Source organism: Symphalangus syndactylus, chromosome 12, assembly GCF_028878055.3.
Source record: "Symphalangus syndactylus isolate Jambi chromosome 12, NHGRI_mSymSyn1-v2.1_pri, whole genome shotgun sequence".
NCBI classification, from domain to species: domain Eukaryota; kingdom Metazoa; phylum Chordata; class Mammalia; order Primates; family Hylobatidae; genus Symphalangus; species Symphalangus syndactylus.
Window position 1 is genome coordinate 139,988,837 of NC_072441.2, and position 139,907 is coordinate 140,128,743.

At 46.8% G+C, this 139,907-nt stretch overlaps 7 protein-coding genes and 1 pseudogene across 17 annotated transcripts in view; 4 read left to right on the forward strand and 4 right to left on the reverse strand.

Annotated features, from left to right (window-relative positions):
* RSPO1 (R-spondin 1) overlaps window positions 1–1,237 on the forward strand; it is a 17,560-nt gene extending 16,323 nt beyond the window's left edge. For both annotated transcript variants that reach the window (XM_055255392.2, XM_055255393.2), the window contains one exon: window positions 315–1,237. In XM_055255392.2, coding sequence (XP_055111367.1) covers window positions 315–481 — 167 coding nt within the window. In that variant the 3' untranslated portion in view covers window positions 482–1,237. The remainder of the gene's footprint in view (window positions 1–314) is intronic.
* Window positions 1,238–17,213: 15,976 nt separating this feature from the next.
* Window positions 17,214–46,887, forward strand: GNL2 (G protein nucleolar 2). The gene is given in 18 exon segments (XM_055254655.2): window positions 17,214–17,411; window positions 19,322–19,406; window positions 20,360–20,454; window positions 22,320–22,459; window positions 25,696–25,880; window positions 29,825–29,891; window positions 30,822–30,980; window positions 31,422–31,535; window positions 32,201–32,383; window positions 32,386–32,406; window positions 37,198–37,326; window positions 38,054–38,158; window positions 38,930–39,088; window positions 39,288–39,401; window positions 44,407–44,858; window positions 45,353–45,435; window positions 45,941–46,032; window positions 46,700–46,887. Coding segments are annotated over 18 exon segments (2,400 nt in total). The 5' UTR covers window positions 17,214–17,347; the 3' UTR covers window positions 46,853–46,887.
* Window positions 46,850–59,833, reverse strand: DNALI1 (dynein axonemal light intermediate chain 1). Its single transcript, XM_055254660.2, has 6 exons — window positions 59,675–59,833; window positions 58,993–59,138; window positions 57,247–57,416; window positions 55,004–55,182; window positions 54,492–54,656; window positions 46,850–48,648 (listed from the first exon to the last, which is right to left on the reverse strand). Exons 1-6 carry the CDS (start codon window positions 59,819–59,821, stop codon window positions 48,613–48,615), a joined length of 843 nt encoding a protein of 280 aa, XP_055110635.1. The 5' UTR covers window positions 59,822–59,833; the 3' UTR covers window positions 46,850–48,612.
* On the forward strand, window positions 57,821–79,568 carry SNIP1 (Smad nuclear interacting protein 1). 3 transcript variants are annotated; one of them, XM_055254659.2, is made up of 5 exons: window positions 57,821–57,838; window positions 62,517–62,741; window positions 64,315–64,417; window positions 76,559–77,157; window positions 78,102–79,568. In XM_055254659.2, exons 2-5 carry the CDS (start codon window positions 62,518–62,520, stop codon window positions 78,364–78,366), a joined length of 1,191 nt encoding a protein of 396 aa, XP_055110634.1. In that variant the 5' UTR covers window positions 57,821–57,838; window position 62,517; the 3' UTR covers window positions 78,367–79,568. The 3 variants fall into 3 exon arrangements, with proteins under 3 accessions (XP_055110634.1, XP_055110633.1, XP_055110632.1); XM_055254658.2 differs by lacking the exon at window positions 57,821–57,838 and adding an exon at window positions 59,901–60,004; XM_055254657.2 differs by lacking the exon at window positions 57,821–57,838 and adding an exon at window positions 59,937–60,175.
* On the reverse strand, window positions 60,240–60,551 carry LOC129468843 (small ribosomal subunit protein eS27-like). The gene has a single exon (XM_055254661.2). It carries the CDS (start codon window positions 60,510–60,512, stop codon window positions 60,258–60,260), a length of 255 nt encoding a protein of 84 aa, XP_055110636.1. The 5' UTR covers window positions 60,513–60,551; the 3' UTR covers window positions 60,240–60,257.
* LOC134734591 (ferritin heavy chain-like) lies at window positions 68,276–72,481 on the reverse strand (annotated as a pseudogene).
* A 14,611-nt stretch (window positions 79,569–94,179) lies between the features above and the next one.
* MEAF6 (MYST/Esa1 associated factor 6) lies at window positions 94,180–120,289 on the forward strand. 4 transcript variants are annotated; one of them, XM_063627935.1, is made up of 8 exons: window positions 94,180–94,244; window positions 95,826–97,331; window positions 98,452–98,567; window positions 102,435–102,522; window positions 102,654–102,699; window positions 110,292–110,484; window positions 116,327–116,360; window positions 118,107–120,289. In XM_063627935.1, exons 2-8 carry the CDS (start codon window positions 97,242–97,244, stop codon window positions 118,113–118,115), a joined length of 576 nt encoding a protein of 191 aa, XP_063484005.1. In that variant the 5' UTR covers window positions 94,180–94,244; window positions 95,826–97,241; the 3' UTR covers window positions 118,116–120,289. The 4 variants fall into 4 exon arrangements, 3 of the variants coding, with proteins under 3 accessions (XP_063484005.1, XP_055110902.1, XP_055110903.1); XR_008652870.2 differs by lacking the exon at window positions 94,180–94,244 and adding an exon at window positions 115,642–115,699 and having other exon boundaries at window positions 97,165–97,331; window positions 118,107–118,903; XM_055254927.2 differs by lacking the exon at window positions 94,180–94,244 and adding an exon at window positions 115,507–115,536 and having other exon boundaries at window positions 97,165–97,331.
* A 7,502-nt stretch (window positions 120,290–127,791) lies between these two features.
* On the reverse strand, window positions 127,792–137,610 carry ZC3H12A (zinc finger CCCH-type containing 12A). 5 transcript variants are annotated; one of them, XM_055255087.2, is made up of 6 exons: window positions 137,491–137,610; window positions 136,216–136,693; window positions 131,731–131,870; window positions 130,328–130,562; window positions 129,629–129,735; window positions 127,792–129,433 (listed from the first exon to the last, which is right to left on the reverse strand). In XM_055255087.2, exons 2-6 carry the CDS (start codon window positions 136,656–136,658, stop codon window positions 128,559–128,561), a joined length of 1,800 nt encoding a protein of 599 aa, XP_055111062.1. In that variant the 5' UTR covers window positions 136,659–136,693; window positions 137,491–137,610; the 3' UTR covers window positions 127,792–128,558. The 5 variants fall into 5 exon arrangements, with proteins under 5 accessions (XP_055111062.1, XP_055111063.1, XP_063481256.1 ...); XM_055255088.2 differs by having other exon boundaries at window positions 136,216–136,696; XM_063625186.1 differs by having other exon boundaries at window positions 127,792–129,735; window positions 136,216–136,696; window positions 137,491–137,576.
* Between the last annotated feature and the right edge of the window lie 2,297 nt (window positions 137,611–139,907).

Here is a 139,907-nt window from a genome sequence, read left to right on the forward strand (position 1 = left end):
GGGAAGTGCTCTTGGTCCATTGGGATCCCCAAGGTCTGAGGAGCCTATTAGGAAAAGGATGATGTCTTTGTTCCTTGAGGGTTGGGGAGTGAAAGGGCTCTTGGGCTGCCTTCCAGTACTCATGCCTCAGGGTCCTCTGAAGTGGCTGCTGTCAGAGCAGGTCACGATGACCCAACTACCTAGAGGCAGCATCTCCAGCCTCCTCCCTGCCTCCCCTTCCGGCTTCCTCACACTCCCCTCCTAGGGCCTGTGGCCATGCCCAGGGCCTCCCTGCACATCCTTTGTTGATTCTTCCTGCTGTTTGGTTGTTTCAGGGCAGAAGAGGAGGAAGGGAGGCCAGGGCTGGCGGGAGAATGCCAACAGGAACCTGGCCAGGAAGGACAGCAAGGAGGCAGGTGCTGGCTCTCGAAGACGCAAGGGGCAGCAACAGCAGCAGCAGCAAGGGACGGTGGGGCCGCTCACATCTGCAGGGCCCGCCTAGGGACACTGTCCAGCCTCCAGGCCCATGCAGAAAGAGTTCAGTGCTGCTCTGTGTGATTGAAGCTTTCTTGAACTGGAACGTCGGGGGCAAAGCATACACACACACTCCAATCCATCCATGCATACATAGACACAAGACACACACACTCAAACCCCTGTCCACATATACAACCATGCATAACTTGCACACGTGGGTGTGCCTGTACGCACACAGACACAGACACCACACACACACACACACACACACACCTGAGGCCGCCAGAAGACACTTCCCTTCCTCGGGCCCAGCAGTACACACTTGGTTTCCGGAGCTCCCAGTGGACATGTCAGAGACAACACTTGCCAGCATCTGAGACCGAACTGCAGAGGGGAGCCTTCTGGAGAAGCTGCTGGGATTGGACCAGCCACTGTGGCAGATGGGAGCCAAGCTTGAGGACTGCTGGTGACTCCCAGCTGTGTGACTTTATCGTTGGAGAGTATTGTTACCCTTCCATGATACATATCAGGGCCAACCTGACTTTGAAAACTGCTTAAATGTTTATTTCAAATTAAAACAAAAAAATCAACGACAGCAGTAGACACAGGCACCACATTCGTTTGCAGGGTGTGAGGGTTTGGCGAGGTATGCGTGGGAGCAAGAAGGGACAGGGAATTTCAAGAGACCCCAGATAGCCTGCTCAGTAGAGCGTCATGCAGAGAAGGAAGAAAACTTGGGGGCTGCTCTGAGGGTGGTAAACAGGCTGTCTATATCCTTGTTACTCACAGCATGGCCCGGCAGCAGTGTTGTCACAGGGCAGCTTGTTAGGAATGAGAATCTCAGGTCTCATTCCAGACCTGGTGAGCCAGAGTCTGAATTTTAAGATTCCTGATGATTGGCATGTTATCCAAATGTGAGAAGTGCTGCTGTAATTCCCCTTAAAGGATGGGAGGAAGGGCCCCGGCCATCTTGCAGCAGGAGGGATTCTGGTCAGCTATAAAGGAGGACATTCCATCTGGGAGAGGCAGAATCTATATACTGAAGGGCTGGTGGCACTGCCGGGGAAAAGGAGTGCATAGGCTTCCAGTGATGGTTGGGGACAATCCCGCCCAAAGGCAGGGCAGTGGATGGAATAACTCCTTGTGGCATTCTGAAGTGTGTGCCAGGCTCTGGACTAGGTGCTAGGTTTCCAGGGAGGAGCCAAACATGGGCCTTGCTCTTGTGGAGCTTAGAGGTTGGTGGGGAAGAAGATAGGCATGCACCGGGGAATCGTACAAACATATATAACTACAAAAGGATGGTGCCAAGGGCAGGCGACCACTGGCATCTATGCATAGCTATGAAAGTGAATAAAACAGAATAAAAATAAAATACTTTCTCTCAGGGAGGTGTCTCAGAGGATGTGATATTTGAGCCTAACTCTGAAGGATGGGTAGAAGAATTTAAGACAGACTGCTGCTGTCCAGTAGAAATACGTGAGCCACATATTTAATTTAACGTTTTTGGGCTGGGCGCGATGGCTCATGCCTGTAACCCTAGCACTTTGGGAGGCTGAGGTGGGCAGATCACGTGGTCAGGAGTTCAAGACCAGCCTGACCAACATGGTGAAACCCTGTCTCTACTAAAAATTCAAAAATTAGCCAGATGTGGTGGTGTGCACCTGTAATCTCAGCTACTCAGAGGCTGAGGCAGGAGAGTCACTTGAACCCGGGAGGTGGAGGTTGCAATGAGCCGAGATCATGCCACTGCACTCCAACCTGGGCAAAAGAGCGAGACTGTCTCAAAAAAAAAAAAAAAAAAAAAAAAGCCAGGCAGGGTGGCTCACGCCTGTAATCCCAACACTTTGGGAGGCAAAGACAGGAGGATCACTTGAGCCCAGGAGTTTGAGACCAGCCTGGTGTGCAAAAAAAAAAATTAAGTAATAAAAAAAGGAAATGTTTTTCCAGTAGCCATAGTATAAAAAGGAAAAAGAGGTTAAATTAATTTTAATTACAACTGTTATTTAACTATATATATGCAAAGTATTATCTTTTTTTTTCCTCATAGAGACGAGGTCTCACTATGTTGCCCAGTCTGGTCTTGAACTCCTGGGCTGAAGCAATCCTCTTGCCTCGGCTTCCCAAAGTGCTGGGATTATAGGCATGAGCCACTGCACCTGGCCCCAAAGTATTATCTTTTTAACATGCGATCAAGGTAAAAAAAATATTAGTAAGATCTTTTACATTTTTAAAACTAAGTGTTCAATGTTCCATGTATATTTTTACACTCACAGCATATCTTAATTTGGATGCTAAATTTTCACCAGAAATACCTGATCTGTAATTACATTGCATAAAAACTAAAGTTGAAAAAGAAGATACACATACCCAAGTTGTTTTAAGAATACTTAACAGTTTTTCTGTAACTGAATGATGTATGTTTTTAAATTTTAAATTTAGCCAATTAAAATTAAATAACATTAGCAATTCAGTTCTTCAGTTGCACTAGCCATATTTCAAGCGCCCAATAACCACATGTGGCCAGTGGCTACCATGGTGGACAGCACAGTTCTACAGACACACATAAGCAATTGTCCTGTGACAGAAAATACTTTGGCCAAGGAACTGAAAGAAAGCCAGTATAGCTGGAAGGTCTCGAGGGCAAATGAGTTCAGATGATTCTAGAAAGATTGCCTGGAGTCGGCCCTTTATTCTCAGAGCCAAAGGAGGCTGCTGAAGGGTTTTAAGCAGCAGGCCAAAACAAGCAGATTTACATTTTGCAAAGACCACTTCGTCTGTAGCTTGAAAGACAGATTAATGAGAGGCTGCTTAGGAGGCTGTTGCTGTCACCTAGGTGAGAGATGTTAGAGATTTGAACTAGGGTGGTGGCAGTGGAAGTGGAGAGAAGTGAGCAAAATCAAAAGGTATTTGGGGCGTAAAGTTGACAGAGTTTGGTGATGCATTGGATGTGGAAGAGGGGAGAGACGGGGAGGAGTTATCAAGGACGAAATCTCTGTTTCTGACTCAAACACCCAGACAGATGACAGTGCTGTGTTCTGAGATGGGAAACCTGCGAGGAAGACCAGTTTGGGAGAAGAAGGAAGAACATAAATCTGATTTCGACCATGTTGAGTTTGTAGTACCTCTGAGACATCCTGGTAAAGATGGTGAGCAGACATTGCTTAGACATAAACACAAGTTTAGTTGTACAGGCGGAGTTCGGGATGGAATGTAAACTGGTGTACAGAAGGCAATCGAGGCTGTGGGTTTGGAAGAGCTCAACAGAAAAGACAGCACTGGTTGAAGAGAGGAGTCTGGGCCCAGGTCTAATATAAAGGCCCCCTAAGTATAAAGATCAGATCACAAAGGGTGAATTAAAGAAGGAGCAGGCAAGAGGAAACCCAGGGGAATATCAGGTCCCAGAAGCTAGCAAGAAGGAGGGAGAGATCAAGCAAAAGAGGCCTGGAAAGTGACCACTGGACTCAGCAACGTGTGCCAACAGAAGCTTAGCAGCAGTGTTTGGGGAGGGTGATGGAAGCAGACAATTCCTTAGCTGTGAAAACGGGGAAGAGAAATAGGACAGGAGCTAGAAAGAAATATGAGTCAAGAGAGACCTTTTTTCTTTAGATGGGAAAGACTTGATGGTGTTTAAAACCTTCCGGGAGGGGTGCACTTAAGAGAAAGCAGTTGAGTACACAGGCAAGAGAAGGGGAAATCAGTAGTAGAAGATTCCATGGGGAGGGATGGCTCTGCAGGAGCAAGGACAGAGAGATGCAGGTATGGGAAGGCTGGGAGGTGAGGAAGGTAGGGGATTTCATGTCTGTGCACCTGCAGGTCTTGTCCCGTCTACACCTGTGATCTTCACTGCCAGTCACAGACTGCCCACAGCCAGCCCCAGCCCCTCTTCCCTCACTCTTTGCCTTGTCTCCTCTCCTTGACCCTGGCTGTGTCTTTGCAAGTCTCTCTGTGCCATCCATCTTCCATCTCTGTGTTCCCTCTGCCTTTGCCCCTCTCTGCGTCTCTAACTCTGTCTTCTCAGTCCCTTTTTGTCACCCTGACCTTCTCTGTTCCCACTTCAGCCTCTGACTCTATCTTTGTGCACCATTGATTCTCTTTGTCCTTCTGTTTCTCACTTCAGGGCATCAATCCTCAGTCCCAGTATGTCTTGGCTGTCTTTGGCTCTGATTTGTCCCTGACCCTTATGCTCTTGCTCCTCAAAGTGTGGCCATGGACCAGCGACCTTGGCCTCATCTGGAAGCTGCTAAAAATACAGAATCTCAGGCCTTACCCAGACCTAAAGAATCTGAATCTGCCTTGTAAGACGATCCCTTAGGAAATTTGTGCAGATATTTAACAATTTGAGAAGCACTGTCATAAGCTTTCCTCTACACCAGAATCGAAGCAGAAATCCAGAATCTAAGCAACATCAAAGAATGAGCTGGATCCTCCTGTATCTCCTGCCATCAACTCTGTGATGCTCTGAGCCATCCCGCTTCTCTACATCACATCTTTGAGCCACCTAAAGCTGCTCTTGAGGCCCTAGGCAGCTAAGATAAGGAACATAGCATGGGTTTCAGGAAGTCCTGAATCCACTGATGTACACCCCACACTTGAGCTTCTACATCTGCAGAATTACTGGCAAGATCATCTGATACTGATACACTGGGTGCTTTCAGATGCGATCCCAGTACATTCTTAAAAAACTATTAGCCCCACCTGGACCTACTCCTATCTGTCTCACTCTGTCCTGTCTTTAGCTGGAGAGGGGTGTGTGTTTCAAAACCTGCTCGCAACCCTAGAAGCAGCCCACCTGAGGCAGAGACGGTAAGGGCTGAGAGCAGCCCAGAGTTGGTCCAGACATCACACCTTGTGGTTTTTAGGACAAGTGAGTACTGGAGAGAGGGAATCTATGTCAAGATGTGGAGCTGCCTAACCCTATTCCCAGGTTTAGGCAACAACAGCACATGATTGTATGTGGTTGTTACGTGCCCACATTGTTATTTGGAAGATGTTAGCTTTTTCCTCTACAGGCCCACAGATTCGCCCAGACTAACACATTTCTGGCCACCGTACGCAGTTCCAGCTCTGGTATGTTTCAAATCAAATCTCCAGAGTGTAGATTTGTTTTCCATTTCAATATTTTGGGTGATGGGGTTGTGTTTTCTGGATTTGTTTACTTAAGTGGGGATTTTTTTCTTTCTGGTTTGTTTGGTTTGGTGTAGGAGGACTGAGAGGGAATTTAGGAAAAGGGTCAGCTTCTTGGGCTCTATTACAAGTCCCTGATGCAGGGCCAGCAACCCAGGTGCTGGCTTTTTGCGTCTCACTTCTCCAGCTGTGGTCCAGACCAGATTTAAATAGGCAACAGGTGGAAACCCAAGTGAACAGTGATAAGGTAGGAGGAAAACAATCAGAGAGAACAGGTTTCATTTTTAAGGACTAAATGGATTCATTGCAAAAGGGCTGGAATACTGTCTAGTACTGCCAGTAAAAGTGAGCCAGAACAAAAGCCTAGTTATAGGGGAGTAGAGAAGATCTGAAGATTAGGTGCCTCAGGGGTTGCTGAGATGTGAGCATACCAGGGTTGGGTGCACCTGCTTTGGTGTGGCGCGCCTTCTGGCTCTCCCAAGAGAAAGCCAACACACGGGGAACAATAAACAGGTTTTGGCTGGAGGCTTGGTTGAAGCTCCTTTAGCATCAAGAATGTGAGGCTGGGCATGGTGGCTCATGCCTCTAATCCCAGCACTTTGGGAGGCTGAGGCAGGAGAACAGCTTGAGGCTAGGAGTTCAAGACCAGTCTGGGCAACATACTGAGACCTTGTCTCTACAAAAAGAGAGAGAGAGAGTGACCTGCACTAAATAGACCCTTGGGTGAGCTGGCATGGATGGGGACAGTGGGAGAGTTAGTAAATTTGGGCCCCTTCCTTTCTCTGTCACCGCTAGCCTACCAGGTTCTTGGTGACGAGAGACCCAGGCCAGTGGCTAGAGAAGGTGGCTTGGGTTCTGCCCTAGAGCCTTCCAGAACTTAAGTAGGAAATTGCGAAACAGGGCTACATTTTGAAAGAGAAAGTATGTGAAAAATGGTTCCTCCCTCGCTCGTTCGCTCTCCCGGAGCTTGGTGCAGGGAGGTGGGTGAGATGGATTCCTGGCTGGACTCAGTCTGGTGTGGGAAAGAGGCAGAACCGAGTCCTCAGGGGGGCCCCTCAGGCCAGGTCTCTGCAGCTGTCAGTCTTCGGTTATTGATCCTTGTTATTGGGTTGCACTTTTTCCATCTGTTGAGCATCAGCCTGGTCCATGGAGAAGGCCAGCTCCTTCCTCTGGCTGAGTTTTGTCTCCTAAAAGGCCAGCTTCTGAGGGCTCCCTCTGCAACCCAATATGTACCATGGACTGTTGATTAAATACTTGGAATGTCTTCAGGGTGAGCCAGGCCTGTCCATAAAATGGGAGGCATTTTGGCAGTTCCAAGGCCCCTGGCACCCAGTCTTGGCCCTGGCCTGGCTGTCTTCTTCAAGGAGCTGCGGTGGGCCTCCCGCCAGATTGCTTCCCTGGGAAACATCGAAGTGAGTTAAAGTCAACAATGAGTTCATCTCCAAAAGGAATAAACTGGCAGCCTTCAGGGCAGGGGAACAGAAGCGAGGGGTGGGGAAGGGACAGGGACTGGGGGGCAGAGGAGGGGGATAGGTGATGCTGCAACAGCCAGGTCAGATCCAAGCCTGTCAAACGAGCTGGCAGCGCAAGGAACAAAGAGAGGTGCTTTCCTGGGCCAGTCCTGGAAGGCTCGCTTGGCAAAGGTGTGATGATGAGGGTGTCACAATCCCAGGGACCATGGAAAGTATTCTCCTAAGGATTTGGAGCTGGAGCAGGACACTGAGATGGAAAGAGGCTGTTGCGGTTGGGTGGGTGGGGCAGTGAGCTGTGGCCCTGCTGACCCAAGCCTGCCCCATGGGGATGTGAGGATGGCCATTCAGGCAGTTGAACTCCACTGTCTCATCTTGGAGGACTTGAAGAGGGAGGACTCGGTGCTGAGGCCAAGTGACTAGCAGGCTCACGATGACAGAACTCAACGTTTTAATCTGGTCATCATTCCCATCAGGTTTGTCTCTGAGGGGTTTACATGTGGATAATGGTTCCCAAGTTGAGCCAGTGTCTCGTTGCTACACTCTTCGCTGCCTGGGGCATGAGGAAACCACACCCTAAAGGGTATTGGACTGCCCTTGGCGCACCTTGGGCCTCAGGAGCCAACGGCGTGGCAAGCCCAAAGTGAGCACTGCCCTGGGATGGGCCTGAAGCTGGAGCCACCTCTTTGTGGGCCCCAGAGTAGAATCCCAGCCTGCCCAGCTACCTCCAGGGCTGGGCTCAGCGTGGAGGAGGGCAGCAGCACCTCCCTACTTTGGACAGAAAAGTCTGATAAAAAGCTGCCTGTTCCAGGTTGAGATACACATAACCCATCTGGCTCAGACTTCGGATATGCCCCAGGGGCTTGCAGACTCTGGCAACAATTGCCTCGAATATATACTTGGCCTTTCTCCCAAGGGCAGGACCATTGCTGATAGACTGCTTGATTTCTCTCATGCCCGCACATTCATTCGCACAAGGTATTTTATTGTACGAGGTATTTGCCTACCACGCATAGTTACAATTCTTTTCCCACCACCAAACCAACAAAACGTCCACAGACATTGCATCTCAATTTTTCACAAACACATTTTCATCGCATTCCCATGGTTTACCCTTCTGTTTCCCTCTTTTTTTTCCTCCCACTTTTTTCAAACCTGTTTCACCCTTCTGATCCTCCTGATCCCTCTCCATGCTGGCTGACTGGCTTCTCTGCTCTCCCAGACGGCCTGTGGCACCCCATCCATCGCTCTCCTTTGTCTTCCTTTTTTTGCTTTCCTTTGGCTGTATAGCCACAGGTTCTTCACAGCCATGGCTTGCCCAGTCCATATTTCTCTTGTATATTTGACCAATTGCATTTGTCTTTTGGTATCACAAGCTAGATGTTTGTTGAGTGAATGAATGAACTGGTCCCTCTTGGATGGGTATGTTCTTATATTATCCCTGGAGATGATAATTATTGATGGTGCTTACTCGTTTTTCCTTCTAGGAAGCAAAATGAAGCCAGCATCAAAGTTCAGTGGGGCACCAGGCCAAAAGCAATGCAATCTCGATCTTTCTGTCATTTGGCCACAACTGTTGATGACAACCCAGATTTCCAGGCCCATCTCCTGCCACTCCCATCCCCTGCCCCATCTACTCTTCTACTCAGAATTACTCACTGTGCCCGATACAAATACACTTTCAAGTTCCCATGCCTTCGTCTATGCTGTTCCCTCCCCCTAAAATGTGTTTCTCCCTGCTTTCATCTGTAGACCTTCTACTCATATTTCATACCTAGATGGAATTACCCTTCCTCTGTGAAGGAGGCCCCTCCCCAGTAGCTGCTCCTCCTATATGTTTCTATGGACTATTTCACCTTTATGACATCCACGTCTGTGTCCCATAGCCTAAGGTCAGCTCCTGAGAGCAGAGACTGTGGGATGTATTATTGCATTCCTGTTCTTTCCCAAGTCCCTTGAGGCTGTGGGTATAGCTGGAAATACTCTCACAGCGCTTACGCTATGCGCATACACATAACGCTTACTACACATCGACACAGTGCTTACACTATTCTAAGCCTTTTACTTGCATTGCTTCATTTAACCCTCAACACAGCCCTGTGAGGTGGATACCATTATTAGGCCCATTTTACAGATGAGGAAACTGAGACACAAAGAGGTAAAAGGATGTGACCAAGGACACACAGCTAATAAATAGTGAGGTCAGAATTGGACCCCAGGTAGTCTGGCTCAGCTACCACTTAGCTATTTGAAAACTTGCATTTTCCATGTGCTTTTCCATACCTTAGTACCATGATATGCAGCCTGGTGAGTGTCTCATTTATTGGCAGGAGGGGATTCTGAGGGTTGGATCATATGTGCTCACAAATAATGCTATAGGGCCTGCAAGGATATCCATCCATCCCTGCCTTGCCTCTCGAGCCCCTCATCAGCATGCATTGCTCACAAAGCTACTCAAGACCACCTGCCGGTGTGTGCCCCCATGCCCCGCTGCAGGGGCTGCCTCCAATGCACCTGAAGCTGCCCACCCTGGGCAGCTAAAGACCACGGTGCATCAGAACCATGCCGGGCAAGTGGACCGTCTCCTCTACTTTCTGTTGTGCTTTGCTTCAAGGTCACCAAAGTTGCTTTCACAAAGACTGTGGACAAAAGAGCCCTTTGGATTTCTGCCTGAAGCTCCCTTCTCCTTTGGCCTCAGGAAAAAAAAAAATAGTCCTGGGGGCTCAGCTAGGGGACTGACAGGTCAGTGCTGCTACCGTGAGATGTGCTTTTGTCCTCTAGCACCGGCTGTCTCCGTGAATTTTAAACCGCTGCAGAGAGCCCCCTGCTGGTCTATGAAAGCATCAGCTACATCAGGTGAGGAGTGGACCCTTCATTTGAATCCCCAGGGCAGAAAAAATGAAATATACCTCTATAGTGGGATGGACAATGTTCACTCTCAGAGAGCAATGGCAAATAGTCACTGAATGGCCAATTCCCTGTCTCTTCAATGATCAGAACACACACCAGTGCCCTAGCACAGGGGGTTGTAGGCAAGTGTTTTCTGTAAAGGGACAGGTAGTAAATATTTTAGGCTTCACAGGCCATATGTGGTCTGTCGTGGCTACTCATCTCTGCCTTTGTAGTGCAACGGCAGCCATAGACCATATGTAAACAAATGGTGTGGCTGTGAACCAATAAAACTTTATTTATGAACCCAGAAGTTTGAATTTCATCCAATTTTCACATGTTACAAAATATTATTCTTATTTTGAATTTGGTCAGTCATTTAAAAACATAAAGACCATTCTTAGCTTGTGGGCCACATAAAAACAGCAACTGGTGGGATTTGGCCTGTGGGCTGTACTTTGCCTACCCCTGCACTCAGAGATAAGCTACTTGGTTTGGTTCATGCCTTTCCTTGATACAGCAGAGTGGGGAGGACACAGCAAAACCTGAGTCCCCAGGTTCTGGGCACGGTGACTGGGCATCTTGGGGATTTCCCTAGCTCTAGCTAGAAGCAAAACTGCCAACTCTAAAGTCTCTCAGATAGACTTTTAAAGCATCTAGAAGGGGCTGGGCGCAGTGGCTCACGCCTGTAATCCCAGCACTTTGGGAAGCCGAGGTAGGTGGATCATTTGAGGTCAGGAGTTTGAGACCAGCCTGGCCAACATGGCGAAATCCTGTCACTACTGCAAATACAAAAATCAGCTGGGCATGGTGACAGGCACCTGTAATCCCAGCTACTCAGGAGGCTGAGGCAGGAGAATCGCTTGAACCTGGGAGGCAGAGGTTGCAGTGAGCCGAGATCGCACTACTGTGCTCCAGCCTGGATGACAGAGTGAGATTCCATCTCAAAACAAACAAACAAACAAACAACAACAATAAAAAAACCATCTGGCAGGGCGCGGTGGCTCACGCCTGTAATCCCAGCACTTTGGGAGGCCGAGGTGGGCAGATCACGAGATCAGGAGATCGAGACCATCCTGGCTAACACGGTGAAACCCCGTCTCTACTAAAAATACAAAAAATTAGCCGGGCGTGGTGGCGGGTGCCTGTAGTCCCAGCTACTCGGAGAGGCTGAGGCAGGAGAATGGCGTGAACTCGGGAGGCAGAGGTTGCAGTGAGCCCAGATTGTGCCACTGCACTCCAGCCTGGGCGACAGAGCCGGACTCCGTCTCAAAACAAAACAAAACAAAACATCTAGAAGATTCCTCCAACCTGGGTTGCACAGTGAGTAGGAAGGATTGCTTTTCCCAAAGGTGACGGAGTGATAGACTTATCTTTTTCTAACTGGGGCTCTAAAAAAGGAAACATAGCTAAAGGTTTTGACTAGTTCTTCCTCTGCTGCTTGAGAAGATATTCAACCTGACTTTCTTCCATATCTTTGCCTGAATCTCTATTTTAGAAATAAGATTTTGTTCCTAGTCTAGACAAAAGAGCAAGAGGGATGCAGGAGGTCAAGGAAAATCTCAGTGTCTTGCTGGGCAGAGGATGCCCTTAAGGCAGGACTGACCATCTGACAGACAGAGCTCCACTGATCTGTTGGTTTTAGATGGGAAGTTAACTTTTCAGATTCTTTAACGTGACATTATTCTACTGGAAACAAACCAAGGGACCTGGATAAAATTTTTTAAAAGTGTTTTCTTAAAGAAAAAGGAGGGAGGTAGGCAGGAGACAAGGGAGTAAAGAATTACGCAAAGATTTGGTCTAACGGCTTCAAAATCAAAAGGATCCCTGGACAGATAGATATCGAGTGTAATAGGAAACACACTGATCCTGGGGAGATGACTTAATATAGGCCCTCCAGCCTCCTCAGAGCTTAAACAATTACCTCCAATTTGGAATTACACTTTAAATTCCCACATCATTGTGTGTTCTGGATCCACTTCTCAGGACACGGCCCGCAGTCTTGAGTTATCTAAACCAAGCTGAAAATTAGAGGCCATTAATAGTATTTCATAAAAGTGCTTCTCAGATTTTCTTGAGCAGAATATGCCGAAGACCACAAGGGATTTGGTGATAGGAAAGAGCGAAATGCTTCTAGTTATTTTTCCAAAGCTTAATCTGGGGATCTTTTTGAAGAGCTCCTACCCAGCAGTGAGAGGCATGCCAAGACTAATACAGACTGTTTTTCCCACTTAGAAGTGGTGACCATAACGAAAAGTTTCTTGGGGTTCCCAGAGGTGAGTCTCCTAGCCATTTTTACAGCTAGCAAGCCCAACAGTTTGCTATATCCTTGTCCAAGAATTTCCCAGACATCCTAGACTGAAAACTGAGGGTAACTTGGCCTATGAAGCTCTAAGTTAATACACTTTTCTTTTCTTTTCCTTTTTTTTTTTTTTTTTTTTTTTTTGTGGCAGGGTCTCACTGTGTTGCCCAGGCTGGAGTGCACTGGTGTAAACCTTGGCTCACTGCAACCTCTGCCTCTCCGGCTCAAGCAATTCTTGTGCCTCACCCTCCCTAGTAGCTGGGTTTACAGGCGTGTGCCACCACGCCCGGTTAATTTTTGTATTTTTAGTAGAGATGGGGTTTCACCATGCTGGCCAGGCCAATCTCGAACTCCTGACCTCAGATGATCTGCCTGCCTTGGCCTCCCAAAGTGCTGAGATTACAGGCATGAGCCACCATGCCCAGCCGAACTTTACTTTTCTTATACTTGAATTTGCTCGTAAAACTGTTGAGTTGTATAACCAAGGACTCACTTTTTTTGTTTTCTGTCAATGAAACAAAACAACAAAACCCTGAAGATGTATATTCTGAGCCTTTCTCTGTTCTTCCAGAGTCCCAGAACCTAGCATTTGGGGACTAGGACTGTTTCATACTGGGCAGTGGCCATTTCAGGGGCCCAACTCTTGGCCTCAGCAGGCAGAGGTCAATGCATCATGGGCTTGCCAGAGGAGAGACACAAGAGGCCTAAAAAGAGCAGCTTCTGCTAGCAGTTCAACTGGGAAGTACAACTCAACAAGCTGGCACTAATTAAGAGCTAATGGCCTTACAAAGGAGCGTTGCCAAAGGATAACGACCCTCCAGCTGCAGCATAAATATCAAGGCATTTGGGGCAGAGCCAAGATATATATTTTCAGAGTGTATTAGACACTGCAGCAGCCTTCCTCACCCTGGCTCTGCTAAGAAGAACAAGATGATTTAAGATAGGTAGGAAAGAAGCTGGATCTTCCAGGGCTGCCTTCTGGTCAGCAGGTCAGAAAGCCTCTGAGTGACTCTTGGAAAAGACTTCACTTTTGTACATACAAGAATCACCTGAGGAGCTTGCTAAACTGTAGATTCTCTTGGCCCCACCCCCAAGATGGTCTGATTTTGGAAACTCTGGGATACAACCCAGGAATCTGCATTTTTATTTTATCTTATTTTATTTTATTTTATTTTATTATTTTTGAGACAGGATCTCACTCTGTCGCCCAGGCTGGAGTGCAGTGGCGCGATCTCACTGCAGCCTCCACTTCCCAGGCTCAAGCGATTCTCCAGCTTCAGCCTCCCAAGTACCTGGGACTACAGGTTTGAGCCACCACACCTGGCTAATTTTTGTATGTTTTGTAAAAACAAGGTTTTGCCATGTCACCCAGGCTGATCTCGAACTCCTGAGCTCAAGCGATCCACCTGCCTCTGCTTCCCAAAGTGCTGGGATTCCAGGCATGAGCCACCACGCCCAGCATTTTTAAACAGATCCCCCAAGTGATTCTGATGCTTGTGGTTCTCAGACCACACTTTGAAAAATGCTGCTTTAGAAGCTGCTGCTATTTGCCCATTAGACCCCAGTGACAAACTTTTTACAGAATGAAGATAAAAGTGAGGTCAGGGCTGGGCGCATTATAGCCATCATGCCTATAATCCCAGCACTTTGGGAGACTGAGGCAAGTGGATCACTTGAGGTCATGAGTTCAAGACCAGCCTGGCCAACATGGTGAAACCCCGTCTCTACTAAAAATACAACAATTAGCCGGGTGTCCTGGCGGGCGCCTGCAATCCCAGCTACTCGGGAGGCTGAGGCAGGAGAATTGCTTGAACCGACGAGGCATAAGTTGCAGTGAGCTGAGATCGCGCCATTGCACTCCAGCCTGGGTGACAGAGCAAGACTCTGTCTGAAAAAAATAAAAAAATAAGGTCAGGATTGTCTGCTTCCTGTGAAGACACCAGTCCAGAACATGGCATTTCCAGCCAGTCTCCATTAAGGTCTTCTCATTCACACAAACCTGAGGTTACCAGGAGTAACATTTGAGGGGATGAGTAGCTAACCTTGGATTTTGAGAAAAACAGAAAGCATCCCTGGCCGGTGCAGTGGCTCACGCCTGTAATCCCAGCACTTTGGGAGACCGAGGAGGGAAGACCTCGAGGTCAGGAAATCGAGACCAGCCTGGCCAACATGGTGAAACCCCGTCTCTACTAAAAATACAAAAATTAGCTGGGCATGGTGGCATGTGCCTGTAATCCCAGCTACTCGGGAGGCTGAGGCATGAGAATACCTTGAACCTGGGAGGCTGAGTTTGCAGTGAGCTGAGATCATGCCACTGCACTCCAGTCTGGTGACAGAGCAAGACTCCATCACAAAAAAAAAAAAGAAGAAGAAAAATAGAAAGCATCCCATCTGCATGATGTCTACCATGTCTGCGATGCTTTCATATACTGTAACTCATATGATGTTATTGCAGTCTTTCAGGGTCGTTAAGTTATTGCATCTGTTTTAAAGCTGAGGAACTGTAGACCTAGAGGTGTATCTTGCCTCTGCTAGTCGGCATGACATCAGAAAAGAGAGTGAAAAATAGTCACTGCATTACAATGCAGCAAGCAGGGCAGGCAAATCAAACCAGTAACTTAAGCTTGACCTACCTTGATCAGGCTTTTTATCTGCTGGTAGAATTGAAGTTGGTTGTCGAGATCGGCAAATGTTGTTGTAAAAGGATTGATGGGTCAGATTATAAAAATAGATGGAAAGTTTGTAAGATAAATGCAAGCAGAGTATGAGAACAGGAGAGAAACAACCCACCATATCATCTGGGAAAATGAAACTTCTTGGCAAGACTTCACAACAGCCTGATTCAAAATTTCATAATGAAATTATGTCTCTGATCAAAGCCTGAATGAGCTCATAGGCTGATTTTTGCCATCCGTGTTTATTCTGGTTTGCACCAACTTGAGGCATCAGAAACACATTAACTGAATCTTCTCTCTGGAAGGAGGCTATGGTATCCTTGTTTTGGGGATCAGAGGGACAGTGTGGGGTGGAAGGGGGCATCTTCACTGATCATGAAGTTTTTTCCAAATAGCTCTCAAAGCTTCCCTAACACAGGTCACAGTCAGGGCCTTCCCAGCAGAGTTGCATTTAATCTCATGATACTTGCCCTTGGGGCAATAAAAGCGAAGCTGGAGGGAGAGAAGGTATTTCCAGCTCCAGCCTATGACATGGCCTGCTTTTGCTCTAAAGAGAATGTTTTGGGGTTTGTTTCAAACTCAGAGAAATAAAGACTCAATCATCCCCTGCTCAATTAGAATACCTCACTTTATAACAAACTGTTTGTTTTTATGAAATGAGCTACACTGCATGAATCCACCCTTCCTCTTGCCTAACCATCTCTTCTTTGGCCTATCCAGAGGGTACAAAGATGGCCATTTCCTGACAATTTGAGGTACCAAAAAAGAGAGAGGGACCAGGCGAGGTGGCTCACACTTGTAATACCAGCACTTTGGGAGGCTGAGGCGGGTGGATCACCTGAGGTCAGGAGTTTGAGACCAGCCTGGCCAATGTGGTGAAACCCCGTCTCTACTAAAAATACAAAAATTAGCTGGGCATGCTACCGTGCACCTGTAATCCCAGCTACTTGGGAGGCTGAGGCAGGAGAATTGCTTGAACCTGGGAGGCGGAGGTTGCAGTGAGCCGAGACCGTGCCACTGCACTCCAGCCTGGGCAACAAGAGCGAGACTCCGTCTCAAAAAACAAAAACAAAAACAATAAACAAATTGTAAAAAGAGAGAGGGCTTCTTGGTTCAAACACTGGCATCTAGAGACTTTATTTTGGCTAGTAGAAACAGAAATCACTGGGTCTTAATGCCTTCCTTCACCCTCAAGGCAAGAGACATTCCCATCTACTCATTCTTTCGTTTAATGAATATTTTTTGAGTCCTTTGTTTCTGGTGCTGTTCAAGTCTTAAAGACACAGCAGTGAACAAATTTACAAGGTCCCTGCTTTTAAGAATCTTACATTCTAGTTTGGGGGAAGCAGCCAATAAACTTGTAAAAAAAAAAATTCAACTAGTGATAAATGCCCTGAAATAAATAAAACAGAATACTGTAACAGAATAACTGTGAAAGGGTGAAAGGTGGCTGATTTAGACAAATTAGACAGGAATGAGTTCTCACAGTAGGAAGCGTCACCTGATAAAATACAGAACGTACAGTTACATTTGAATTTCAGGCAAACGATGAATACTTTTTTAGTCTAAGTATTTTCCAGGCACTATTGGAGGCGTACTAAAGAAAGTATTCATTTTTTTCTCTGAAATTCTAATTTAATTTGGTGTCCTGTATTTCTATTTGCTAATTCTTGCAGGCCTACCAATAGGTGATATTTGAGCTGAGGATTGAATGACCAGCTATGCAAAGATTCTGGGAAAGAGTGATTCAGGCACAGAGAATATCCAGTGTAAATGTCAGAATAACCAGAGGGAGGGAGGTACACATGAGATTAGATAAATAGGCAGGGGCCAGATCACAGAATCCTGTAGGGATGGCAAAAAGTTTGAATCAATCTCTGTCTCTCTCTGTTTCTCCCTTCTCCCTTCCCCTACCTCTCATTCTAAGAGTGATGATAAGCCACTGGAGTTGTAAGGAAGAGGATGACACCTTCTAATGGATATTTGGCTGCTGTGTGGTCGGCAATTTTTGGAAGGACTTAAAAGACAAATTCAGAAGACAAACTTAAGCTTGTGCCACTGGCCTGGGAAGAAGCTTCTTTATTTGGAGGTGGACCCAACTGGGAGCTTTGGGCCGTGCGTTCAGGGTAACTAGGCGGTTGCTATGGAGGGGCAGCTTGGCGGTTGCTAGGGCTGGAGGGGGCTGGGGCTCCACGCAGGGCAACGCCTAGGCGGCTGGGGCGGGGGCGGAGCCAGGAGCGTGGTGGCGCGCGCCGCGCGTTCACAGGAAGTCGCTCTGGGACAGGGAGGGTCGCGAGCGGAAGTGACGTACGTCGTGCACACGTGGTGCGGCGTGGTTCACGCAGGTCACTTCGGCTGGGCTTGGGAACTTAATAAGTTTGTTTCCCCACGTAAGCCGGGCGTCGCACTCCGGTCCCGGTCTCGTCGCCAAGATGGTGAAGCCCAAGTACAAAGGACGGAGCACCATCAACCCGTCCAAGGCCAGCACAAACCCGGGTACAGGCGGCAGGGCTGATCGAGGGTGGAGCTTGGAGGAAGTATAGGGAAGGGCTCCGAGGAGCACTGGAGGGGAAGGAGGGTTACTCGGTTGGCATTGCTTAGAATGACTACGAGCGGGGTGGCTGTTGGGGATGAAAAGGGAAAAAGGAAAGCAATATTTGTGGTGGTTTCTTCTCAGGGGGGAACTGAGGAGGGCTCAGTGCACGCCTGGCAGGCCAAAGTGTAGTCAACTGGTCTGAATTCAAGGAAAGTGAACGAACACTCAGACCGACAGCCTTGGGTCCTCTCCAGTTGAGAGATGCAGAGAAAGTCAGATTAAAAATGGTGTAGTTTGACCCATCGGGCACTTTACACGTGATCATAATTGCCTGCCACCTTAGCTTTGACCTTTAAAATGAGAAAGGGATTGTAGTTTTGGCCCTTGGAATTATTCTGTCCGGTAAAGTGCTTAGAGAACCCTACAAAGAAGTCAGTATGATCATTGCAGTAAGGCTGTTTAGGAGATGGGTGTAAGTTTTGGCGAGGTTCCACCTGTAGGATTAACAAGACATCCTATGGGAGAGTTCCTTCCATTCAGATTTAATTAATAAAACTTTGTTTTAAAATATGGTTTAGAATTTTTGACAATTTTAATGCATGTTGAATGTTTATTCCGGATTGATAATAAATTATTCGCTTTGCACAGACTGGAGTCTCAGAATGTTAGATCCCAAAAGGCCCTTAGAGATTATGATTTTACAGGTGAAGAGACTGAATCAAAATACAGGAAGTGGCTTGTCATAATTGCAACAGTTAATGAGTAGTAGTAGAGCTGCCAGTTTATACTGTTAGAGACTGTTAGGAGAGCCAGTGGGCTGTGATTTCAGTCTGTCTTCTACTGCATCACTTCAGGACCAGACAGGTGATTTAAAGGGCTCCTGGCCAGGCGTGGTGGCTCACGCCTGTAATCCCAGCACTTTGGGAGGCCGAGGCAGGCTGGCCACCTGAGGTCAGGAGTTCAAGACCAGCCTGACCAACATGGTGAAACCCCCTCTCTACAAAAATACAAAAATTAGCCGGGCATGATGGCGGATGCCCGTAACCCCAGCTACTCCGGAGGCTGAGGCGGAAGAATTGCATGAACCGGGGAGGTGGAGGTTGTAGTGGGCTGAGATCGCGACACTGCACTCCAGCCTGGGTGACAGAGCAAGACTCCGTCTCAAAAAAAGTATAATAATAATAATAAATAAATAAATAAATAAATGGCTCCCAAAATGAGAAGCTAGGCTAGTATTACCCTGTTCATTTGTCCTTTTCTTTCTCTTTGAGATGTAAGGCAAGAATGGCTGTGTTGATTAAACAAAAATCAAACATTAAGAAAGTAAGAACACATATATCAAAATTATAGTCTCCATGGTGCCTTGCATGGAGCAGGCACTCAATATTTGTTAAACTGAGACACAGAGGTAGGTGTCTTCGTGGTTAAGACCATAGATGGTGATCAGATGCTCGTGTTCAAATTCTGGCTCTGCCATTTAGTAACAGTTTGACCTTGGGCAAGGTGTGTGACCACTGTGCCCCAGTTTCTCACTCTGCAGCATGGGGATAATATATCTATAGGATTATTGTATGGATTAAATGAGATGATGCCTATAATTTGGATAACATGGTGCCATCATAAGTGCTCAAAAATATTAGCTATTCTTCTCAAATACAATCCTATCGAAGATCAAAGATTGGGTCAGCTTTGTCATACCGTGTAGCTTCAAGTAATAATTATTGGAGCAACATATGGAGAAAGTAGAGATTTTTGTGGTTGGTGGCTTCTTACCTAATTTGGGTGAACTACTTGTTGCATTTTAAGCAATGACTTGTTGGTTATACTGGTTGGTTATCAAATAGTGCACTGTGTACTCTGCCTTTTGTAGATCGAGTGCAGGGAGCAGGAGGCCAAAACATGAGGGACCGGGCCACCATCCGGCGCCTGAATATGTATAGGCAAAAGGAGCGCAGGTGAGCACTGGGTGCTGTCATCCTTTCTCTTTTCCTTCATGCCCTTGACCGCTAGCTGAGACTGATGAAGCCTTTGCTGTTCTCACCCCCACTTCCTCCAAATAGGAGTTATATATTCTCAAATATAATTGTATATGAGTGTCTTTAGGAGAAAGTGTTAATTTTTGGGTAAGGGCATGGGTAGCTGGTGGTGAAATAGTGATGGTTTCACAATACTCAAAAGTAGAGGTCTTGTTTCTCACAGCCCTGACCTCCACAAATGGTGCATTAAATCTCAGAGTTAAATATGGCCAGATATAACAAAACCTACAGGACTGTAGTTAGGAAAGCCACCAGAAAATGTGTTTTTTAATGCCAAAATGTGGATCACGACATTGTGGCACTTGGACACTCATCAAAACTCCGAGTTCTGCTGAGGTAGCCTCTACCACAGGGATTTGCTGAGTGTGGCATTCCGCTAGCTGGTCTTAATTTGTTTGGTAATTAGATTCTCCATCTCCGTCTGTCCTAAAAGATGTGACTAAAATACAAATATCAAAGAACTTAATATGCATTAGTCATCTACTTTGCAGTTTGTTTTAGAATTTGGAATTCCAGTGTAAATCACCCTCTACTAGAAAAATTCATTTAAACCAGCCTTTGAATAATTACACAAAAAATTCAAGTATGTGGTTTTTTTTTTTAAGTAAACAGTAAACAGATTTTTTAAAACGTCACCATTAGTTGTTATTCATCTAGCAGAAATCATTACGTGCTCTGTTGCAAGAGGTTAAATGGCTTTTGGGCAATCTGTTTCAAATGTAGAAGTACTTTGTATTTACTGGATTTGGTATTTCATGATCATTTAAAACCAAAGTAAGAAGTCCTTTTGATGGAAAATATATTCTGTAAATCAAACTTTGCTGTTGCCATTCTTCTGTTGTCAACCAATATCTGTTCTTTCCTCAATTTAGGAACAGTCGTGGTAAAATAATTAAACCCCTGCAATATCAATCAACGGTGGCTTCTGGCACAGTGGCAAGAGTAGAGCCAAATATTAAATGGTTTGGTGAGTATTATCCCCTGTTACTTTGCTGTACAAAATGTATGCTGAGTGGAAACGGCTAGGATATTTAAATGTCTAAACAGCAGGAGTTTTTGGTGAGTGAAACTGTCAAGGATTATCTGAGAAAGGGATAAGAAAAATTACTGGGAAAAGTAGTGGTGGTCGATGTAATAAATAACTTCTTTTTGAAGAGCGCTCACCATTAGTAATTGTAATTGAACCCTCTTAAGCAGATAAGACCATCCTTAATGACTAGCATTCACACACCTTAGAATGCTCATCTTGATCTTTTCTGCTTTCCTGGAGAGACAGTGTTTGAGAGGTGGCCTCATAGGTGTTTGTGCATATATCCTGCAGGGTAAGTGCATTAGCCCGAAGTTCCTCTGAAACACTTGTTAATGGGGTTTTTATCTGAACTTGGGTGACAATGAAAGGGTCTCACTGTTGAACCTTCCAACAGTGAATAGAGTATCTTCAGTCTCAGGGTGATCACAGCTTCTTCCTTGGGAAACTCCCTGTCCCATTTCAGTCTGGGCTTTTAACTTTGCCGTTAGCCACTGGTAAATGTATGGGCACTTTAGATGATCAGACCCCAGTGTTTGCTTGGTGTTTGACCTCTGTCCTTGGGGGCAGATGGCAGCTACCTTTGAGTCTCTTATACTTTCGGTGGGATACTTCCTAAGAACTGCAACACAGAAAGGTGTCAAAGAAAACTGCAGAGAAGCATTTAGCATGGCTGCTGGGTACTGTGACTCCAGATTAGACTGCCTGGGTTTGAATTCTAGTTCTGTCATTTATGTGCCAGTGGGCAAGTTATTAAGTCTGTCTGTTCATCAGTTTTCTCATCCCTAACATGAGAATAAGATGAAACCTATCTCATAAGACTGTCATGGTAATCAAATGAGTAAATATAGGCAGGGCACAGTGGCTCACACCTGTAATCCCAACACTTTGGGAGGCCAAGGCTGGTGGATCACTTGAGGGTCAGGCATTCGGGACCAGCCTGGCCAACACAGTGAAACCCCCATCTCTACTAAATATACAAAAATTAGCCAGGCATCGTGGTGGGCACCTGTAATCCCAGCTACTTGCGAGGCTGGGGCAGGAGAATCCCTTGAGCCCGGGAGGCAGAGGTTGCAGTGAGCTGAGATTGTGCCACTGCACTCCAGCCTGGGTGACAGAATGAGACTCCGTCTCAAAAAAAAAAAAAAAAGGTAAATACATAAAGTGCTTAGAATAGTGCCTAGCAAATAGTAAATATAATATAAGCATTACTTGCTGCCATCATTACCACCTTGCAGTTTTGCATTTATGCTGCAGCATGCTGTTTAATTGAATGCTTTTCAGGGTCTCCCTCACAAGATGTTTTCCAGGTGGTGGTGCAGGGCTCTATCTTGTTCCCTTGCATGGACTCATTGGTTAATAGTCCCTCTGAATCCTCATAACCCTAAAAGTGGTAACTATGACTCAAGTTTCAGTGTTTCAAGATTCTCTGTCTATACTGTCTGATCAGCTGTGATTGGCTCCAAGTTTCTCTGCCAGATCTAGCAGGTAGTAGGACATTTGACAGATCTCAGTTCCATTCCACGCTATTTATTTCTCAGTTTCATTTAGTCAGGAAACTGGGCTTGGAAGACTATTGAAATCCTTTGTGGGTCTGGGTTTGTGGAATAGTTCATAGTGCGCAAGTGCAGGAGAGGCAGTTTTTTGGTTTTTTCCTCTTTTAAGTTTGAAAACAGCTCCAAGGGATGGATGGATCAGGTGCTTGGGTAAGTGAGGGTAATTTAAAATCTTGCCTTTCACCGTGTCAGTGGAAGGTGGATGCACAAATATTTATTAAGTGTCAACACTCTTTATTTGTAAAACAGGAAACACACGTGTGATTAAGCAGTCATCATTACAAAAATTTCAAGAGGAAATGGATACAGTTATGAAGGATCCATACAAAGTTGTCATGAAGCAAAGCAAGTTACCAATGTCTCTTCTCCATGATCGAGTCCGGCCTCATGTAAGATGTAGGATATCCCTGGTGATGGAATTTCTTGGGCAAACTCCATGCAGATCCCTCTCTAACATATTTGTCTTTTGTTTTTCCTTGGAAAATAGTGACTTTAATGTAGCAATGATGAACTTTCTAAGACCTCTCTTTTCACCTTTTCATGTTTAGTATGAGGTGCAGTAGTGTAGTGGATCAAAGCACAGGTTTTGGAGTTGAGACCTGAATTTTAATCCTTGCTCTATCCCTTCCTGTGCCTTTAGTTGGGTTTCTCCATGAACTTTAACTTCTTTGCCTTGAATGAATAGATAGGCCGGACACAGTGGCTCACGCCTGTAATCCCAGCACTTGGGAGGCCCAGGTGGGTGGATCACCTGAGGTCAGGAGTTTGAGACCAGCCTGACCAACAAGAAGAAACCCTGTCTCTACTAAAAATACAAAATTAGCCAGGTGTGGTGGTGCATACCTGTAATCTCAGCTACTCAGGAGAGGCTGAGGCAGGAGAATCGCTTGAACCCAGGAGGCAGAGATTGCGGTGAGCCAAGATCGTGCCATTGCACTCCATCCTGGGCAACAGGAGCGAAACTCCGTCTAAAAAAAAAGAAAGTATAGATAACCCACCTCCTTGGGTTATTGGCTATAGATGAAGCATCTGTAAAGCACTTGACCCATAGTGAGCACATAGCACACCTCCTAATAAGAGCTAAATTGATAACAGCTATTAGTAATATTTATTATTATTTATTTTGGTAGGCAAACTTGTTTTAAGTGGTAATTCCATCAAACTTTGGGACAGTGTAGAATTACGATTGAGTTGGTAGAACTTTGGTGTTGCGTACGTTCAGCTTTTGTGAGATCCTTGAGATTTTTTCTCAGCTGAAGGAAGGGGTGCTGGTCACATTGGTTGTCAATTGCTAAAATTTGAAGTACAGTAAGGATTCAATCTGGATTGAGTGGAATGAGTTTCACACAGAACAAAGAAAGAATGTGGTGTTTGTCTGCTCATTTTTACTTGCATTGAATAATAATTCCCAGAAATGTAGCCAGTACGTAAGCTTCAGTTCCAATATGAGGAGGGGAGAAAAACATTGACGTGCATATGTGGGTTAAGTAGTTCAGGCCGGGCGCCGTGGCTCACGCCTGTAATCCCAGCACTTTGGGAAGCCAAGACGGGCAGATCACGAGGTCAGGAGATTGAGACCATCCTGGCTAACACGTGAAACCCCGTCTCTACTAAAAATACAAAAAAACTTAGCTGGGCGTGGTGGCGGGCGCCTGTAGTCCCACCTACTCGGGAGGCTGAGGCAGGAGAATGGCGTGAACCCGGGAGGTGGAGCTTGCAGTGAGCCGAGATTGCGCCACTGCACTCCAGCCCGGGCGACAGAGCAAGTCTCCGTCTCAAAAAAATAAATAAATAAATAAATAATAAAAATAAAATAGTTCAAAGAAAAGTGTTTATTTGCAGAACAAAATAAAAACCAAGGCCTGGTTATTGCCTCAGGTTTTGTCAGTTATGTTTTGTTTTATGATGCACTAGAAGAATGGCACCTATTAGTGGAATGACTGTTTTCTTTCAGGGGAACACATGAGTGTAATTCGTGAACCACAGACAAGTTGCTCATTTCCCTTGTTCTCTTTGTCTGTTCTCCCTAAAGCTATCTTTTAAGCAACTGTTGAATCCTGTTTATGAGAAGAACAGAGAGGTTCTATGATGGATTTATTGCTTTGTTGCCTGTTCTTGCTGTCAGTGCTTCTAAAATTCAGTGTTTAAATATCTGGTATGTAGAATGAAGGGTCTGCAGTTGCACCAGTCAGCTTCTTTGTTGATGCAGAAAGCTGCTCAGAGTAATTGATGAGTTTGCTGCTTTGGCCTTGAAAAACCTTACCTATTTTATTTTAGTGTGATATCTATTACTTATAAAATCTAATTCTGAGATTATTTTGCACAGTGGAGTTAGATCAGATACGCATATTCATCTATATGTGTTTTAGAACTGTTATTTCTGTAGCAATACAGTAAGAGTACTGTAACTTTGCATATGTGCTTTATTATATACTGTATATTACTGTGTTATACTTACTAATGTGTAGGTTTATAGACATAAAGCCTTGTGTACTGTAACTTATAGGTTAAGAGATTTTGAAGGATAATTTTGGTCACAGTTGATTTTACCCAGTGACATTAGAACCTATTTCCCATGTAAAATGAGCTGCTTCTGTTTGGGGATGCTCCTGAGTGGAACGTAGTGACTAAAACTAAACTGAGTTGTGGGTTAGGGCATCTGAGAAAATGATAGTAGTTTAAGGATCTTTAGAAGTTGGAAGAGGGGATCTGTTAAAGTTCAGAAACCATGGGGGCTGCTGCATCATCCTCACAGCTTTTGGTAGTGGTGCTTACGGAGGAGCTTGTACTAGGGGGAAAAGGGTGATTTTTTTTTTTTTTTTTTTTGATATTGTCTGCCGGCTGTTAACTAACATTCTGTTATGTGACAGATCCTAACTCAAACTTTGACATTTATCTTGCTTCAGAAATTCCTATGCCTGTAACTCCTTTACAGGCACATCAAGTTCTAGTTAGTATCAGGTTCCTTTTATCACATCTAAACTATTATTTTGGACTTTTGCTAGATGTTTTTCATCTGAAGACTTGCCATGTGCATTTAATAAAAACGTTACCTAAATTAGGGAAAATGTTATCTGAAACTAAAATGCGTCTTACAAAACAAGCAATTCCTTTGAGCCGTGAAAGAAATTAACTTCCAAGAAAAAGTTGGCATTTACAGTTGGTTTAAAAAAAACCCACAAATTTGAGTATGATTGTCCTTGACAGAATCTATGAATTTGGCAAATTTTATGCACTTGTTTGAAAGCTATAAAAAATGGTGGAAAAGATTAATTTTCACCACTGTAGCCTTAATTACATTTGACTGAAGTTTATGATAAATGAAATAAAGCAGAGTTTTTGGCAAGTTTTTGTACAACTATTCATATTTACTTTGATTATTTGTATTACTTTTGTATTTCTCCAAGGAAGCTTATAGAACTTTAGAATAAGGGAACCAGTGTTTGTGCCATTTCAACAAGTATTTCTGATTTGAAACCAGACTGAAACCATGTTCTTATAGATTTGGGTATGGGTCGAACCTTGGAAAAATAAAATCAGAAAGTCTTTCCTAGGTGGGTGTTTAGCTTTTTGCTCTTCCTCAGTGCTTTTCTTAGTTTTATCTGTTCTTCTCCTTTCTCTTCAGAACTTGAAGGTGCACATTCTTGATACTGAAAGTTTTGAAACTACATTTGGCCCTAAGTCACAGAGGAAGCGACCAAACTTATTTGCAAGTGATATGCAGTCTCTTATCGAAAATGCTGAAATGTCCACTGAGAGCTATGACCAGGGCAAGGATCGTGATTTGGTAACTGAAGACACTGGTGTGAGGTACAGTTTTTTTTTGTTTGTTTGTTTGTTTGTTTGTTTGTTTGTTTTGAGATGGAGTCTCGCTTTGTCACCCAGGCTGGAATGCAGTAGTGTGATCTCGGCCCACTGCAACCTCCGCTTCCGAGGTTCAAGCAATTCTCCTGCCTCAGCCTTTCGAGTAGCTGGGACTATGGGTGGGTGCCTCCATGCCTGGCTAATTTTTTGTATTTTAGTAGAGACAAGGTTTCACCATCTTGCCCAGCCTAGTCTTGAACTCGTGAGCTCAGGCAATCCACACTCCTTGGCCTCCCAAAGTGCTAGAATTACAGGTGTGAGCCACTGCGCGTGGCCGAGGTACAGTTTTGAAGTTCGTGCAAGTCTCGTCATTTGCTCTTCTGCAACAAAACATTTTCTTTCAACTTATTTTGCCTGTGTGAAGCTCAGTGCTTTAACTCATATATGGAGTTATCTTCTTCCCTCAGACTGGAGACATTGGTGAAATTGGGGCTAGACTGAAGATGTCTAAGGTGGCTTGATTGACAAAGGTCTCTCCTCATCCCCAAAATAAATAACATTTTTTCATTTATAATAGTAATTCACCAGTCATAGACAAATTAGGAAATATAGTTACATTGGAAAATGCAACAAAAAGAACATAACTCATTGTCCCATTGCAGATATTAAGCATTGTTAATGCCTCTGTGAATATCAGGGCTTCCTTAACTGGAGGTCTCTGAGTTCATGGATGGCCTGTAAGGTTTCTTTGACTCTTTGAAGAAAATGTGGAAAATTTGTGAGCATAGATAAAGGCAGTAGGGTTTTGTGTTTTTTGTTTTTGTTTTGGGGAGGAGGAGGAGGAGAGGAAGTATCTATAATCATATTCTCGTAGGGCTCCATACTCAAAAGGAGAATCAGTCACTGGCTGGCTGCAGTGGCTCACCTGTAATACTAGTTTTTTGGGAGGCTGAGGCAGGAAGATCGCTTGAGCACAGGAGTTTGAGACCAGCCTGGGCAACACAGCGAGACCTTGTCTCTACAAGAAATAAAAAATTGGCTGGGCATAGTGATGTGCACCTGTAGTCCCAGCTACTCAGAATGCTGAGGTGGGAGAATCACTGGAGTTTGAGGCTGCAGTAAGCTGTGATTATCAGGAATATATTTCTATGTCAGTACATAATCAACAATAATACTTATTGTCAGAGTAGTATTTTGTTTGTTATGGCCAGTCTCATTGTTGGACATTTATACTGTGTATAGTGTTTCCTTATGGTGAACAACGCAAGGATGAAGCATCAATGTGACCGCATCTTTTTCATCCTTAATTATTCCCCAAAGATAAATTCTTACGGAGCAAAGCATGATATCAAAAGGTATGCATGCTTTTTGATAGGCAGCTGCCACATTGCTCTTGAGAAAGGGTTTAATTTCATTTCCCTTGGGCAGTGCTAGAAGGCTGTCATTCTCCGTCCATCTCATGTCTCTTAAATGAAGTGGAGGTTTTGCTGTCTTAGTGAAGAGGCATTGTCCTTTGACTGCATCAGTGTTATTACCTCATTGCTGTTGTCAGCCCATCTTCAAAAACTGGGCCACCTAGAGATAAAATGTCAAGCCATTTGAGGCCAAGCAAAAAGAGGCAGTGAGTTCATTTATTTATTCTTAGAATTATTTGAACTTTCGTTGGCTTTGTATTCTGCCGATTTGAATTTTTCCTCCCGCAACGGGCATAGTAGGTAATGCAGTAAAGACAAAACTAGTTTTGTTTACCTTGGGTAAATGTCCTTGAGACTAGTAAATAAACAGATTCTAAACCTTATCAGAAAAATACTGCTTTATGTGGGAGCTATGGAGTATATGTTGTGATTCAGGTCCTGCCAATTCCATTTTATAATTCTCTGTGACATATTGCCTAATTCAGTCATGCTTTTTTTTAGTTTAATGTTTTATTGTGGTAAAATATATGTAACAAAAAATGTGGCCAGACGCAGTGACTCACGCATGTAATGCTAGCACTTCGGGAGGCTGAGGCGGGCGGATCACCTGAGGTCAGTAGTTCGAGACCAGCCTGACCAACATGGTGAAACCCAGTCCCTACTAAAAATACAAAAATTAGCTGGACATGGAGGCGCACACCTGTAGTACCAGCTACTCGGGAGGCTGAGGCTGGGGAATCGCTTGAACCTGGGAGGCGGAGGTTGCAGTGAGCCGAGATTGCACCACCGCATTCCAGCCTGGGCGACAGAGCGAGACTCCGTCTCAAAAAAAAAAAAAAAGTACTTTTCTAACCATTTGATGTGATCTCGGCTCACTGCAATCTCTGCCTCTCGGGTTCAAGCGATTCTCCAGCCTCAGCCTCCTGAGTAGCTGGGATTACAGGTGCTCGCCACCAAGTCTGGCTAATTTTTTTGTATTTTTAGTAGAGACAGGGTTTCACCATGTTGGTCAGGCTGGTCTCAAACTCCTGGCCTTGTGATCCACTGCCTCAGCCTCCCAAAGTGCTGAGATTACAAGTGTGAGCCACTGCGCCCAGCTCTTCTAACCATTTCCAAGTGTACAGTTTAGTGGCACTAAGTTCATTTACGTTGTTGTGCAATCATCGCAGCTATCCATCTCCAGAACTTTTTCATCATCCCAAACTGAAACCCTGTACCCATTTAACACTAATGGTCCGTTTCCCCTCTCCCCCCAGCCCCTGATAACAACATTCTACTTTCTGTCTCTCATGAATTTGACTGGTTTAGGTGCCTAATATAAGTGGAATCATACAGTATTTGTCCTTTTGTGTCTGGCTTATTTCACTTAGCATAATGTCTTTAAGGTTCATTCGTGGCCGGGCGCGGTGGCTCACGCTTGTAATCCCAGCACTTTGGGAGGCCGAGGCGGGCGAATCACGAGGTCAGGAGATCGAGGCCACGGTGAAACCCCGTCTCTACTAAAAATACAAAAAAATTAGCCGGGCGTGGTGGCGGGCACCTGTAGTCCCAGCTACTCGGAGAGGCTGAGGCAGGAGAATGGCGTGAACCTGGGAGGCGGAGCTTACGGTGAGCCGAGATTGCGCCACTGCACTCCAGCCTGGGCGACAGAGCGAGACTCTGTCTCAAAAAAAAAAAAAGGTTCATTTGTGTTGTAGCATGTGTCAGAATTTTCTTCTTTTTTTTTTTTTAATTAATTATTTTTTGAGACAGGGTCTTGCTCTGTCACCCAGGCTGGAGCAGTAGCCTGCTCACGGCTCACTACAGCCTCAACCTCCTGGGCTCAAGTTCTCCCATCCCAGTCTCCCCAGTAGCTGGGACTACAGGCATGCACCTCTGTGCCCAGCTAATTTTTGTATTTTTTGTGGAGATGGGGTTTTGCCATGTTGCCCAGGCTGGTCTCGAACTCCTGGGCTCAAGCAGTCTGTCCTCCTTGGCCTCCCAAAGTGCTGGTATTACAAGTGTGAGCCACTGAGCCAGCTGGAATTTCCTTCTTTTTTAAAGTTGAATGCTATCTTGTGTATGTATGTGCCACATTGTGTTTATCCATTTATTTGTTGACAGACATTTGGGCACACTTTTTATTTATTTATTTTTTTTGAGACGGAGTCTCACTCTGTCGCCCAGGCTGGAGTGCAGTGGCGCAATCTCGGCTCACCGTAAGCTCCGCCTCCCGGGTTCACGCCATTCTCCTGCCTCAGCCTCTCTGAGTAGCTGGGACTACAGGCGCCCGCCACCACGCCCGGCTAATTTTTTGTATTTTTAGTAGAGACGGGGTTTCACCGTGGTCTCGATCTCCTGACCTCGTGATCCGCCTGCCTCGGCCTCCCAAAGTGCTGGGATTACAAGCGTGAGCCACCGCGCCCGGCCTGGGCACACTTTTTAAATTCAGTTTGTTTCTGGTCCATCTCCAACTGGGTTTGATACTGTACCCTAAAGCATCCTTTTAGTCTTGATGGTGCTTCAGTTGCTCATTTGGGGTGCTTTCTTATTCAGAAATGAAGCTCAAGAGGAGATCTATAAAAAGGGACAGTCCAAAAGAATATGGGGTGAGCTTTACAAGGTAAGACTCCTAAATTCTCTCCCATTGAGTGGTTCCTTGGGCTTTCATGATTTCGTAGAAGAAAACTAATTTTGATATATTGAAGCTCTGTTGCCCAGAGTACAGGCACCACTGCCTGTTCCATCCTCTTCCTCCTACAGAGAAACTCGGAAGACGTACTACCATTGATCTAGGTAACTGCATTTTTTAAAGTACTTGTATCAGAGTAACAGCTATCTTTTATTATACACTCATATATTTATTACCTGTCAGTATTTTTTAAGATTTCCTGCCAAATTTATCATTCCTAGTTAAAGTCACGTGCAACATTTTAAGTTATTTAGTCCACCCCTCCCCTTTTATCGATGAGGACTCCTGTCTAGAAAGGTTTAATGCTGTACCTAGCTCGACTAGCTTGTGAGTGAAGGAGGCTTTGTATATCTTGATTTCTGATCCCGTGATCTTTAACTGGCAGAGGTTTATGTCCATGCACTAATAATAACCTTCAGAAGAAAAATTTTCAAGTATAATCACGTAATTAAATAGTAGCATGATAGGAAACTAGTACCGTGAAGGCAAGCTAAACTTTGTAGTTTTTTGTGAAATACACAAAACCTATAGTATTACAAACTTAAAGATAATATTACAAACTTAAAGAAGTCTAAGAAGTAAATGATTTAGTTCAATAATCCGTAGTAGTTAGGAAATAAGTTGAGTTTCATCTAAGCTAGTTTTCCTGTTTTAAATTCAGCAGGTTTCAAAAGCCACAGGATGAAAAACCTGTTGAATTCTGATCACTGGGCCTTGAGATTAGCTACAACCAACTCTGCCCAGAGACTGTTTTGAAGTTGTCTCTAAATATTATTATTTTATTTTTCCCAGACTCTGTTAAATGTCATCCCTCTTTTATTTGTACCGTAGCAAACCATTTTTGCCTCTGTGACTTTTCAGGTGATAGATTCATCAGATGTTGTAGTTCAAGTTCTTGATGCTAGAGATCCAATGGGTACTCGTTCCCCTCACATTGAAACTTACCTGAAGAAGGAAAAACCTTGGAAACACCTCATTTTTGTACTTAACAAATGTGACCTTGTTCCAACCTGGGCAACAGTAAGTACAACTACTAAACCAGAATAGACTATTAAGACATCTGTTAATAAGTCAGTTGTAGGGCTTTTAGGCTAAAGTGTTGTCCTGCTGAGATGGTAGTAAGGGGAGTGCTCTCGTTGGAAACGCGAAAGTGTGCTCATTGATGGTGGGCGGAGGCACCAGGAGACGGCTGCTGAGGCCACTGCCTGCTTCACATTATGCTCCATTAATTGCATTTGGTAACAATGAAGACATTTTTTGGAATATTGTTTTGTATTTATAAGACAGAAGAGCAAAGCATTAACCATTATACTTGGAAAAAACATTTCAAAGAATTATAGCTAACATTTTCCTTAGACAACAGTATATTTGAAACAATTCTGTAATTCAAGCTCTGATTCTTCCACATAATGTAAATAAATGAACTGCAGTTTACCAAAATGTTTTCATCTCTCCCTCTAGAAACGGTGGGTTGCTGCCCTCTCCCAGGATTATCCAACACTTGCTTTCCATGCAAGCCTTACTAACCCATTTGGCAAGGGAGCATTCATTCAGCTTCTGCGGCAGTTTGGAAAGGTATTGAGCCCTGATCTGTTTCTCCTGGAGTTGTGTAGCTGTGAGTTGGTGTAAGAACCTCTTGCCATGGCATAGCAGAAAGTTACCAACTTCTTAGCTGGACTGTAGTCCTAGCTACTCAGGACGCTGAGGCAGGAGGATTGCTGGAGCCCAGGAGATCAAGGCTACAGTGAGCTGTGATGGCACCACTGCACTCCAGCCTGGGTGACAGAGCAAAACCCTGCCTCTAAAAAAAAAAGAAGATGTGGCCGGACGTGATGGCTCACACCTGTAATCCCAGCACTTTGGGAGGCCAAGGCAGGCAGATCACAAGGTCAGGAGTTTGAGACCAGCCTGGCCAATATGGCGAAACCCCGTCTCTGCTAAAAATACAAAAATTGGCCAGGCATGGTGGCACGCACCTGTAGTCCCAGCTACTCGGGAGGCTGAGGCAGGAGAATCGCTTGAACCTGGGAGGCGGAGCTTGCAGTGAGCCGAGATTGCGCCACTGCACCCCAGCCTGGGCAACAGAGCAAGACTCCATCTCAAAAAAAAAAAAAGAAGATGTAAAAACTCCAAAGATGTAAAAACTCACAGAGCATCAGGATTATAAGAGATTCTGAAGTGTTTTCTTGCTCAGCCTTTGCCCCTATTCCTGACCAGTGTTGCTTCCATTTCTGCCGCAGCCCTGGCACCTGACGTTCCGCACTCTGCTAGCCTTTGCAGGCCTGCTGTGCCTCCTCTGCCCATGGAGCCCATGCAGCTTCTATCTCCTCTGGTTGGAGAGGGCCCTGCCAAAATTCAAGCTTCAGATCCCTGGTCAGACGTCAGCTCCTGAGGGAAGCCCTGGAACCAGACCACCCTATCAAATGTTCTTAAAGCTTCATGCTCTGTACCTGTCATTTTGAATTTATATATTTAGTTAATTCTACCTGGCTTCTAACAAAAGACACATGTCTGCTGTCCCACCCTTCCCCACTTTACAGAAGCAAATGCTTCCAATAGCCATTAGTTCTGTTATTTTCCTCCGTATTTTTACTACACGCTTATGATTTTACTTTCTTGATCTGTGCCCACCCCTCACCCCCAGTTTAAGATGCTCATTAATTTCTTACTATGGAAAATGAGGATTTGCTATCTTACAGCCACCCTCTCTCTGTATGTACTTCCCCCGGTATTGTTAGATGCCAGTGTTGGGTTACAGTATTATTCATTCAGTGTTGGTTGGTTGGTGGTGTTGTTTTAATTTGGAAAGGAGAACTTTATTTCTCATAAAGGGTTGCAGCCTGCAGGGTGGCCACTCTAACAGGCTGGGAAGAGTAGCCTTGGCCATTCAGTCTTTACATTGTCATGGCTGTAAAATATTAGTCACAGCTGATCCACATGGTGTGCTATGAGTATAATTCCTTTCTGATGGAAGCTTTTATTTTCGCCAGTGTTACTTTGCTGTGTTCTGTTTGTATCTGTCACTATCACACTAGCAGATTCTCTGATACAGTGGGAACTGTCAGAGCTTCCAGGCAGCACAGGTAGTTCCCTTCAGTGGCCAGCACTTCGTCCTCCGCAGGGCTGGCCACTCTCCAGGCTGCTGCAGCGTCGTCTTTCTGGGATTTCCTTTCACTGTCATCCAGAGAATTCCCATGGCTCTTTTCCTGTATGGGACCTCTTATTTATAGGACCTCTTTTTGTCTTTTCTGGTTTACTCCTTTCTTTCGATGGGACATATTTTCCAAAAGTTTCCTGAGAAGGAATACTTGGAAAGAACATTTTTTTGAGATACGCCTTGCATTCTGAAAATATCTTTATTAACATCTTTATTCTACCCTTTATGCTGTTTTTCCTCAGAATACTGAAGTTACCACTGCACTGTCTTCTGACTTCTGAGGAATCTGAGGCCATTCTGACCTCTGATACTTTGTGTGGCTGTGATTTCTTATTTTGAGACAGGGTCTTGCTTCGTCACCCAGGCTGGAGTGCGGTGGCGCAACCATAGCTCACTGTAACCTCAAACTCCTAGGCCCAAGCAATCCTCCTGCCTCGTTTTGGCCTCCTGAAGTGCTGGGATTACAGGTGTGTGCCACCACGCCCAGCGGATCTTTTCTTATTTTAAAATTTAAAATTTCTCTTGTTCTAAAATTTCACAGTGATGTGTCTTGAAAAGTGGGCCTTTTATTGCTCAGTGAGCTTGGCATTTGATGAGACTTTAGTCTGATATTGTCTTACATTATTTCTTTGAAATTTTCTTTCCTCCCTAAGTTGTCTGTATTCTTGTTCAGAAATTTGCTTTTACCTCCTGGTTTAATTCTTGATTTATATTTTCTTTTTTTTTTTTTTTTTTTTTTGAGACAGAGTCTCACTCCGTCACCAGGCTAGAGTGCAGTGGTGTGATCTCAGCTCACTGCAGCCTCCGCCTCCCGGGTTTAAGCGATTCTCCTGCCTCAGCCTCCCGAGTAGCTGGGACTACAGGCACATGCCATGACGCCTAGCTAATTTTTGTATTTTTAGTAGAGACAGGCTTTCACCATGTTAGCCAGGATGGTCTTGATCTCTTGACCTCATGATCTGCCCGCTTCAACCCCACAAAGTGTTGAGATTACAGGCGTGAGCCACCGCATCTGGCCTATATTTTTTTTCTTTTGGTACATATATGACATTTTCCTCTATTTTCTGGGTACTATTTTTTTTTTTTTTTTGAGACAGAGTTTCGCTCTTGTTGCCCAGGCTAGAGTGCAATGGCGCGATCTCGGCTCACTGCAACCTCCTCCTCCCAGGTTCAAGCAGTTCTCCTGCCTCAACCTCCCGAGTAGCTGGGATTACAGGCATGTGCCACCACACTTGGCTAATTTTGTATCTTTAGTAGAGACGGGGCTTCTCCGTGTTGGTCAAGCTGGTCTCAAACTCCCAACCTCAGGTGATCCACCTGCCTCGGCCTCCCAAAGTTCTGGGATTACAGACGTGAGCCACCGCTCCCGGCCACTTGCCTTGTTTTGATCATCCAGCAGCCCAGTCACAAAATTTATTTTGCCAATTGCTTTTAATTTTTAATTTCTGAGAGCTCTTGTTGAATTTTGATTTACTCTGCCTCCTTTTACATCTTATTTCACAGTCACAGTATCTTCTCCCTCTCTAAGAACATTAATGACGTGTTGAAATTTTCCTGTCTACATTGATTCTGTTACCTCCAAATTTTTGTGTTTTTTTTTTTTTTTTTTTTTTTGTCTTTTCTGCTAGAATCACGCCTAAAATTTTTTCTTTTACTTTAAATATTTTTTTGAGACAGGGTCTTGTTCTGTCTTAACCCAGGCTGAAGTGCAGTGGTGCGATCATGGCTCACTGCAGCCTCGACCCCCAAGTAGAGTCAACTTAAATGTTTATTCTTGGTTCTCTATTTATATTTAAGAGTAAGGCATTAGGCCAGGTAGAGTGGCTCATGCCTGTAATCCCACCACTTTGGGAGGATGAGGTAGGCAGATCGCTTGAGCTCAGGAGTTCTAGACCAGCCTGGGCAATATGGCAAAACTCCATCTCTACAAAAAATATAAAAAAATTAGCAAGGCATAGTGGTGCACACTTATGGTTCCAGCTACCCAGGAGGCTGAGGCAGGAGGATTGCTTGAGCCCAGGAGACAGGCTGCAGAGAGCTGTGATTGTGTCACTGTACTTCAGCCTGGGTGACAAGGGAAGACCCTGTTTCAAAAAAAAAAAAAAGACATTAAAAAGCTGATAGGTTCTTTTTTTTCTCCATAGAGTGGCCTTGTTGACTGATAGACTTCATTGTAGGGTGATTAAATAGGGACGCTAATTTAATTTAATTTTTTTTTTTTTGAGACGGAGTCTTGCTCTATTGCCTAGGTTGGAGTGGAGTGGCCTGATTTCGGCTCACTGCAACCTCCGCGTCCTGGGTTCAAGCAATTCTCCTGCTTCAGCCTCCCAAGTAGCTGGGACTACAGGCAAGCACCACCAGACCTGGTTAATTTTTGTATTTTGAGTAGAGTCAGGGTTTCACCATGTTGGCCAGGCTGGTCTCAAACTCCTGACCTCAAGTGATCTGCCCACCTCAGCCTCCCAAAGTTCTGGGATTACAGGCATGAGCCACTGTGCCTGACTGGGACCCAAATTTTTTGTTGGGAGGACATCCTGTAGATACCAGTGTCTGTAGGTCTTTTTTCTTGGGCTTGTGAGTTTCCCCAGAAGAGAATCTTTCAATCTCTGGCTCTAGGGGTATAGAATCCTGGCTGCTAGAGTTCTGGGAACTCAGTGGGAATCGTAGACTGAGCATCTCACTATTTAATACTTACATTTTCAATTAATCATTCTGGGAATACTGTTGTTGTCTCTAAATCCAGGATCCCTTTCAAGTCTGAAGATTACAGATACTTTCAAACGTGACATTTCAAAAAATCCAAAAGCCAATTTCATAGGCCCTGGATTTCTTTGAGAGTAGAGAAGTTGTGTGCCCACCCTGAATGAGGGAGGGCATGGAGAAGTGTGGCTCCTTTGACAGACTATCTGCCGGTCCTTGTTTTCAGCCCTATCTTAAGAGGGACCCACCACCACTTCCCAGTGATTCCCAATGAATCTCTGTGATTCATTGTCATTATTATTGCTGGATCTTTAGTTTTTCTATCTTTACAACCACTTAGCTTTTATATTTTGTAATGGGCCAAGTTTGATACTACTTTTAAGCATCTAGTATTTTGTTTAACATCACTTTAGTTTTTGTTGTCTCGTCTCCATCTTATTCTCTGGTTCAGTATGTTTGGTTCTGTTGGTTTAAAAGTGTTAATCATTCTAGTGGAGTTGGTGAGGGAACGGGGTTAGCATGTATGTTCAGTCCACCATCTTTAATCCGAAGCCTCCATTCGTTTGTAGGCCCTCTTGATAGCAAGCTCTGCCTTCTTGAGACTTTCACCCAGTGGTCGTAACTTTCAAGGTTGCTTTTTTTTCTTTTGTTATTTTTGGCAGTGGAAATGCAGATGTATCATGCAAAGAAAAGGAGGGGTGAGTTGTGGGATTGTCCAGTTGATGAATCTGTTCATATTCTTTTTCCCGAAGATATTTTATCAGTAGATGGCATTTATCTAAATCAGTGACTAACAAGCTGTTTTTCTTTTGTTTCTTTTTTTTTTTTTGAGACTGGAGTCTCTGTCACCCAGGCTGTAGTGCAGTGCATGATCTTGGCTCCCTGCAACTTCGGCCTCCCAGGTTCAAGCAATTCTCCTGCCTCAGCCTCCCAAGTAGCTGGGATTACAGGCATGCGCCACCATGCCTGGCTAATTTTTGTATTTTTAGTAGAGACAGGGTTTCATCATGTTGGCCAGGCTGGTCTCGAACCCCTGACGTCAGGTGATCCGCCCTCCTTGGCCTCCCAAAGTGCTGGGATTACAGGCATGAGCCACCGTGCCGAGCCTTCTTTTGTTTCTTGACCTACATACTTTTAACCTTAACACATACAAGGATAATTTCACTTGCATAACTGAGGAAATGACTCACCTCTGATTTATTAATAAGCATATGTATCCAACTCACTCAGATTATGTAGGTGGTGTGTATCTAGGCTTCAGATCAAGTTGTATCAACAGTTTTGCACTGTATTCTTGATATTAACAAAGTAATACAACCTACTTGTCCAAAGGGATATATATGACTGCATGTATGTTCTGTGTATTCTCTCTTTGAACAGTTGCACACTGACAAGAAACAGATCAGTGTTGGGTTCATTGGCTATCCAAATGTTGGCAAGAGCTCTGTGATAAATACATTGCGTTCTAAGAAAGTTTGCAACGTGGCTCCCATTGCAGGTGAAACAAAGGTACGTTGGGCACAGGGTGACCTTCTGCATATTTTCTTTTCATAGAGGGTGATTGTTTAGGACTTGTTGATTTCTCTCTGCTTCTCTTGAATGTAGACCACCATTAGGAGTTTAGCTCACCGTATAATAGTTTGGAACGTATCAGAGTTGTTTCTGCCCACTTTGATAAGACTGAGAATACTTTATATGCCACCGTGTGGCTTTGGCATGTGTTAGTTAATGTGATTCATATTTAGATCTGTTTTAAATTGTCACTCCAGCCTTTTATTTTGATAAACAAAACTAACCCAAGAATATTTGATGCCTGGGTTAAGAAGCCTCAACCTTAAGGTAGGTTCTGAAAGTTGGGGGTCATATCCTAGGACACATAGTGGGGAACAGCATGGTTTTGCTTAAAGGCAATGAGGTCAAGCAGTACTAAGCTCTCAAGAGTACTTCTAAAACTCAGGAAAGGTTCACCGGGTATAATTACACAATACTAGATGGAAATTCTGTCTCTGTGTTGTTTTTAGACTCTTAGCTGATGGAAACTATAGTTTACATTTAGCGGAAGTATCTTGTGCACGGCACAGATGAGAGAGTTAGTAGCTTAATTACTTATCGTGTTGCTTTCGTTTGACTCGCCCCTTCCTCCTTTCCAGCTTCATACATGAGCATCAGGGGTTTGTGAAATTTAAGACTCTTAGTGTTTGATATAGGACATCTCTGACTTTTTTTCTGACTTCAGGTCTGGCAGTATATTACTTTGATGCGTCGGATATTCCTGATTGACTGTCCAGGTGTGGTTTACCCCTCTGAGGACTCCGAGACAGACATTGTGCTAAAAGGAGTTGTGAGTATTTGGCCCCAATAGGCTGTTTGTGTTTGCGGGGGAGTGTTCTGTAGGGAATCCTGGATACCTTTCCTTTTTACTCATTAAGAAGGCAGTTTGGGGTCAGCCTGTCTGACCAAACTTTAGGAACATGATGTTGAACAGGGCAGCCTCTCAGCATAAGCTGTTTGAGGAATTAGTGGAACCATGGGCATATCTGGTCAATATCATCCCACAAAAGAGTTTGTAGTTTACACACAGGATCCAAAGGGAAGCAGGGCCTGTTTATGCTTAGCGATAATTCGTCTTCGTGGGTTTATGGGTTGAGTCATTTGGAACCCAGTCATTTCCTCACTTGTTTCTGAATACGACTGAAAAACTGTAAATGGTTCCACTTAACCTTGACCATGCTTCTGGCTATACATCCTGTGCACATTCCTCCTCTCCTTTCTTAAACTATTCCATTATTTTTGTGTCCTGGGATGGGCAGGCTTTTAACCATTTCTGCAGGTGAGTAACATGAGGCATTCCAAGTTTAAACTGTGGCAGCCACACAGTAAGTTTGTGGTGAGTGGCGATTAAAGCTGAGTTCTGGGCTCCGTGGCTATGGTCAGCTTTCAGCAGTGCTCCTTGCAGCCGACCATGTCTAGCCACCTCAGACACAGGCTCCTGTCAGTCTCCACTAGCTTGTGATGTTGAAGTCTATTTTCAAATAGTGCTGCAAAGGACACTGGGAACTTCACTGCTTCCACAACAAAGTTTGTAAGTGGGAGATTTCCTATTAACATTTAGGTTCAAGTGGAAAAAATTAAGAGTCCTGAAGACCACATTGGTGCTGTACTTGAACGAGCAAAGCCAGAATATATCAGCAAAACATACAAGATTGATTCTTGGGAGAATGCTGAGGACTTTCTTGAGAAGCTTGCTTTACGGACTGGGAAGTTACTAAAGGTGAGCCGGCGTTTGTGAGAATTTAGACTGATACTTGTCGCAGGCATGTATGTATATGATATGGGCCTTTTTTTGGTATGCATGTATGAGCAATGTGAAACTTGTCACTTAAGTGATGATGAACCCCTGAAATACCCCCAAAGTGGTAGGTGGTTTTGGTCCTTTGAATTTAATTGGGAATCTCTTCGTGACCTTTCAGGGTGGAGAGCCCGACTTGCAGACTGTGAGTAAGATGGTCCTCAATGACTGGCAGAGGGGCCGGATTCCTTTCTTTGTCAAGCCACCCAATGCAGAGCCACTTGTGGCCCCCCAGGTAAGAGCAGGGTGGGCCCACCTCTGGGTAGCATGGGTCCTGACCTAGATTTGGTGTCACTTTTGATTGCCTCTCTTCATAGAGCATGTTTTCATTCAGCTGCACTGTCTTTCATTTTATTATTTTTTTAAATATATAAAAACGTTTTTGGGGCCGGGCACGGGTGGCTCACGCCTATAATCCCAGCGCTTTGGGAGGCCGGGGTAGGTGGATCACAAGGTCGGGAGTTCAAGACCAGCCTGACCAATATGGAGAAACCCCGTCTCTACTAAAAATACAAAAATTAACCTAGCATGATGGTGCGCACCTGTAGTCCCAGCTACTCGGGAGGCTGAGGCAGGAGAATTGCTTGAACCCAGGAGACAGAAGTTGCAGTGAGCCGAGATCGTGCCACTGCACTCTAGCCTGGGCAACAGAGGGAGACTCCATCTCAAAAAGATAAAAAACTTTTTTTTGAGGGTGGAGCACTGTTGGGAGCCACTGCTGGCCCATGGTGATCACTCCACCCTCTCTCATTCTAGAGTGCCAGTACCATGGCCTTGCTAGGGGGTGCATTTGGAGACTAATGTAGATGTATGAGAGAAGACCAAGCTTAGATACTAGCCTTTAGGGCCTTGGAAAAAGAGGGCTCATTAAATATAAGTGATCTTCTGGTACCTGTATCTTTTCTTATGCTTAAGAAACAGAATCATTGCTAAGATAACATTTGTTTAACAACATTTATTAGCATCGACTATGTGCCAGGCATAGGGAATATAGGAATGAAAAACAGCCCTGGCCCTCAAAAAACCTGTGATCCAGTGGGAAACGAGAGTGGTACTACTGATAGTCAGAGAAAGAAGACTGAAGGCTGGGGCCAGAAGCTCTCCTACTATCCCCATGTCCCTCACCCTGGCAGTGGGCCGCCACAAGGCTCAACATTAACGTTTTGCCTTTCTGGTTCTAGGACCTTTTTCAGAACCCAGCCAAGTCTCTTGAAATGGTGGCTTCAAATTTTGCATCTATGCTTGCTAGTGTCGTTGGCTCTGTACAGTTCTGGTTTCCTCTCACCTGACCCCATTCCAAGTTGCAGTTGCAGCTAGGTATTTTCAGTTGAATGTATTCTGCAGCATTTGAAAGTTAGCCTGAAACTGATGTTAATTGACATTCTCCCTTCTCCCTGCCCAAACCATCAAACGACCAAACAAAAATTTCTCTCCCTCTTCATGTGTATTGCATCATTCATTCATTAATTCACTGATACATTCACTCAGCAATCCCATATTGAGTGTCTCCTATTGGCCACAGACTCTTCTGGGTATTGGTGGTGCTGTGGTGAGAAACTGACAAGCTGCTGCTCTCCTGCATGGATATTCCAGCAGGGGAGTGTGTGGTTTCTTCTGACACCAAATACATATTTTTTTTCCATATCAGTTCTGCAGTTCTCAGATACCAGCTGAGTGTCCCAACAATCTAATTCAGTTGTGACACTAACTCCCGGAGTTAGCACAGACCCCACAAGTTAAGGACTAGGTCCCCTGCTTCAGATGGCAGCTGCAGGTTATCCACACTTATGCCTGGTTAACTACAAATTCGGGGGTTCTGGGGTTTGATAATTTGCCAGAAGGACTCCCAGAACCCAGGAAAGTGCTGTGTTTACAATTAACGGTTTATGATAAAGGACGAAACTCAGTCACAGCCAATGGAAGAGGTGCACAGGGTAAGGCATGGGGAAGAGGCACAGAGCTTCCATGCCTTCCCCACACATTGATGTGTTCAGCAACCCAGAGCTTTCCAAACCCCATCATGTAGGGGTTTTTATGGAGGTTTCATTACATAGAAATGACTGATTAAATCTGTGGCAGTTGGTGATAGCTCAATTTCCGGTCTCCCTTCTCTCCTCTGAGTGGCTGAAAGCACCAACCATGTGGTCAAGTGCTTTGTCTTTCTGGTGACCAGCGCATCCCCCATCCTGAAGCTATCTAGGGGTCTATCGTGAGTCACCACATTAGCATAAACTCAGGTGTAGTGGAAAGGGTCTTGTAACCAAGAACAAAAGATACCCATCGCTTGGGAAATTCCAAGGGTTTTAGGAGCTCTGTGCCAGGAAGTGTGATATTTATATCACAGGGAGACAGTAAGCAGATAAATATATAATGTCAGGAAGTCTTGCGTGCTGTGAGGAAAACTAAACCAGGCTAAGGGGTTTGGGGGAGACGAGGAGTACTTTGTGTGGGGTGGTCGGGGAAGGCCTCTGAGGCAGTGGCACTTCAGCAGATCCCTTAATATGAGACAGGAGCCATGCTAGTATGTAGGGAGAATGTTCCAGGCAAGGGGAACAGCACATCCAGAGCAGCTGGGACAGGAGTGTGCTCTGTGTGTCCTGATGCTGAAAGGAGGTCACTGTGGCTGGAATGTTGTGGGCCGGGGGAGGGTGTCATGGTGGGAAGCCATTGGAGGGTTTTGAGTTAGCAGCTGGATTCTAGGGTCATTCTGGATGTCCGTATCACTGCTCTCTTGGGACCCTGTGTGGAAACACTGGCATTGTCTTCAGCCCTTCCTCCGTTATGTAGTCAGTAGGTGTAGATAAGTAGCTCAGATAATTCTTAAGAACTATTGTAACCGTAATAGACTTGTTGTCCAATGCACACAGCAAGTCAATATGCTGAGACACCACCAGGTTGCAGCAGAGCAAGAGGTTTAATCGTAGGGTCACCAAAGGAGGAGATGGGAGGAATCCTGAAATCATCTCCACGAGGAGTTTGGGTTAGGGTTTTAAGGGTTTTGGAGTGGGCTGGAGTGAGGGTCATTGGTTGGATGAAGAGTGCAGGGTGAAGTCACGGGACGGGGAGATGAAGAAGCTGTGTTCTCATGCAGATCCCGTTTCTCTGGGGATCTTCAAACTGGTTGCTGGAATTAGGGATCTGAAAAAACATTTTAAGCAAAAACCTTATGATTCTAATGTCAGAGACCTTGCCTATAGGAACAAGGGGGGTGCACATCAATTCTTACATAGTCTTGTGACCCAAATGTCAGAAATCCTAGCTATAGGGACAGTGGGGATGCAAATGGTCAGTACCTAGTGTTCAGGGACTTTTAGCAACAAGGATATGGGCCAAAGTGCCCCCTAATTAGTGCTTAATTATAATTGTATTTCTGTCCAGAACTTGGCAAGGACTTGTCGTCAACCCTTTGGAGGCAGTTTCGCTATCATGTGCCTTACTCTGTGATTCTGTTTTTCTTTTTTGGTTGAGGGCAGAAACCCCTTCAGAAACTGAAAGCCAAAAATTGCCCTTCCTAGAAAAATGTACGTATGAATTTTGTGTGTGGTTTCCTGAGTTTTATAGTTCCATACTTATTTAGTGATTTGCCCGGCCACTGTTGACTTTAGAACATCACTTTGAAGTTCTCTGAGTTTTTGTTGCAAGGATAAAATGATATTATACATGTGAGACACCAGTAGAAAGCTCGGCATATACTTATCTTTGCAGTTACCTAAAACAGGCCAGTCATTTCAGGGTCCCCAGACTTAGTGCTCTAATGAAGTCTCTTCACTCACAGAATTCCCCCTCCTTACCTTATACTCTTGCTTCAAGATGCCTCCTATATTAGTCTGTTTTGTGATGCTGTAACAGAATCCTACAGACTGGGTAATTATAATGAAGAGAAATTGTTTTGGCTCATGGTTCTGGAGGCTGGGAAGTCCAGTATCAAGGCACCAGCATCTGACAAGTGTCATCCCATCGTGGAAAGTGGGAGGACAAGAGCAAGCAAGAGAGGGTCAAACTTGCTTTTATAACAAACTTACTTTTTTTTTTTTTTTTTTTTTGAGACAGAGTCTTGCTTTGTTGCCAGGCTGGAGTGCAGTGGCACAATCTCGGCTCACTGCAACCTCTGCCTCCTGGGTTCAAGCCATTCTCCTGCCTCAGCCTCCTGAGTAGCTGGGACTACAGGCATATGCTACCATGCCCAGCTAATTTTTGTATTTTTAGTAGAGATGGGGTTTCACCATGTTGGCCAAGCTGGTCTTGAACTCCTGACCTTGTGATCCGCCCACCTTGGCCTCCCAGGGTGCTGGGATTACAGGCGTGAGCCACCACATCCCGCCAACAGACTCACTCTTAAAATAACGAACCCATCCCCGAGATCACAGTCCATTCATGGGGATGGAGCCCTCATGATCTAATTACCTCTTATTAGGCCTCACCTCCCAACACTTGCTGCATTGGGGATTAAGTTTCTGTATCAGTCCATTTTCATTCTGCTATGAAGAAATACATGAGTTTATAAAGAAAAAGAGGTTTAATGGACTTACAGTTCCACATGGCTGGGGAGGCTTCACAATCATGGCGGAAGGTGAAGGAGGAACAAAGGCATGTCTTACATGGCATCTGGCAAGAGTGTGTATGCAGGGAAACTGCCCTTTATAAAACCATCAGCTCTCGTGACACTTAATTCATCACAGGAGCGGCATGGGAAAGACCTGCCCCCGTAATTCAATTACCTCCCACCTGGTCCTTCCCACAACCCATGGGGATTATGGGAACTACAAATCAAGATGAGATTTGGACACAGCCAAACCATACCAGTTTCCAACATATGAATTTTGGGGGACACATTTAAATCAGCGGACCTCCTCAAATGCCTCTCTCAGTACTGTTCTAATCTGTAACATCCAACCTGGCCTTCATTTTTATGTAGTTGCGTGTGCTGATTTTGCATGTGCTTATATCAACAGCCCCCTATGGAAGGTCTAGGGAGCCTTGCTTGTCTATGATAAATCATTGGTTGGTTTTAATGGTTTAAATAGTCTTAGTTGGTTCATCCTATGGAACTACGCATGTATTCCTTTGATCCTAGTACTGGTCTCTGGGCTTAATGTACATTGGTTTAAAAATAGATTAATGAAATGACTCAAATTTGAGTGTCCTGGGAAGGGGACTGTTTAAGAGCAAGGTATGAGTTCAGAAATTCCATTTTTCATTTTCTGATTCTATTTATCTCCTCCATTTCCACCCCTTAATAGCTTCCACCCTCCTCATCTTTGGAAGTTGTCCCAGAAGCAGCCCAGAGCAATCCAGGGGAGGAAGTCACAGAAACTGCAGGTGAAGGGTCAGAATCCGTCATTAAGGAAGAAACAGAAGAGAACAGTCACTGTGATGCTAACACAGAGATGCAGCAGATTCTCACACGAGTTCGGCAGAACTTTGGTAAAATCAACGTGGTGCCTCAGTTTTCTGGGGATGACCTGGTTCCTGTGGAGGTGTCAGATCTTGAGGAAGAGCTTGAGAGCTTTTCTGATGAAGAGGAGGAGGAACAGGAGCAACAAAGAGGTGATGCGGAAGAGTCTTCCTCGGAGCCTGAGGAGGCACATGTGGGAAACGACACCAAAGCCGTTATTAAAGCACTGGATGAGAAGATTGCCAAATATCAGAAGTTTCTAGACAAAGCCAAAGCCAAAAAGTTTTCAGCAGTCAGGTAATATTTTCATCTTCTCACAAATTGCAGATTGTTCATTCGTTTCCCAAAAATTTGCCATAAGTACCAGAGCCATATTTTTACATGGGGTTATTGCCATTTGTTTGTTCGGTTGGGTTTTTTGTTTGCTTGTTTTTTGAGACAGGGTCTCGCTATGTTGCCTAGACTGGCCTCACTCTCCTGGGTTCAAGCAGTGCTCTCATCTCAGCCTCTTAAGTAGCTGTGACTACAGGTGTGCACCACCACACTTGGCTGTTATTGCCATTTTTAAAAAGTGAGCTGTAAATTTTGTAAAATTCAGCTGCCTGCAGTATGAGAAGCTTTAGAAACACCCAGGGAGGTACAAACATGTTGGATGTTGACTTCTTCCACTGGTGATAACTACATGGGTGGGAGTGGGGTTTCTTCAGTCTGTGAGTTTGTCACAGGTCTCCAGGTCAGCATGTGATTCGGGCGAGTGAGAGGAAGAATGTTACTTTGCTTTTCTGTTTCAGAATATCCAAGGGACTGAGTGAAAAGATATTTGCAAAACCTGAAGAACAAAGAAAAACACTGGAAGATGATGTAGATGACAGAGGTGAAGATAAATTATTTCAATCATTTAGATGTAATTTGCATATTTAGAGTTTTGAGAAACCTAAGTTCAGTCTCCAAATTATCTCAGTCATCCACATAAATGTCATATCTGGCAGATTACTTTAAATTTACATACTGTTATGCAAATTGAATTATCTGCTTTTCATTCTGCACATTTTTTAGGATTAAATTGGCAATTCAGGAAACTTCCTAGAAAGGGTTCATTATTAACCTTAGAATCCAAGGGTGGGTCCACAGACAAAGAGGGGGGCGTGTTTCCTGCATTTATCCATTCCTCCATTTGACCATCAGCTTTCACATTGAGAGCATGGCTCAGGGCATCCTTACCTGGCGGCCTCCCCTTGGCCTGCTTTATTCACCACTCTGTTCACCCGCTCTGTCCACACTGGGTATCCTCCTCCTGATACATCAAGCTTGTTCCCACCATTGGGTTTATAGACAAATTTTCAATAGAAGATTCCTGTTTGTGTATTGTTTGTATCCAGCACCTTCCAAAAAGGGAAAGAAGCGGAAGGCACAAAGGGAAGAGGAACAGGAACATTCAAATAAAGCTCCCAGGGCGCTTACATCAAAAGAAGTAAGTGTCACAGGTCTTAAGTATGGCCCAAGTACAGTAACTAGAACTCCAGTTGTCAAGACCCACTGAAACAAATGGTCCCGAGCTGTATCCCAAGAACTCCAGTCCTTGTTGACCTAGTTGAGATCAGATAAATAGGGTTGGGGCTGGCCCACTGGATGAAGGTCCTTGAGTCCATGTCATATGTTTTAGGAGTTTCTAATCAACATCTCCACACTGGGGGACTGTCCTCTAGAGGAGTCAGTTTCTAGTCCCAAGGGAAACGACCCGATGAGCAGATCTGCTTTGGGCAGATCACTGACCTCTGTGAAGGACAGCTTTGGAGCTGAGCTGTTCAGAGCTAGAGTGGGCCCTCTGGGGAGGGGAGTGGTTAGCAGCACTCAGCCTTGCTGCAGGGGACTTGTCAGGAGTGATGCAGAACAGATTCTTACATTGGATAAGGGTTGGATCCCATGTGGATTTGTAACTTGGAGTATCATAAGTCACAATGGAAGAGTAACCTTAGGTCTGCGGGGGAGCCCCCCCTCATTAGCACTGCTTCCAGTAGCTGTGGAAGCAGCACGGGAAATAGAACACAGAGATGAGAAGCAGAGACTCCTGTTCTGTGAATGACTTTCAGGGTTTTGTTTTGTTTTTTTCTTCATCTTTTCTTGCCATTTTTTTACAGCGGAGGCGAGCAGTACGGCAGCAACGGCCGAAAAAAGTTGGTGTGCGCTACTATGAGACACACAACGTGAAAAACAGGAACAGGAACAAAAAGAAGACCAATGACTCAGAGGGACAGAAACACAAACACCAAAAATTCAGACAAAAGCAGTAATGTTTAAAAGGTTTTTATTAAATTATACAAAAACATGCAGTTAGAAATTGTGTTTTCTTCCTGCCCCGTTGGCATTTCTAAGGCCATAATGCATTTGTTCTGTTTGGCAGTTGAAGCCCTTCACCAGTGCTAGGGAAATGAAGCGTCCTCAACCTTAAGGATTTCAGTGATAAGAGTGAAAGTCTAGCACTTCAGGTAGACTGTGGATGAACTAAGAAGTTCTGTCTGACAGAAATAGGGGATGAGGTCTATAAAATGGAAAGGGTGGTACTTTTTTATTGGTAATGAATGATTTGGAATAGAAGCATACAGAACTGCAAATTTCAAGGACATTAGTGTACATGGCCTGGGCTTGGAAATACAAGGAGAAGGTTGGGCGTGGAAGAAATAGAAAACTACAGTAATTTCTGCCTCATTGAGTCTGAAGTGGACCCGCTTATGGCATATACCTTCCTGTCTTAAGAGGCCTGGAACTAGCAGATCTCGTGGAAAGAGTTCTTTCCCATGGAAATGACAACACAGGCAGGTCATTTGAGTGGAGCCTTAAAATTCCTCAGGATACTGGATCAGGGTAAAAGCTGCCCCTTAGATTCCAGATGAGAATGTGTATGGTGTGTTCAGCATGGGGAACACAGCTTTTCTGGGGGAACGACAGTGCTTCCATTGTGAGCCTTGAAGCTCACTGAACCCGACAGATGGCAGGCGGAAGCTCTGCTAAGGAGAGTCCCTTCTCACACCTCTTTCTGGGGAACCTGAGCATGTTAGTGCGTTTTAGGTAATGTTACTTGTGCAGCCTGACTGAAGGATGGAAGTCTTCCAGCTTACCACCCCAGCCCACCCTGGCTTGCCCCAAACTGAAGATTTATGTCACTCATTCAATCTTCTGGGTCTACAAAACCAGGAGAGTGGAAGAGGAATACTAAAATGCAGTTGTCTAGCAGCTGTACTCCAATCATTAGTCATTAGACCTGCATGTGAGATTTGGTTACGTCTTCAGTTGTTAATTAACATCACTACTTAGGGGAGGGCAGAGTCAGGGCTTGATTTTCTGCAGGATAAGGGGAACAGATCTGTGCTGGGGGAAGAGCTGAGTTGCGGACAACTCGCAAAGGCCACTGTGACTAGTATTCCTTTCTGGCAAACATTTACTTTCTCCAAAGCCATGGGTTTGACTCTGCCATTGTTTCCTAACGTAGGCAGTCTGAAACCGAGGAGGAAGGGGTCCAGTTGACTGGCAAGTGGGGATAATACATTAGAAAACTAAAGCTCCAAAGTGAGTTAGAAATGCATTAGAGTAGGGAAAAGAAGACATTAAGTAAGGAAGGCCAGAGACCCAAGAAGCCCGAGTTAAGGTAGAAGATGAATTGTGAACTAAAGGTTTGAGGGGCAGAGAAGCAGATTCATTTGGCCAGAATTAAGTATTGGTATAGAGTGATGATGAGAAAGCAGTGGCTTTCTTAGAATTTGAGCTGGCAGTTCCCAAGGCTGGCTAGTAAGCCACATACTGAGACTAACAGGGCCACACCATCTTCCATTGCCCAGCCAGCAGCCTGGCTGGCAGACCTTAGGTGTTTGAGGACATTGCAGTAACAGTGTGACTTCTGACAAATACCTAGGTGGTGTTTAGGGGAGGGTATGGCTTGTTCACTCAGGAAACCAGCTTTTTATTACAAAGGGCTTATGATGATTTTATTGGCTGCCAGAGGAACACAGTAAATAACTCTCAAGTGTCTTGTTGGAAATTAATCATGTGGAAATTATCACTTCCTTGGTGCAATAATGCCTTCCAGTTGGGCCTGAAAAACAAAAACAAACTCCATTAATACTTGAAACTTGCAGCCTGATACAAATAGCTGACAGGTGATCAAAGTCTCTGGGAAGAAGAATCCAAATGCTGTCACTCCAAGGGTTCTTTTTCCCCTTGATCCCCAAATCCATATTTTCTAGATTAGCTAGTTTCTGGCATGGCATACACTCTTAGTATATGGGGAGAAGCCAGAGCTGTCCTGGTTTCCACACAGTAATGGCTCCGGGTATGATATAAAGCATTGAAAAGGATACTGAATGCATTGTTGTAAGGGCTTTTCATGGCTCAGATTTCAGGCCAGAATATGTCTGCTAAGTTAAACATTTGGCTCTCTGGCCGGGCGCAGTGGCTGATGCCTGTAATCCCAGCACTTTGGGAGGCTGAGGCGGGCGGATCGCAAGGTCAGGAGATCGAGACCATCCTGGATAACAAGGTGAAACCCCGTCTCTACTAAAAATACAAAAATCAGTTGGGCGTAGTGGCAGGTGTCTGTAGTCCCAGCTACTCCAGAGGCTGAGGCAGGAGAATAGCATGAACCTGGGAGGCGGGGCTTGCAGCGAGCCAAGATCGTGCCACTGCACTCCAGCCTGGGTGGCAGAGGGAGACTCTGTCTCAAAAAAAAAAAAAAAAAAATCTGGCTCTCTGGTTTAGGATCCTGGGAGTTCTGCTGGGACCAGAGGTTTGGGAAACAGCAAATTTTCAGCCACTGAGACAACTTGGCACCCAATTAGAGAAATGCTGCCAGTGAATACAGAGCTGTCCCTCTTTTTGGGGGGGTGGGGGTGGGGAACGGAGTTTTGCTTTTGTCACCCAGGCTGGAGTGCGATGGTGTGATATCAGTTCACTGCAACCTCTGCCTCCCGGGTTCAAGTGATTCTCCTGCCCCAGCCTCCTGAGAGCTTGGATTACAGGTGCGCGTCACCACGCCCAGCTACTTTTTGTATTTTTAGTAGAAATGGGTTTCACCGTGTTGGCCAGGCTGGTCTGAAACTCCTGACCTCAGGTGATCCACCTGTCTCGGCCTCCCAAAGTGCTGGGATTACAGGTGTGAGCTACCGCACCCAGCGGAGAGCTGTCCCTCTATGTAAAGCTTAAGACACTTGGGAGTTATTTACTATGTTCCTCTAGTAGCCAATAAAATAATACTGGACAGATCTTTAGGTAGGTCTATTCTGGGGACAGCAAAGCTGCTTTATTTGCAATGCAGTTTTGAGCCGATAAAAATAGCTCACTTCCTGTATTACAAGCCTGTAATTCCAGCACTTTGGGAGGTCAAGGTGGGCAGATCATGTGAGGTCAGGAGTTCATGACCAGCCTGGCCAACATGGTGAAACCCCATCTCTATTCAAAATACAGAAATTTGCCGGGTGTGCTGGCACATGCCTGTAATCCCAGCCACTCAGGAGGCTGAGGCAGGAGAATCGCTTCAACCTGGGAGGTAGCGGTTGCAATGAGTCGAGATGGTGCCATTGCACTCCAGCCTGGGCAACAAGAGCAAAACTCCGTCTCAAAAGAAACAAAATTTAAAATGCCAACTTCTAAAGAATCTTTCACCCTGGAGATTACAAGATTGCTTTTAAATGTTAGAAACATGCTAAGGTGTTTGGTTTGCTCTTGTTGCTAATCCAGGAAGAACTGAGGAACTCAGGCTTATGAAAAAGGAATATGGCAGTTAAGGAAAGCAGCCTCAGAGGCTGCTAAGGAAACATTCATCTCTGGCTGTGAAAGTTTCTTGCTTTTCTTTGTGCAACAAGAAAAGTTCCAGTAGTGGTTAACAGAAAGCCTTCTTTATCGCAAATGGCCGGTCCTGCTGGTGTGTAGACCTAACAGGCCTGCAATGTCAAGACTGTAAGGTTTCTATCTGAGCCTAGGGAGGAGAGGGAGATCCATCCAGGGTCCTTTGGCCAGGCCCATGGGAGAAAGCCACTAAATGTCAGTAGGCCATCTTTCCAGAACAGTGATGCTTAAACTTCTGCAAACATTAGAATTGTCCTTCCTTCCTTCCTTTCTTTCTTTCTGTCTTTCTTTCTTTCTTTCTTCTTTCCCCTCTCTGGCCCAGGCTACAATCTACTCGGCTTGCTGCTGCCCGCGCCGCGGACTGCCTGGGACTGCTGGCGCCCGCCACCGCTGCCTGTCTTTTCTCCTTTGGATGCAGGCACGCGTTCGCCATCTTGGCCACGCTGGTCGCCAGCTCCTGACGCCGAGTGCTCTGCCCGCCTCAGCCTCCCGAGGTACTGGGACTACAGACGGAGTCTCGCTCACCCAGTGCTCGTGTTGCCCGGGCTGGAGTGCGGTGGCGTGGTCTGGCCTCGCGGCAGCCTCTACCTCCCGGCCGCCTGCCTTGGCCTGCCAGGGTGCTGGGATTGCAGCCCCTGCCCGGCCGCCGCCCCATCTGGAAGGTGGGGAGCGCCTCTGCCCGGCCGCCCCGTCTGGCAGGTGAGGAGCACCTCTGCCTGGCCGCCCCGTCTGGGAAGTGAGGAGCGCCTCTGCCCGGCCACCTACCGTCTGGGAAGTGAGGAGCGCCTCTGCCCGGCCACCCACTGTCTGGGAAGTGAGGAGCGCCTCTGCCCGGCCACCCACCGTCTGGGAAGTGAGGAGCGCGTCTGCCCGGCCACCCACCGTCTGGGAAGTGAGGAGCGCCTCTGCCCGGCCACCCACCGTCTGGGAAGTGAGGAGCGCCTCTGCCCGGCCACCCACCGTCTGGGAAGTGAGGAGCGCCTCTGCCCGGCCACCCACCGTCTGGGAAGTGAGGAGCCCCTCTGCCCGGCCACCAACCGTCTGGGAAGTGAGGAGCGCCTCTGCCCGGCCACCCACCGTCTGGGAAGTGAGGAGCGCCTCTGCCCGGCCACCCACCGTCTGGGAAGTGAGGAGCGCCTCTGCCCGGCCACCCATCGTCTGGGAAGTGAGGAGCGCCTCTGCCCGGCCACCCACCGTCTGGGAAGTGAGGAGCGCCTCTGCCCGGCCGCCCCGTCTGGGAAGTGAGGAGCGCCTCTGCCCGGCCACCCACCGTCTGGGAAGTGAGGAGGGCCTCTGCCCGGCCGCCCCGTCTGGGAAGTGAGGAGAGCCTCTGCCCGGCCACCCATCGTCTGGGAAGTGAGAAGCGCCTCTGCCCGGCCGCCCCGTCCGGGAAGAAGTGAGGAGCGCCTCTGCCCGGCCGCCCCGCCCGGGAAGAAGTGAGGAGCGCCTCTGCCCGGCCGCCCCCGTCCGGGAAGAAATGAGGAGCGCCTCTGCCCGGGCGCCCCATCCGGGAAGAAGTGAGGAGCGCCTCTGCCCGGGCGCCCCATCCGGGAAGAAGTGAGGAGCGCCTCTGCCCGGCCGCCCCATCCGGGAAGAAGTGAGGAGCGCCTCTGCCCGGCCGCCCCGTCCGGGAAGAAGTAAGGAGCGCCTCTGCCCGGCCACCCATCGTCTGGGAAGTGAGGAGCGCCTCTGCCCGGCCACCCACCGTCTGGGAAGTGAGGAGCGCCTCTGCCCGGCCGCCCCGTCTGGGAAGTGAGGAGTGCCTCTGCCTGGCCGCCCCGTCTGGGAAGTGAGCAGCGCCTCTGCCCGGCCGCCCCGTCCGGGAAGAAGTGAGGAGCGCCTCTGCCCGGGCGCCCCGTCCGGGAAGAAGTGAGGAGCGCCTCTGCCCGGCCGCCCTGACCGGGAAGAAGTGAGGAGCGCCTCTGCCCGGCCGCCCCACCCGGGAAGAAGTGAGGAGCGCCTCTGCCCGGCCGCCCCGTCCGGGAAGAAGTGAGGAGCGCCTCTGCCCGGGCGCCCCGTCCGGGAAGAAGTGAGGAGCGCCTCTGCCCGGCCGCCCCGTCCGGGAAGAAGTGAGGAGCGCCTCTGCCCGGCCGCCCCGTCTGGGAAGTGAGGAGCGCCTCTGCCCGGCCGCCCCGTCCGGGAAGAAATGAGGAGCGCCTCTGCCCGGGCGCCCCATCCGGGAAGAAGTGAGGAGCGCCTCTGCACAGCCACCCATCGTCTGGGAAGTGAGGAGCGCCTCTGCCCGGCCACCCACCGTCTGGGAAGTGAGGAGCGCCTCTGCCCGGCCGCCCCGTCCGGGAAGAAGTGAGGAGCGCCTCTGCCCGGCCGCCCCGTCCGGGAAGAAGTGAGGAGCGCCTCTGCCCGGCCGCCCCGTCCGGGAAGAAGTGAGGAGCGCCTCTGCCCGGCCGCCCCGTCGGGAAGAAGTGAGGAGCGCCTCTGCCCGGCCGCCCCGTCCGGGAAGAAGTGAGGAGCGCCTCTGCCCGACCGCCCCGTCTGGGAGGTGAGGAGCACCTCTGCCCGGCCACCCATCGTCTGGGAGGTGAGGAGCGCCTCTGCCAGGCCACCCATCGTCTGGGAGGTGAGGAGCGCCTCTGCCCGGCCACCCATCGTCCGGAAAGTGAGGAGCGCCTCTGCCCGGCTGCCCCATCTGGGAAGTGAGGAGCGCCTCTGCCCGGACACCCATCGTCTGGGAGATAAGGAGCGCCTCTGCCCGGCCGCCCATCGTCTGGGAAGTGAGGAGCGCCTCTGCCCGACCACCCATCGTCTGGGAAGTGAGGAGCGCCTCTGCCCGGCCACCTATCGTCTGGGAAGAAGTGAGGAGCGTCTCTGCCTGGCCGCCCCGTCTGGGAAGTGAGGAGCCCCTCTGCCCGGCCGCCCCGTGTCTGGGTAGAAGTGAGGAGCTCCTCTGCCTGGCCGCTCCGTCTGGGAGGTCTACCATGGAGGCCAGAAGCAATGTGGGGGCTGGACGTGGTGGCTCATGCCTGTGGTCCCGGCACTCTGGGGGGCGAGGCGGGTTGATCACTTCGGACTAGGAGTTCGAGACCAGTCTGGCCAACTTGGCGAAACATGAAGAATACAACAGACAAACCAACCAACCAACTCAATGACAACAAAACAGGTCTACCCTGGAGTCATACTCTAATTTTTTCTATTTTCCTCCCTTTCTGATCCTTTATCCCACTTTCTTTTTCTTCCTCTTCCTTCTCCCTCTTCTTTGTCAAATAGAGGATTGAGTTATTATCACTGATCCATATAAAAAAAAAAAAAAAAAAAAAAAAAAAAAAAAAAAAAAACATTAGAATCACCTGAGACCTTGTTAAAGCACATTGCTGGACCCCAACCCCAAATTTTCTGATTTGGTAGATCTGGGGTGGGCCCAATAATTTGTCTTGCTTTGCCAGGTGAGGACGATGCTGGTCTGGGGCCTACCTTTTGAGAACCTTTGGACTAAACAGCTGGGAGTTGCAGTGCCTGTAGCATGGCCTCCTGCCCAGCTTTGTCCACCAGCCCCCTCCCTCCTATCACCTCAGCTGGATAAAAGACCACTGCTGGCATCGGACTTTGAGGAAGAGCACCTGTGCCTGGGTTCCCCGACCACGTTCCTGGGGAAGGTTTCTGATTTGAAATGGTTCTTCCTTTCAAAGGGCCCTTGCTGCCCACTGGTTCTGACTTCTTCCCTGGTTATGCCCTGAAACAGTGCCTCAGAGGAGACAGCCATGGGATAGCACTACCACGCAAGCCACCTGGAGCCCAGCCCCCTCCAGGAAGGCTCCAACATACCAGCTTCCAGGGGAATGGAGTTCCACTTTTTGCCATATCCACCTCTTCCTTGAGGGGGCTGGGCTTTTTTTTTTCCCAGGGAGAAGAATCCTCCACTGGCGAGCCAGGCTGAGGCGCCTCAGAGATTTGGAGTTGAGAGTAGAGACCCCCTCTGGAGCCCTCCCCTTCTCCCACCACCAAAGTCAGCTTCCTTTATCCTTTGGCAGTGCATGTGGACAAACATTTAAAAGCCATGGAAAAGGAACCGAATGCCTGGTCTGTGGGGCTAGGTCTCGGGGCAGGGGGCACCTCCACCCCAGCCTGCGCGTTGATTACCTTCAGCTGCTGATTTGTTCGCTTTAGGAACTGAATCTCCTCATTGTGCTTCTTCTCCTCCACCTGCCGCCTCTCGCTCTCCCGCTTCTCAGTGGCTTCACATTTTGCCTTCTGCTCATTCACTTGCCTCTCCAGGTCTCTCTTTTCCGTCTCCAATTCTGCAATCTGAGGAGAGAATGCCCAGTCATCCTGGGATGTCGCCAGGTGAATGGAATGGTGTGAGCCTGGATGGAAGGGACATGGGACATGACATTGCCAGGGTATATACTGCCACCCAGTGGGAGGTCGGTGCCTGGCATGGAGCGTCCACAGCGGAGACAACTCTGCCAAGACCACCAGGCTGGTCATCATACTGAACCAGGGGTCCCTCACTGAGGTGATGCAGGTCCAGGTGTCGTGACTGTCAGGAGAGCACCTTAGGAGGTCAGAATGTAGTGCTGGAATGACAAGCACGTGGCCCTAAGGTTTACAGAAGACACGGGGGGCCAAGGGTCACGGTAAACCCCACTCACTTTCCTCTCCATGTCTGCCTTCCCCTGCTCAGCCTGCAGCGCCTTCCTCATGCCAAACGCCACGCTGCTTTCGTACAGGGTCTGGTAGGCAGCGATGGTCATGCGGATCTCGTCCCGGACTCGCAGCAGCAGCAGCCCCCTCTCCGCACAGTTGACGGTGACCTCCCGGATCAACTCATCTTCCAATGCACACACACCATGAGATCAGACAGGGCGTGGGGAGGGGGCTAGCAGTATGTCTACTGCAAACACTCTTCCTCTTGGGAAGGACATTAGGGTGTTCCCGCTTGGAGACAAAGTACAAGGCCTCTGAGAAGGGCCTTGGGGAAGGTGCCTTCAGTGGCCCAAAGAGCCTTGCCATGCAGTCACTCCTCTGAACTTGGTACTTGTGAGTAGCACAGAGTCAGCAAGACTGGGTCGGCCAGAGCAAAGGAGACAAGAGGCTCTGGTTTGTTTACAGCACTGGGTCCCCTCCCTTCCGGCCTTAGGTAAAAACTGGTTACTACTCAAAAAAATCTGACTGTTTAAAGATGGCAGCTGTTTTAAAGCAGCTGGGACATCCTGTGTGCCCCCTTGGCTGTACTGGTTTGAGGGAAACGGCGGGGTCTAGAGCTTGCCCATCTATCTCCCCATAAATGCTGACCTGGAGGGCAAACCATAATAACACACGGACAGGGAAGCCTGCTAGACCCTGCAGCTGCCTGAGAGTTTGGAGGTGGTTTGCGGATCGGCGTCCATAACAGCCAATGAAACTGGGCTGGGGGACAGCCATTTGACACCAGCACTCAAGGAGGTGCATCTTAAATCTCTCGCGTCCGTCGGTTAACAACAAATCACAATATTTTTCTGGACCAAGGGCCAAATATTGATGGATGGATGGATGGATGGATGTAAATACTGAACATTAACCTTTCTGACTAAAAAATTAGCACATGCTTATTATAGAAAATCTTTGAAAAAATAGATGGAAGTTCTCGTTTTACTCCAAACATCTGCTAAGGGGTGAGGAAGTCAAGTTGCCAAGAATACAGTGGCTGGCAGCTGGAGGACTTGTAGAAGAGGTGGGGCTGGTGTAGGGAAAAGAAAGAGAGATCAGACTGTTACTGTGTCTACGTAGAAAAGAAAGACACAAGAAACTCCATTTTGACCTGTACCCTGAACAATTGCTTTGCCCTAAGATGCTGTTAATCTGTAACTTTGCCCCAACCTTGAGCTCACAGAAACGTGATGTATGAAATCAAGGTTTAAGGGATCTAGGGTTGTGCAAGATGTGCCTTGTTAACAAAATATTTACAGGCAGTATGCTTGGTAAAAGTCATCGCCCTTCTCCATTCTCGATAAACCAGGGGCACAATGCACTGCGGAAAGCCGCAGGGATCTCTGCCCTGGAAAGCCGGGTATTGTCCAAGGTTTCTCCCCACATGATAGCCTGAAATATGGCCTCGTGGGATGGGAAAGACCTGACCATCCCTCAGCCCGACAACCATGAAGGGTCTGTGCTGAGGAGGATTAGTAAAAGAGAAAGGCCCCTTGCCATTGAGATAAGAGAAAGGCCTCTGTCTCCTGCCTGCCCCGGGAACTGAATGTCTCAGTATAAAACCCGATTGTACATTTGTTCTATTCTGAGATAGGAGAAAAAATGCCCTGTGGCAGGAGGTGAAACATGTTGGCAGGAATGCTGCTCTGTTACTCTTCACTCTACTGAGATGTTTGGGTGGAGAGAAGCATAAATCTGGCCCACGTGCACATCCAGGCATAGTACCTCCCCTTGAACTTATTCGTGACACAGATTCCTTTGCTCACGTTTTCTTGCTGACCTTCTCCCCACTATCACCCTGCTCTCCTGCTGCGTTCCTTTTGCTGATAGTGAAAATAGTAATCAATAAATACTGAGGAAACTCAGAGACCGGTGCCGGTGCGGGTCCTCCGTATGCTGAGCGCCGGTCCCCTGGGCCCACTTTTCTTTCTCTATACTTTGTCTGTGTCTTATTTCTTTTCTTAGTCTCTCGTCCTGCCTGAGGAGAAATACCCACAGGTGTGGAGGGACTGGCCCCCTTCAGCTGGGAAAGGGAAGGGGAAGGGGGCAGTTAGCTGTTGCCAGGTGGGTCAGGCAGAGGGAGAAGAGAGGATTCCAGCAGGAGATGGGCTCCAGCTCCAAGGTGCTCAGGCTTGGATCTGTGCTGAAGGTGAAGGGAAGGGAGCAGTAGGGTGTGTAGCGCCCACCCCTCACCTGGCTCACTCACCAAAACACTGTGAGTAGAGTTCCCTGCGGACAGGGCAGATGCCTGTTTCCCTGGCCTGCCGCTGCTGCAGCTTTAAGTCTAACTGCTCCTGGAGGTGCACCACGTCCATCCTGGTGCTAGGGGTGCTGGACACCTGCTGGATCCATAGCTGCGTGTCTTCCACCCACTCCCTGTGGCAGACACAGCGAGGCTGAGCAAAACCCATTGACTTGAGGGTCCCTAGCACATGAGCAGAGAGGGCCCTTTGAGCCCTCTGCCTGAGTAGTGGTGGGGGCAGCTTTGCCACCAACCCAGATGGATCCCTTGGGGTGTGAGGCTCCAAAGCCACACCCACTATGCTGCCTCCACAGGGATCTTGGGAATGGGTAGGTGGTAGACAATTTCCTCCACGGCAACGGGCCTCTGTGAAATCATTCCCCACTGTTCCAGATCTTACCCTCCTAACATGTTGAAGACAGATTTATGGTTGTTGCTTGATGTGAACAGTAGGAACTACCCACCAACTTATCGGGTGGGAAACACAGGACATCATGAACCTTGTTCGAGCCAGAAAGAGGCAGATGTGTGTATCGGGGTGGAGAGGTTCATGAAGGTGTGTGCCTGTGTAGGCCCCCATTTTGCTTTTCCTCATAGCCTTACAAACTGTGCTGTCAACTTATTACATAAAAATAGATGAAAAGGCATGTCCATTATCGATGTGGCTGCAGAAGAAAAACACAAGAAAAGGAGATCGTGTTGGGCAGGGGTGCTCTGCTATAGCGAATTCTCAAGGAAGGCCTGGAAGAAATGAAAGGCACCAGGAGAATATCAAGGGAAGAACATCTTTGGCAGTGAAAACACCAGCTGTCAGGGCCCTGTGGTAGGAGAGTGAATGAGGCATTTCAGAAATAGCAAGTGAGGCCCCTGTGGATTCAGCACAGTGAACAAGAAACAGAATAATAGGAGATAAGGTCAGGGATACATCATAGGCCAGATCATGCCACATCTTCCAGGCCATTGTAAGGACTTTTGATTTTAGTCTGAGATGGGAAGCCACGAAAGAGTTTCTGGCAGAGACTGGCATGATCTGACTTATGACTTAGGGGCTGTATGGAGGATAGATTCTAGGAGCAGAGTGGAAGCAGTGTTTTCAGATAGGAGGCCACTGCAGCAGTGCGAGTGGCCACCAGTGACTAGGAGCAAGATGGTGGAAGCAGAGGTGGTGAAAAGTGGTTGATTTGGGAAAGAATTTGAAGGTGGAGCCAAAAGAATGTGACGAAGGATAGGACACATGCTGTGAGAGTGATCAAAAGGAATGAAAGGTGGTTTGAGTCCCTAGTAAAAAGGAGAATGGTGGCGGGGGGGATGAGCAGATTGGGGAAGGAAGAAATTGTGATTTAGTTTGAATATATTGAGTTTGAGATGTCTATTAGATATCTTCATGAAGATAATGAGGAAGTAGAAGACTATATGGTCCTGGAGTTTAGCGGAGAAGACAGGGCTGGAAATACACATTTGGGAGCCATCAGCACATAGGTGGTATCTAAAGCCATGAGATTGGGTGACAGCATGCAGGAAATGAGGGTAGAGTGAGAAGAGGTCTCCCACCACCCTGCCAGGATCCAGCCATATGTAAGTTCTAGGAGCTCTGTGATACTGGGAGGAAACCCCAGCCAGGAACTGAGGCAGAGTGCCTCCTCCCACACTCCCAAAATCCACGATGCAAAAGCTTAGGCCTTCTCCCAGCCACTGCTCCTACTTTCTTACCTTGGGGGTAGTATGGCATTCAAGATTTCTTCTGCCTGCTTTGTAGGATCTGGGACACAGGGATTTGAGGGGAGCTTGGTCTTGGGTAGCTGTGGGGCTGAACCTGAAGGTCCAGGCTGCTGGGGGCTGACTTTCAGTAGCCGAGCCTGAGATGAAGGCACAGGTGAGGGCAGGAAATGGTTCGGGAGCTCAGCTCCACACATCCCCAACCTGTAGATTGCTCCAGGTCTTCTGCACAGCCCTCCCCTCTTCCTAGCCTACTTTGGGTCCGTCTTCTCAGAAGAAATTATGTCACAGAGCTGAAGGAGGCCATGAAATCTGACCCCAACTCAATGCTTGAACAGGTGTTTCTGGCACACGTGATCAGGCATGTGCTTTCACACCTCTGGTGATGGGGAAATCACTACCTCATCTATTCTTGGACCCACGTACCATGAAGAAGAGTGAGCCCCATCCGTCTCCCTGTGACCTCCTTCCCCATCCTAAATCTGCCCTCTGGGGTCACACCCAACATCTGGGCTTCCTATACAATCCTCTCACCCTCCTTCTCCGACTTCCCAATTCCCTTTACTCCCAGTCGCTGCAATTCCTGTCCCTTGAGATTCCTGACCCTCAATGCGGGAATGTGTCTTTCCCTATCGGAGTTTCGAGTCTCCTTTGTCCCCCGAGCCCCCGTCCTTACCTTGGGGCTCCGTTTCTCCGTGTTCCGGCTCACCAGCACCGGGGTGTCGTACTTGAGCAAAGAGTCTGCGGGGGGAATCATGGCGGCGGCGAGAGTAGCAGCCCAGCTGCGGCCCTGTCCAGTGTGGGCCTTGTTTGCCGTCACCATGGAAACCGCCGCCTCACTGCCGCCCCCGCGCTTCTTGGCCTGGGCGGAGCTTCGAAGTGGGGCGGGGCCAACAGCCAGCGAGTTTCATTCTGTGCCTCCTGGGCAGAAACCTCTTGTGCCTGGCTTCTTAGGCCTTCTGCTCACCGGTTCGCGCCTGTACTCTTGGAAGCGAGGAAAACGACGGTTCGAGTCCCTATGCTCCGTTTAGCTCGCGATTTGAATGAAGTGGGCAGATCACCTTTGCCGTGCTCCAATTTTGTCACCTGAAAAACAGGAGTCATCTTCTGACTCCTCATGAAGGGTTAAGGGACAATTCCCAAAGGAAGTCATCTGGAGTTCCTACGTTTTTTGAAGGTTTTGTTGTTGTTGTTGTTGTTGTTGTTCCCAAAATGTGTTTATTGAGATTATTTCCCACTCATCTTGATTCAGAGTGCTTTTAGTGCTGCTTCCTCCTGAAGGAACATCCTTCTGTAAGCCTTACTTTTCCTCCTGTAGGCTGGCAGAGGACAGTGGAGCAGCCAACACACAAAACTGCCGTTTGTGCATGGCTAAAGATTGTGGTGATTTTATAGCATCCTGGGCATTTCACATCCATGAAGTAGGAATTGGGGCTCTGCACCAGCCGTTTCTTCTTGTGTTGCCTCTTCTCCTCTTCTGGGGAGGGATGAAGGAGATCCTTTGCGAGAGGCATGTTCTCGTGGGTAGGTCGTCACTGCCAGAAAGGGCTTGTTTTGTTTTTTAAATTGAGACGGAGTCTCGCTCTGTTGCCCAGGCTGAAGTGCAGTGGCGTGACCCCGGCTCACTGCAACCTCCGCCTCCCAGGTTTTCCTGCTTCAGCCTTCCTAGTAGCTGGGACTACAGGCGCGTGCCTCCATGCCCGGCTAAGTTTTCTATTTTTAGTAGAGACGGGGTTTCACCACGTTGGCCAGGCTAGTCTCGAACTCCTGACCTCGTGGTCCGCCTGCCTCGGCCTCCCAAGATGCTGGGATTACAGGCGTGAGCCACCGCGCCCGGCCTGAAGTATTTTTGTAATTACATGGAGAAATGACAATGTAGGAACCGATGGGAAACTTCCCCTTTGCCCCCTGAAGATTCGCTCAAAAATCAGTTCACAAAAGGCAGACTAATTGGAGAAAAGTCATACAAATGTATATAAAATGTATACATGGGGAGAATCACAGCGTGATTACCCACCCCAAAAAGGGTTCAGAAGCTTATATACCCTCCTGGTAAAACAGGTTTATGAGGGTGGGAGAAGAAGGAATTCTGTTCAGGGATTACTAGGCAGAATGAATGAATAAGGGAACAGATAAATTTGTAAACAGTTTTTTGTTGTTTTTTTGTTTTGGTTTGGTTTTTTTGAAGACAGGGTCTCACTCTGTAGCCCTGGCTGGAGTGCAGTGGTGCCATCACGGCTCACTGCAGCCTCCAACTCCTGGGCTCAAGCGATCCTCCTGTCTCTGCTGGGAACACAGGCACGAGCCACCAGCCCCTGCCAAATTTAATTTTTTTTAAGAGACAGAGTCTTGCTATGTTGGGCAGGTTGGTCTCGAACTCCTGGCTTCAAGCGATTTTCCTGCCTTGGCCTCCCAAAGCGCTGGAATTACAGGCTGCAGCCACCGTGCTCGGTTGTAAATAGCTACTTCTGCAGTATAAGGGTCTCTGGTCAGGTGTGATTACATTCTTGGGAGGAGAAGAAAGAAACAATTATTCCTTTTGGTAGTCTGGATCTTAGGCAGATAAAGGCCTGTGCTTTGGGAGAGATGGTGGGCACTGGAAAGGAACATTGAGGCTTCTTCAGTTCAGCATGTCAGTGCGCCATATTTTGGAGTTTCGGTTTCTGAGCCCCAACAGCATTGCAGAAAGTTCAGGAAATAGAAGAGGAAAAGCTAATGATTTGCCCATGGGTTATCATTTCTGATTGCATTTCCATTTCTTCCTCCCTTCTGTTTCCAAATGTAAATATAATTATAGTTTGCGCACAATTTTGTATCCTGCTTTATCGTTAGCAAGTCAGGGTTTTTAAAGTTTGTAAATGGTTTACTAATGGCCACATAACACCCATTAATTTGACTAACTTCCCTACTGCTGGGTATTTACATTGTTTCCACGTTTTGTAATTACTAATAATGTGGCAACGAACAGCCTTGAGAGGTTTGCTTTTTCCCAGTTTTTTTTGTTGTTGTTTGTTTGTTTGTTTTTGAGACATCTCGCCGCTCTGTCGCCCAGGCTGGAGTGCAGTGGTGTGATCCCTGCTCACTGCAACCTCCACCTCCCGGTTCACGTGATTCACTTGCCTCAGCCTCCCGAATAGCTGGCATTACAGGTGTGCGCCACCAAGCCCAGCTAATTTTTGTATTTTTAGTAGAGACAGGGTTGTGCCATGTTGGCCAGGCTGTTCTCTAACTCCTGACCTTAGGTGATCCGCCAGCCTCGGCCTCCCAAAGTTCTGGGATTACAGGCGCGAGCCACCACGCCCAGCCAGAATTTTGTTTTTGAAACTTGAAACTCCCGCCATCCAAGCCGGTCACTGTGGCCACGCCCACTAGGGAGTAGTCACGTGTTTAATCTCTGCCGCGAGGATTTCTGGGAGCCTGGGCACCCCGGAAGCGGAAGTCCAGGCGTCAAACTCGTCATTTCCTTCAGCTAGAGGAGCTCAAACAATCTGTTTTCTTTCGCTCAACCAAAATCACAGAATGAAGGCGGTGAAGAGCGAACGGGAGCGAGGGAGCCGGCGAAGACACCGGGAGGGGGACGTGGTGCTGCCGGCGGGGGTGGTGGTGAAGCAGGAGCGTCTCAGCCCAGAAGTCGCACCTCCCGCCCACCGCCGTCCGGACCACTCCGGCGGTAGCCCGTCTCCGCCGGACAGCGAGCTGGCCCGCCAGGGCCACCGCGGGAACCGAGCTCGAGGAGTTAGCCGGTAAGTGGCGGAGCAGCCCAGGATGGACGTTGGGTTGGGCTCATTCAGAAAGACGGGCAGAGCTAGCGTCCGAAACAGGTTTTGAATGCTGGGCGCAGCAGCCTGGACTTAATCCTGAGGGGCTGTTGAGAGTGATCCAGTCATGCTTGTGTTATGCTTGCTCTGTCACTTGCATTATAGCTCGGTGTTCAGTGCCTAATGACTAACCGGCAGGATCCCACTCCTTCATTCTTGTGTCCCTAGCACTTCAAAGAGTGGCCCAACAGATAGCGCGGATAATCTGTTAAATTGGATTGAGATTTTCCCCATCCCGCCCACAAATGGAGTGTGGGCGTTGTCTTTCCAGTTACCTGCCAGAAAGGTTTTCACATCGAGGTCTAGGCGAGCTACCTAACTTAAACTGGAAAAAAAAAAAAAAAGGTTGCTTCTTGTTAGACTCATTTATTTATGCATTCATTCACCATAGTTTTACTGAGTGCCTATTAAGTGTTAAAGACTGCCCTAGGTATTGGGGCTGCAAGGGTGATTCAGTTAGTTGATCTTCACCGGTGCCAAGTTGGCCATGCTCTAACCCTGAGACGTGATAAAAAAATAAATAAAATAGTTTCAGTTAGAAACAAGTATTATTGATAAATTAAAACAGTAATGTGATAGTGAGAGATTGGAGAGAAGAGGGAGGAGGCCTCTCTAAAGAGGTGCCATTTGAGCCCAGACCTGACTGATAAGAATGATCCAACCTCTTAAAGATCCAGGCAGAGGAAACAACATCTGCAAAGAACTTGAAGTAGAATGAATTATGATTGAAATGGGAAAAAGCCAGTGTCGGTGGATTATAGTGGTCAAGAAGGTGGGTGGTAGGAATGAGATGGCACAGGGAGGAAGTAGAACCACAGGATGGAGGGATTGTTATTGATGGTAGGGGTGTTGGTAGTGAGGGATAAAGAGTCAAGGATGATTTCCGGATGGTGATGCCAATTAGCGAGATGGCAAGGAGTAGGAGAGGAAAGGTTTTTGAAGGGTTGGGAATTAAGAGTTACGTTACCGGCCGGGCGCGGTGGCTCACGCCTGTAATCCCAGCACTTTGGGAGGCCGAGGAGGGCGGATCACAAGGTCAGGAGATCGAGACCATTCTGGCTAACACGGTGAAATCCCGTCTCTACTAAAAATAGAAAAAATTAGCCGGGCGTGCTGGTGGGCACCTGTAGTCCCAGCTACACGGGAGGCTGAGGCAGGAGAATGGCGTGAGCCCGAGAGTCGGAGCTTGCAGTGAGCCGAGATCACACCACTGTACTCCAGCCTGGGCGACAGAGCGAGACTCCGTCTCAAAAAAAAAAAAAAAAAAAAGAGTTATGTTACCTAAGTGAGAAGGTTCAGTAGACAGTTGTCTATGTGAGTATGGAATGCAAGGGCGATGTTAGGGCTAGGAAAGTGAACCTCGTGACTCCTTTAATGTGACCGGCAGAGACCTTCACAAATGCGGTGTTTGTGTTAGTAGGTAAGCCTGATACTGGAAGCTAATTTTTATGGGGGAAGGGAAATTGTGATAAAATCCTGTGTACCATGCTCTGTATAGGTCCCCACCCAAAAAGAAAAACAAGTCCTCAGGGAGAAGAAGCAAGTCTCCTCGGAGTAAGAGAAACCGAAGTCTTCACCACTCAACAGTCAAAGTGAAGCAGGTAAGTGGATTGGGGTGTTTTGATGTTGGGTCCAAATTGGGAGCCTTTTCCTATCACAGCTAAAGAGGACTGTGTGTGTGTGTGGTGTGTGTGTGTGCACGTGTGCACGCACACTCGCCTACATCTCTACCTTTACCTTCAGTGGGCTTTTCTGAAAACTGGGTGTATTTCTTTTTTCTGCTTGTTTGCTTAAATTGAACTTTTTATTTTGAGATTATTGTTGGTTTACATGCAGTTGTCAGAAATAATTCAGGGAGATATACTCTCCCTGGTTTCTCGCAGTGGTAACATCTATTCATAACAGAACTGGTACAATATCATCAGAATATTGACATCGATACAGTCAAGATAACATTTCCTTCACCGCAAGGAATACCTCGTGTTGTCCTTTTGTAGCCAAACCCACTTATCTCCCACTTTTATCCTTCCTTAACTTCTGTCAACTTCTAATCTGTTCTTCATTTCTATAATTTTGTCGTTTCAGGAATGTTATGTAAATAGAATCGTACAGTATGTAACCTTTAGGATTGTCTTTTCTCACTCAGCAGAATCCTTTGGAGATTGATTCGGGTTGCAGCTCTCAGGAGTTGGTTCCATTTCATTGCTGAGTGGTGTCCAAATGGCATGGATTTAGTCTCTTACTCGTTAAAGAACATCCGGGTTGTTTCCATTTTTTTGGCTATTAAACATAAAGCAGCTATATAGACATCTGTGTACAGGTTTTTATGTGAACATAAGAGTTCATTTCTCTGGGATAAATGCTCAGGAGTACAATTGCTGGATTGTACAGTAGTTGCAGGTTTAATTCTTTTAAGAAATTGCCAGACTGTTTTCCAGAGTGGCTGTATTGGTTTACTAGGGCCACCATAATGAAATACCATAGAGTAGGTGGCTTAAACAACAGAAGTTCATTTTCTTGTAGTTCTGGGGCTAAAAGTCAAAAATGAGGGTGTTAGCAGGTTTGGAATCTCCTGAAAAAAATCCTCTGTCCTTGGATTGCAGATGGCTACCTCTTTGCTATATCCTCAAATGATCTTTCTTCTGTCCTGGTATCTTTTCTCAGCCATATTGGATTAGGGCCCTACCCTCATTTTAACTTAATCAGCTCTTTAAAGACCTCGTCTCCAAAGAGTTATTAATACATTCTGAGGTACTTGGGTTTGGTACTTCAACATGCTAATTTTGGAGGGTACAATTTAGTCCGTAATAGTGGCTGTACCATTTTATATTCCCACCAGCAATGTATGAATGATCCAGTTTCCCTGTATCTTTATCAGCATTTCAAGTTATCACTTTATTTTAGCCATTCTGATAGGTGTGTAGTGGTATTTCATTGTGATTTTAATTTGCGTTTTCCTTTTTTTTTGAGACAGAGTCTGGCGCTGTCGCCCAGGCTGGAGTGCAGTGGCATGATCTCGGCTCACTGCAACCTCCACCTTCTGAGTTCAAATGATTCTCCTGCCTCAGCTTCCCGTAATTTGCATTTTCCTAATGGCTTATGTTATTGGACATCTTTTCTTTGTGTGTGTGTGTGTATGAGTGTGTGAGTGTGTGTCACCCGGACTGGAGTGCAACGGCGTGATCTTGGCTCACTGCAATCTCCCCTTCCCAGGTTCAAGTGGTTCTCCTGCCTCAGCCTCCCGAGTAGCTGGGATTACAGATGCCCACCACCACACCCAGCTAATTTTTTGTATTTTTAGTACAGATGGGGTTTCACTATGTTGGCCAGGCTGGTCTCGAACTTCTGACCTCGTGATCTGCCTGCCTCAGCCTCCTGAAGTGCTGGGATTACAAGCGTGAGCCACCACACCCAGCCTTGGACGTCTTTTCATGTGCTTATTTGCAATCTGTATGTATCTTCTCAGGTGCAATGTCTCATGTCTTTTGCCTGTTTTCTTTTTTCTTTTTTTTCTTTCTTATTTTTTGAGATGGAGTTTCACTCTTGTTGCCCTGGCTAGAGTGTAATGGCGCGATCTCAGCTCATTGCAACCTCAGTCTCCCAGGTTCAAGGGATTCTTCTGCCTCAGCCTCCCAAGTAGCTGAGATTACAGGCTCGTGTCACCATGCCCAGCTAATTTTTGTATTTTTAGTAGAGATGGAGTTTCGTCATGTTGACCAGGCTGGTCTTGAACTCCTGACCTCAGGTGATCCACCCGCCTCAGCCTCCCAAAGTGCTGGGATTACAGCAAAGTGAGCCACTGTGCCCGGCTGTCTTTTGCCTGTTTTCTAATACTATTATTTGCTTTTTTACTGTTTAGTTTTTAAGAATTCTTTTTATATATACTAGTCCTTTTGGGATATATGGTTTACAAATATTTTTTCCCAGTCTGTAGCTGTCTTCATTTTCTTAACAGGGTTTATCTCAGAGCAAAAGTTTTTAATTTCAATGAAGTCCAGCCTATCTGTTTTTCCTTTTATGGATTGTGCTTTTGATGTCATGGCTAAGAGCTTTTTGCCTAGCCCTAGATCTCCGAAATTTTCTCCTAAATTTTTTTTCCTAAAAGTCCGTGATCTGCTTTCAGTTTCTTTTCAGGGTTTTTTTTTTTTTTTTTTTTTTGCTTGTGAATGTCCACTTGCATCAACACCATTTGTTGAAAAGACCATCTTTCCTCCACTGAATTACTTTTGCTCTTTTGTCAAAAATCAGCTGGGCATATTTGTGTGGGTCTATTTCTGGGATCTCGGTTCTGTTCCATTCGTCAGTGTCTGTCATTCTGCCAATACCACACAGTCTTGATTACTATAGCTATATAATAAGTCTAGAAATTGTATGGACTGATTTCTCCCATTGTATTCTTCTTTATAAAAATTGCTTTAGCGATTCAGCTTCTTTTGTCATCCATGTAAGTTTTAGAACAATCTTGTCTCTATTTTTAAAAAGTCTGGGTCGGTCACAGTGACTCATGCCTGTAATCCCAACACTTTGGGAGGCTGAGGTGGGCAGATCACTTGAGCTGAGGAGCTCCAGACCAGCCTGGCCAACATGGTGAAACCTTGTCTCTACTAAAAATACAAAAATGAGTTGGGTGTAGTGGCATTGCCTGTGGTCCCAGCTACTCAGGAGGCTGAGGTTGGAGATTACTTGAGCCTAGGAGGTTGAGGCTGCAGTGAACAGTGATCACACCACTGCACTCCAGCCTGGGCGACAGACTGAGATCCAAAAGAAAAGTCTTGGTAGGATTTTGATAGGATTTGTGTTAAACTGGTGTTTGGGGGCAATAATTGACTTTTTACTATGTTAAATCTTCTAATCCATGAACATTGTGTATCTCCCCTTTTATTTAGGTCATCTTTGATATCTTTTATCAGTGGTTGTAGTTTTCAGCATATAAATCCTATATATATTTGTTTGTGGAATGATTATAAAGGGTATTTTAAATGGGTGTCCACATGTTCATTGTTACTATATAGAAATATAATTCATTTTTGTGTGTTTATCTGAATCCTATATCCTTGCTGAACTAATGTATTCTAGCTTTTTTTTTTTTTTTGGATTACTTGGGATTTTCTACATAGACAATCGTATCTACAAATAGGGACAGTTTTATTTCTTCCTTTACAATCTGTATGCATTTTATTTCCTTTTGTTGTTTGCATTAGTCCGTTTGCATGCTGTTGATAAAGACCTACCCAAGACCTGGCAATTTACAAAAGAAAGAGGTTTAATGGACTTACAGTTCCATGTGGCTGGAGAGGCCTCACAATCATGGTGGGAAGCAAGGAGGAGCAAATCACACAGGGATGGCATCAGGCAAAGAGAGATAAAAGAGTAATGAGAGCAGACACTCTTGCCTTATTTTCAATTTTGAGGGATGAGAATTCAGTCGTCTTTTTTTTTTTTTTTTTTTTTTTGAGACGGAGTCTCGGTTCTGTTGCCCAGGCTGGAGTGGCGCAATCTCTGCTCACTGCAGCCTCCGCCTCTTGGGTTCAAGGGATTCTCCTGCCTCAGCCTCCCAAGTAACTGGGATTAGAGTATGGGCTGATCACAGTGGCTCATGCCTGTAATCCCAGCACTTTGGGAGGCTGAGGTGAGTGGATCACCTGAGGTCAGGAGACCAGCCTGGCCAACATGGTGAAACCTTGTCTCTACTAAAAATGCAAAAATTAGCTGGGTGTGATGGTGGGTGCCTGTAATCCCAGCTACTTGGGAGGCTGAGGCAGGAGAATCACTTGAACCTGGGAGGCGAGGATTACAGTGAGCCAAGATTGCACCACTGCACTCCAGCCTGGGTGACAGAGCAAGACTCTGTTTTAAAAAAGAAAGCAAATTTTAAAAGACAAATAAAAAACAGTATAACAACTATTTATATAGCATTTACATTGTACTAGGTATTATAAATAACCTAGTGATGATTTAAAATACACAGGAGGATATTCACAGATTTTTATATAAGGAACTTGAGCATCCTGAGATATCTTTTTTTTTTTTTTTTTTTTGATATGGAGTCTTGCTGTGTCACCCAGGCTAGAGTGCAGTGGTGCGATCTCGGCTCGCTGCAAGCTCCACCTCCCGGGGTTCACGCCATTCTCAGCCTCCTGAGTAGCTGGGACTACAGGCACCTGCCACCATGCCCAGCTAATTTTTTTGGCTTTTTTTTTTAGTAGAGACAGGGTTTCACTCTGTTAGCCAGGATGGTCTCCATCTCCTGACCTCATAATCCACCCGCCTCGGCCTCCCAAAGTGCTAGGATTACAGGCATGAGTCACTGCACCTGGCCCTGAGATAATCTTTTTTTATCCACTGGGGATCCTGGAACCAATCTCTTGAGGATACCAAATGATTATTCTTTTCTCAACCTCTGAACCACCATTTTGTGTTTTGTTGTTGTTGTTGTTTGTTTGTTTGGTGAAGTGTTGCTCTGTTGCCCAGGCTGGAGTGCAGTAGTGTGATCTTGGCTCACTGCAGTCTCTGCCTCCTGGGTTCAAGTGATTCTCGTGCCTCAACCTCCCCAGTAGCTAGGATTACAGGCACGTGCCACCATGCCTGGCTAATTTTTGTATTTTTACTAGAGACAGGGTTTCACCGTGTTGGCCAGGCTGGTCTCAAACTCCTGACCTCAAGTGATCCACCTGCCTCAGCCTCCCAAAGTGCTGGGATTACAGATATGAACCACCGTGCCCAACTGAACCACCATTTTTGAAACAAATGTATTGATTACATGCTCATTGTAATAATACAGAGGTATGTAAAATATAAAATGAGAGTATGGTTTACTTCTCTCATTCCCAAAATTGCACCACCTCCTCAACCAAAAAACCTCTACCTCACTTGCCAGAGGTAATCGCTACGATATAGACTCTCTGTCCATCATCACATGGCCTTCTCCCATGAATCTCTCTGTCTCTTCTCTTCCAAGGTCACCAGTCACGTGGGATTAATGACCCACATTACTCCAGTATGACCTGAATTTATTACATCTGCAGTGACCCTCTTTCTAAATAAGGGGGAGATAAACATTTGAGAGTCATCTGCATATAAGTGTGTGTAAAGTATTAGGATTAGATGAAATTACTAAGGAAATGACTGTAGATAGAAGAACAACCAACAAAGAACTGAATCCAGCGGTGATCCAGTGTGAAGAAATTGCAGTGACATCAGCAAAGAAGACTGGAAAAAAAGAGAAGCAAGAGAATCTGGTAACTTGAAGCCATTAGAAGGAAGTGTGTTGAGGATAGAGTGATTAACTCTGTTAGATGCTGCTGATAGTTAAGTGAAATGAAAACTGAGAATTGGCCACTGGATTTAGCAACGTGGAGGTCATTGGTGATCTTGACCAGCAATTTTAGTGGAGTAATAATGGTGAGACCTGATTGGAGGGGTTCAAGGGAAGACAGAGGAGAGGAACTGGGAACTGAATTTTTAAAAACAATACTTTCTCTTTCTTTCTTTCTCCCTCTCTTTTTTTTTTGAGACAGTCTCACTCCATCACCCAGGCTGGAGTGCAGTGGTGCAATCTTGGCTCACTGCAACCTCCACCTCTGGGGTTCAAGTGATTCTGCTGCCCCAGCCTCCCAAGTAGCTGGGACTATAGGCACTTGCCACCACATCCAGCTAATTTTTGTATTTTTAGTAGAGATGGGATTTCACCATGTTGGCCAGGCTGGTCTTGAACCCCTGATCTCAAGTGATCCACCCACCTTGGCCTCCCAAAGTGCTAGAATTACAGACATAAGCCACCACACCCGGCCGTTATGGCTCATTATAATGACTCTTAATAAGGGATAAAGGACATGATGAGATTAGTCCTGGTGAACTCAAGGCTGATAGCAGTGGCAAGCTTGTAAATGTTTTGGAGTAGGAAGGGTGGTTGTCTGAGGCTCTCTCTTGATGCATGTCTGTGCTAGGCTAGGAAGTCTAGAAAAACTGAGTCCCACTCTGAGCAAGCAGGCCCTCACTTGAGCCCTGTGTATGGCAGGGAGCAGGGGAGGAGGTCTTAGTCCCAGTGCTTCCACTTTTAGGTTATTGCAAATAATGCTGCAATGAACATGGGTGCTCAAGTATCTATTTGAGACCCTGCTTTCATTTGTTTGGGATATCCAGAAATGGGATTGCTGGATCATATGGTGATTCTATTTTTTAATTTTTGGTGGAACCACTGTACTGTTTTCTGCACTAACTATACCATTTTACATTCCCACCAGCAGTGTACAAGGGTTCTGATTTTTCCACATCTTTGCCAATACTTGTTATTTTCAGTTTTTTTGATAGTAGCCATCCTAATGGGTGTGAAGTCACCTAAATTTTTATTTTTTAATTTTATTTTTATTATTATTTTTAGAGAGGGCCGGCGGGGGGGGGTCTCACTATGTTACCCAGGCTGGTCTTGAACTCCTGGACTCAAATGATCCACCCGCCTCGGTCTTCCAAAGTGTTGGGATTACAGGTGGGAGCCACCGCGTCCTGCCTGCATAATCATTTTTATTATTATTATGTATTTTTTAAATTAGGGGCCATGCTAATTTTTGTATCATTCTAATTTTCTGCCTAATCATTTTGAAAGTCCCTTACTGCTCTCTGTTTTAAAAATTTTAACCTTAATTATCTGTAAACATTTTTGTACCTTACCTAGTCCATAACAAGAAGTTTTTTTTGTTTTTTTTTTTTTTTTGGCAGGGGCAAGGGGGTACCAAATTTCCTTATTTGAAGGAATGGTACAAATCAACTTAAGTGGATGTTTTGGTACAACTTACAGAAAAGGTAAAGGAGACCCCCAACATGCATGCACTGCCTTGGCGACCAGGGAAGTCACCCCATGGCTATGGGGAAATTAGCCTAAGGCTTAGCTTTCATTATCACTGTCTCCCGGGGTGTGCTTGTAAGAGAGATATTCTGCCAAGCCAGATTCGGGTGCCCTCATCTTGCGCAAGTTGGTCACGTGGTCACCCAATTCTTTGATGGATTTCACCTGCTCATTCAGGTAATGTGTTTCAATGAAGTCACACAAATGGGGGTAATTTTGTTGGTGGCCAGTTTGTGCAGTTCCAGTAGTGAGTGATTCCCAGGTTTTTCCAAATGTAATGCACGCTCCATCGCATTCAGCCCGCTCTCCCAGTCATCATGGTCTGTTTTCTTGACATCCCAAAGGAAGATTCAGCCACCTCATTGGTTCTGCAGCTTCATCAGTTTCTTGGTGTGTTGCCTTTCCTCATGAGATTGGTGAAGAAAGTATTTGGCAAAGTTCTTCAAAGCCACATCATCGCGGTCAAAGTAGTAAGACATGGACAGGTAGATGTAGGAGGCGCAGAGCTCCATGTTGATGTGGCGGTTGATGGCGGTTGATGGTGGTAGTTCTGGCACACCTGCGAGGGGGACGCACGGTCGTCATGGTGATGGCGGCGGTGGCTGCACGGCGCTGGAGTGGTGGCAGGGGCCTTGTGACAGTCAGAGGGCCCAGTGAAGAGGTAACAGAGGGCTAGCTAGCTATGGGCGGCCAGCCAGGGTGGGGTACGAGTGCCCAGTTCCGTCCAAGCACTGTTGAACCAGGAAACTCCGGGGACTTTCCGCAAAGAACGTCTCATTTTTTTCTTTTTGAAACAAAAAAACACAACAACAACATTTTTGTACATGAATGAAGTCCTTGGGGATCTACATCTATAAGACTTGTTTCTTTCTTTTCTTTCTTTCTTTTTTTTTTTTTTTTTTTTTTGAGACGGAGTCTCATTCTGTCACCCAGGCTGGAGTGCAGTGGCGTGATCTTGGCTCACTGCAATGTCCACCCTCCGAGTTCAAGTGATTCTCCTGCCTCAGCCTCCCAAGTAGCTGGGATTACAGGTGCCTGCCACCGCGCCCGGCTAATTTTTTGTATTTTTAGTAGAGACGGGGTTTCACCATCTTGGCCAGGCTGGGCTTGAACTCCTGACCTCGTGATCCACCCTCCTCGGCCTCCCAAAGTGCTGGGATTACAGGCATGAGCCACTTCGCCCAGCCTCTTTTTTCTTTTTTTTTTTTTTTTTTTTGAGACGGAGTCTCTCTTTGTCATTCAGGCTACAATGCAGTGGCGCCATCTCTGTTCACTGCAACCTCCACTTCTGGGTTCAAGCGATTCTCCTGCCTCAGCCTCCCGAGTAGCTGGGATTACAGGCATGCGCTACCACACCTGGCTAATTTTTGTATTTTTAGTAGAGACGGTTTCACCGTGTTCACCAGGCTGGTCTTGAACTCCTGACTGACCTCAAGTGACTCGCCCCCCTTGCCCTCCCAAAGTGCTGGGATTACAGGCGTGAGCCACCATGCCCAGCCCATAAGACTTGTTTCTGCTGCCTCTTATGCTCAGTGGCTTGTTTCCGTTTCCTTGTGTGTGCCTAGTGTTCTTTAGTATTTGAGCTCATGCTTAGGGCTCAAATCTTTTTTTTTTTTTACCCCCCTTTGGAGATTTTTTTCTCATTGGAGATTTTGCCTTGCTTATTGAGAGCCCAACAATGCATTAAAAATTTAATAAGTATCTAGTTAAATTATAGTGGGGACATCTCTCCAAGTAGCTCATCTGCCAAGTCTATATACAGAAATATCTGGGCCGGGCGCGGTGGCTCACGCTTGTAATCCCAGCACTTTGGGAGGCCGAGGCGGGCGGATCACGAGGTCAGGAGATCGAGACCACGGTGAAACCCCGTCTCTACTAAAAATACAAAAAATTAGCCGGGCGTGGTGGCGGGCGCCTGTATTCCCAGCTACTCGGAGAGGCTGAGGCAGGAGAATGGCGTGAACCCGGGAGGCGGAGGTTGCAGTGAGCCGAGATCGCGCCACTGCACTCCAGCCTGGGTGACAGAGCGAGACTCCGTCTCAAAAAAAAAAAAAAAAAAAAAAGAAATATCTGGTCTTACTGTGAAACTTGCCCCTTCTCTTTTTTTCCCTCCCATTTAACAATATATTAGATATCTTCCTATGGCATTATCTCATTCTTTTTCATGGCTGTGAAGTATTCCTTTGTATGAATAGATAATAATTTAACCATTCTACCATTGCAGGACATTAGGTTGTTTCCAGTTTTTTTTTTTTAATTACGAAATTACAGTAAACGCATTCATATGTATGTCTTTGTGCGTTTCTGCTAGTATTTCTGTAGGATTGATTTCTATAAGTGGCATTAGTGGTTGATGAGATTTTGATTAAATACTGTCAAATTGACCTAAATAGGCTATGCTAGTTTATACCTGTACCAGCAGTGGCTGAAAATACCCATTTAACTGTACCTTCTTTTTTGACTCTAGGTATTATTGATCTTTTTAATTTTACTAATCAAAGAGAAAATTCCTATTTCTTTTAGAATTTGATGCTTTGGTTATTAGGGTAAGCATATCTTCATGTATTTATTGGACATATATTTCTTTTTTTTTTTTTTTTTTTTTTTCGAGACAGGGTCTCTGTTGCCCAGGCTGGACTGCAGTGGTATGATCATAGCTCACTTCAGCCTCGACTTCCTGGGCTCAAGTGATCATCCCACCTCAAATTCCGAAATAGCTGAGATTACAGGTGCACGCTGTCATGCCTAGCTAATTTTTGTATTTTTTGTAGTAATGGGGTTTTGCGATGTTGCCCTGAGCTTAAGCAGTTCTCCTGCCTTGGCTTCCCAAAGTGCTGGGATTACAGGCGTGACCCACTGTGCCCGGCCCTTGGACATTTATTTCTTCTGAAAATTGTTCATTTTTCTTTTCTTTTTTTGTTTTTAGACAGAGTCTTGCTCTGTCATCCAGGCTGGAGTGCAGTGGTGGAATCTCGGCTCACTGCAATCTCTGCCTCCCAGGCTCAAGCGATCCTCCCACCTCAGCCTTCCGAGTAGCTGGGACTACAGGCATGCACCACTATGCCCAGCTAATTTTTGTATCTTTAGTAGAGACAGGGTTTCGCCATGTTGCCCAGGCTGGTCTCAAATTCCTGGGCTCAAGCGATCCATCGCCTTGGCCTCCCAAAGTGCTGGGATTACAAGTGTGAGCCACTGGCACCTGGCCATTTATCAGTTTCTCTATTGAGTTGTTTCTTATTGATATATTAATATGCAGTAGTCTCCCCTTATCTGTAGTTTCACTTTCTGCATCTGAAAATATTAAATGGAAAACTCCAGAAAAAAACAACTCATAAAATTTAAATTGGTCACTATCCTGAGTCACTTGGTGTAAACTTCTGCTGTCCCACCAGGAACATGAATCCTTCCTTTGTCTGGTGTATCTGTGCTGTATGTGCTACCTGCCTGTCCATCACTTAGTAGCCATCCTGATTTTCAGAAAACTGTTGCAGTTTGCAGTGCTTGGATTCAAGTAACCTTTATTTTATTTAGTAGTGGCCCCAAAGTGCAATAGTAGTGATTTTGGCAATTAGGAATGCTAAAGAGAAGCTGTAAAGTGCTTTCATTAAACAAAAAGTTGAAAGTTCTCAAATTAAAAAAAAAACTTTTCAAATCATATATTGAAGTTGCTAAGATCGATAGTAAGAATGAATCTTCTATTGTGAAATTGTGGAGAAGGAAAAAGAAATTCATGCTAGTTTTGCTGTTGTACCTCATACTGTAAAAGTTATAGCCACAGTTCACAAGTGCTTAGTTAAGATGGAAAAGGCATTACATTTATGGGTGGAAGACGTGAACAGAAATGTGTTGCATTTGATGGCAGTCAGGTTCGGTACTATCCGTGGTTTCAGCCATCCACCATACTTAAAATGTATCCCCCTGGGACTACTGTATAGTTTGTGTTGCAAACATTTTCTACCAGGCTGATTTTTTTTTTTTTTTTTTTGAGAAGGAGTTTCACTCTTGTTGCTCCGGCTACAGTGTAATGGCACGATCTCGGCTCACTGCAACCTCTGCCTCCCAGGTTCAAGCGATTCTCCTGCCTCCGCCTCCTGAGTAGCTGGGATTACAGGCATGTGCCACCACACCTGGCTAATTTTGTATTTTTAGTAGAGACAGGGTTTCACCATGTTGGTCAGGCTGGTCTGGAACTCCTGACCTCAGGTGATCCACCTGCCTCGGCCTCCCAAAGTGCTAGGATTATAGGCTTGAGCCACCATGCCTGGCCTAGGCTGATATTCAATGCTGTCTTTTTCAAGAAATCATGGTATGTTTCTCCATTTCTTCAGATCTTTAAAAAACATCTATTTTAATGAATTTTTACAGATTTCTTCTTATATGTCTTTCATGTTTCTTAAGTTTATTCCTAGGTATTGAATTTTTTTTTTTAAACTGTGGAAGTAGGATTAAAAAACTTACTATTATATTTTCATTTTTGGCATGAGAGAAAGCTAGTTTCTTTCTTTACATATCTTGTACCTGACTACTTAACTCTTAGTTCTATTTTCTGTATATTCTTCCCTGTAAGTTTGCCCATAGTTAGCTTTGTTCTGAAAAGGAGGGGATTATTTTTCCTTCTCCTTTCTGGACTTAAAAAATAGTCTTTTGTTTTTAGGGCTCTGGACCTGGACTTGTGCTATTAGGGCTATAGTTGAATAGCAGCATGGGATATCACCTTTGTAGCCTTGCAAGGGAACATAACCACCAGACATAATCTTATTTCTGTGGGAAATGTTGTTCTAAATGCCAAAGTCCAAATTACAAAAGACTTTTTGAATGCACTTCGTTCAAAAAGAACAAGATTTGAGCTGCCTTTAGATTGGGCATCGCGTTTAAATTGCGGAATCTGTTTGAATTTCAGGAGCGCGAGGACCATCCCCGGAGAGGACGGGAGGATCGGCAGCACAGGGAACCATCGGAACAGGAACACAGGAGAGCTAGGAACAGTGACCGGGACAGACACCGGGGCCATTCCCACCAAAGGAGAACATCTAATGAGAGGCCTGGGAGTGGGCAGGGTCAGGGACGGGATCGAGACACTCAGAACCTGCAGGCTCAGGAAGAAGAGCGGGAGTTTTATAATGCCAGGCGACGGGAGCATCGCCAGAGGAATGATGTTGGTGGTGGTGGCAGTGAGTCTCAGGAGTTGGTTCCTCGGCCTGGTGGCAACAACAAAGAAAAAGAGGTGCCCGCTAAAGAAAAACCAAGCTTTGAACTTTCTGGGGCACTTCTTGAGGACACCAACACTTTCCGGGGTGTAGTCATTAAATATAGTGAGCCCCCAGAAGCACGTATCCCCAAAAAACGGTGGCGTCTCTACCCATTTAAAAATGATGAGGTGCTTCCAGTCATGTACATACATCGACAGAGTGCGTACCTACTGGGTCGACACCGCCGCATTGCAGACATTCCAATCGATCACCCGTCTTGTTCAAAGCAGCATGCAGTCTTTCAATATCGGTAAGTAACATGGAGGAAGAAACTAATGTGAGCAGAAACAATTGCTCCTTTAGTTAGGATTACTAAGATTTTTGTTCATGTTTATGCAGGAGAATCCCATACCCCTCATATCTTATCTAAAGAGTATTGTTAATCTAACCGCCCTTTAAATAATTGCTTACATATTTATAAGAACATTAAGCTTTTAATCTATTTTTTATTTTTTTTGTGATAAGGTCTCACTCTGTCACCCAGTCTAGAGTGCAGTGGAGCAAACACAGCTCACTCAGCGGCAACCTCCTAGGCTCAAATGATTGTCTCCCACCTCGGCCTCCTGAGTAACTAGGACCACAGGCGTGTGCCTCTGTGCCCAGCTAATTTTGAAACTGGATCTTGATAGCTTGCATGGGACATCTGTGATGATTCTCACAACAATCTTGTGAGAAGGATAGGACAGATTTTTTGTTTTTTTGAGATGGAGTCTCGTTCTGTGCCCAGGCTGGAGTGCAGTGGCGTGATCTCAACTCACTGCAACCTCTGCATCCTGAGTTCAAGCGATTCCCCTGCCTCAGCCTCCCGAGCAGCTGAGAGTACAGGCGCACATCAGCACACCCAGCTAATTTTTGTATTTTTAGTAGAGACGGGGTTTCATTGTATTGGCCAGGCTGGTCTCGAACTCCTGACCTCATGATCTGCCTGCCTTGGCCTTCCAAAGTGCTGAGATTACAGGTGTGAGCCACTGTGGCTGGCCCATTCTCACCTTTTCTACTAAGTATATTTAAATTTCCAATTTTCCTTCCCAGGGCCATGCTTTCCCCCTTGATTTCTTTGATTCCCTAGAATTTTAACTTGAATTGTGCTCCAGGTTATTTACATCATATAGGCTATCTTAGCAAAGAGCTTTAGAGAAGCTGGATGATCTGAGGCAGAAGTTTGCTCACAGGTTTCTAACTTTTCTCTGCTAGGCTTGTGGAATACACCCGTGCTGATGGCACAGTTGGCCGAAGAGTGAAGCCCTACATCATTGACCTTGGCTCAGGCAATGGAACCTTCTTAAACAACAAACGTATTGAGCCACAGAGATACTATGAACTAAAAGAAAAGGATGTACTCAAATTTGGATTCAGTAGCAGAGAATACGTCTTGCTCCATGAGTCGTCGGACACTTCTGAAATAGACAGGAAAGACGACGAGGATGAGGAGGAGGAGGAAGAAGTGTCTGACAGCTAGCAAACTGAGAACCCAAACTACTGAGACATGTTTTCCTTCTTGGAAGGCTTTGATTGACTCAGAGAGCACTATGGTGGTGGGTCCGGCACTACGGTGCTCTCTGTAATGCCTCTTATTGCCTTAAGTCTTTCCTCTGTTGCTGACCAGATTGTGTTACCATTTGAATACACTGACTAATGTTTGTTAAACTTTTTCTGTGGCACCTTGGCCACATGCCTGCAGGCATTTGTTTTCAGAACAGTCTCACCAATTACAACACACCGTGTTTTAGTAGAAGTGTAGTGGTTTTAGTTGGTGCTTTCAGAACTGCTGCCTAGGAAACTATAAACCCTTGGTTAAGGGGAAATCATGGCTTGTTCTCTTTGTACAGTTACTTTATTTATATAGATGTTAAGCTTTGTGGACCAGGTGTTTTTCTTTTGGGGCAAACCCCTGAGCAGAGAATCTTACTAGGCTTTGGTTATCACCAAAACAACCTCCAGTATATACCAAAGCTTTGACCTGGTTGAGCTCTTGAGCTTAGAAGTTGATTTTGCACTTATTTTTTGGGGGGTGGGAATGTACTGCAGTCAGTAAACATTATTGACTGTTTAACTTAAACAGATGCTTTATGGCACCTGCTCAAGCCCGTGACTGTACAGAAGGATCCTGGTTGCTACCAGTGGGTGCTGATTCAGCATCACAAGTGACTGAAATTGGCCATGGATCTGTTCTTTGTGAAAGAATTCCTGATTTCTCCATGGAGCATGTACATAACAATTTTGATCATATTAACTGTACTTCAGTTTGCATTTTTATTCAAATGTTACCTCTTTTTTTCTTTGAGAAATAAACTGTCACTGATGTGACAGCATTCTTACTTTATTCTAATAACATGTATTCTAAAGCAGGTTGTGTTGTTTACATGTTTCTACACATTTCATCCTTTAAAAAATTGTGGAGAGAGGTTGTATTTACCTTCCCAAGGTTGGAAAGCAGGGGAATTTCCCAGGGTCCTAGTTTTCCACCAGAGGACTATGTGTAAGTAGCAAAGTATTTGCTGCTTACATATAGTGTATATGTATGTATATATGTAAATTGTGTGTTAAAGAGCTGATACTGATTTTCATATGACAATGTCAGGCAAAGGCCTCCCTGCATTTGAAGAGCAGGTTTTCATTTATATGTATTTTTGGGATAAAAAAATAAAATTTGTAAATATAGCCCCATTTCAAAGAGTAATGCTTTCCTAGTGTAGAGGACCTTGTGTTCATAGGTCCATTTGCTGCTAATGGAGCCTTCTGTCAGTACTTCTGAGATAGAAGTAGGCAGCTGTTTTAGAGTGTGGGGCAGGTTATATTGTTGGCCTCCAAGTCAGCGGAATAGCAGATGGTGACATCGAGGTGGGTTGTGGGGAAAGGTGGTGAAGCAGCTCAATCAGTGTTACTAATTGTTCCTCTTGAGTTGAGACTTAGGATACTATTAAATTTGATTGTTTTCCATTGTTTTTATACCGATGTGTGCTCAGCGCTAAAGGTTGGCTAGTGGGAGGGGCAGCTGACTAATGTTCATTCAGAAGAAGTTAAAAGATCCTTTGAAAAGTGAACACTTAATAAAGTCATTAGATGAAACGTAAGTTGGGCCGGGCATGGGCACAGTGGCTCATGCCTGTAATTCCAACACTTTCGGAGGCTGAAGTGGGCAGATCATCTCAGGTCAGGAGTTCAAAACCAACCAGGCCAACATGGTGAAACCCCATCTCTACTAAAAGTACAAAAATTAGCTGGGCGTGGTGGCGCATGCCTGTAGTCCCAGCTACTCAGGAGGCTGAGGCAGGAGAATCGCTTGAACCCGGGAGGTGGAGGTTGCAGCGAGCTGAGATCGTGCCGCTGCACTCCAGCCTGGGCGACAGCGAGACTCTGTCTCAGAAAAAAAAAAAAAAGGTAAGTTGAAGAATGTTCTACATTGGCCACTGTAACTGCTATTTTCTTCATTTTTGGTATGTGCCATAGATCATATACATGTGCTTGTCTGAAAAGTAGGTTTGTTTGGATGAACTTTTCTCTTGATCCAGACTCATGGTTTTCTCTTGAGGTTTTAAGCACTAATCTGGTATCTTACTCTAGGACGTCCTTGTTCAGTTTGTGCTACAGTAGCACTACTTTGCGGTAGCCTTGAGTTTTGCTACAAACTTCATCCTGGTGGGGACTGTGATAGATGAACACTTTGCCTACATTTTTCAGTAAGAAGTCCTAATTGTTTAGTCAGTTTTTGTTTTAGTAGAGGAATAACGTCCTGGATTAAGAAATTCTTTATGCCACATATCTGAGAAGGTGGTTTTTTTGTTTGTTTGTTTGTTTGTTTTGAGATAGCGCCTCACTCTGTCGCCCAGGCTGGAGTGCAGTGGCACGATCTCGGCTCACTGCAACCTCTGCCTCCCAGTTTCAGTCGATTCTCCTGCCTCAGCCTCCCAAGTAGCTGGGACTACAGGCACCTGTCACCAAGCCTGGCTATATATATAATTTTTATTATTGTTATTTTTTTTAGTAGAGATGGGGTTTCACCATATTGGCCAGGCTGGTCTTGAACTCCTGACTTTGTGATCCGCCCCTCTCAGGCTCCCAAAGTGCTGGGATTACAGGTGTGAGCCACCAGGCCTGGCCTGAGAAGATGTTTTTTTTTCGGTCTTGTTTTCTCTTACCCCTTTCTTTGAAGAAAGGGTGTCAAAAGACATTACCTGCCTCTAAAGCCGGATACCACCAGCAGACTTCTTAAAGTGGACATAATCCTAAAGCTTTCATTCTGTCTAGAAGTTCATGTTCATTTGAGCTATTTGGAACTTCTTCATTCTCTATCTTTTCTTCATGGTGGCTGGGCTTGTCTGCAAATCATTGTGTCAAAATCAAACTATTTTCAAAACAGCCCTTTGCTTCTGAGCCCTTCCCCTAAGTCCTCTGTGGGGGTCCACAGTTCTGCAGAGGTATGGGACAGAATCTTCAGATTTTACCCCTTGAGTCTCTTCCGAGTCATATCCTGGTTCCCTCATGCTAACATTGATAAAGGATGACTCATTAAGTGCAACTGGTGATGTAACTTTCAAATACTTTCATTGTGTATGTCAGGTTATCATTTGATACAGTGCACAGATGGTGGTGGTGGTTGTTTTTTTTACATCCTTCCCATTGTGTTAGTTGTGGATCTGAGGAACAGAATGATGTCATGTTAATAGGAATCTAAATGTGACACAACGTGCCAGCAATACCTGCTTGTGAAATAATGTTCTGAGCCCACAGTGTTCCTGGGTATGTGAGTTTATATCAAGTGAAAAGGCTGCTTAATTGACATTAAAGTTTTGGAATGTAAAGCTTCATTTGGTCTCTTGGGTAAAATTTCCAGTGTATTTATCAAATGGGAAACAATTCTAAGGACAGTTGTTCACATTTACTCTAAAGTGAATTAATCCAGTCAGCAATAGTTGCATAAGTTTATGCAGTTGGTTTACAGCTAAGTTAGAACGGGAGCAATAGCCGGGTGTGGTGGTATGTGCCTATAGTCCCAGCTACTTGGGAGGCTGAGGCAGGAGGATCACTTGAGCCCAGGAGTTCAAGACCAGCCTGGGTGATGTAGTGACACCTCATCTTTAAAGAAAAAAACAAAACAGAGAAGTAATTTGGAGATGGGCCGAAACTTGTGGAAGAGATGACAGTTGAGGTAGAAAAGGTTAGAAAATAGGTTGATTTGGAGTCGGTAGTAAAGGGGGACATCATGCCAGACTGAGCAGTCCAGGGACTAGCAGCACTGCAGTGGACTGTGGATAAGACCCTATAAATTAAGTTGTTTACCTCAAGTCCCATGGCTCATCCCCTCAGTCCTGGCTCAGTGATCTTCCTGCTGGACTGCTCCTGCCTGCACAGCTTAGCAGAGATTTCAGGAAGGAAAAGAACTGATTCATTAGGCTGCCCAATTCATAACTAAGGGGGTTCAAGGAAATCACAGGAGGTGGGACTTCTGCAGTAGAGGGTGGCTTAGGCAAACCCTCACCTCACCAAGTCACAGCTAGAGCTACTTGGAAATCATCATCTTGGTTCATAAAAATAGAAAAATATTCAGTAATGGGATGCCAAAGAACATGTAAACTGAGACTTCAATAATAAAACTGGCCAATATTGAGCACTTTCTATGTACCAGGCACAGTCCTAAGCATTTTACATGTGTCCTACTTCATTCATGAACTCATTGAATCCTCACAACCCAACAAGGCAGGCTTCAACGGTTGTTCCATTTTGCAGATGAGAAAACTGAGGCACAGGGACATTATGGTCACAGTCACACTGGAATTTAGACCCAGTCACTCTGATTCCAGATGCCACATTTTTTTTTTTTTCTCTGTCACCCGGGCTGGAGTGCAGTGGTGCAATCCCCACTCACTGCAACCTCCGCCTCCTGGGTTCAAGTGATTCTTGTGCCTCAGCCTCCCAAGTGGCTGGGATTACAGGTGCATACCAACACGCCCAGCTAATTTTTGTATTTTTAGTAGAGACAGGGTTTCACCATGTTGGCTAGGCTGGTCTCGAACTCCTGACCTTGTGATTTGCCTGCCTCGGCCTCCCAAAGTGCTGGGATTACAGGCGTGAGCCACCACACACAGCCGATTTATTATGTTTTTGAGACAGGGTCTCTCTCACCCAGGCTGGAGTGCAGTGGCACAACACCACTCACTGCAGCCTCGATCTCCTGAGCTCAAGTCATCTGTGCACCTCAGCCTCCCAAGTAGCTGGGACTGCAGGCACACACCACTACGCCTGGCTAACTTTAAATTTTTGTAGAGACGGGGTCTCCCTGTGTTGACAGGGCTGGTCTCAAACTCCTAGGCTAAAGTGATCTCCTGCCTCAGCCTCCCAAAGCGCTGGGATTACAAGTGGGTCACCACACCCCTCCTTTTTTTTTGTTTTTAGACAGGGTCTTGCTCTGTCATCCAGGCTGGAGTGCAGTGGTGTGATCTCAGCTCATTGCAGCCTTGACCTCTTGGGCTCAAACAATCCTCCCACCTCAGCTGCAACTGTCAGCCTGGCTTTTTTTTTTCTATAGAGACAAGGTCTCTCACTGTGTTGCCCAGGCTGGTCTTGAACTTCTAAGCTCAAGTGATCCTCCTGCCTCAGCCTCCCAAAGTGCTGGGATTATAGGCATGAACCACTGTGTCCAACCTTAAACAATTTTTTTTAGAGATTGGGTCTCACTGTGTTGCCCATGCTAGAGTACAGTGGCGCTATTATAGTTCACCGCAGCTTCAAACTCCTGGGCTCAAGTGATCCTCCTGCCTCAGCTTCCTGCGTAGCTGTGACTACAAGCACACTACCATTCCTGGCTAATTTTATTTATTTATTTATTTATTTTTTTAGATGGAGTCTCGCTCTGTCACCCAGGCTGGAGTGCAGTGGCGCAATCTCAGCTCACTGCAAGCTCTGCCTCCTGGGTTCACGCCATTCTCCTGCCTCAGCCTCCCTGAGTAGCTGGGACTACAGGCGCCCGCCACCACACCACGCCCGGCTAATTTTTTGAATTTTTAGTAGAGATAGGGTTCCACCGTGTTAGCCAGGATGGTCTCAGTCTCCTGACCTCGTTATCCGCCCACCTCAGCCTCCCAAAGTGCTGAGATTACAGGCGTGAGCCACCACACCTGGCCTAATTTTTAAAATTGTTTGTAGAGACAAGGTTCTGCTATGTTGCCCAGGATGGTCTCAAACTCCTAGTCTTCCCACCTCAGCCTCCCAAAAGGCTGGAATTACAGGCGTGAGTCACCACACATGTCATAGATTTTCTTTTGAAGACAATCTTTGGCTAGGTGCAGTGCCTCATGCCTGTGATCCCAGCCCTTAGGGAGGCCAAGGCAGGCAAATCACTTGAGCCCGGGAGCTTATGACCAGCCTGGGCAACATGGCAAAACCCCGTCTCTGCTAAAAATACAAAAAATTAGCTGGGCATGGTGGCGTGCACCTGTAGGCCCACTACTTAGGAGGCTAAGGTAGGAGGAGTGCCCTGAGACCAGGAAGTCCTGGCTGCAGTGAGCAGTGACAGCACAACCGTAGTCCAGCCTAGGCGACAGAGTGAGACTCTTGTCTCAAAAAAAAAAAAATCCCAAAACAAAAACATTTTCTCTCTACATTGATTACATAAAAATCTCGGATTTAAGATGCTCTTGAGCCTAGGAAGTCAAACCGAGGCAAACTTTAGGCTTTACTTACAGTTTAAAGGTTCTTGGATCTGCCAGATCTTGATCAAAAGGGACAAATGTGGAAGATGTCCTTTTTTGTTGTTTTTTTTGTTGTTGTCTTTTTTTTCTTTTTTTTTTTTGAGACAAGAGTCTCACTCTGTCCCCTAGGCTGGAGTGTAGTTGGCTCGATCTCAGCTCACTGCAGCCTCTGCCTCCCAGGTTCCAGTGATTCTCCTGCTTCAGCCTTCCGAGTAGCCAGGATTACAGGCACACACCACCACACCTGGCTACTTTTTGTATTTTGTATTTTTTTTTTTTTTTTTTTTTTTTTGAGATGGAGTCTTGCTCTGTCGCCCAGTGGCACAGTCTTGGCTCACTGCAAGCTCCGCCTCCCGGGTTTATGCCATTCTCCTGCCTCAGCCTCCTGAGTAGCTGGGACTACAGGCGCCCACCACCATGCCCAGCTAATTTTTTTCTCTTTTTTGGTAGAGACGGGATTTCACCATGTTAGCCAGGATGGTCACGATCTCCTGACCTCGTGATCCGCCCGCCTCGGCCTCCCAAAGTGCTGGGATTACAGGCGTGAGCCACCGCGCCCGGCCTACTTTTTGTATTTTTAGTAGAGACAGGGTTTCACCATGTTGGCCAGGCTGGTCTCGAACTCCCGACCTCGGGTGATCCACCTGCCACGGCCTCCCAAAGTGCTGGGATTACAGGCATGAGCCACCACACCCAGCTGAAAGATGTCAATTTTGACTCAGTGTAAGGCTAGGAACTCTTGAAGCTAGGCATTGTATGCATACTCTTAAATATAACATTTCAGTCAAAGCCTTAGTAATATAACCAGTGTTTCCAACTGTATCCTGCCTGTAAAAAGAGAGTAGGTTTTTAAATTATTTTTTCTTCCGTCATCCAGGGACTACAGATTTTTACTGAACTGGTGTAAATAAAAATAAGAATACTCATGACTAGTTTCCAAAATTTGGAGAAATCAAGTAGGAAGAAAAAGCAAATACAAACTATAGATAGCTTACAGAAAAATTCCTTAAATTTGGAAAACGTTTAATAAAGAACCTATAATGTTTTAAATAAAAGCCATAAAACACTATCTCCATTCATAACTTTACTCCCTGTAATTAATTTTTTGTTTTGCTTGAATCTTGATAATCAATTTTATAAACCCATCAATTTCCTTATTAGTGTTCTGGAAATTTTTATTTAGTCCATTGTTTTTCTTTTTTTTCTTTTTGAGACAGAATCTTGCTCTGTCACTCAGGCTAGAGTGCAGTGACGTGATCTTGGCTCAATGCAACCTCCGCCTCCTGGGTTCAAGTGATTCTCCTGCCTCAGCCTCCTAAGTAACTGGGATTACAGGCACGCTCCAACATGCCCGGCTAATTTTTTTGTATTTTTAATAGAGATGGAGTTTCACCATGTTGGTCAGGCTGGTCTCGAACTCCTGACCTTGTGATCTGCTCACCTCAGCCTCCCAAAGTGCTGGGATTACAGGCGTGAGCCACCGCGCCCGGCCTAGCCCATTGATCTTAAAGTTATCAGAACTCTTGTTCAAGAGTACTTGTAGGCAGGGCGTGGTGGCTCATGCCTGTAATCTCACCTTTGGGATGCTGAGGTGAGAGAATCACTTGAGGCCAGGAGTTCAAAACAAGCCTGGGCAACAAAGTGAGACTCCATCTCTACAAAAAAATTTAAAAATTAGCCGGACATGGTGGCCCTTATCTGTGGTCCCAGCTATTTGGGATGCTGAAGTAGGAGGATTGCCTGAACCCAGGAGGTCAAGGCTGCAGTGAGTCATGATAATGTCATTGCACTCTGGCCTGGGTGACAAAGCAAGAGGCTGTCTCAAAAGAAAAGAAAATAAAAAGAGGCCAGGTGCTATGGCTCCTATGGCTCACACCTGTAATCTCAGCACTTTGGGAGGCTGAAGTGGGTGGATCACCTGAGGTCAGGAGTTTGAGACCAGCCTGGCCAACGTGGTGAAACCCTGTCTCTACTAAAAATACAAAAATTAGCCGGTCATGGTGGCGGGTGCCTGTAATCTCAGCTACTCGGGAGGCTGAGGCAGGAGAATGGCGTGAACCTGGGAGGCGGAGCTTGCAGTGAGCGGACATCTCGCCACTGCACTCCAGCCTGGGCTACAGAGCGAGACTCCATCTCAAAAAAAAAAAAAAGAAGATGGCTGTTGTAGAACCAGATTTCAGAGTTAAAAATCAAAAGCTCTTGCTATTTTACCAAGAGTAAATTAAATCAGTACTTTAAGAAAACCTTGTTTCAACATAGGGGACCAAAATTTTTTTTTTAGTTTCGTATTAATATATTTTCAATATGAAAGCTCGATCTGGGCTGGGTGCAGTGGCTCACGCCTGTAATCCCAACACTTTGGGAGGCTGAGGCGGGTGGATTACTTGAGGTCAGGAGTTTGAGACCAGCCTGGCCAACATGGTGAAACCCTGTCTCTACTAAAAATACAAAAATTAGCCGGGCATGGTGGTGGGTTCCTGGATTCCCAGCTAGTTGGGAGGCTGAGGCAGGAGAATCACTTGAACACGGGAGATGGAGGTCGCAGTGAGCCGAGATAATGCCATTACACTCCAGCCTAGGTGACAGAGCAAGAAAGCTCAATCTTTTTTTTTTTTTTTTTTTTTTGCCTAGGCTGGTATCGGACTTGTGGCCTCAAGTGATGTTCTCACCTTAGCCTCCAAAATAGCTGACATTACACCCTAAGACTGGTTGAATTGTATAGAAAAGAAAAAAAAAATAAGTACCCTTGAATTAGTAACAAATCTATCCTTTGCTGGTCTGGTTTGCTTGAGTAGTATATGTTGGGCAGGAAAGAATTTTAGCAAGATTTTTCCCCTGGCTTTTTCTTTCTTTTTGGCTACTGCATGGCAGAAAAAGCAAAATTTTTATGCTGAATAGAGGTACCTTATACTATTGCTCTGAGCTCAATATTTTGACCTGTTTGATCTGAGAGCCTAACTTTTATAAACATTTATCTAGTTCTTTTTCTGCATATTATGAATTTTTTAATTAAACATTCCATCACCATATCCAATTGTTACTCAGGCAAACCTAATTTTATATTTGTAAAAGGTGCGTAGGTTGTTTTTTACTATACGGCTGTTATTATTTGTAAATCCATTGATTTAAAAGCCCTTTAAGACTTAAAAAATATGGCCGGGTGCGGTGGCTCATGCCTGTAATCCCAGCACTTTGGGAGGCCAAGGCAGGTGGATTACCTGAGGTCAGGAGTTCGAGACCAGCCAGGCCAACGTGGTGAAACCCCCGTCTCTACTAAAAATACAAAAATTAGCCAGGTGTGGTGGTGCATGCCTGTAATCCTAGCTACTCAGGAGGCTGAGGTGGGAGAATTACTTGAACCTGTGAGGCGGAAGTTGCAGTGAGCCGAGATGGCGCCACTGCACTCCAGCCTGAGTGACAGAGCAAGACTCTGTCTCAAAAAAAAAATTGCTGGAATGCCATAAGCAGTGAGTTTTCTCTCAACACTAGTAGAAGTCATCAGATTAAAACTAGGCAGAAAAGGCTGGGCATGGTGGCTGATGCCTGTAATCCCAGCACTTTGGGAGGCTGAGGCAGTGGATCACCTGAGGTTGGGAGTTTGAGACCAGCCTGACCAACATGGAGAAACCCCGCCTCTACTAAAAATTCAAACTTAGCCAGGTGTGGTGGCACATTCTTGTAATCCCAGCACTTTGGGAGGCTGAGGCAGGCGGATCACCTGAGGTTGGGAGTTCGAGACCAGCCTGACCAACATGGAGAAACCCTGCCTCTACTAAAAATTCAAACTTAGCCAGGCGTGGTGGCACATTCCTGTAATCCCAGCTACTCAGGAGGCTGAGGCATGAGAATCGCTTGAACTTGTTAGGCAGAGTTTGTGAAGAGCCGAGATCGCGCCATTGCACCTCAGCATGGGCAACAAGAGCGAAACTCTGTCTCAAAAAAAAAAAAAAATTAGCTGGGCATGGTGGCGTGCACCTATAGTTCCAGCTACTAGGGAGGCTGAGGCAGGAGAATCACTTGAACCCAGGAGACAGAGGTTGCAGTGAGCCAAGATCGCACCACTGCACTCCGGCCTGGCGACAGAGCGAGACTCCATCTCAAAAAGAAAAAAAAAAAGTAGGCAGAAAAAAAATAGAGAAAACTTAGAAGATTCTCTGTGTTATCTCTATAGTTGTAGGTTTTTCAAATAATGACTATTTGAGCTCTGAATTTTCCTTCCTGTAATTGCCCATTCATTTAAAAATGTGCATAAGAACAGGCCATAATGTATAGCCAGCTGAAGTCCCTGAAAACCTAGCTTGCTTTAATATTTTAGAATCTCATTTCATTTCTTATTAATCTCTGGAGAGCAAAGAAAATCCTGTCAATCCTGTCAGGGATTATCAGAAGTTTAGACCAGTGTTTTACATGGTGGCAACTGCCCCAGTGGCTTTTTCTTTCTTTTCTTTTTTCTTTCTTTTTCTTTTCCTTCCTTCTTTTCTTTTCTTTTTTTTTTTTTTTTTTTTTTTTTTTGACACGAGGTCTCAGTTGCCTAGGATGGATTGCAGGGGTGTAATTATAGTTCATTGCAGCTTCTAACTTCTGGGCTCAAGCAATCCTCCTGCCTCAGCCTCCTAAGTAGCTAGGACTACAAGTGTGTGGCACCATTCCCAGCTAATTTTTTAAAAATTTTGGCTGGGTACAATGGCTCATGCCTGTAATCCCAGCACTTTGGGAGGCCGAGGTGGGCAGATTACTTGAGGTCAGGAGTTCGAGACTAGCCTGGTGAACATGGTGAAACCCTGTCTCTACAAAATACAAAAATTAGCCGGGTGAGGCCAGGCACAGTGGCTCTCGCCTGTAATCCCATCACTTTGGGAGGCCCAGGCGGGCGGATCACGAGGTCAGGAGATTGAGATCATCCTGGCTAACATGGTGAAACCCCGTCTCTACTGTAAACACAAAAAATTAGCCAGGCGTGGTGGCGGGCGCCTGTAGTCCCAGCCACTCGGGAGGCTGAGGCAGGAGAATGGCGTGAACCCAGGAGGTGGAGCCTGCAGTGAGCCGAGATCGCGCCACTGCACTCCAGCCTGGGCGACAGCGAGACTCCATCTCAAAAAACAAATTAGCTGGGCTTGGTGGTGTGTGCCTGTAATCTCAGCTGCTTGGTAGACTGAGGCAGGAGAATTGCTTGAACCCGGGAGGCAGAGGTTGCAGTGAGCTGAGGTTGTGCCACTGCACTCCAGCATTTGAAAAAAATGGGAGATGGGATATTGCTATGTTGCCCAGGTTGGTCTTGAGCTTCTGGCCTCAAGCTATCGTCCTGTCTTAGCCTCCAAAAGTGCTGGGATTGCAGGCATCAGCTGCCATGCCTGGCCCAAAGTGGGTTTTTGTTTTAATTAATTAATTAATTTATTTATTTATTTATTTCAGACCGAGTTTCACTCTTATTGCCCAGGCTGGAGTACAACGGCACGATCTTGGCTCACTGCAACCTCTGCCTCCCAGGTTCAAGTGATTCTCCTGCCTCAGCCTCCCGAGTAGCTGGGATTACAGGTGTGCGCAACCAGGCCTGGCTAATTTTTGTATTTTGTAGAGACAGGGTTTTACCGTAGTGGTCAGGCTGGTCTCGAACTCCTGACCTCAAGCGATCCACCTGACTTGGCCTCCCAAAGTGCTGGGATTACAGGAGTGAGCCACCATGCCTAGCCTATTGTTTTTTTTTTTTTTTTTAAGTAAAAAAAATAAAAGAATGGCTACTCCATAGGCAGGGCATCCCCTTTTTAATTAGCCATCCTGTAACCACCATCCAGAATGTTTATTTTTGCCACCAGAAGATTTTCAGAAGCAAGCAAGGGAAAAGAGTTAAGCCAAATCAAAAGAAACCAAGATAAGTGTGTTCACAAAAATTTAACCTAGGCTGGAAGATCAAACAAAATGTCAGATTAGGTGCACAAACCAGAAAAGATATATCTCACAGACAGAAGGTAAATTTCTGTAGAAACTAAGATTAATCAATTCAGAAAGACACTTGTCTTTATATCAGAAAGGACTTACCAAAAAAGACAAAAAGGTCTTTTATCATCCCAGGAGGAACCGATGGTCCTTTATTAAGATGGCCCTATCCAAAACAGATCCTAAACCATGTCAAAAGTCTGTGCCACAGGAAAGAGACTCAGCCTGAGATAAGACTCACCAGGGTAGAAAAGGTGAGCCATCGAAGCAGAGATCTCAAAGAGTTCAAATGTGCACTGCATACCAGTTCCAAAGATTGCTGATTCCTTCCTGTAGTGATACTGTTCAGATCTCACTTCCGACACCATATATGTCAACTTAAATAAAAAACAGAGACATGCTTTCTAAAGGAAAAGACGTTTATTTGTGAATAGAGCATTGAAACGGGAATATGCATGCTACAAGTAACCGATGTGTGTATTTAGGGACATAATGAAAGAAATCTTTTTTGAGGTTAAGAGTGAGGTTTTCTTTTCGTTTTCTTTCTTTCTTTTTATGACAGAGTCTTGCTCTGTCTCCCAGACTGGAGTCCAGAGGTGTGATCGGCTCACTGCAACCTCCACCTCCTGGGTTCAAGTGATTCCCCTGCCTCAGCCTCCCAAGTAGCTGGGACTACAGGTGCACACCACTACGCTCAGCTAATTTTTGTATTTTTAGTAGAGGTGGTGTTTCATCATGTTGGCCGGGCTGGTCTCGAACTCCTGACCTCAGGTGATCCACCCAACTCAGCCTCCCAAAGTGCTGGGATTACAGGTATGAGCCACTGCGGCCAGCCTTTTTTTTTTTTTTTTTTGACAGAGTCTTGCTCTGCCACCCGGGCTGGAGTGCAGTGACGCGATCTTGGCTCACTGCAACCTCTGCCTCCCAGGTTCCAGTGATTCTCCTGCCTCAGGCTCCCGAGTAGCTGGGATTACAGGTGCACACCCCTATGCCAGGGTAAGTTTTGTTTTTTTACTAGAGACGGGGTCTCACCATGTTGGCCAACCTGGTCTCGAACTCCTGACCTCATGATCTGCCTGCCTTGGCCTCCCAAAGTGCTATTACAGGCATGAGCCACTGTGCCTGGCCAAGAGCGGAGGTTTAATAGGCAAAAGAAAGAGAAAACCCCTCTCCTGCAGAGAGAGGTCCCAAGCAGGTCTTCCTGACAAACCTTTTTAAAGGAAAAAATAAGAATTACATAATGGTTTTGAAACAGTTATCCTGGTTACAAATATCAGTAACAAAGGTGACACCAGTCTGAGGTTAGACAGGAAATTAGTTGCTGGGCAGATTTTTTTGCAGAAATATTTTTATGTGTGGAAGACTACAATGTCCATTGTGCTACAATGTAGTTTTTGTAGAGTCTTTTTTATTATCAGGCATACAAGTGTGAAAACCCTCTCTTCACAGTCATCCCTGGATCTACTCATCAGTGTTTTCTTAACATTTGTGACTCCATTTTGATTCTGACAACTTTCACAAAATTAATACAATTACTTTCTTGAGGAAGATATATATATATACGTGTGTGTGTGTGTGTGTGTGTGTGTGTGTATTAAATCCTTTCTGGCCAGGCGTGGTGGCTCACGTCTGTAATCCCAGCACTTTGGGAGGCCAAGGCGGGTGGATCACCTGAGGTCGGGAGTTCGAGACCAGCCTGACCAATACGGAGAAAACCGGTCTCTACTAAAAATACAAAATTAGCTGGGCATGGTGGCGGGTATACCTATAATCCCTCCCTTAGGAGGCTGAGGCAGGAGAATCACTTGAACTCAGGAGGCGGAGATTGCGGTGAGCTGAGATCAAGCCATTTCACCCCAGCCTGGGCAACAAGAACAAAACTCTATCTCAAAAAAAAAAAAAATCCTTTCTAATTATTTCTACATTTTTCCTCTGAAGATACAGTTATATTTTTTAAGCACATAAGAAAACAAGTCACCATAGGTAAGAAGCAGCAGAAATCACACAGGCTTCAGATACACACAGACTTCAGATTCTTGAATTATAAGACAGTATAAAATATTCATGATTACTATTTTTCTAATTTAAAAAAAGTTTAGAGGTGAGGTTTTGCTATGTTGCCCAGGCTAGATTTGAACCTCTGGGCTCAAGGAATCCTCCTGCTGCAGCCTCCTGGCTAGCTAGGATTACAGGTGTGCACCACCAGCACCTGGCCATGTTACTATTTTCAAAGAAATAAATGAACTTGAAAATATCCACAGGTAACAGTTATGGGAATAAGTGAAATGGGAGTTATTTAGAAGACCAAGTAGAAGTTTCAGAAATGAAAAGTATAATAACTGTAAACCCATCAATCAGTGGCTTTAACAGCAGATTAGTGCAGCTTCAGGGAGAATTAGTGAACTAATAGAACTAATGGATGAGAATAAATTATCTATCCACATTCTTTTTTTTTTTTTGAGATGCAGTTTCTCTCTTGTTGCCCAGGCTGGAGCGCAATGGCACGATCTCGGCTCACTGCACCCTCCGCCTCTGGGGTTCAAGCAATTCTCCTGCCTCAGCCTCCTGAGTAGCTGGGACTACAGGGGCCCACCACCACGCCCGGCTAATTTTTGTATTTTTAGTAGAGACAGGGTTTCTCAACGTTGGCCAGGCTGGTCTCGAACTTCCCACCTCAGGTGATCTGCCCCGCCTCAGCCTCCCAAAGTGCTGGGATTACAGGCGTGAGCTACCGCACTTGGCCTCATTTTTTTTTTTTGAAACAGAGTTTCGCTCTTTTTGCCCAGGCTGAAGTGCAATGGTGCGATCTTGGCTCACTGCAACCTCCGCCTCCCAGGTTCAAGTGATTCTCCTGCCTTAGCGTCCCCTGTAGCTGGGATTACAGGCACATGCCACCACGACCAGCTAATTTTTGTATTTTTAGTAGAGATGGAGTTTCACCATATTGCCCAGGCTGGTCTTGAACTCCTGACATCAGGTGATCTGCTCGCCTCGGTCTCCCAAAGTGTTGGGATTACAGGCGCTACAGGTGCGAACCACTGCGCCTAGCCTCTTTTTTTTTCTCTGTTGCCCAGGCTGGAGTGCAGTGGTGCAATCTCAGCTCACTGCAACCTTTACCTCCTGGGTTCAAGCGATTCTCCTGCCTCAGCCTCCCAAGTAGCTGGGATTACAGGTGCCCACCACCCTGCCCTGCTAATTTTCGTATTTTTAGTAGAGACAGGGTTTCACCATGTTGACCGGTCTGATCTCAAACTCCTGACCTCAGGCAATCCACTCGCCTCAGCCTCCCAAAGTACTGGGATTACAGGTGTGGACCACCGCGCCCGGCCTATGCACATTAATTTAACTTAGATGAATGGACCAATTCCTTGAAAACTATAAATTACCTTGTTATGGCTTGGATGTTTTGTCTCCTCCAAATCTCATGTTGAAAGTGATCCCCAGTGTTGGAAGTGGGTCCTGGTGGGAGGGATTTAGGTTATGGGGGTGGATTCCTCATGAGGGGCTTGGTGCTTTCCCCACAGTAATGAGTTCCTGCAAGATCTGGTTGTTAAAAAGAGCCTGGAACTTCCTCTTCTCTCTCTTGCTCCCTCTCTTGCCATGTGACACACTGGCTCCCCTTCACCATTGGCCATGGTTGTAAACTTCCTGAGGCCCTCACCTAGAAGCCTGCACAACTATGAGCCAAATACGTCTCTTTATAACACAGTCTCAGGTATTCCTTTATAGCAATGCAGAACAAACTAATACGGGAAACTGGGATGGAGGAGTGGGGGATTGCTATAAAGATAGCTGAAGATGTGGAAGCGGCTTTGGAAGTGGGTAAGAGAGAGAGTTTGGAAGAGATTGAAGGGCTCAGTAGAAGACAGGAACACAGAAAAGTTTAGAACTTTGGATGGTGGGTACTGGTTGCAGTGAGCTGAGATTGTGCCATTGTACTCCGTGACAAGAGAGAAATTCTGTCTCAAAAAAAAAAAGAAAAATAAATATTGTAAAGAAATGCATAGGCAGTTTGGCAATTCTTTTTTAATATAGTTAAGCATGAAGCTGGATTTAGTGTGGAAGCCAAATTTCACATCCATGCTTGTATTGCTTCACATTATGTTTACTGTTTTGCATGGATAGTGCTGACACTGGAGTACTTATTGGTCATGTGCCTAGAGTGAATTTCTTGATTTCGCAGGATGTATGGTGATATTGGTGGACTTAAGGATATTGAATTGTGTATTAGGAATAAAATATTATGTCGAGTTTTGGGGGCTCTGGGTAACACTGTAGCCTCCAGGGTAGATTGAGTAGGAAAAATTCAGAGTTGGTTTCCTGTTTATTTGTTTTTGTTTCTAATTTTCATTCGTTTGCAGTTTATTCTCCTCTGGGCCTTGCTTGTGTATGCATATATGTATCACTTCTCGGCCTTTTGGCTAAGATCAGGTGTGTATTCATATATATAAAACCATGATTTTTTTTTTTTTTTTTTTTTTTTTTAGTTTCTATTGGAAGGCTTTTATTTGGTTCTGTGAATAGTTATTTTGTTTCCCATGCGTTTCTAGCAGGTCATCATTTGTTCCATTTATCTGGAATTCCCAGGCTACCTTTGTCGGGCCTCCAGGAATTGATGGAGCACACCAGCTTTTTTTTTTTTTAAGATGGAGTTTCACTCTTGTTGCCCAGGCTGGAGTGCAATGGCATAATCTCGGCTCACTGCAACCTCCGCTTCCCGGGTTCAAGCTATTGTCCTGCCTCAGCCTCCTGAGTACAGGGATTACAGGTGCCTGTCACCACGCCCGGCTAATTTTTTTATATTGTTAGTAGAGACAGGGTTTCACCATGTTAGTCAGTCAGGCTGGTCTCCAACTCCTGACCTCAGGTGATCCACCTGTCTTGGCCTCCCAAAATGCTGGGATTACAGGCGTGAGCCACCTCGCCCAGCCAGATTTTTGTTTTGTTTTTGAGACAGAGTCTCACTCTGTCACCCAGGCTGGAGTGCAGTGGCGTGATCTCGGCTCACTGCAAGATCCGCCTCCCGGGTTCACGCCATTCTCCTGCCTCAGCCTCCCGAGTGGCTGCGACTACAGGCGCCCGCCACCACGCCCGGCTAATTTTTTTTTGTATTTTTTAATAGAGACGGGGTTTCACCGTGTTAGCCAGGATGGTCTTGATCTCCTGACCTTGTGATTCGCCCGCCTCGGCCTCCCAAAGTGCTGGGATTACAGGCGTGAGCCACCGCGCCCGGCCTGCATTCCCCTTAAAACGGAACAAGGCAAGGATGTCTAATGTTATCACTTTTATTTAACAGACTACTGGAAATCTGCACAATACGGAAGAAAAAGAAAAAGCAGTCAGCTTAGAAAAAAAAACCTCCTTATTTGCAGATGAAATTATTATCTATGTAAAAAATTCCAAGGAATCTATACAACCCCCCCCTACAATTACTAAGGGAGTTCAGCAAGATGGCAGGTTACAAGATCCCCACACGAAACCAGTTATTCAGAATGCAGCACAGAGGGACAAAAAGATGGAAAATATAGACGGTAGGTTAAAAATAAAGGCTTCTTATGTTCGAGTTCCAGAAGGAGAAAACGAAACAGGCATCTGAAGAAAAATGACTGCCATTTCCCAAAACTGGTGGAAGATACCAACCCACAGATTATAGAAATCCAAAGACGTGCAAGCAAGAAACAAAACAAAAAGAAGAAAAAATATCCCACTTACACTTATGATAGCGAAATTGCAGAACAGCGAAAGATGGAGAGCTGAGGACGGAGAAATCCACAGGGGCCAAGTGAAAACGTTTACACCTTGGACTTAACGATAAAAGCGAACTCGTACTTGCACAGTCATTGGCACCTGCCAAACCCCTTACACATATTAGGTGATTTACTTCTCACAGCAAATGTATTAGGTAGATTCTATTACTGCTTTCATTTTACAGATGAGGGAGCTGAGATTTGGTTATTTGCCCAAAGGGACACACTTTATCGATGTAGCGATAGGATTTTGAACAAGGTAGTTCTCGCTCCAGTTTTGTGCCCTTAACCACTACACATACTTGTTTCTCCAATGGGCAATGGGAAAATGGGAAGCCACTGAAAGGCTTTAAACCGGGGAGAGATAACATTTGTTTCTGGAAGATCCTGGCACCACTGTGGATCGTGGATTAAATGCGGCTAAAGGTGGAAATAAAGAAGCTGTTGGAATAATGTAGCCCCAAACAGGGAGGGCCTGAATGAACTAGTGAGGTGGCAGAAGGCGCAGGCACAAGCAAATGGATTCGCGAGCTCTTCTGGAGTCGAGTCCATAGGGCTTGACCTGGGATCGCGTTTTACTCCGGGTGCAGAGTGAGGAAAACCGGGTTTCTGACACAGGCAATTCGGTGGATAGTGAAAGTCATTCACTGAAGTGGACTGAGGCGGGGCGCATAGGAGACTCGGAGGCCTGAGGACGAGCTAGGCTTTGGACACGGTGGATTTGTGGCGTCTGTAAAGCCGGCGACCAGCCGAGGGGCAGGAAACTGCAGAAACGGCAGAAAGCAGAAGCCGCGTCTCTGGAGCTCTCCGAGAAGGACCTTCGAGAGTCCCGGCCTTAGCGAAGCTCTGCGCAGCGCTGCACGCGGCTCCGGAAGCCGCGCGCGCAGGCGCAGAGCGGGGGGCGCCCCCTGGCGGCGCAGGGACCGCCCCCAACCTCGCGCCGCCGCCGCCCGCCTCAGCCCAACATGGCGATGCACAACAAGGCGGCGCCGCCGCAGATCCCGGACACCCGGCGGGAGCTGGCGGAGCTCGTGAAGCGGAAGCAGGAGCTGGCGGTGAGGGGCTAGGACAGGGGTTGCACGGCATGGGGCTCCGCGCCCGCAACGCCTCCAGGCCGCAAGCCCGGCCGCGCCAGGCCGTTTGTTACTCCGGGGGCGCGGCGCGGCGGGCCGGGTGCTCGGCGGCCTGAGGCCGGGTGCGCATTCTGCGGCCCGCCGGCGGTTCAGCCTCCCTGGCTGTGCGAATCTGGAGCCGGGAGGGAGCCGGGAGCGCGGGAGGGGGAGGGGCAGCGGCAGCCACAGGAGGGGGCGTGGAAGGAGGACGGTGCCGGGGCTCGGGGAGAGGGCGCTAGGAAGGGCGAGCGTCCGTGAGCCGCGGGGGTGGGCGAGGCGGGCCAGTCCGTGATCTTTGCGGGGCGGGGGGTGGGGAAGGAGGCTAGTGTGGGAGGGGGACCCCGTCACCCCGTCTGGACTTTGGAGGCTGGTGGGGAGCGTGTTCTTTTTGGTACTAGGAGTAGATCCGTTGAATGGAGGTTTTTTATAGACAGGTTTGTGATGTGTTTGGGAACATCTAGAAGGTGACAGGCGAGGGAGAAGAACACATTCCGGAGAATTCGGAATTATGACAGGCACCCAAGGCCCAATGCACTCTGGTGGCTAAGCTCTTCCTGCCCCCGCGTCTCGGCTTGGGCACCCGGGAGGCCCCTCTCACCTGAAGCTGCCCTTCCAGGTTTCCATAGCAACTGGCAGCCCGTTGCCGGCGGCCTCTCTGAGCCTTCGGGGAGGGGAGCGAGTTGACGCTGAAAGGCTGCTCACCCTTCCCTCTCCTGGTAGCGATACCTTTTGTGCGTGGGAGTGGACATTGCCCAAGTTCTGCATTAGCCTAGGTTCTTGACTCCTGGTTTCCGTGAATCCTCTAAAGTATATGCAAAATTTCGCGTGTGTGTGTATATTTCTGGAGACATGCTTTATACATTCAGGGGTCCATCACCCCCAAAGGTCCAGACTGTCTTAGTCCTAAACGGCCTGCTCCTCCCCATATCATCCATCTCTCCACAGGGTGGTTTAGTGTGGGCAAGCTTGCGTTTACGAGTCTAATGTCAGGATTTCATTTTGGTCAGACTTAAGTGTTTGCATTTAAAAGGTATTATTCATGTCCTTGTTTTTCATCTCTCAGGAAACACTGGCAAACTTGGAGAGACAGATCTATGCTTTTGAGGGAAGCTACCTGGAAGACACTCAGATGTATGGCAATATTATTCGTGGCTGGGATCGGTATCTGACCAACCAAAAGTGAGTGTTGAAAGCCTGTAGTGTTCCTATTGTGCCCCAGTAACGTTTGTTTGTAGGACTGTATGCTCTTAGTGGCAACTTTGCAGTAGTAAATTAGTGGTGTGATCTGGACTTGAACTCTTGGACTCTGGCTCAGGCACTGCCTCACCGAATAATCTTAGACAAGGCTCACATCTGTAAAATAGCGAAAGCTGGGCCTATGGCACAGGGTTGTGTGAGGCTTAAATACAGCATATAAAGTGTCTTTACACAATAGCACTCTTAAATTTTTTACACATTTTAATCAGTCATGAGTTCTACCCTCACAGTATTTTTCTTTTTTTTTTTTCTTTTTCCTCCTGAGTAGCTGCGATTACAGGTGCATGCCACCACGCCTGGCTAACTTTTTTTAGTAGAGACGAGGTTTCTCCATGTTGGCCCGGCTGTTCTCGAACTCCTGACCTCAGGTGATCTGCTGCCTCGGCCTCCCAAAGTGCTGGGATTACAGGTGTGAGCCACCACGCCTGGCCACTTTTCTTTTTTCTAAGAGACAGGGTCTCACGCTGTTGTCCAGGCTGGAGTGCAGTAGCACGATCAGCTCACTGCAGCCTCAAACTCCTGGGCTGAAGTGATCCTCCCACCTCAGCCTCCCAATTAGCTGGGACTACAGGCACATGATACTGCACCTGACTAATTAAAAACTTTTTTTTGTAGAAGTGGGATCTCACTTTGTTGCACAGGCAGGCCTGGAGCTCCTGGTTTCAAGCAGTCCTCCTGCCTTAGCTTCTCAAAGTGTTGGAATTAAAGGGATGAGCCACCACGCCCAACTGACCCTCACAATTTTTGCCATACCTGTGTGCCAGCTGTACCACTGCTTACTTAGCAATATTATTTTTTAAAAATTTCTAAACTTTTGGAAAATCTTCAAATTATAGGAAAATGGGAAGAATGATATCTGAACACTTGATACCCTCCTACCTATATTCACAAATTGTTAATGTGTTGTGACATTTGCTTTCTCTTACTCTCTATAATATATATTAATATAAGCACACATCTGTATTTACATTTCACATTTTTAAATTGTGAAATAATTATAGATTCATAGGGAGTTGGCAGAATGGTCTCTTGTACCCTTCATCTGGTTTTCCCCAATGGTTGTGTTTTATGTAGCTATAATACAGTATCAAAGCCAGAAAATTGACATTGGTACAATGTATATATATAGTTCTATGTCACTTTATCTTGTGTGTAGATTCATGTAACCACAATGAAGTTACTGAACTATTCCATTACCACAAAGATCTTCCTCATGCCACTCGTTTGTAGTTATATCTCCCAGTCCCCCTACCTTTTTTTCCTACTTAACGGTTTGAAAGTTAGATGCAGATAAACGACACTTTGCACCTAAATGTGTCAGTAATTACCTCCTGAGTATAGGGCCATTTCTCCTACCTAACCAGTTACACCTAGAAAATCAATACTACATTAATAGTATCTAATACATAGTCTTTATTAAAATTTCCTCAGTTGTCCCCAAAAATTCTTTGCTAATTTGTTTTGATCCAGGATTCAGTAAGCATTCATGCATGCATTTGGCTATTATGTCTTAAGATTGAGGAGAGTCACCCTTTTGGTGGTGGTTGTGGTGGTATTCATGACATTGCCTTGTAGTAAGTTGCAGTTTCCTGAGATTTTCTGAGGGCAAAACTCATGACTGATTAAAAGGATCCTGAAAAATCCTTTAAACATTTTTGCAAAAATGTTACATAGGCAATTGATGTATCCTTTGTTATCTATCTCTAGTTTATCAGGAGGCACATAATGTCACATTGTCCTATTATTTGTTGCTGCTAAGTTTGATCATATGATTTATCTGCTATAAAAGTTCATTTTTTCCCATTGTGATTAACAAGTAATTTTGGATGTTATGCTTTGAGACATTATGAATATACTGCTCCCTCTAAATTTGTATTCAGTTGTTTAGTATACACCATTGATTCTTAACCTGAATCCGTTAGTACACTGGAAGTTGTAAAATGGTGATTCTCTAATTTTATTATTCCCTTTATATTTATTACTGGCATTCTGAAAAAGAGTCTTCCTTTTTTGGCTTCTGTTTCTTTCATTCTCCCGCATTTGTCCCAACTGTGGTCAGAGGGAGCCTCCTCAAGCTGGCTTGTTTGTCGTTTGAACATGACCCTATTACTTTTGGAGCACTCCATTGCTTTCTGGCCTAAGAGATGTCCCATACTTATCTTGTGCATTTTTTGTCCCAGACCTAGTATCAGCCATTCCTCTAAGGAACCTGGTTCTTTCTTTAAATTTGAGAATTAAGTTTATTTAAGAGACATTTCATATCACTAATCTGTTCTTGACTTTTTAAACAATAAGCATTAAAATAAATATATATTGGCCGGGCATGGTGGCTCACGCCTGTAATCCCAGCACTTTGGGAGGCCGAGGCGAGTGGATCACCTGAGGTTGGGAGTTCAAGACTAGCCTGACCAACATGGAGAAACTCTGTCTCTACTAAAAATACAAAATTAGCCGGGCATGGTGGCACATGCCTGTAATCCCAGCTACTTGGGAGGCTGAGGCAGGAGAATCGCTTGAACTCGGGAGGCGGAGGTTGCAGTGAGCCAAGCTCGCGCCATTGCAGTCCAGCCTGGGCAACAAGAGTGAAACTCCGTCTCAAAAAAATATATAAATAAATAAATAAGGTAAAATAGATATGTATTAACATGAAAGTGTGGTCAGGCACAGTGGCTTACACCTGTAATCCCAGCACTTTGGAAGGCCAAGGTGAGTGTATCACCTGAGGTCTGGAGTTTGAGACCAGCCTGGCCAATATGGGGAAACCCTGTCTCTACTAAAAATACAAAAATTAGCCGGGCATGTTGGGGTGCGCCTGTAGTCCCAGCTACTTCAGAGGCTGAGGCAGGAGAATCACTTGAACGCAGAAGGTGGAGATTGCAGTGACCCTGGATCGCGCCACTGTACTCCAGTCTGGGAGACAAAGTGAGACTCTCAAAAAAAAAAAAAAAAGCTAGGTGCAGTGGCTCACGCCTGTAATCCCAGCACTTTGGTAGGCTGAGGTGGGCAGATCATGAGGTCAGGAGTTCGAGACCAGCCTGGCCAACTTGGTGAAATCCCGTCTCTACTAAAGATATAGAAAAAGAATTAGCTGGGTGTGGTGGCACGTGCCTGTAATCCCAGGCTACTCTGGAGGCTGAGGCAGGAGAATCGCTTGAACCTGGGAGGCGGAGGTTGCGGTGAGCCGAGATTGCCCATTGTACTGCAGCCTGGGTGACAGGGCGAGACTCCGTCTCAAAAAAAAAAAAAAAAAAAACATGTCTGGGCGTGGTGGCTCATGCCTGTAATCCTAGCATTTTAGGAGGCCGATGTGGGTGGATCACCTGAGGTCAGGAGTTCGAGACCAGCCTGGCCAACATGGCAAAACCCCGTCTCTACTAAAAATACAAAAATTTGCCAGGCATGGTGGCGGGCACCTGTAATCCTGGCTACTTGGGAGGCTGAGGCAGGAGAATCGCTTCAACCCAGGAGGCAGAGGTTGCAATGAGCTGGGATTCTGCCATTGCACTCCAGCGTGGGTGACAGAGCAAGACTGCTTCTCAATAAATAAATAAATAAGTAAATAAATAAATTTAAAAAAATGAACATGTGAAGCAACCAAATCTCATGTCCCACATTGGGGCATGTACCATATATTGGAAAACGTTGCTTTCTGTGTTCAGCATAAAGGTCGTTTGGGCCAATGTGAGTGATGTGGAAGCTTCCTGTATGGAGCATGAGTCCTGGGGCATCCCCAGCTTGAGCCGTAGACATAGCTTGGTGCTCATAATGAGTTTCTTCTGTGTGTTTTAGAAACTCCAATAGCAAAAATGATCGAAGGAACCGGAAGTTTAAGGAAGCTGAGCGGCTCTTCAGTAAATCCTCAGTTACCTCAGCAGCTGTAAGTAGTGGTGGTGGGGGAATCTTTCTTTGGCCTGTTGTTGGGGAATGTGTTTTTTCTTTCCCTTCCTCTGGGAGTGCTCTTCTGAGGTCTGTGGTCACTTTTCTAGTAACTGATGGCTTTTCTTTTAGGCAGTAAGTGCATTGGCAGGAGTTCAGGACCAGCTCATTGAAAAGAGTAAGTTTATGTTTTTATGTTTCTCATCAGTTTATTTTTAAGCTACCATCACCCATATACTTAATTCATCCAATTGTGTATCTGAGGACTGCATTTCTTATGCTCTTCCCTTTTCCCTCTTCTTCCTAGAAGTTTTGAAACTTCTAGGGTATCCTTAATCATGTTTTTCTCCACTCCCCCACCCAGACAAGGTCTCACTATAGCCCAAGCTGGAGTACAGTGGCATGATCATAGTTCACTGCAGCCTCAAACTCCTAGGCTCAAGCAATCCTCCTGCCTCGGCCTCCCAAGTAGCTAGGACCACAGGCATCCGTCACCACACCTGGCTAATTTTTAAATTTTTTAAAGAGACAGGGTCTCACTGTGTTGCCCAGGCTAGTCTATAATTCCTGGCATCAAATAATCCTCCCACTTCAGCCTCCCAAAGTATTGGGAGTACAGGCGTGAGCCACCATGTGTGAACAATCTATTTTTTCCTTTTGAGGAAGAAATTACGGTACTCTTCTTGCCTCCTCTGTCAGATAAAGATTGGCTTTAGCATCTCAAAGAGACAAAGATATATTTTCATTACTGATAAATCTTACAAATTCTTAGGGAATCAAAGTTAAAACAATAACTTTTATGGAAAATTTCAAATATATCTTATAAATCCCCATGTACCCAGTTTAATAATTCTTAGAAAATGTTCATCTTGGCCCAGTGCGGTGGCTCACACCTGTAATCCCAGCACTTTGGAATGGAGAAGTGGGAGGATCGCTTGAGCCCACAAGTTCAAGACCAGCCTAGTCAACAAAGCAAGACTCTGTCTCTACAAAAGATTAAAAAATTAGCTAGGCTTGTTGGCATATACCTGTAGTCCCAGCTATTAGAGAGGCTGAGTTGAGAGGATCGCTTTAGCCCAGGAAGTTGAGGCTGCAGTGAGCCATGATCATGTCACTGCTCCAGCCTGGGTGATGAAGTGAGACCATGCCAAAAAAAAAAAAAAACAAAGAAATGCTTATCCTGTAGATAGGATGTACCTGTATGTTCTTAAATATAAAATGGAAAATAGTGCTATTTACTCTGTAAACGAATTATATCTTATTTTTTATACATAAGCCATACAGTCTAATTTCCAGGGATGGGTTATAGATTTGTGCATTTATCTTTCTGAGTCAGACTCAGTGTAACCGTATTGGATGTGCTCTCTGTGTATTTCATCACCTTGAAATACGACCTGTTCTCGGTATTACTGTGTACTTCTTTCAGAAGGTATATCTGGTTGGATCTAGTTCTTTTGTTTGCATTGGTGCAATGATATGAGGAAAAGGGATTTTAGTAGTTTAGGTATTAGAAGTATTCAATTATTATCTCTATGTACAGATTTCTAAATTTGTTTCTCTGCCCTTAACCTCTTTCCTGGCTTTACTCCTGCATTTCTTCTTTTTTTTTTGAGACTCGCTCTGTTGCCCAGGCTGGAGTGCAGTGGCACGATCTTGACTCACTGCAACCTCTGCTTCCTAGGGGCCTCCCAAAGTACTGGGATTACAGGCATGAGCCACTGTGCCCGGCCTGAATCCTGCATTTCCTTCTAGACATTTCCACTCATATTCACTCAAACATTTGATCTCAAACAGAATTGTTCTATTTCCTTCAGAATTTGTCTTCACAGATTTTTTTGTGACGGTACTTTCACTTCTCCCTTATTCAGAACTCTGCAGACATCTTTGACTCCTTCTGCCAGCCTCATCAATTATACCAAGTCCTTTTGATTTTTCTTTTACTATGACGCTCCACTAAATCTTCTTCCTTTTTTTTTTAAATCTTACTTCTTTTTAATTAATGCCACTCTAGAATGTAGAGCTAAACTGGTTAAGGAGGAACACCCTGGACCTCACTCCTGTGAGTTGAGATGGAATGATATCTGACTTAGTTTTCTTTTTTTTTTTTTTTTTTTTTTTTGAGACAGAGTTTTGCTCTTGTCACCCAGGCTGGAGTGCAATGGCGTGATCTCGGCTCACTGCCACCTCCGCCTCCCAAGTTCAAGCAATTCTCCTGCCTCAGCCTCCCAAGTAGCTGGGATTACAGGTGTGCATCGCCACGCCCAGCTAATTTTTGTATTATTGGTAGAGATGGGATCTCACCATGTTGGCCAGGCTGATCTTGAACTCCCGACCTCAGGTGATCCATCTGCCTTTGCCTCCCAAAGTGCTGGGATTACAGGCGTGAGCCACCGGGCCCGGCCCTGACTTAGTTTTCACATGAGCCTGTAATCTTGCCCTGGCTTAGCTGATCATTCAGTATTTGGCTGTTTACCTGTCTACCTGCAAGAATAAGCTGCACCCAGGTACTTGTCAGGGAAAGACTCAAAAGTTACTGCTTTCAGAAGCTTGACTAAGACAGACACTTATGTATTAAAGATTTTTGGCTGAGTGCAGTGGCTGGCTCATACTTTTGGGAAGCCAATAGTCCCAGCTACTCAGGAGGCTGAGATGGGAGGATTGCTTGAGCCCAGGAGTTCGAGGCTGTAGTGAGCCATGACACTCCAGCCTGAGTGACAGAGTGAGACCTTGTCAAAACAAAACAAAACAAAACAAAAACCTGAAAAGGCAGGCGAGATGGCTCACACTTACAATTCCAGGACTTTGGGAGGCCGAGGTGAGAAGATCTCTTGAGCCCAGGAGTTCAAGACCAGACTAGGGAACATAGTAGACCCTATCTCTACCAAAAACAAAACAAAACAAAACAAAACAAAACAAAACAAAACAAAACAAAATTAGCTGGACGTGGTGGCACACACCTGTAGTCCCAGTGATTCAGGAGGCTGAGGGAGAAGGATCACTTGAACCCAGGAGGTCAAGGCTGCAGTGATTGTGCCTTTGCTCTGTACTCTAGCCTGGGTGACAGTAAGACCCTATCTCAAAAAAATAAAAATTAAAAAAATTATAGTCCAATGTATATATTTGTTTTTGTTAGATTTGCTTTTGTGGTTATATCTGAGTGGCATCTAAGTTTTTTTTTTTTTTTTCGAGACATAGTCTCGCTCTGTTGCAGTCTGGAGTGCAGTGGCACTATCTCGGCTCACCACAACCTCCACCTCCTAGGTTCAAACAATTCTGTTGCCTCAGCCTCTCGAGTAGCTGGGACGACAGGCGCGTGCCACCATGCCCAGCTAATTTTTGTATTTTTAGTAGAGAAGGGGTTTCACTCTGTTAGCCAGGCTGGTCTTGAACTCCTGACCTCGTGATCTGCCCGCCTCAGCCTCCCAAAGTGCTGGGATTACAGGCGTGAGCCACTGCGCCCGGCCTGGCATCTAAGATTTTTAGTTTTAGCTCTTACATTTATGTCTGTGATCCATTTTGAGTTAATTTTTGTGTATGGTGTGAGATGGGGGTACAGCTTCATTCTTTCGCATGTGAATATCTAGTTGTTCCAGCACCATTTGTTGAAAAGACTTTCTTTCTTCATTGAATTGTCTTGTCATCCTTGTTGAAAATCAATTGACTGTAAATGTAAGGGTTCATCCTGGAACTCTGAATTCTAGTCCCTTGATTTATATGTTGATACCAGTACCACACAGTGTTGATTACTGCAACTTTGTGTAGCCTGTTGTTTTTTTAGTGTGAAATCAGTTTTCTTGAACATCAGAAGGGCGGTATTGGCCAGTATACTTTTTGTATAATAGCTTCATAGCTCTAGGCAGGGAGTCCAATCTTTTGGTTTCTCTGGGCCACATTGGAAGAAGAATTTTCTAGGGCCGCACATAAAATATACTGACACTGTAGCTGATGAGCTAAGAACAAAAAATCACAAACAAATCTCGCAATGTTTTAAGAAAGTTTACAAATTTGTGTTGGGCCACATTCAAAGCCGTCCCGGGCTGCATGCGGCCCATGGGCCTTGGGTGGGACAAGCTTGCTCCAGAGTTTCCTTTTCTGTTGCTTTCCTAAAATGTGTTCAAAAATAGGGTTTCATGTTTTCTGAGATTTGGCTATTTCTCTCTTCTGCTTTTTTGGAACTGTCTCTTTCCTTTACTTCTTGTACCCATATGCTACTCAATTTAAATTCTCTTCCTAGCAGATTATAATATAAAGACCATAGAAAGAAGAAAACTGGGACAGATGCGGTGGCTGATGCCTATAATCCCAGAACTTTGGGAGCCCAAGGTGGGCGGATCACCTGAGGTCAGGAGTTTGAGACCAGCCTGGCCAACATGGCAAAACCCCGTCTTTACTGAAAATACAAAAATGAGCCGGGCATGGTGGTGGGTGCCTGTAATCCCAGCTACTCGGGAGGCTGAGGCAGGGGAACTGTTTGAACCGGGGAGGTGGAGATGGCAGTGAGCCGAGATTGCGCCACTGCACTCCAGCCTGGGCGCGACACAGCGAGACTCTGTCTCAAAAAAAAAGAAAACTGATCCCTTGGTTCTGCCACCACATGACCTTTTTTGACAAGTTTTAGAAATAGATAATGTGTGTGTGTATATATGTGTGTGTGTGTGTGTTTGTGTATATATATGTGTATGTGTGTGTGTGTATATATATATATATTTTTTTTTTTTTTTTTTTGAGACAGAGTCTTGCTCTTGTTCCCCAGGCTGGAGTGCAGTGGCCCCATCTTGGCTCACTGCAGCCTCCACCTCCCGTGTTCAAGTGATTCTTCTGTCTCAGCCTCCCCAGTAGCTGGGATTACAGGCACGCACCACCACGCCCGGCTAATTTTTTGTATTTTTAGTAGAGGCAGGGCTTCACCGTTTTGGCCAGGCTGGTCTCGAACTCCTGACCTCAGATGATCCACCTGCGTCGGCTTTCCAGAGTGCTGGGATTACAGACATGAGCCACTGTGCTCGGCCAGATAATGTATATATTTAGGATCCTTCAACAGTTGAGTAAAGTGAAAGTCTTCCCTCATTCATCCTTACCCATTAAAGAGTTTAAAGAAATTCCTTTCAGGAAAAATAAGTATATATATAAAGGAAATACAAATATGACTGTATTAATCTGTTTTCACACTGCTATAAAGAAATATCTGAGACTGGGTAATTTATAAAGGAAAGATGTTTAATTGACTGACAGTTCTACATGGCTGGGGAGGCCTCAGGAAACTTACAATCATGGAGGAAGGTGAAGGGGAAGCAAGCACCTTCACAAGGCAGTAGGAGAGAGAACACGCGTGAAGGAAGAACTTCTAAACACTTTAAAACCATCAGTTCTTGTGAGAACTCCCTCACTATCACAGGAATAGCATGGGGAAAACCACCCCCATGATCCAGTCACCTCCCACCAGCTCTCTCTCTCAACATGTGGGGATTACAATTCGAGCTGAGATTTAGATAGGGACACAGAGCCAAACCATACCAATAACTATAGTCTTTTTTTTTTTTTTTTTTTTGAGATGGAGTCTCGCTCTGTCACCCAGAGCGACATTGCAGTGGCACAATCTCGGCTCATGCAATCTCCACTTCCCAGGTTCAAGCAATTCTCCCTGCCTCAGCCTCCTGAATAGCTGGGATTACAGGCGCCTGCTGCCACACCTGGTTAATTTTTGTGTTAGTAGAGATGGGGTTTTGCCATGCTGACCAGGCTGGTCTTGAACTCCTGACCTCAGGTCATCCACCCACCTCGGCCTCCCAAAGTGCTGAGATTACAGGCATGAGCCACTGTGTGCAGCCTATTTTTTTTTTTTTTTTTTTTTTTTTTGAGACAGTCTTGCTCTGTTGCCCAGGCTAGAGTGCATTGCAGTGCTAAGATCATAGCTCACTGCAGCCTCAAACTCATGGGCTGAAGTGATCCTCCCACCTCAGCCTCCTGAACAGCTGAGACTACAGGCATGTGCCACCATGTCTGGCTAATTTTTAATTTTTGTTTTTATAGAGATGAGGGTCTGGCTGTGTTGTCCAAGCTGGTCTTGAACATTTGGTCTCAAGCCATCCTCCTGCCTCAGCCTCCCAGAGCACTGGGATCACAGGCATGAGATACTGTGCCTGATCTATAGTCTTAAAAATATATATGTTTGTACAAGTTGCAGTGATGTTTTAAAATTGAGAATATGTGTCAGCTGAAGATTATTACTGCATTTTAAAAGTATTCTTGGCAGAATGCGTGGCTCATGCCTGTAAGCTCAGCAGTTTGGGAGGTTGAAGCAGGAGGACTGCTTGAGCCCAGGAGTTTGAGACCAGCCTAGGCAACATAGTAAGACCCCATCTTTAAAAAAAAATATATCCAAGTGTGGTGGCATGTGCCAGTAGTTCCAGCTACTGGGGAGGCTGAGATGGGAGGATAATTTGAACCCAGGAGTTTGAGGCTGCCATGAGCTGTGATCACACCAGTTCACACCAGTGCATTCTAGCCTGGGTGACAGAGTGAGATCTTGTCTCAAAATAAAATGAAATAAAATAAAACTTACCAGGCTGGGTGCGGTGGCTCATGCCTGTAATCTCAGCACTTTGGAAGGCTGAGGCAGGTGGATCTCTTGAGCCTAGGAGTTCAAGACCAGCCTGGGCAACATGGCAAAACCACATCTCTACAAAAAATAGAAAAATTAGCAGGGCTTATGCTTATGGGCACCTGCAGTCCCAGCTACTTGGGAGGCTGAGGTGTAAGGATCATCTGAGCCCAGGAACTCAAGGCTGCTGTGAACAGAGATTCCGCCACTGCCCTCCAGCCTAGGTGACAGAGTGAGAACCTGTCTAAAAAAAAAAAAAAAAAAAGACTTATCAGGTTCAAGTTCAACAGAGCTTAAAGGTTAAACAAACAGAAAAACAAGAAAAAACAAAATGGAAAACTTATCAGAGTAATTCAGGAATGGGCTGTCTTCTCCCTCTTTGTCCCCCCTTTTTTGTACAGTCACTGTAGATTTTTTTTGTATATCACTGTAGATTACATTAAATAAAAGCAAGCTCAATAACAACTTGTATAAACATATATATTTTTAAGACTATAGATCAGGCACAGTATCTCATGCCTGTGATCCCAGTTCTCTGGGCGGCTGAGGCAGGAGGATGGTTTGAGACCAAATGTTCAAGACCAGCTTGGACAACACAGCCAGACCCTCATCTCTATAAAAACAAAAACTGGGCCAGGCGCGGTGGCTCACGCCTGTAATCCCAGCACTTTGGGAGGCCGAGGTGGGCGGATCACGAGGTCAGGAGATCGAGACCATCCTGGCTAACACGGTGAAACCCTGTCTCTACTAAAAATACAAAAAATTAGCCGGGCGAGGTGGCGGGCGCCTGTAGTCCCAGCTACTCGGGAGGCTGAGGCAGGAGAATGGCGTGAACCCTGGGGAGCGGAGCCTGCAGTGAGCCGAGATCGCACCACTGCACTCCAGCCTGGGTGAAAGAGCCAGACTCCTTCTCAAAAAAAAAAAAAAAAAAAAAAAAAAAATGCCCTTAGAGCTGTTGTCTCTGGTTACATTGTTTCATATTACATGCTTTTTCAGGACCTCTGGTCACTTTGATCCTTTGTGTGTATCTTCTCTGTCAACATGTATCTTCTCTGTCAATTAGAGGATAGGGAACGGTTTTTTTCTACCTGTTAGTGTTCATGTTGATGGACAGATTGCCTGAGGAGTACTGATGATGCATTTGGAAACTTGTGTTTTATTTCCTTCAGGGGAGCCAGGAAGTGGGACGGAAAGTGACACTTCTCCAGACTTCCACAATCAGGAAAATGAGCCCAGCCAGGAGGACCCTGAGGATCTGGATGGATCTGTGCAGGGAGTGAAACCTCAGAAGGCTGCTTCCTCTACTTCCTCAGGGAGTCACCACAGCAGCCATAAAAAGCGAAAGAATAAAAACCGGCACAGGTCAGTGGCAGGGATCCCACCCCCCGCAGCTCCCATGACCATTGCTGTGAAGGGAATTGCCTAGAATAAAAACTCTTTAGGATTGCTGCAGACTCTTTCTGTTGCTGATGGCAAGAAAGTCCTTAGGTCCAAGTGAACGGGCTAATTTGCTCAAAGGGAGGAATTGGTGGGCATTAGAATAACCCTCAAGGAAGACTGCAGGACATTCTCCTCACTGTTTCTAGTGTAGAATAGTTTTATTCCATAAAAACCTTGTTTCGTATGGTGAATATGGAATACTTTTAGAAGAGGAAAAGGAGAAATAGAAATGGAATCTGTGTAATAGTATTTGAAAAATGCCACTAGTACTTATTGGGAAGCTGTATAGTGGGATAAAGTCTTCTGCTGGTAATTCTGATCTTTGCCTACTCTTCTTTCTTGGTGGATGGAGAGAACTGATTTGACATGCCTTTTTTTCTCTTTAAATACAAATTTTTTATTGCTTGTGATTTTTCTGTTTCTGTATTTCTCAGCAATATGCTGACTTCAGATACTGGAGGAACAGTATAAAGCCTGTAAAATATGAGAGTGTCTTCATAGGTAACGTGTAACGTTGGTGCACCATGTTTTTTTGCAGTACATAATGAGATAGGAATGACGTCAGTGGACAGAGAGGCCAGGTGTCACCCAGAGAGGGTTTCAGCATTCACTCTGCCTAGGGGGTTTGCATGATCATGCTGGGGCTTGTTAACTCAGATAATTGGAAATTATGCAGCTTGACCTAAAGAGTATAATGTCGGTTTCTAGAGTAAGGAGTTTTGCTGGCCTCAAGCCTTCCAGGAGAAATGGAGAGCCTATACATACCTGTTTCCATGCCTCCTAGAAGTTCCGAAGCCAGGGCAGGATTCCTCATTCTAGAAACTGTACATTCGTTCTACTTCTCCTGCAAGACTGCGTGCTGAGCAGGTGACAGGGGGCAATGCAAGGGATGGGTGACATTCCCTGTTCTCCAGTTTGCGTCTGGATATGGTTTACAAATCTGTAGGGTATTCCTTCATGCACCCAAGGTGTTAAACTTGTTAGCTTCATGGATATGACAGTGCCTGGGGATAATGTAGAGTTAACTCTGCCTGATTTGAACCTCCTTGGTTGGCGTCAGCTGGTTCTTCAATTATTTTAAGAGTTTTTCTTGTTGATGGTAATGGTGTTTTCTAGACTGCAGATATAGTATTTCCTTCAAGTAATGACTGAGGACTGCTGCTTAACATTTTTCTGCAAACCAGAAGTCACCATCCTAATTGCATAACTGTAGTAAGAAATAGCAAAAATTGCATATCTATGTCTTTATATATTTTTGAAAAGCTATAGGTTATTTGACCAACTGTGGTAAGACTGGTGCTAGTTTATCACGAATAACAGAGAAATATATTCTTAAAAATTTTTTAATTGTCAAGATAATTAAATGTCATGCTCTGTATTACTTTTATTAAATTTACTCCAGTGCTTTTTTTTTTAATTTTTTTGAGACGGAGTCTTGCTCTATCACCCAGGCTGGAGTGCAGTGGCACGATGTCGGCCCCTGCAGCCTCTGCTTTCTGGGTTCAAACGATTCTCCTGCCTCAGCCTCCTGAGTAGCTGGGATTACAGGCATGCACCACTGTGCCCAGCTAATTTTTGTATTTTTAGTAGAGACACGTTTCACTGTGTTGGTGTGAACTCCTGGCCTCAGGTGATCCACCTGCCTCGGCCTCCCGAAGTGCTGGGATTACTGGCATGAGCCACTGTGCCTGGCCTAGTGTCATTTTAAAGTAGTGATTATTTTCTTATTTCATAGTGTCTAGAGTAGGGAGGAAACTCTGAAAGTTTCTGGGACTTTTTCCCATTACTGATTAATAGACTCTCTAGATAGCTGTTTATTTCAGGTAGTTCTTCATTTCCACTAATGATGTTAGTTGATGACTGATAAAAAGGAGTTAAAGAGGTGCCAAACTTCACTTTCTTCTTGCAGGTTTCTAGCACATTTCCATAGGAACAATACTTCTTCCTATCCTAGGAGCTATGTCCTTCCAGAAAAATAGTAGTAGTTGTAAAGATCTTCGATATTAGTTACTGTTTCACAAATAGTGTTTTCTGTTTGGAAAACAGAATCCTGCTCTTTATTGTTGTCCTTTTGTCTTCCCTCTGATTTAATATGTGGCTGATCTCCCTTGGCCTTAGGCACTCATCTGCCCCAAGAAAGGAGAGTGAAGCTGATTTGCTTCCTTTCTAGGGAAGCAGAATTCAGTGTGCCTGAATGGCACATGAGTGGACAGTTAAGGCTCTTGGACTCCTGCCATCTTTAGTCAGGAATTGTGTCTGCTCCAAGTCCCTTACCACTACTGACTGATATCTCGGTAGGGCTGGCAGGTTGGGGTGGGGACAGAGCATGGTGTCTGTGTACATTGTTAAGTTTGTACCCAGTGTAGTACATGTTTATCCTCCAGTGTGCCATACCCCATGTAGTGAGATGAGTCAATAATAAATTATTTCAGCAAATGTTTGAGTATTTACTGTGTGCCAGACACTGTTTAGTGGTGAGCAAAGCAAAGTGGAAATAAATACGGCACTTAAGCAAAAGGAAATAACTTTTGAATTTGCCCTCTTCAGGAATATGAAATTTTTTTTTTTCTTGAAACAAGGTCTTGTTGGATTGCCCAGGCTGGAGTGCAGTGGTGAGATCATGGCTCACTGCAGCTTTGACCTCCCGGGCTCAAGCAATCCTCCCACCTCAGCCTCCTAAGTAGCTGGGAGTACAGGCATGTGCCACCATGCCTAGCTAGTTTCTGTATTGTTTTGTAGAGATGGAGTTTTGCCATGTTGCAGAGGCTGGTCTTGAACTCCTAGGCTTGATCCTCCTGCCTCGGCCTCCCAAAGTGCTGGGATTACAGGCATGAACCACACCACACCACGCCAGAATATAAAAATTTATCAAATAATTTTTAGCATCTATAAGTGATCACATTGTTCTGAATTCTTATATTTTACATGATACCTGAACAGTATGTCATTCCTGGTATCTTTAAAGAAACAGTTGAAATAATACCATATAGTGGCCAGGTGCTGTGGCTCATACCTGTAATTCCAGCACTTTGGGAGGCTGAGGTGGAAGGATCACTTGAGCCTAGGAGTTGGAGACCAGCCTGGGGCAACATGGCGAGACTCCTGTCTCTACAAAAGCACAGTAATTAACTGGGCGTGATGGCATGCCTGTAGTCTCAGCTACTTGGAAGGATGAGGCTGGAGGATTGCTTGAGCCCAGGAGGTTGAAGCTTCAGTGAGCCACTGCACTTCATCCTGGGTGACAGAGGAAGACCCTGTCTCAATAATAATAATAATAAATAACATATAGCTACTCTTATAAGTTTCTGTTACTATAAAAATTATTTTAGATAGTCTGTAAAGTTTTGATTAACTAGATACAGTCTATTTTGATTTGTGAACGAAGTCAAGTCAGGCTGAAAGTGAAATATTTGATAATTCCTAGTTTCATACACCTACTGTATACTCTCCCAAATGTCTAACTAAAGTGAAACTATTTTGTGAGAGATATTGACATTAAGCTTTCTTCCAGCTTTACTCTTGCAAACATTGTCTAGGAGGAAATGTAGCCATTTGCATATTGTTTTAGCACCTAAATGTAGCCATTTGCTTATTGTTTTAGTCTGGAAAGGTTGTTGGAGCCAGCGAAGGAGCAGGTGTCATGCTCCAGGTTAATGTTTGCTTTGGAGGCCTGCCCAGACCATGGCCTGCTAGTGGTGATGGCACAAAATGGTCTCCTCCTCTGTACTATTCCCTCCAGATCCCTGAGACTCGGATGCTTGTGGATGGCAGCTTTCCCTTGTTTTAATAGGGGTGCTGCAGGCTGGGTGCAGTGGCTCATGCCTGTAATCCCAGCACTTTGGGAGGCCGAGGCAGATGGATCACCTGAGGTCAGGAGTTCGAGATCAGCTTGGCCAACATGGCGAAACCCTGTCTCTACTAAAAATACAAAAATTAGCTGGACGTGGTGGAAGGCGCCTGTAATCCCAGCTGCTAGGGAGGCTGAGACAGGAGAATCGCTTGAACCCAGGAGGCAGAGGTTACAGTGAGCCGAGATTGCGCCATTGCACTCCAGCCTGGGTGACAAGAGCAAAACTCTGTCTCAAAAAAAAAAAAAAAAACACAAAATACGGGTGCTGCAGGCTTTTGTGTTTCTTAATTATAGCCCTGATGTAGACAGTTAATTGCCATCACCTACTTAGGTGGTAGAGCAATACTGTTCTTCATTTTCTGGAACAAGGTTCCACCACTGAAGTTTATTCATTCAACTTTGGGCTTTTAGGATGAATGCTGTAGAAAAGGAGCATGGTGTTCCCTGGACATGTTTAGAACATGTAACTTGAGGGAGGCTGAGGCAGGAGAATGGCGTGGGCCTGGGAGGCAGAGCTTGCAGTGAGCCGAGATTGTGCCACTGCACTCCAGCTTGGGTGACAGAGCGAGACTCCATCTCAAACAAACAAACAAACAAACAAAAAAACCCATATAACTTGAGTAAAAATTTGTAAAATGTGTTCCTTTTTTAAAGTTTAGACTGTGTTGTAGTTTTTTATTTTAGTGAAAGTATATTATGCTGAGTTGTTAGCACTGTCTTCAAAGTGCCTTTCATTCTATAACTAAACCTTTCTTTCTCTGTTTCTTCTAATGCCCTAATTATATTTTTCAATACAATTAAATATTTTAAAAGTTCTAACTCCAAATTTGGCAGCTAATAAAAGGGCTCCAGGTGTCTGTAGTTTTCTAATAACTTTTTCTTCCATAGTCTAGTCTTGTGATATGAAATCCATTGAAGAAAGGGAATCTTCTGACCACAAAATCTTTGGTGCTTTGGTGTTTGATACTTTGTTGCTTAAGATTCTTAAAGCTGATTTTGTTTCTACAATTCTTGCTAGGGTGGCTAATCGACTAATTTATTCAATTAGTATATTAATTTCTATTGCTTTCTTCCTTTCAAATGCTGCCCCTCAGCCCGTCTGGCATGTTTGATTATGACTTTGAGTAAGTTTGATTTGAATTAGTATTTGTGCTGTGTTGTTTAGTGTGTAGACACCAGTATGCCTTTTTGAGACCTTTCTAACCCATAGTTTATCTGTTTAATTGTAGGTATGTATATTAGGTTAGGCTGGGAAGTTTTTTTTAAAAACAGAAAAACGTGATGGAGGTAACATTTTATTTAATAACTTAAGCAAAATTAAGTAAACTTCACTTTTATGCATTTTAATTTCTTTTAAAATAGATAACCTTTACTTTAACTCATATTTAAATTGATTTTCTGGCTTTGCTTCATAAGGAGAATAATAGCTTAAGATCTTGATATTTTGCTTTGGAAAGATTTAAAAATTGAAATTCACTTAATTTATTTTGTGTTTCATGTTCAGAAATACAAACTCCTAGTCTCTTTCCTGTTGTTAATCACCATGTGTCTCAGTAATTTTCAGTGATATAGTTACAGAACTAACACATTAACATAGAGCATGCCCTCTTAATTCAATCTCTTTAACATGTAGTTTTGGAATCGTTTTAAAATTATATGGCTTTTGTAGCTGCTGTATACATTTCTTTTTAGAGTCAGCTAAGTTTGCCTTAGGGCAAAAATGTGTGCTCATAATTTTTAATACTTGCTTGATAATATCTGGGTAAACAACTAAATATGACATAGTCTAATGAAGAATGTGGATTTTTCTTAACCAAATAGTCTTTGTTATAGCTTATGCCCTATGCAGTAGCTGATTGTGGGACCCATTTTCTGTAAATTAAATGGAAATATCTTTTATCTTTTCTGTCACAGGATTGATCTGAAGTTAAACAAAAAACCACGAGCTGTAAGTATCAGCCAGACCACTTCAGAGAGGCTGGCAATTTTGTAAACGATTACAAAAATGTATTTATCTTCAGAGCTTGAGTGTTCCTAACCTGGAGTCATAACTCTTGATTTAAAGTCTGGGGTGTCCATCTGGATATACTTCAACTTTTAGGTGTTTTTTTTGTTTGTTTTTTTGTTTTTTTTTTGAGAGACAGTTTCTTACACTTTTGTCTAGGCTAGAGTGCAGTGTCATCACAGTCACAGTTCAGTGTGGCCTTGACCTCCTGTGCTTGGCCTCCCGAGTAGCTGGGAATACAGGTACATGCCACCTTGCCTGGCTAATTTTTGTATTTTTTGTAGATATGGGGTTTCACCATGATGTCCAGTCTGGAACTCCTGGACTTAAGCAATCCTCCTACCCCAGCCTCCCAAAGTGTTGGGATTACAGGTGTAAGCCAACATGCCTGGCCTATGGTTTTTGTATTTGAAGGAGAGAAAGAGGTCACATGCTTTATTTATTTATTTATTTATTTATTTATTTATTTGAGATGGAGTCTTGCTCTGTTGCCCAGGCTGGAGTGCAGTGGTGCAATCTTGGCTCACTGCAACCTCCACCTCCTAGGTTCAAGTGATTCTCCTGCTTCAGCCTCCTGAGTAACTGGGATTACAGTGCGTGCCACCATGCCCAGCTAGTTTTTGTATTTTAGTAGAGACGGGGTTTCACCATGTTGGTCATGCTGGTCTCAAACTCCTGACCTCATGATCCACCTGCCTCGGCCTCCCAAAGTGCTGGGATTACAGGCATGAGCCACCGCACCTGGCTGGTCACATACATTTTTAATGATGAAAAATTCCCTTTAATTAAATAATAAATTGTTAATACTAGCTCTTTTTTTTTTGGACTGGTGAGTTCAGGTGCTCTAATAAGAGCAAAATTGATGTTTCAATCCCTTTATGGACTCAGAAGGCAGACTATTTTCAGATGTGAAATATTGTACATTATCTTTGGAATAGAATCTTTTTTTAAATTTTTTTTGTGTGTGTGTGACAGGGTCTGGCTCTGTCGCCCAGGCTAGAGTGCAGTGGTGTGATCTTGGCTCACTGCAACCTCTGCCTCCCAGGCTCAAGCCATCCTCCTCCCACCTCAGACTCCTGGGTAGCTGGGACCACAGGCATGAGCCACCACACCTGGCTAATTTTTGTATTTTTTTGTAGAGACATGGTCTTAATTTGTTACCTAGGCTGGTCTCGAGCTCCTGACCTCAAGTGATCTGCCCGCCTGGGCCTCCCTAAGTGCTGGGATTACAGGCCTGAGCCACCACGCCTGGCCTGAAATACGATCTTTTTTTTTTTTTTTTTTTTTGAGACAGTGTTTCACTCTTGTCACCCAGGCTGGAGTGCAATGGCACGATCTTGGCTCACTGCAACCTCTGCCTTCCAGGTTCAAGCGATTCTCCCACCTCAGCCTCCTGAGTAGCTGGAATTACAGGTGCCCATCACCACGCCTGGCCAATATTTTTAGTAGAGACGCGGTTTCACTATGCTGGCCAGGCTGGTCTCGAACTCCTGACCTCGTGATCTGCCTGCCTCGGCTTCCCAAAGTGCTGGGATTACAGGCGTGAGCCACTGTGCCTGGCCTGAAATATAATCTTTAGCTATAGAGCAATCCCCTAGCAGAGTTGTTTATGAGATTTTTTTTTTTTCCTTAGGGTCAAACAACTGTTCTGCCGAGAGTAAGTTGGGACTTTTGTTTTTCTCTCTTTAGGACTATTAGAAGACACATTAGTGCAGAAGCTTCCAGGCTGTAGAGCCCTGCTTCCCTTCTCTGACCTCACAAAGATAAACATCCTTCACCTGAGTTCGTGGCCATCCACCTCTGCTCTCCCAGACCCAGTGCCTGTGACTTTGAGTAGTTTGTTCTCAATGTGGTGACAAATAAGTCATTTCTGTAAGACATTGGGTCTTACTTTATGTCATTTTTAGTAACAGAACTGCAGGAAGATCAAAACAATGTTGTAATCCCGGCAAGTTGCTAACTGTGCGTTTCTCCCTTCTTAGAATGAATGTCTCCCCCAAAACTGGCTGGCACCAGCTTCATCTGTGATACCCGTCAAGAAATGTTCTCTGGTTTTGTTTTATGCTGAAAGTAGAACACAAGTCACATTTCAGATGGAGGCTGTAAATATCTGGCATTTTCTTATATTTTATGTTTTCTTGTTTTTCTCTTGTTGTTTTTATCTTATTTTCTTTGGGTTTTTTTTTGTAATGCCTTTGTACAGCTCATACCTTCCTGCTGACATATCTGATCATCTCTTTCATGCAGTTGCCAATATTCATAACTGAAAATAATCTGGTTCATCATAAGTAAAATGGGAAACTTGCCTCTGTTTTTTGCAAGGGGAGGTAAAGAGTGTTTAGTAATTACCTATCTTAAATCTTTCTGAGTTGGTAGTAGATTCATGTTCAAGGAACAGGAAAAATGGAAAAACGTAAGTTTAAATCAATTCTTTTTAAATAACTATTTTAATTCTTTTGTATAAATAAAATTTCACAGGCTTCAAATTCTCATGCTTTACTTTTAAACCCGAGATTGTTTTTTCACTTATTTATTCATATCATGCCTTATGGAAATTTCTTTTTCTGTATTTTCTCTCTTTGCTGGTATTCACCTGATTAAATATTGCTCTAAAAATCACCATGGCATATGGAAAGTCTCAAAATTATACCAAAAGTGATAACTTAGTCGTTCTTAAGTGGAGTGAAAGGATAGCATCAGTGAGAGCCAGTGTTGCCCACCAGGTCTCCCTTTCTTGGAGGGCTTGATGGGCTGAGGAATTTGCTAGTAATTGTTACCTGCCTCTAGTGCTGTGGTGAATTTGCGGCAGGGTCTGGCTGCACACTGGAATCACCTGAGAAGCTTTAAAATACTCATGCCTGGACCCCACCCCTAGAGACTAGGGTATAGCCTAGTTATTGGGAGTTTCTTTAAAAGAGTTCCTGGGATTCTGATAAGAAGCCAGGTTGAGAACCACTACATTAGAAGACTGAATGATTTAATTGAAATCCTATGTTATCAGTTGGTCTAAGGGATAAGATTGGGGGCCTAACCTTTCCTTTAACTCTAGTTAGTCATGGTCCTTGACTTATGCCTATATCTTTGTAAGAAATAGTATGTTTCATTTGTGATAGTATTGGTAGGGCTGAATATGGATGGCATCTACTGTAAAACAAGTCTACCTTGTCAGATGTGCAAAAGCTTTCACTTTTGTTCTCAAATAAACTTTTGTGGGTTTTTTTTTTTTTTTTTTTGACTCTGGCTATTTAGATGTCTTTGGTAGCAGAACTCCAATGTCAGGATTTTTAAGGAAATACTTTCTTATATTTAGATTATTCCTTAAAAAAAAAAGCCTAGAAGCATTCTATATTTTTTGTCTGTTGGTCTCCTTTGCTGGGAAGGAGGAGTGGGATGCCTGCAGTTTCCTTACTTTTGAGGAAAGCACACAGCAGACCTTAAAATATTTTTGACTCTTGGGCCAGGCGCAGTGGCTCAAGCCTGTAATCCCAGCACTTTGGGAGGCCGAGGCGGGCGGATCACGAGGTCAGGAGATCGAGACCATCCTGGCGAACACGGTGAAACCCCATCTGTATTAAAAAATACAAAAAAAATTAGGCAGGCCTGGTGGCGGGCGCCTGTAGTCGCAGCTACTTGGGAGGCTGAGGCAGGAGAATGGCGTGAACCCGGGAGGTGGAGCTTGCAGTGAGCTGAGATAGTGCCACTGCAGTCCAGCCTGGGTGACAGAGTGAGACTCCATCTCAAAAAAAAAAAAAATATTTTTGACTCTTACAGTTTGAGATTGCTAGAGATAGAATAGTACTGCTCTATTGTGCCACTGCACTCCAGCAGCCTGGGCGACAGCGAGATTCCGTCAAAAAAAAAAAAAAAAAGAATAGTACTGCTCTTAAAAAGATTATTTACGTATTTATGAAACCGCAGTGGGATGCCTAGTTTCCTTCCTTCTGAGGAAAGCACACAGCAGACCTTAAAATATTTTTGACTCTCATAGTTTGACATTGCTGGAGATAGACCAGTACTGCTCTTAAAAATATTATTTATGTATTTATGTATTTTATTTATTCATTTATTTATTTATTGACAGGATCTCGCTCTGTCACCCAGGCTGGAGTGCAGCGGCCTGATCAAAGCTCAGTGTAGCCTCGAACTTCTGGGCTCAAGCCATCTTCCTGCTTCAGCCTTCCTAGTACCTGGGACTACAGGTGCATGCCACCATTCCCAGCTAATTTAAAACATTTTTATTTTGTAATGATGGGTTCTTGCTACGTTGCCCAGGCTGGTCTCAGACTCCTGGCCTCAAGCAATCCTCCTGCCTTGGCCTCCCAAAGTGCTGGGATGATAGGCATCAAGCGATTCTCCTGCCTCAGCCTCCTCAGTAGCTGGGACTACCGGCATGAGCCACCATGCCCATCTAAGTTTTGTATTTTTAGTAGAGATGGGGTTTTGCCATGATGAGCAGTCTGGTCTCGAACTCCTGACCTCAGATAATCCACCCACCTCAGCCTCCCAAAGTGCGGGGATTACAGGTGTGAGCCCTGGCACCTGGCAATATAGAGTATTCTTGACATCTTGACCTGTGCAGTAAATAAGATAATTAAAATGAGCGATAAATAGTCTAAGCTTGAAAGTTAAAGAGCCTAAGCTTGAAACATTCTGTGACTTAGTTTTTGCATTTATTCTGTCTTCTGTGTGCCCCCAGCCTTACTCCAAATTAATGAGGCATTATTTTATTTATTTATTTATTTATTTTTTTGAGACAGAGTCTTGCTCTGTCGTCCAGGCTGGAGTGCAGTGGCACGATCTTGGCTCACTGCTACCTCCGCCTCCAGGGTTCAAGCAATTCTTCTGCCTCAACCTCTCGAGTAGCTGGGACTACAGGCGCGCGCTACCACGCCCAGCTAATTTTTTGTATTTTTAATAGAGACGGGGTTTCACCATACTGGCCAGGCTGTTCTCGAACTCCTGACTTCGTAATTCACCTGCTTCAGCCTCCCAAAGTGCTGGGATTACAGGCGTGAGCCACCGCACCCGGCCTAATAAGGCATTATTGCTTAAAAATTCACATCAAGCTGAGCATGGTGATATGCACCTTTAGTCCCAGCTGCTTGGGAGGCTTAGAGGTAGCAGGATCGCTTGAAGCCAGAAGTTCAAGGCTACAGTATGCTATGATCATTTCTGTGAATGGCCACTGCACTTCAGCCTGAGTAACGTAGCAAGACGCTGTCTCCAACAGAAAATTGACATCTGAAGCCCTGACTACAGGGGCACTATACTGGTTTATGTGAAGTGTGGGGAGAGAGCAGGATTGTGCTTCTTTGTACACATTTGCTTCTCCCAGGATAGTGTCATAGTGCCTAGGAAGGTGATGTGTGTGTCAGATACAATGATAGTGAAAAGAAGGGATTGGAATTTTCATACCTGTGTCAGTCTAAATGAGCATTACCATGTCCGAATTGTCTAAGTGGTAAGCTTCATGATTTGAAACAGTTTTCACTTTGAAAAACTGCTTCTGTGGATTAAAAGTTGTCACCACTAAAGTGGGCTGTGGTGGAGTCGATGCTGATCCTCACTTAGGGCAGTGGCCTCCAAGAGGAAGAGGACACACAGGATGGCTGGGTGGGGGTGGGAAGAAAAGATTAGGCCTTTGATTTATATTCACTTTGAGGCTCAGCCTTATTTAGTTTCTCACTTTGAATGTATTATATGTATATACATCAAATATACATCAATATTAGTTCATTAGTACATGTAGGTCATTAATTTATAAATAAAAGGTTGAACCACAAGAAACTGCTGATAATTGTTTTTGATCTGTAGAAGTGGCAGTTATCATAGTTTAACAGCATATACATGTTGGAGGTGTATATGCTTCAAGTTTTTACCGTTTGCGTACAGAAAATAAACTTTGGGGACCCCTATCCCCCTCCTCAGCTCCCAACCCTCACCCTGATAACTTATTTCTGTATCCTGGGTGTGGGGATGGGAGGACTTTAAAATATTTAATTAATTTGAATACATGTGTCTTAGTCTGTTTGAGCTGCTATAACAAAAATATTAACTAAATGGCTTATAAACAACAAACATTTCTTACAGCTCTGGAGAGTAGGAAGTCCAAGATCAAGCCACCAACAACGTCCAGTATCTGGTAAAGGCGTGCTTTCTGGTTCACAGATGGTGCCTTCTAGCTGTGTCCTCACATGGTGGAAGGAGAACAAGCTCCCTTAAGCCTCTTTTTAAAAAATTTTTTGAGACGTGATCTCACTTTGTTTCCCAGGCTACCGTGCATTGGTGCAGTCACAGGTTACTGCAGCCTCAACTTCCCAGGCTCAAGTGATCCTCTCACCTCAGCCTCCCAATTAGCTGGGACTACAGGTATGTGCCCCCACACCTGGCTAGTTTTTTTTTAATGTTTTGTAGGCAGGGTCTTGGTATGTTGCCAAGTGTAGTTTTGAACTCAGCTCAAGTGACCCTCCTTGCCTCGGCCTCCCAAAGTGCTGGGATTCTGGATGCCAGGCCTCAGGGCTCTTTTATTTATTTTTATTTTTTTAGAGACAGGGTCTCACTTTGTTGCCCAGTCTGGTCTCAAACTCCTGGGCTCAAGCCATCTTTCTGCCTCAGACTCCCAAAGTGCTGGGATTACAGGCATGAGCCACCACACCTGACTCCTCAGGCCTCTTTTATAAGGACACTCATCCCATTTATGAGCATTCTGTCCTCATAATTTAAGCACCCCGAAGCCACTTCTCTTAATCCATCACTTTGGGGGTTAGTATTTCAACCTATGAATTTTGGGGGGACATAAACATTCAGACTGTAGCAACATGCAAATAGCATGTGCTCAAATGGCACTGAAGTATATTCAGGGTAAAGGAAGTGCTCCTGTCCCTCAGCTATCAGTTCCCCTTCCCAGAGGCAACCCCAGAGTTCCATTATGTCCTTCCTGAGGACCTTTGTATGTGTATGAGCAGTATGCACACATGCGTGTGTCTATTCACAGAAATGGCAGCATACTGTGTACACTGTTCTCTCCTTGCTTTTTTCATCTAGCAATCTAGCACAGAAAACATTCCATGTGTACAACTGCCTCGTTATTTTTATTGGCTACTTTATATTCCGTTGCGTGTGTATACCAAAGTTTACTTAATCAGCCCTCTGTTGATCGCATTAATATTGTTTCCCATCTTTTGCTGTTTCAGACAGTGTCAGATTGAATAGCCCTAGATGCATCATTTTGCAAGTAAGAGTACTTGTAGGGTAAATTCTCAGCAGTGAGGCCAGGCATGCTGGCTCATGCCTGTAATCCCAGCACTTTGGGAGGCCAAGGCAGGAGGATGGCGGGAGGCCATGATGGGAGGATCGCTTGAGCCCAGGAGTTCAAGACTAGCCTGGGCAACCAAAGTAAGACCCTGTTTCTACAAAAAATAAATTAGCCAGGTGTTGTGGTGTGGGAGGATCACTTAAGCCCTGGAAGTCGAGACAGCAGTCAGCTGTGATCATGCCACTGCACTCCAGTCTGGGTGACAGAGTGACTTTGTCTCCAGAAAAAGAAGATCCCTTGAAAAAAAACAACAAACATAAAAAAATAGTTGGGCGTGTTGGCTCATGACTGTAAAATCCCAGCACCTTGGGAGGCTGTGGCGGTTGGATTTGCTTTGAACCCAGGAGTTCAAGACCAGCCTGAGTAACTTGGTGAACCCATCTCTACAAAAATAGCAAAAAATTACCCAGGCATAGTGGCACATGCCTGTAGTGCCAGCTACTCGGGAGGCTGAGGTGGGGGAATCACCTGAGCCTGGGAAGTCGAGGCTGCAATGAGCTGTGATTGTGCCACTGCACTCCAGCCTGGAAGACGGAGTAAGGCCCTATCTTGAAAAAAAAAACAATGTTTATATTTTTTTCTCCTTTCCTTTTTATTCCTTCAGTTCCTGAGAGTTTTTCTTGGGATATTTGTTACCTGGAACAGTTGAAACTTTCTAGAGCTTTAGACTTTGTAGAAGGCATGACAGTGACCTCTGGTGTTTCTTTCCAGGGCGGAGCTGCAAATGCCATTAAGAATTCCCTGTTTTTGCCTTAGCACTTTACTTCCCATGTTATTCTCCTTAAATTATTGTTTTCAGATCCTGCTGGAAGATCTTTGTCTCTAGGCCCTTCATTTCCAGGCCAGAGCTAGTGGGCAGGCCCCTGGCTCCATGGGTAGCAGTACCAGGAAGCGCCGGCAGGTGGCAGGCACGGCCCCACAAGCAGCCCAGGAGCAGCCAGAATTAGAGCCCTTGCACCATTCCCAGTGACTTGACCTCCCAGCAATGTGCCCAAATTAGTGTGGGGTGGGGCGCCTGATCCTTTCCTCCCGCCTCGTTTTGCTGACATTTCTTAAATGGATGAGCAGTTTAAGATCACCAGCAGCTGCCTTGAGAGGAGCTTAACAAGGCCACACCTCAGGATGACAGCCTGGGGCCTCCTCCCCTTCAGGAACTAGCTGGAAGGATTTACATGCCATGGCCTGGGATGGCTTGGGTTTCCTTAGTTGTAGGGCCCTACTTCCTGCCTCTTTCAGCCAAATCTCCCACACCCTTCCCATGAACTGGGAGGTCCCCAGAACAGGCCCTTGCCACCCTCTACTCCACCCACTCTGCTATGGTCCAAGAAAAAAAAGCCAGAAGTTTGAGAAGCCCTGGGACAAAAGTGCTAGTGTCCTTGGGCTGCCTTCTTCTGGTGAAGCGTCTCTAGGGACCAGCTGGGCCCAGGGCTGAGGCTGATTGCACCACTTCCTTCCCCGCAGCTCCTAGATATGTACCCCCCAAGTCCCGCTTTCTCTACTGCTCACTCTTGTCTTGGTAGAGTCCTGCCCAGCACCTCCCTCAGGGCTAGGGTCTTTCCCTTCTGTGTACAGAAGACAAGTGCTGGCTTTTCCAGGAGGCCTGGGGAGGGGAGGGCTGAGAACTTTGCTGGGGGGAGAGGAGGGAAGTGGCAGCTGCAGTGAGGAGTACTGGCCCCTTCCCAGACACCACCTGTCCCCCCCTGCAGGAGACTACAACGAGGGGGGTGTGAGCAGCACTGGTGGGGAGGGGGGGATTGGAGAGCTGCTCTCCTGGACCTCTAAAGTTCTGCTCCTAGTTTAGGTCCCCAGGGCTGTAGGGACTCCTGAGTTTCCCCCACTCTAGAGAAGTGGGATGGGGACTGGGCTGGGACATCCAGAGCGGGGATCTTTCATCCCATTGCGGGCTCGTTTGCTCTCTGCTAGGGAGGCTGGGAGGTTTTCTGAGGACAGATTGGCCATAGTCACCCTGGCTTCACTCCAAGAGGGGTTAACCGATGTGTGCGAGACAGAACTCGCAATAAAACTCAGGGTTCGCCCCCGCTGGTGAGAGCCCAAGGGCAAGGTGGGGGGCCTGCGGGGGTGTGGGGGAGGGCAGGTGGGAGGCTGACCTCTGTGAGCTCCCCAGGATCATTTCCCAGTAGTGCCAGAATTTGCATACTCACTGGTTTCCCCATCAGCTTCTGGCCCCTGGAACCAGGAAAACAAGAGGAGGAAAGAGCAACTGGGGCAGCTCCCTAGAGTTTGATCTCTTCCAGCATGCAGTAGTCACATTCCATCCCTGTCCCCCTCTCGGAGGGAAGCTGCCTCTGAAGAGGCAGGAAGCTGAGGCTCTGAGAGGGAAGTGGGTTGCCCAGGACTGCATCGCTAGTGATGGGGGCTTCAATCCAGGGCCCCTCCCTCTCCTCCTTTCACAGGAACTGAGTTATTCTCTCAAATCTAGAAAGAGGCAAGGACCATTGTGTCCCTTTTGCAGGTGGGGAGACAGGCCCTGTGAGCAAATACCACCTACCTAAGCTGCTTGAATGGGCAGTGGAGCAGGAGGTGATGGGGAAAACTTTGGAGTTAAAGCCCAATTCATGGGAAAGAAACAGCTGGGGCACTGGGCCTGGTAGCCTTGGAGTCACTCTGCCTGGCAGACTCAGAAAGAGGCCTGGAGGTGCATCTAAGCCTGCTTGGAAAGCACAGGATGCAAGCTCAGGCCAGCGGGGCATGGAACTGACCAGTCCTGCCCAGATCCTAGCCCCTCAGGCACCTGCCACATGGGCTCTGCCGCCCTTGCCAGTGCCTGTCAGTGAACCAGCAGGGCCAGACTCGGCCTCCAGACACGGCACAGCCAGTCAGGACCTGCTGCCCACTGCCCATCCCTCCTCACACACAGCAGAAGCAGCAAATGGCTTAGAGTTCAGCTCTGGTCAAGCAGCAAGTAAGCAAGTATGAACTCCCAAGGCTATGGCCAGCTGGCAGCTGGGATGGGAAGAGAGGCGAGAACACTCCCTATTTCTTCCAGGCAGCCTCAAGGCTCCACTGTGGTGTGCAGAGACAGAGGGGGCTTGGCAGGTGGGGTTGCTGGGCATCTGCTGCTGACCAGGTGGGTAGGGTGGTCCTTTCCGCTGCCATGCTGGAGGGATTCCTTTTTTTTTTTTTTTTTTTTGAGACAGGGTCTCACTTGGTCACCCAGGCTGGAGCACAATGGTGCAATCATGGCTCACTGCAGTCTCTACCTCCTGAGGTTCAGGTGATCCTCCTACCGTAGCCCAAGTAGCTGGGACTACGGGTGTATGCCACCACACCCAGCCAATTTTGTATTTTTTGTAGAGATAGGCTTTCCCTATGTTGGCCAGGCTGGTCTCGAACTCCTGAGCTCAAGCAATCTGCCCACCTTGGCCTTCCAAGTGTTAGGATTACAGGCGTGAGCCAGCATGCCTGGCCTGGAAGGATTCCTATGTGGATATTGAAACCTAGGAGAGTTGTGAGGTGTGGGGCTGAGGGTACCTTCACCTCCCCAATCCCTGCAGGGCCCTGAGTTGCCTCCAACTAGTGTCCAGGCCCACCCCTCCTGCCCCCCCCTGGTTTGGGGACCAGAACCAGGACTCAAGGCCCTGCCCCAATCTGTCCTTCCTCTGTGGGACCTTGGGCAAGTCATTCAGCATTGCCGAGTGGCTGATAATGAAGTGGACAGTCTGGTATTTTAGCTTCCTGTCCCACAAAAACAAACAGAAGCCCAAGCATATTGTAAATAAGATTTCTTTTTGCAGATAAAACTGGACTCCAAAGCCTTTTACACTTTTGCTGCCTAACTGCCCCCTCCAGCCCCCTGCCCGCTCGTGCGTCCATGGGCACCTCCTAACAAGGCCCAGACCAAGGCCTCGGGAAAGATGCCCCATCCCCAAGGGGCTATGCATTCCTGGTGAATGTTAGAAATCTTCCTTCCAGAGAAGGGTCAGGGAGCTGGTGTGGAGGGGCTTCCTCCTGGAGTGACAGGTCGGGGTGCACACCTGCTGGCCTTTCCTCACCCAGAGGCCAGCCCAACGCCCTGAGCATAACAAAGACAATTACCTCTTGAAAGGGCCCACAATGATTGTACTTTATTGATGTGTTACAGGAGGTAAGGACTTTCTGCTTAAAATATTTACAATTTACATGTGTACACAAACATACACAGGTTCCCCTACCTGTGGGGAAGGGCGAGATGACTCTGAATAGAGGATGGAAGAGGAGAGGGTGTAGACAGAGGGCCCTTGACCCCTACAGGGGCAGCAGGATAAGGAACAGAGTGGGGCAGAAGGTGGGTTATTAAGAAGCATCTTGCTTACTGACATGAAGCCACGTACGTGCCCAACGAGAGCACAGATGAGGCCTCATTGGCGTAGAGGAGGCCCTTGGAGGGCAGGCACACGGTGCCCAACTAGCCAGCCAAGGCCAACGTCCCAGGGGTAGGGCGGAAGTGGGGTGGCGTGCACAGAGCACCCAGCCCAGGCCTCTGCTGCCCCCACCTCCCTCCCCACCCTCTGAGAGAAAAGACGGTTTGGGCCTCAGCCACGGACCGACGCCGTTACCGGCAGCGTCTCCTTAAACTACAGAGATACAATGTGTATCAACAGGGTGATCGCTTCTGACCCACTGAGGCAGACAGCTAGAGGTGCTGCATGGGCCAGAACCAATCCTACAGTATCTTTGGTTTGTGGGTTTCCTTCCCGACTTGAATCCTCCCTCTGTCCAGCCTCCGGGGTGGGCCTCAGGGCTGGGAATGGGCTACTCTATGGCCTAAGGCCCAGCCTGACGGCCCTTGGAGACTGAGGGTGCTGCCCTTGCCAGCCACAGGCAGCTTACTCACTGGGGTGCTGGGACTTGTAGGAGAGGATCTCGGCAGCCAGCTGCTGGGGGTCCAGGAGCTGCGGGAAGCGCCCCATCACAGCCTCCACCAGGTGCGGGGGAAACACACCACATAGCTTGGTATACACGCTGGCCTGCTCCTTGGCCAGCCTGCCTGCCCTGCCCCATGGGCTCCTGCCAGCCCCTGGGCTCTGCACTGGGGGCTCCTGAAGGACTGGTGTGGGTGGGGGCAGTGGGTACGGTTCAGACCAGTACTCTCGAGGCGGAAAGGCAGGGGGCGGGGGCGGGTAGTCGGCAGGGACACTGAAGTGGCCAGCACCCATGGCCCGGCCAAAGGCAGAGAAGGCCGCAGTGGCTGGGAGCTCGGATCCATAGGGACTGTAGCCCGTGTAAGGGGCTCGGGGTGGGCCCGGCTCACCAGGGCCTCCTCCTCGAACCCCCCAAAGTTCCGACATCTGGCTCTCCAGGGAGCCAATGCCTGAGTCCAGGCGATCCTGGGAGACGTACGGGAGCGAGTCCAGGGTCTGCGGGAGCCAGTCTGTGGGCCCGAAGCTGCTGCCACTGCCCCCGCTAGGTGCGAGGCTCCTGCCTGATGGGGCATAGGCCTGTGTTAGACCCTCTTGGTGGGGCCCTGGGGATGCCTGGGCCCCCAGCTTCTTCCCATCCAGGCTGCATTGCTCACTCTCTGTTAGCAGAGAGCTGGACTGGGATGAAGGTGAAGGCCGCTGGCCACTTTTGTCCTTGCTTGGGGCCCTGGGGGGTGAGAGGAGAGCATTGGCGCGGAGCTCATCTGCCACAGAGCGCTGGGGGCAGCTCGGCCGCTCTGGGTGGAAGAATCGGCACTTGATCCCATAGGTGCATTTCCTCCCTGGAAGAGGAATCAAGAGGGACTCTAAGCAGGGGCACTTCAGAACCAGGGGTGAAAGCAAGGAAGGGGTGGCACAGGAAATGGGGTTGGGTGGTCCAATGGTGGAGGTCCCCAAGAGGAAAACAAGGCACAGGCAGACAGGTGAGAGGAAGGGCAGAGTGAGGAGGGCCGGGGAGGGCAGGCTGGGTTCCATACCATAGGGACACGGCTGCTTCCTGTGCTCCAAAGTGAGTGGCTTCTTACGCAGGAAGTTGTCCAGGCTGGGCCCGTGCCGGCCCAGTGGGTCATCAGGGGGCATAAACCTGCAGAAGGTGCAAAGAACTCTCTGGAGGTGCCAGCCATGCAGGGACTTCTAATTGCTGAGAAGGGGCCGATGGCAAGCCTTGCTGGGAAGAACAGGAGAGTGACACCTAAAACTGGGGCCTGTCCAGGACCCCCCAAAACTGCTCTATGGGTGGGATCATACCAAGGGAGGAGAAAGGGATCCCCGGTCTAGAGGGCCACAGCCCATGGGCACCTTTAGGGGAACACCCTCTCTGAGGTCATCGGGGGGATGGCAGCCCGTACCCACTGGCCCATGGCCTCTGCTCGAGAGATGCCATGTTGGTTCATAGAGAGGCCACCTGGAACCATCAACCACATCCCCTCATAAGTGCTACGGCTCTATCTCCCAAATTAGCCACTCACCATCCCACAGCCTGCCTGGTCCCAGTCTGATTTCTCCTATGTGGTGAGCTGTCCGTCTCACTCTCAAAGCTGCCTGGAGCCAAGACCGCAACCTCCCATGGCAACAGGGCCCCACAGAGCCCAGCCCCCAGCTCCACCCTTGCCAAGGGCATCTCTGGCTTCCCCTGTGGACCCCAAGTCTGTCAGGGCCTCTGGGAGGGAACATACTTGTCATTGACGAAGGAGTACATGAGCAGCCGCTCCTCGATGAAGCGCTTCCACTCCTGCCGCTCGCCTTGGAGGTCGCGGTATGTGTCGTTGGAAACCACGATCCCGTCAGACTCGTAGGCCAGCTTCACAATGAATCTGTCGTCATAGCACACCACCCGCTTGCCACCCACGCGTCGCGATGGTGTGAATACCAGGATCTTCTTCTTCTCCAGTTCCCGCAGGATGTGCTGGTCTGGGAGGTGACAGGGGTGCACAAAGGTCAGGGCCTAGCAGGACCCAGAGCCAGGCCTACAGGGCTTCCTAACCTGCTGGTGGCCACGCACAGGAGTGGTTAACGCCAAGGTCATGGGGGCAAGAACTAACTCTGCTGAGGCCTCTTCCATGCCCTAGCCCCTCCCTTGGCCTGGCACAGTTTGCTGCCTGAAGACCAAGAACATCTGAGCACAGGCGGCAGGGCCCGCATGGCACAGGCTCCAAGCACAGAGCTGGCCTTGTTCCTTTTCTGCCTCTGGACATCAGGCCTGTTCAAGCCAGATGTGGTCTTGGCTTTGGCTTTCATCCAGCCTGTTTTGAGGGGTCCGTGAATCAGCCCCAGCTTGCTCTGGGGTGGGAGAAGTATCTTGGCTCTGTCCCTTGCATTGCCAGGACAAGGTCACTAAATCCCATGGTGGGGAAAAGTCAGGCCACTCACCATGCCCCACCTGGGGAGCTGCTGGGACCACAGGGACACAGATGTGTGCAAGTGGAAAGGGCCCCTCTTCCTGGAGCCTACAGTCCCAGACAGGCTGCCCCCAGATCTCAAGACTTCTAGAGAAACTGATTCAGTTTTAACCTCCAAAGGCTGGGGGCTCCCGCAAGAACAGTGGTAACAGCTAACATACACTGAGGATCTACCATGTGCCAGGTACCCTTCTCAGCACTTACCATGTGTTATATGACCTCACGAGGAAGGCACTGCTGTCAACACCTTCCGCCGACACCGACCCCATGTTTCAGATGAGGAGCACGTGGCTCAGAGCAGGGCTAACAGAGGTCCCTGTCCAGGCCAGGGCACCAAGAGGGGACAGAGCCAGGATTCCAACTCTGGCTGTCTCGACTCAGAGCCTGCAGGCTTAACCACTGTGTGGCACTGCCCTTCTGCCACTGGGGATGTTGAAAGAGTGACCCACCCACCAGTAGGATGAGGGAGGGGCTCCAGATCTGAGGCAGAAGACTGGACAAGGTGACCTCCAATGACCACCATTCAGAGCAGGTTGCTAAGGATGGAAAAAACTGAGAAAAGAAATGCTGGTCCCTGCTGGAGTTCTAGAAGTTGTAGGTCACTCCCAGAGGGTCTCTCTTGGGGAGAACCAGGGCTGCTGGGGCAGTGAGACCATCCCACCTCCAGAGGCACCACTCACCTGTGATGGGCACATCGGGCCGAGGCTGCTCCTTCCTCCAGGATGGCACAAACACTGTGATGTCTGTGTGGCCCCGCTCCAGAAACCAGTTCACCGCCAGCAGGATGCCCCGGCAGGAGAAGACCTCCTTGTTCCCATGGCTGGGAGGGAGAGGAGGACAGGGTTAGCCCACACTGATGGCCAGCCTGCCACCCCCTAGGCCTGAGCAGGAGGAGGGAGGTGGTCACACCTCACCCCTGCCCTGGCTTTGGTGGTGGTGGTGAGCAGTCCCTTCCCCTTTGGAGTCACCAGCCCCTTCCCCTTTCCCCAGGGCTCAGGCCCTGGCCCGCTGCAGGTGGGGCCCAAGGCCAAGGCCTCCATTCCCAGTGCCAGTTCCCACAGCTCCAGGAGGGGCCAGGCCCTGCCGGGACTTTCCCTGAGGCTCCATCTCCTGAAAGTGAGGAAGCGCCCAGGAAGCTGGCAGCACTGCTCCCCACAGTGGGGGAGGGCCAGGCCACTTGCAACACACCTGGGGGTGGGGGAAAGGTGCCGGGAGACTTCTGGTTCCTGCCCCACCCGGCGAGCTGCCGGGACCACAGGGACAGATGTACACATGCACACTGAGTCACCACCCCTCCCTCGCCTCTTGCAGCGTGGGTGGGGGCGGGGGAAGCACCGGCTGGGCTGACCGAGGAGAAACCAGATTGTTCCGGATTAAAGTTCAGTCCTCACACACACCTCAGGGGCTGGGGCCTGAGAAGGGCAAAGGGGAAGGGGCTGGCGACTCCAGCCTTCAGCGTGGGACAGAAAGCGCCGGAGTGGAGCAGGCTCCCCAGGAGCCTTTCAGTCTGAAAGTGAAAGGATACTGCAATTCCCCCAAATGCCTCTTCATCCCAAGGCAGAAAGACCGTCAGGAAGATGCTAGGGCACTCTTAGCAAGGACAGCTGAGTAAGGCATGGGCCCTGCCTTGGTCTCAGACCAGGCCGCGCCCCACCCACAGGTGGCTGCACCCAGAAGGAAGCCTGGCGGGGCTCCTGGGCTGCCGCGGCTGTCCGTTCCTCTATCTGAAAATGGGCCCAGCAGTCTGCAGCTTCCTTAAGAAGGGTCAGTCAGCGGGACAGCTTTGCTGGTGGCTTCACGCCAGAGATGGCCCTGCAAAGTAGGGGTTCCAACTAGATTTCCTGAGGGATGGGGGACTGGGACTTGGGGCTCCCAGTTAACACTAGGTGTCATGGAAGAGCTCCTAGGACCAGCAGCCCCGCCTCTCACTGCCCCCTCAGTGAACAGCTTAGACTCTCATATTTGGCAAATAAAACAGAATAAATGTTACGCAAAAGAGGCAAGTCCAGGGCCAACCACATCCTGTGGGTGTCTTTAATGGGAGTGGGGGAAGTAAGGGGTGATAGCTGGAGCCCTAAGAGAAGGTAGGGAGGGAGGTGGGGCAGCTGGGGGCCATGGAGGCTGTTTGGGGGCAAGGCTGGGGCACCAGGGTCTGAAGGTCTCCAAATTGTAGGGGAGACAAAGTCCAGCGCAGGGCAGCACTCATCCTCCCCGGTCCTCCTGCCGTATCTGCCAGCCTGCTTATAATAAAAGTTCCCATTTGCTGAGAGCTGTGAACCAGGCCCTGCTCTAAGTGTCTAACATTGAATCATCAGCAAGCTTGTGAGGAGGGCACTATACCGTCATCAACCCCTTCCCTGTTTTTCAGATGAAAACTGTGGTCCAGAGAAGGCAGCTTAGTCACCAGGGTCACACAGCAGTTAACGGTGGAACAGTGACGCAGGCCCAGGGCCTATGCTTATCACCACCCTGTACGTCAGTGCTCAGGCAGGTACAAAGGCAGGCACAGACCCCGATCACAGGGAATGAGCAGGGATTCGCAGGCACCGAGCTCCCACTGGCGGCCAGATATATGGCTTCATTCTTACAGGGCTTGCTACCGTGAAGGAAAGGAAGGCTCTGGGACTCGTCCAAGGTCACCTGGCTAGTGGTAACAGACAGTCAGAACTTGAACCCAGGTCTGGGCCACTTGGTTGCCTTCCTGTCTCTAACAGAAGATCCAGAATTTATTTGGGAGAACAAAGCTCCCAAAATTGAGTTTGAACAAAGTGTGTTATGAGAGACAGGTGGCGAACGGGAGAAACAATGCCGCTGGCAAACTCCTGCTCTTCCTTCAGAACCCTTGTGAGATGTCACTGCCTCTGAGAAGACTTCCCTGACCTGCCACGATGGGTCAGGTCCCTGGTCTGTGTCTTCACAATGCCCAGTGCTTCCCCCATCACATCACCCCCCTTCCCTGGGCCTTCGGCCCTGCCTCTCAGAACCATGGCAGCTGGGTCACCCCAGGACCGGCTCCTAGTCTCAGGTATGCAGTGTGCGCATGTATCCGCCCACCCGCCTCCCTCTGGGCACATGATCCTAGGGTAGTATCTTGGAGCACTGGGAACTAATGGGATGCCAGGGCTCTCAGGGCAGTGCACTGCCTGTGGGCACTGAAAATCTTGGCTGGGGACAAGTCGGTTCTCAGCAGCCCTAGCAGCTGAATATTCCCTCAGCAGATGGAAAAACTGATCAGTGGGCGCTATCAGAGCCCTCCTCTTGGTAGAGCACATGAGGCCTGGAGTGCCCCCCTACGGCTAGCTTTAGTCTCTTTCACAGCACTGGAAGAAGCGCTGCTGGCACAGGAAAACCAGACATCCCTGTCCCCACTCCAGTTCTCTTTGTCTGTAAGGTCAGGGTCCCCCAGCCTGGCTAAGCAGACACTGATAGGATGTGTGTGTAGAATACTCCAGCTAGGCTGCTCCTGCCCCAGGACAGAGGGCAGGGCTGGGCCAGCCTCCCCAGGTGAAAAGATATGCCTGGGCTGGGCCTGGCGAGTGGAAAAAAATTCCCTTAGAAGGAAACAGAGGTGAATTTCCCCATGATTTGCATATGATGGGGGCTAGCCCGCCTGCCCCTGAGGTGGGGGGGTGGCCAGGCAGGAACCGAGTAGCAGCTGAGACAGGAAGTCTGAGACTGGAATTCCCCTCCTGACACTACCCCAGCTCAGAAACCCCCGAGGTGGGTGCGTGGCTCTGCTTCTCAAGAGCAGGCTCCTCTGAGCACCCCTTATCACAGCCCCTCCTCCCATGTCCCTCCTCCTTCTGGATACAAACACACACTGCACACGGCTGATCCCAGGGCTCAGCCGCTCCTGGCCCATACCTCCAGAGGGAGGAGTCACACAGATCCAACCTAGCTCCTAGCCCAGCCACATGAGGCTGGACACTGAGAGGGACCCCCGCTAATCTCGAAGCACGGGCTGTGACCTGCTGCCCCTTGGCATGGAAACTGGATTTTCTCAGCCTCCCACCCAGGCTCAGCCCAAGTCAGAGAGAGGAAGACTGGCCTGAAGGTGACAGAAGGAGGGAAGAGGGCTCAGCTGCATGCCTGCTGAGCTGGGCCAGGGCCAGCTGGACAGTGAACTTGTCCCACGGGGGCACAAATCAGGGAGGGCAGAGGCTGATGTCCTGCCAGCCTCGGGCAGCCCCCCTAGGAGCTCCCTTAGGGCAGCCAGAAAATCATCCCTTCTCAACCCCGTGTCTGGGGTCTCCCCGTCCATGCCAACAGGAACTTTTCCCTGTGAGCCATCCACCCAGCACTGACTCATCAGCCTGCCTTGGAGGGAACTGGGAAAAAAGTGGGGCCAGAGGGTGGAGCCTGGATTGACGGGAGAAGTCTGGGTTTCCCAAGATCAGCAGCAGCCCTGGCTTCCCTCTCTGCCCCTACCCCGCCACCCCATTCCTGTGCTGGGGGATGGGGGTGGGAGTCACTGGGGGCTGAGTCCTGGCTCTGGCCCCGGGGAACCTCCAGAGACCGATCCAGCCCAGGCTGCTTCAGCTGAGTCAGTAGGGATCCAAGTTGCAGCTCGCCTGAGGCCAGAGCATCAGGCCACCTGCCCACAACCCATGTAAAGCTGGACCCAGCCTTGAGGTCACTCTTGGACACAGTCGCTGGACCTGTTTTCGTGGGAGCCCAGGTCTGAGATAAGAAGGCCTCAGAAGCCCAGCCCCTGAAATAACAACAACAACTGCTACCACCACTACTACGGTTCCTGAACGCTTGCTCCTCTCTGGGATGTGCACACTCCCTCCTCACAACACCCACCTGAGATCAGGTTCCGAGGGGTGAGTGAGCAGCTGCCCACGGGCTGGTCCCCTTTACAGCCCTACCTCACATTACAGGAGAGGAGTGGAGACACAGTGCTGGCCTCAGGGAGGGACCCACAGCATAAGGTGAGCTCTGCAGACAGAGGGACCTGGGCTGGAGCCCTGCCTCTGTCACTTACCAGTAGCGCGACCCTAGGCAAGCCTCATAAAAGGCTTTCCCTCCCTCTAGACCAGTCCCTAAGAAGAAAATCACTCCTTCCAGCCCACCAGAGCTGCAGAGACAGTCATCCTTCCATGTGTCCTGGCCACAGGAGAGATGCGAACCTCATGTGTCCTGGCCACAGAAGTGACACTTACCTCATGGCCACGTTGCTCCCATCGATGACCACTGGTCTCAGGTCGCTGCCCTCCTTGTCCTCTTCTGGGAGTGGAGGCTCCAGGTTGGGAGCCTTAGGGGTGCCACCACCCCGCGGGACTAGAGGGAGCTGAGGGCAGGAGTCCGGTGAGGCCTGGCGCTCCCGCTCGGTGGCTGTCCCGTGTTTCACCAGCTCGCCCAGCACCGTGTTGGTGTCTGCCTGGACGCCCAGCTTCTGCAGGACGCTGTGGATCTCCGTGGATGAATAGCCCAGCTTCCGGAAAAAGTCCACCTTCATCTGCAGTTCCACAGCCGAGGCCTCCTCAGCGACCGGCTCTTGAGCCAGCCTGGGGGTGCCCTGACGGCTGTGGCTGTCCTCAAATTCCCACAGACTCATGGTGGGGCTGGCTTCCAGGACAGGCTTCTCTCCACAGGGGCCACTCATAGCTCAGACTCCTGGAAGGCACCGCGCCACAGCTCCTACTGAACAACCAACAGGGTTAGGGACGGTGAATAGCGCTGTCTCCCACCCTCCCTCCAGTCACCACACCCAGCAGGATGAGGGATTGGTGGCACTACACACTACATCGTGTTATTAGTTCAGGTTGTCCTCTCGAAAGCTCTCCCAGCTAGACATTCCCATTCCCATTCTATAAAGGGAGAAACTGAGGCACAGACATTAAAAACTTGCTCAAGGTCATCCAGCTGTTAGCTGGTGGCTCGAAGATCGGAACTTAGTCTGAACTGAGACTGGAACTGCCCCAGCTGGAAAGCCTCGAACCCCCACGCCAACCCAGGGGACCCAGAAGGCAGGGACGGGGCTCTCAGATGGAATCCTGGGGCTGGAAGTGCGTTGCGGGGGCCCAAGGCTTCCCCACTGAGGCCATCACTTTCGCCCACCCGTCCGGCACTCAGAGCTCAGGCCCAGGCAGCGCAAGGCCCGTGGCCGGACTCCCGGAGCCGGGGAGGACAAGTTTCCGGGGTGACCGTGGGGAGAAAAGTTGCTGGAAAACTCTGGTTGGCTGCCGGGAGCTGGTGACGCCGAAGCTGTCCCGGCCCGAGACCCGCGCTCGCTCGGCCCCCGATCCCGATCCGGACCCTGGTGCTCTTCCCCGGCTCTCCCAACCTGGGCTAAGTTGGAGGGGTCCTGAGGCCCAGCGGGCCGGGGAACAGGACCCCGACCCTCCCCTCCCCTCCCCTCGGCTCGGCTCGGACCCCGCCGGAGCACTCCCTGCCGCCTCCCCGCCGAGGCCCGCGCCCTCCCCGCCGCGCCTCACCCCGCCGTGCGCCAGCGGCGACCGGTGGCGTCTCCATGAGGCCGAGTCCCGGGGGCAAGGCCGGCCGCGCCTTTATATGGGGCGGCGGGAGGGCAGGTGGTGGTGAGGCACTGACGCGGAAGCGGGCAAGGGGCGGGGCCACCCCGGGAGACCGCCCCGGGGGCGGAGCTTCAGCGCCCCTTCCTGCTCCGCCCCTCGCGTCGCGGCCCCGCCCCCGCGGCCGCTGCGCGCCGGACGGGGCCCACGGAGGGGTCAGAGGCCTGGGGACACCGCCTCAAGGCTGCGGCGGCGACGAGCTCCGAGCGGGACACTGAACGGCCCGTATGCGCAAGATAAGCACGGACTGAACCAGGTACACGCACCTGCCGGGGACGCACTGACCGAGGTGCGGACGGCGGTACCAGCACAGGTAAAGCCGCGAACACTCGGACCTAAGAACTTGACAGGTACGCCCTGCCCGATGAAGCTACGTACGGCCAGGTGCGCATCGAGTGAATCAGGCACACGGAGGTTGGTCCACGCACCTTGGAGGCAGGTCCATGGTTATAGACAGGTACATCCAGACAGGCACTTTTCAGATGGAGTCAGGCCCCCTCAAGACACACTGTGCTTGAAGCCGTCACACACAGGTGGGCCACCCCCAGGGCCAGGTACACTGTTCCTGAAATCTGTACCTTACTAGGACCGAAAGGCAGGTTCAGTTAGCAGATGCACAATGACCGAGGCAGAAAACCAGGCAAAAGAGGGCCATTTACCCCAATCACCACATGAGTGTCCACACAAGAATACTGTCACCTACACCGCAGAACTCACTGACCGCCCCCACTGGAGGAGCACCCTTGCTCCATGAAGATGCTTTTAGTTTCCCAGGTCAGACCTGATCCTTCGCATGAGCACAGCACTTTACAGTATCTACTCACGGGCTTACAGAGGTAATTATGCTGACGTTACCCTTGAGAAATTCTGCAAAGGCTAAACTGCCCCAGCTGGAAAGACTCGAACCAGGATGAAGAGCTGCTATTCTAGTGCTCCTATTATTTGCCATTTTGTGAACCACGGGTGACTGAGGGCAGAGGGGAGCCTGGCTTCTTGTGTGTGTGTGTGTGTGTGAGAGAGAGAGAGAGAGAAAACACAGAGCCCACACGCTGGAGGACAGAGCCGCATGCTACTAGTGCTCACTATGTGCCAGCCCTTTGTTGCATTATCTCTACCTCATCATAGGCATGTATCCTATAAGTGCTAGTGTTATAATAAATACTTGTTTATTGTAAAAGCCACCATAGACACAACTGTACATGTGCAGCTTAAAGAATAATAGTAATAATAAAAAAGCCATGTATCCATCACCTAACTTAAAAAATCGACCAGTGCCAGTACCTTGAGGCCCTCTGGGTGCCGCCATCACAGCCCCCTGCCCACATCCTGAAGAACTAGTTTCCTGAACTTTAATTGTGCTGGTCATTCTCTTGCTTTTTCTTGTAGTTTTACCACCTCTGTATGCATCCCTAAGTGGGATATTGTGTAGTTTTGCTATTTTTTACTTTGTGTAAACGGAATCATTCCATAATTATGTGACTTCCTTTTTCATACAGCATTATATTTTTAAAAATCCATTTTGATTGCGTGCGTACCTGTAATTTATTTTACTACTGAATAGTGTCCCGTTTTATGAATATACCACTGGTTACTTATTCATTCACCTGTTGTTGGACATCGTTTCTAGGATTTTTTTTCTATTACAAAGACTGTGCTTTGGATATTCTTGTATGTATCTTAATGAAATTGTACAGTGGAGGAAATGGATGTTCGGAGATTCAGAAAGGTGAAGTCACTTGCTCAGGTTCTGGGGGCTGGTGGAGATGGAACTCATGTAGCTCTCTCCAAGGCAGTCTGTCTCCCCATCCACACGTGCTTGTTCGGGAGGCCACCAAAGACCCCAGGGAGGCGGGCATGTGCGTCTCTAGCTGGACCCTGAGGCTGTTCTCTGGGCTTGCTTGCTCCTACCTAGTGGTGTTCCTGCTTTGTTGCCTGGTCATCTTTGAAGACCCCAAAGTGTCCCCTTCTCTGTGCCCCCCAGGCACAGCAGCTCTAGGGCTTGGCAACCCAAGGAGAGAGGAAACACAAGGCCCCCTGCTGCGTGCCGGCTCACATCTCATGCTGGGCACCTCACATGCTTGCTGTCACTCCAGCTGAGTGCGGTGCCGGCCGCACCCCTAACCTCACAACAGCCCCTTTTACAGATGAGAAGAGCTCAGTTATGTTAAGCATTTATTCGCTATAGCAACTACCTTTAAGATAGTAAAAACATTAAGTGATGTGTCCAGGTTAATAATGATAATGACAATACTAATCAATCACAGAGATAATGCCTCCCATTTATAGAGTGCTCACTGCGGGGCAGGTACCAGCCAGCGCCT

Bases quoted from the DNA above. Each gene is read 5' to 3' on its own strand.
- DNALI1 (XM_055254660.2), bottom strand. From the start codon at position 59,821: ATGGTGACGGCAAACAAGGCCCACACTGGACAGGGCCGCAGCTGGGCT. The intron at 57,417-58,992 runs GTAAGAAAGTAG...TGTCTGCCACAG, and splicing joins AATGCCATACTACCCCCAAG to GGAGTGGGTGGAAGACACGC. The intron at 54,657-55,003 runs GTGAGTGGGGTT...TTCTCTCCTCAG, and splicing joins AGGCAGACATGGAGAGGAAA to ATTGCAGAATTGGAGACGGA.
- LOC129468843 (XM_055254661.2), bottom strand. From the start codon at position 60,512: ATGCCTCTCGCAAAGGATCTCCTTCATCCCTCCCCAGAAGAGGAGAAG.
- SNIP1 (XM_055254659.2), top strand. From the start codon at position 62,518: ATGAAGGCGGTGAAGAGCGAACGGGAGCGAGGGAGCCGGCGAAGACAC. The intron at 62,742-64,314 runs GTAAGTGGCGGA...TGCTCTGTATAG, and splicing joins CGAGCTCGAGGAGTTAGCCG to GTCCCCACCCAAAAAGAAAA. The intron at 77,158-78,101 runs GTAAGTAACATG...TTTCTCTGCTAG, and splicing joins CATGCAGTCTTTCAATATCG to GCTTGTGGAATACACCCGTG.
- MEAF6 (XM_055254927.2), top strand. From the start codon at position 97,242: ATGGCGATGCACAACAAGGCGGCGCCGCCGCAGATCCCGGACACCCGG. The intron at 102,700-110,291 runs GTAAGTTTATGT...TATTTCCTTCAG, and splicing joins GGACCAGCTCATTGAAAAGA to GGGAGCCAGGAAGTGGGACG. The intron at 110,485-115,506 runs GTCAGTGGCAGG...GCTGCCCCTCAG, and splicing joins AAGAATAAAAACCGGCACAG to CCCGTCTGGCATGTTTGATT.
- ZC3H12A (XM_063625186.1), bottom strand. From the start codon at position 136,658: ATGAGTGGCCCCTGTGGAGAGAAGCCTGTCCTGGAAGCCAGCCCCACC. The intron at 130,563-131,730 runs GTGAGTGGTGCC...GTCACCTCCCAG, and splicing joins GCCCGATGTGCCCATCACAG to ACCAGCACATCCTGCGGGAA. The intron at 129,736-130,327 runs GTATGTTCCCTC...CACCTTCTGCAG, and splicing joins TACTCCTTCGTCAATGACAA to GTTTATGCCCCCTGATGACC.